General features: G+C 39.7%; 1 protein-coding gene and 2 long non-coding RNA genes across 13 annotated transcripts; 2 read left to right on the top strand and 1 right to left on the bottom strand.

Moving 5' to 3' along the window:
• Nucleotides 1-51,238: 51,238 nt before the first annotated feature.
• LOC306984854 lies at nt 51,239-56,177 on the top strand. The gene is made up of 2 exons (XR_013794666.1): nt 51,239-51,404; nt 55,667-56,177. It is a non-coding gene; the product is annotated as an uncharacterized lncRNA (long non-coding RNA).
• Nucleotides 56,178-62,096: 5,919 nt separating this feature from the next.
• Nucleotides 62,097-113,741, top strand: LOC306984087 (uncharacterized protein). Of its 8 annotated transcripts, none has more exons than XM_079585109.1 (11): nt 62,098-62,156; nt 62,239-62,326; nt 62,654-62,768; nt 104,518-104,595; nt 106,222-106,296; nt 110,487-110,549; nt 110,627-110,713; nt 110,822-110,863; nt 111,045-111,259; nt 111,414-111,573; nt 111,681-113,741. In XM_079585109.1, the coding sequence occupies exons 2-11, from the start codon at nt 62,288-62,290 to the stop codon at nt 111,836-111,838; spliced, it is 1,032 nt and encodes a 343-aa protein (XP_079441235.1). In that variant the 5' UTR covers nt 62,098-62,156; nt 62,239-62,287; the 3' UTR covers nt 111,839-113,741. The 8 variants fall into 8 exon arrangements, with proteins under 8 accessions (XP_079441239.1, XP_079441237.1, XP_079441235.1 ...); XM_079585107.1 differs by having other exon boundaries at nt 62,132-62,156; nt 110,819-110,863; XM_079585113.1 differs by lacking the exon at nt 104,518-104,595 and having other exon boundaries at nt 62,097-62,156.
• An 8,748-nt stretch (nt 113,742-122,489) lies between these two features.
• On the bottom strand, nt 122,490-143,207 carry LOC306985168. 4 transcript variants are annotated; one of them, XR_013794755.1, is made up of 8 exons: nt 142,793-143,207; nt 141,531-141,613; nt 140,357-140,480; nt 131,334-131,462; nt 131,191-131,256; nt 131,044-131,084; nt 130,814-130,959; nt 122,490-130,736 (listed from the first exon to the last, which is right to left on the bottom strand). It is a non-coding gene; the product is annotated as an uncharacterized lncRNA (long non-coding RNA). The 4 variants fall into 4 exon arrangements; XR_013794756.1 differs by having other exon boundaries at nt 141,531-143,201; XR_013794757.1 differs by lacking the exons at nt 141,531-141,613; nt 142,793-143,207 and having other exon boundaries at nt 140,357-141,276.
• Nucleotides 143,208-144,179: the final 972 nt, after the last annotated feature.

Below are 144,179 nucleotides of genomic sequence, written 5' to 3'. Positions count from 1 at the left end.
ATTCCTGTGAATTTGGTTAAGTTTGTCTCCTTTTTCCATTCATGTTGATCTTTGTGAGTTGTTGCAATGGGTTGTTTCCTCTCATTTGCAAGGGAAGATCATTGATCCCTCACTTTCTGTTGTCGAGGGGGGTCATTTTGCTGATCAATGTACAAGCCTCTTCTGAGATTACAATGCACAGTCACTGGTTCTTTGTTAGAATCATCCCAGAAACCTTCCTGGAAGTGAGCTACTGTCATCTGTGAATGAAATCTTAATTATTTATGTTAGTGACAACAACATATATTAAATCATCTGCTCATCTGGCCCATTGTCCTCCTCGGTGTTACCTGTAGAATGGTCATGTGGGCTGAGCGGTTTCCTTTCATTAGCAGCAGGGCTTGAACCCATATATTCCCTTTATTTTTTTTATAAATTTGGCTTTTTATCTTCATATTTGCACCTTCTTTACATTATTCTCACATTACATTTCAAATGTACTTTTTACAATTAGTCAATTTAAAACGTATTTCATTGTTTTGAGTCCCACTATCAGCACACTATTCATCTTGGACAACACTCAACCCACTTTGCTACAAGACAAAAGTTACAAGACATTATTTCATACTTTTGACAAATAATCAGCTCCATCACGATATGCTGAAAAGAAAGTCAGATGTGTTATGCTCCATCATGATATTCTGAAAGGAAAGCAAGAAGTGTTATGCGCTGCGCAAAATGTGGCACTGTTTTTTCCCAATTTTTTCTATTGCCACTACAGTTTCAACCAGGAAATTTAACCAAATTCATCCATGGTCTTTATTTTATTGGGCAGAATTTGCCCTGTGGGCCCACATATTCAATTTTCAATACAGCTGTATTGGCAAAATAATTGATTTGCCTCAGTGTCTCTTCAAACTCAATCTCTCACTCCATTCATACTGTCACACGCATTGGCCATCACACACACTCCTGTGGCTGCTGCAGCAGGTTCTGCTCTAAATGCAGAACTTATAATTTTAGCTGTGGAATGCCGCAAGGTCTGATCAGGTCAACACAACTATGTCCAATCACTATTGAGAAGTTTCCATGATCATAAGGTTTCCGTTTAACACCGGTTGTACAAAACCTTTTTTCTTTTTATAAACTCGAATATCCTCTATATTTTAGAATAATAGGCCTAGTTGGTCTAATTTTTCTTTCATATTATTTTATCTTTGCTCATGAGCTGCTTTTAAGAAGAAATTGGAGATCTCTGCATAATCTTGGATTCTTGGCCAGTAACATTTCCAACTCATTATCCCAGTTTTGACGTTTGTGATTTCATAATTTTGGACTTTTGGAGTAACTTTTCCCTCCAATCTATCTCTAGAATTTACCAAAACAAGATGGAGTGACCAGTATCATTGCTTTGTCAACTATAATAATCAATAATAATCATGCTTTTACAATAATAATCATGCTTTGACATTTTGTCTATCTTTTTCTTTGCCAGAGAATAATTCTATCATGCTTTTAGCCCTATAGTTGTTTAATCTAATAGCCCTCACTATACCAAATCCAGCCTCCGTTCTAATTATTTGGTGAGTTTGAGCACCCACTTCTGTCTGTCAACATATTTTCTTTTTCTTATAGGGCTGGACTTGTACCTACTGAAAAAGCAGAGAGGGTTAGTTTAGCAGAGAATATAAAGAATTGCTCTTAGACCAGTGAATAATCAAAATGAATAAAGTTAATATAATAATTAACCAACTTTGAAGCAGTCTCTGGTGATCATTGAGGAGTCCACACCTGTGGTGCCCCGTAAGGGTCAGTTCTTCTGTTTTTAGATCATCAGTCTGTTGAAGCTTCTTGGCTGTCGCTCTGCATTTGTCGTCAGCCGATGCTGTCACTCAAAGGCCTGGTGTAGGCTCTGATGTTTCTCTGCCTCTTCTCAGTTTTGGCTTTGAAGTTGATCCTGCCTGAGTTTTGCATCTCAGGATTTTCTCTTTTTCCTTAGGAAAAGTCTCAAGTGAACGTTTCACCTTTTCCAGCATTAAATCAGTCTTTCTCCTTGTTGAGCTTTCCAGAAAGTCAATTTCAGGAGGGGAGCAGAAAGCCCCTCACCCACTTCTGTCTTCTTCTTTCTGCAGTCGTGTCTTTGACCTTTGGCCTCTTGTTGCTTCCAATTTGAAACTGTCATTGAAGCCATCTGAAATTTGAACACTCAGAGATCCGCATGAATCAAATTAAACTTTTAACAGTTCCAATTGTGCCTGAGCTATTAGCTCTTTATCCAAATTTCACTTTTTTAACCATCTTTTTTACTAGTTCTTCTATATAAAAATCTCACTGGTTGACAACAGCAGTTCTTCCATTCTATTTTTAGTAAAGCAAGTTCTTCATTGCAGGAAAAAGCAAGCTATTTCTGTTTTTTTTAATATCAGCAATAATCTAACTTTGATAATCTAAGTATAATTAATTTTCCCTATCATAAAATCAGCTTTCAATCTTTATTCTATTTTTGCATGCTGTGTTCAAATAATCTAGCATGGTGAATAACATTTTTCTCAACCAACATCAAGGAATTCCTCTTATCTTTTCTTTTTAATTACAGAATCAACCATATTTACTACAATTCTAAGATTCCTAATGTTTATGAAACTTAGTCACCCAATCTTGATCACCTAACACTGCACAACTTATTTTTTCTTAACACAAATTTAATAATCTGCAATGGAATAATTTTTTCCACTCTGTCTTCAGGGATAATGAGATACAAATTTTAGACGTCTTCAGATATATCATATAATATATTATGCACGTGCAATCTTATTTATATTGATCTATTAATATATATATATTATTAGGCTACATTTATTGATTAAATACTTCTTTTTTTTTCTTTCTTTTTTTCATACTGCAATAATCTGCAGAGTTAATATCTTGAAACAATTGTCTTCCTTTACTTTTTGTTAATACACCATTTATTTCATGTCTCTAAATCTCATTCACACATTCTTTGTCCCTTTTCAAGTGACCAGGGTCAGGGGGGTCACTATTTTTACCCCACAGGCACAGTCAAGCAAGACACAGGATCCCACAGATACACACACCCTATTCTGTACTCTATTCCCTGTCAGATCTGAATTATTCGCTACTTCTCAAATTTTTTATTTTCAAAACACTACATTAAATATTCACTGTTTCACCTCCTCAACACAGCAAAAAACAATACCTCTAAGATTCACTGATTCACTTCCTCAACACAGTGAAAAAACAATACCTCTTTAACTATACTAAAACTTCATCTGTGCACATGCTATTTACTTGTATCCTTCAAGGCCCACTTACAAGTAAAACACAAATCAATAATAACTGATATCCTTATCAGTACGGTTGTCATCCATCCAGGCCCACTTGACAACATAAAATCTTCTTCTGTGTACATGCTATTCTTGTATCATTCAATGCCCACTTACAAGAAAAACACCCTGTGTGCATGCTTTTTGCTTAATCATCCATCAAGGCCCTCTTGATATACGCAAAAACACAGATAAATCAACTGATATCCTTATCAGTAAATACAAATCATCTGTATGCATGCTCTTGCCTATTATCCATCGAGGCCCACTTAATAAAGCAAAACACAGATTCTTGCATATTCGTACAACAAAACCTTAGCGCCAAATCAGCAACACCAGTGTTCACAAAATCCACACAGGATCATATAAGCACTGGTAAACACTACTGGGAGCTCCCCCGCGCTATTATAAACTACTTGATATCTACAAGGCCTTCTTATTAGAAATCAAACTGCATGCAATCATTTCTGGAATCAAAGACCCCTTTTTCAATTTTGTTTTGGTTCTTTTAAATTTGAAGAAGCTTTTCTTACCACTTCCGGGCAGCTGGTGACCAACACATACTTTACACAAAAGCAAAAATGCTCACCTCAAAGTACAGTGGCCACTGTTGTCTGTGCCGGTCACCAGCGATGCCTTTTGTGGTTCCTTCAGCTCCTAACAAGTCCCGCTGGGGTGCCATTTGTTGTGGTTTCAATCTTTTTATGAAATCACTTCTCAGAGATCTTTGATGCCAGAAATGTTAGACTTTATTCACAAACAAAGCCGAGCGCCCTTCTGCAGAAAAAGACGCTCCAGACATGTGGTCGGCTTCACATATATACCCACATCACTTCCAAAAATGGTAATACCTCCTATAGATATTTTTGGGCTGAAGTTTCACACCATGTGACACACTCAAATAGAATTATCTGCTGCACCAGCAGCTTTGACCTTTCTTCAAGCCCCTAAAAGTACATCCAAAGTCACACACTCACAAAGTAAATAATAGTGTCTTAATATGTAGCTAAATTACTGATCTTCTAAATAATAAAATCTTCAACAGTACAGAGACAGTAATGATAATAGTTGTGGAATCGGCAGACTAACCATTTTGAGAAGAAAACAACTGTAGAAAAATGTATGTTATGAAAATAACATTTCTGATAAAATTTATGGAACTATATATGAACGGCTGTTAAGTCAGATTAAGAAATGGTATGAAAAGTGAGGTTCAGATTAAAAATAATGAATGATAAAGTATTGAGTATGATTAACAGGGATTAACATGATATAAAGATAATGAATGTTTCATTAAGCAAAATGGGGAACAATTCTATATTTTAATGGTAAAATAAAGAGTGAAATTATGTTTATTTTCAGTTTGACAACCATTATCTTTTGAACCTAAAGACTCCAGCTGAGAGTACAGCAACAGCGCGTGCTTATTCAGCCCGGCTTCCGGATGATAAATGTGTACTTGCTATTGTAATCAGTGTTGTTGATGATAATACCGAATTAGAGAGATGTAAAGACATATTTTGGAATTCAATAATGTAAAATGTCGGATATTTTGTTGATATTAAGTCATTGAGGGAAAAAGACATAGTCTGTTTTATAAAGGAAATTATGGGTCGGGGATAATTTCCCTGGACAAGTTAAAGTTAAACAGAAACTTTGTGAAAACAACTTAGAAACAATTTATGCATTTCCGTGCAGAAAATTAATGTTCTGCCAAAAATAATGATGATAAAATAATGATTTGGCTAGTGTGATAGAATCCGCCACTGGTGGACTGTCAAATAATAGAGAGAACTGCTTATCAGCTGTGTTTACATTCCTGATTGGGACACTTCAAGGGTGTGCAGTAAGTTGGAGCTGTTTTGAAAGCTCACAGAGAGATCAAGTGTGCAGTAGGCAAGGGGACAGGGAATGTTTTAATTGTGGTCAGCTGCATTTAGCAATAACTGTAAATGCCCACTCAGAAAGGTGTGAAAAGAAAGTTGATGGAATGTGAAAGTGACGTGTATTAATGTGGGTTTGAAAGTAGAACAGGATTTGAAGACGATATTAAAGTTTTCGTCTGAGAAAGAACTAAGAATGTGAATGCAGTGCTAAGGAAAGTGAAAAGAATGTGCAAGTAAATGAAAAGAAAGTTGAAAAGAAAGTTGATAGATGGAAGTCGTAAGTAGATTGAAAGAAAAAAGAAAGTTGAAAGATTTAAGTCGTAAGGAAATTCTTTTAAAAGGAACTAAAGTACCAGTAGATGTAAATTGCAGATAAGCAAAATATTTGTAAAATAGTAACTAAAAAGATGATTGTCTTTTAATGAAACGCTTAAAAAAGGTTTTGGAAGATCCTAATTGCAGATTGGTAAACCCCTAGAGAAAATATGGTAAGATATGGTAATTAATTGAGAAAGACAACTAAAATTTAGATGTTATAATGAAACGTTATTGAGAAATAGAATAACTATTTGTATTTAAGATCAAATAAGCAGAAGCAGTAGCACTGGGTTGCTAAATGATCTGATTAAACAAACAGCTTGGAAGTTGACCATGAAGGAAGAAGCTGATGTTTTGGTTTCAAAAGATAAGCTTGGGACTTGACTGAAACTGTATGACAGTCTCAATATGAGTGGAATTTGTAATGTCTAAATTCCCTGTATGAGTAAAAGACAACTATAAAATTATTTTTAATATTGAAAACGTATGTAATTTCTAGCAAAGGTGCCTTAAACTGTGCTAGAATAAAAAGATAAAGTAGAGAATGTTTAGGGAAGAGAGACAGTGTGCCAGCCTTGAAGGTCTCAGAGTCTCTCTCTCATTCAATGTCAGAAGGCTGTTACCTTAGCCTGTCATGACGATAAGCTATTTATAGTAAAGCACAGTGTTTCAGTTGAAAATTATAGACACAGATGTTAAAGGAAATCATTGCCATTTAGAGGGCAATTTGTACTTAAATATTTTAGATTGTAAAACGGAGTGACTTTAAAAAGGTCTTTAAAATAATAATGTAGACCTGAATTGAGAAGTGACATTTTTGTACTTGTTATGTCTTGTTACATCTTTGTTATACCAGTAACGTATTTGTCTGATCTTAGCCTTGACCATGACGCAGGACCTAAGACCATGGCTATAGATGTACACTGAATAGACGGATGTGAATAAAGTTCACTGAGATTTTGATTCGGACAGGTCTAACAGATTTGTTATTAAATACTGTTGTTATTAACCTGTCTCCCTTAACTTAGGCAGTCCAGATGGAGGTGACTCTTGAATGTGCCTTTCCTAAGCTCCAGAAAACAGCTGAGTTCTGTTGAAGAAACTGATTGTGTGATGGGAGTGAGCGGGTCATCAGTGGGTACGAGTGACCTGCCCAACGACGGGGCAGATCCTTCTGGCCAGGGGACTATACCTAAGGCAGGGAGGTCACGCAATAACACTGGACACCTCCGGATGGAGGTGTCAATATGTGAGAAGGTATGAGAGTTGAGCGCTGATTACTGGAGGCCAACTGGGGTCAGCATAGCATTGGGAGGTGAGGTGCGCTGTGATGAGTCACGGCCTGTCTCTGACCGAGAAAAATGTGAGTTCCTCTATACCACTCACCAGGAAAAAACCGCAATTCACTGTATGGCTTGTTTTCAATGATGACAAGTCTGATGGAAATTATAGATAAAGAGCTAATGGGAAATGTGCTTTCAAGAGCCAGCTGAGACCATAGGCATTGTCATTATTTGTTGGGGAGACAGTAACATAACTTATTAATTTATATCAGGAACATGATGTTGTTGCCTTATTGGGCAAGGAAATTTAAATAAGTTGATTTTGAACTAATATGTCTATAAGATGGTTTTAACTCCTGAAGATCATGAGACATGGTGGGTGGCTAAAGATTAAGACAGTTTTTGTAGAGTTTGGATAACAAAGGTTAGGTGAATTGAGAATTTATACAAGTATTCAAACTAAAGATAATCTTAGAAATGCTCATAGCATAATGTATTTTATGATTAATGTAATGGTTCTAATTTGAGTTAAACATTTGTATATTAACATTTGTGAACTATTAAGGGTTCTAGACTAACTAAGTTTCAGTCTTAGGAGGCTGTGTGAAAAGATTATTTGTGTATAGTAAGAGAGACTGCTTAGTGGAGGAAGGGATTTGGTACTCTGTCTATCTTTCTGTTATCAGGCCTGGTAAGGCAAGCTTAAACAAAAAAAACAACCCAGCTGACTTTTATAAAGACAAAATAATGAACATTTGAGGCCATGTAAAATGATATAAAAGCTACAGGAGAATGTGAAGTTTAAATCTTATTTAAACCTTAAATATTATACTTTTAGAGTTAATAAAAAAAAAAAACGAACAGTGGAAATGAGCAGTTAACATATGTGTGTCTAGCATAAGTGTGTGAGATGGTGACAGCACTTTATGTCTTGTAGGTGTTAGTTTAGGGCAACTATTCCGCCTGAATAGTGAGTATATTGTGTCTTTAACCTCTGGAGAGTGTTTTATCATTACAGATGAGTTAAGGCAAGTGACAAATTGTAAAGAAGGCAAATGCTGAGTGAATCTGATGAGAAGATGATAGAGAACATGGGACGAGCTTTAAGTTGATTGGTCATCACGCTCCGTCTGGTAGTAATTTATTTAGGTATTTATATAAATTGGAATTGTGGAGTTGTAGATCATGGGTTGAAATAAAAGAAGATGTTATAGATTTGACAGCAACAACAAAGATGTGACACATTGGCTAAGTCAATATCAAATTATGCAGAGAGCCATTTATGATTATCGTAAACAGGAGGAGAATGTTTTTTTGACTGACATTGACCAAGTCTGTACAGCACGACCTGACTTTTAAAAATGGTTGCGAGACAAAACAACAGGCCTGAAAAGCAGGATACGCAGTGAGACTGAGGGCCGTTGCCCTTCAAATACTTCGATAAGAGAATGAAATTGTGGCTTTAAGTGAAGAATGTAATATTTTTGTTTCAGAGACAGAGAAAGATGTCTGGAGGAAATTTGTCTGAAGACACTATGTTAAATGTTATGTTAAATTGATGATCGAGTTGTGTCGACCATCAAAAGGGGGATGGTATAACAATTGCCAAATATGGGTTATTAAGGGGTAATTGGGTAAAAGCCCTGAAAGAAGCCATTCTTCTGTCTAACAAAATTGCTGCCTGGATTGTTTCAACAGGAAACGCCAGGACATCGAAGGCCGTGGAAACTACGTACTTTACTATCTGACAATAACCTCGAAATTTGTTTTTCTTTACAGAGAGCATGCAGGATTGGGAGACAGGGCAAAATGTGTTGAATAATGGCTACAAGTGAATTTTGCTAACTGTCCTGGTCTGGATTATTATTGTGGCAGAAAGCTACACCTTGTACAGCATAAACTTTAAAATGTTCCTTTTGCAGAATGTCAGGATGGATTGCATCAAGCTGAACTGATTCTGTTTTCCAAATGTATGAATATTGACTTGTGAACGATATGTGTTTTTCAGGGGAAAAGGACTCTGACTCTAATAAGCAAGAAATGTCTAATGATAATATGTTTCAGTTTGTAAACAGATGGTGAAAATTCCACAGGTCACACCAAAAGGGACGAGGGAAAGACAAGCGGTCACTAACAAATACTTAAGGTCTCCATTCACAGGTCCATGGGGCGAACGAGATGATAAACACGCCTGGAGGAGGATGTGGACCAACTAATAGTTTAAGAATGTGGTTTTGTGATGATTTTGAGGATTTTATCTTATTATATTGGAATAGGGTTTAGTATTGATATTGGTATATGACAAATGATTTGATTGGTTACTGATTCATTAGAAAATATTTAAGGCAAATGTTTTCAGGAAGAGAAGATTATTATTGAAGCTGATTAAGTAGAACCACTGCCTGATTGAATTAAAAGTAAAAGAACAAAATATGGTTAGGGAAATGGATATGGGGAAAATGTTGAATGTGTAGGAGTTATGATTGTATGTGTTATTCTGATAATTTTGGTATTCAGGGGTGAATATGAGAAAACTGGAATGTCTGTTCAATTGGTGAAAATGACAGTCTATCCGAACGATGATGATGTTGATGAACAACAATATGATGACACCAGTAGCGGAAGTTACAGTGAAACGTGTTAATTGAGTTAAAATGTTTTCCTTTTTCTTTCTGAGAACGATGGATATGTTTTGAAACTGAGGGATTTTTTTTATTATTATTATTACAATTTTATGATTCGAATTTTATATGTTTGTTTTTCCTACTGTTTATAACTATTTTTTTCCTTACTAGTGTGACTGCGGTTTAGCCCGGCATTAGTAAACATGTTTACTTGCTTGCTAAATAATTATGGGGGCTTTCCTCCACAAAAACAGCCTTATGCTTTTCATTCTAAACTTTTTCTTCACAGGTTCAAGGAGAGTGATCTTTTATGTGATATGTAATGACTTGAACTTGAATTATTATTATTGTTATTATTATTATGTTTGATTAATAATGATAAAAAGTGAGGAGTTGTGGTGGCGATTTTATGATATTCACTGATCTTTAGTAAAATATAGATGATTCAAAGAATGTCACATGTGTGACTCTCACTTGTAGTGAGAGAAGATTCTTTTATGTACCTGGGAAGGCAGAAGGGAGAGACACTCCAGAGAACAGACGAACAAGGACCTCTGACCTAGATGTCAGAAGGCCATTTGGTGAAGGAGGGCTTAGTCTATGGAAAACTACTGGTAGGAAGGCTCTGCGGAGAAGGCCTTGAAACTTATAGATAAAAGCTGGTTCACTCTGTCTGGGGGTGTGTCACTCTTCTGCACAGGGTAACAACTGTGTATTAGACTGCTCCTATTCTTGCAAGAATAAATACTTCTATTTTATAATTTGACTCTGAGTCTCCCTTACGCAGTGATGTTTGTTTGATGAATTTTTGCCACAACAAGATCTAGCAGCTTTTAAAGCCTCTCTGTAAGCAATCGAGCTCTCCTTCCATGAAATCCGAAATACCTCTAGTTTTGTTTTCTTCCATTTTTCTGGCTGCTCTCTTAAGGGCCTGAGTGTGCTCATTGTGCTACGGCGTTGGACTATGTTCTTTAATCTTCTTTAAGCGAAACGGAGCAACTGTCTAAAGTGCTGGAAAAGAGAGCGTTAAAAGTTTCTGTTGCAATATCAAGTTCTTCTAAGCTATCTGGGATGCTGAGATGATGAAACTGATTAGGAAGATTATTGATAAAGCAATCTTTAGTGGCAGAAGTGATAGGTCTAACATATTTATAACACAGAGTCGGCTTTGCAGCTCTGGCTAAATGTAATTTACATGAGACTAGATAATGATCTGAGATGTCATCGCTCTGCTGCAGTATTTCAACGGCATCAACATCTATTCCATGTGATAGTATTAGATCTAGAGTATGATTACGGCAATGAGTAGGTCCTGACACATGTTGTCTAACTCCAAATGAGTTTACAATGTCTTTAAAAGCCAATCCCAATGCATCTTTTTCATTATCTATGTGTATATTAAAATCACCAACAATTAGTACTTTATCAGTCAGTCAGTCAGTTAGTTGTCAGTCAGGTAGCTATCTAGTTAGCCAGGTTAGCCACACTACCCACTAGCCAGGTTAGGCATCGCTCATTGAACCAGTTGCCACCAGTGAACCAATTATTCCTTCAAATGAAGAAGTTTCCTTTAAAGAACCAGCTGTGGCTGAAGGAGTCTCCTTGCCTGTAAAATTCCCACCTGTTCTCAAAAATCTTCGTATTCAGAAAAAAGTGCAGTGCGTTCACTGTGGAGTAACCGTCAACAAAAAAAATCTAGATGTTCATGTTAAAAGAAAACACACTAAAAAGATCTGTGATGTTACAGAAAATCGTCACCTACCTTCACAGTGCATAGACCCAGTTAGTGGTATAAATGCAGTTGAAAAGTTATTTTACAGACCATGTTCTGTAATCCATGTACAGAAAAAAACCTCAGGTCCACACCCAGTTGTAATATGTGAAACAGATGAATGCAGTACCAATGCAGAATTAGCCACCCGAAGTGGCTTTCAGCACTTTGAGTGTGTACATATGAAGTCGTTGCAGTTCTGTCCCTGGCCTAACAGGACACCTGTTGTCCTTGAGGAAGATGTCCTATTAGACATGATAGCAGCAAATGTGTTTGGGGAACCGACACAAAAAACATCCTGCATGAATGCAAAGGCAGCAGCAAGTACAGCTGGTGTTCCACTGACTGTTGAGGTGACTATTGGAGGTCCATCTACAAAAAAATACATTTATGTTGTAGCGTATATGCCTCGGACTCTAGGTCCGTATGAATTAGCTCAAATGATCTATAGGGAATTTTAATACCTAATCATGAATATGATTAATATTTTGCATATTACAGTTACATTAAATTATCGCAATTGAAAATGTATAGATTATATGAATATATGAATAATCGATCACAACGTCTTATAATTCCTCATTCATATATCAATAATCTTATTTAATTTCGATTATGAGATAGCCTTTAAGGGAAATTCATGTAATGATCAAATGGGTGTTTGTCCTGCAAAAACCATCAAAGATCACCCATCAACCTCTCAGTAAAGCTATCCCTCCTCATAAACTCCAAGGAAAATTAACTTCCGGCCGGGAACATTAATTTTCCGGTGTTTATAAAATTAAAGCGCGCGCTCGATTCGAATGCTGGACAGGGAGAGAGGGAGAGAGAGAGAGAGATAGAGAATGGGATCATCATAGAATAACGAAATCACAGACCTTTGAGAGAGCCAACAATCGAAACAAACCTTAAAACATTAAACTCGTTGGAGTTAATAATACTTGCAAAGTTCGTTTGTGTGCACGAGCTGTGTCCAGCCTGCGCGTGTTCTCGGAGCAGAGTGCGCGCGCTCGTGTCTCCTCGGACAGGGCGCGAGTTTTGAAGAAGGCCTCTTGCGGAAGTGATATGTTACTGAAGGAATTCAGGCTTCGTTCGTTCGACTCGTAGGTGGAAACGAACCAAGGAGAATTTGAAAATGAAACAAAAGAAACTTTATAAAGAAAATAAAAAGAGACGGACTCCGGAGGAGTCGATATCGCAGACTGTTCACATGACGAGATCGGGTAGCAAGAGAGAAGAATGAGGAGGAGCTTTGGCTCTCTTTTTTAAAGACTGTATGGGTCACGCCTTCGTTCGGCGCGATCAGCCAATAACCTTCTGTGTTTCGAGAGCGGGAACTTTCTTTGTCTTGTCGAGAAGAGCGCGGCTGTGTAGATTTATGACAGAGCTTTGGGTTTAGTCATTTCTACGACTGGAAAGAATTCATATCGAAATAATCATACCATTGCAGTCCATTATCGAGATTCAACACCGTTAGGTCTTAAGATTCAAAATGGTACTAAACACATCAAGTTCAGATTATATGAAAACAAAGTTACATTATTATGCATTAGTATAGACATTTTAAAGTTTGATTAATACATGCTATAATTTTAAACTAAACCCAAATCTGTCATGACACATAAATGGCAACACAGAAAAATATCAAGTCCATTTGTTAATGTCTTAAATATGATTCTGTTGAAATAAAAAGTCTCTTGGTGTGTGTGTGCGTATCTCTCTGGAGACGTGGGTGTCCTGTTACGTGTGTTCCTTGGTGTGAGGAATTTTGGGTATCCTGTTACATGTCTCTTTGTGTGTGTGTGTGTTGGAATGGACGAAAGAGACAACGCTCTCGTCTGGTCACACAACGAATGAAGTGTATTAGAGAATCACGATTCACTAATTTGACCAGATGTCAGAGTCAATGTTGCTACACTGTGTATGAAAACAAAGTCTCATACTACAGTAGACTTGGTAGAGTCATTGCTTCCTATGACAGCACTCACAACACGTGGCATTGTCCCTGTGCAAAGCCAAGATGATCTTGTTTGCACAAAAACATAGCTAGGTGGCATCTCTTCCAGGTACACAGGCAGTTGTTTACATCCTCACCCATCGACGGACCTGCTCAGGGCCTAGCACAAGAACATGCCTTTCAGGAAAGTACCAGATTGGAATATCCCCCTAGTGGTGAAGGTCTCAAACAGATGGTGTATTACTTGATGAAAAACAAAACTCCCGAACTCCCCCAGAAGTACATCAGGCTCAATGATGGTCACCATAGTAACATCACGATAGTGATGTTACACAATTAGTATAACATCACTATGTTAAGCTGTCTGAATTGCTTTTTTTTTGTGATTTAAATATATATATTTTTTTACAGGCTTTTCTACCTACTACCGCATGTGCAGCAACTGTGGTCTAAAATACCGCTATCAAGAGTGGACTGATGGTCTTCACAATTTTGATGACCATTTGCTGATGTCATTACACATGTGTGATGTCCTGCGCCATTCACTCCAGGTTTGCGGTTATTAAAGGTTTTAATTATATGGTGTTCTTTTAAATTATCTATATGCTAATAACTAATCTGTAAAAACAGACTCATCATGCCATTAGCAGAGCTGTTGAGGTTTTGGAGACCACAACACAACAGAAATTTCCACGAAAAACAACCATGACTACGCATACTCCTGTGTTAAGTGTGGCTACCATCCAGCGGTTGTTGTGATGGATCTTTACAAAAAGGCGGCATTTAATATGCCTGGTAGGTCATATCAACATAAGAGCTACTTAATAATCTTAAACATATTCTTATAAACATGTTCTTTGTTTCATTGAGACTTTTTATTACAGTGAGTGAGATTCCTGCTCCACCACCTGAGTATGACGGTCAGATCAATTTGAAAGACTTTTGGAGATCCGTGACTGCTGAAGTTTGCCGGGGCCTATTGGGCAGTAAGGAGTTATTTTGTTTTTGTTAGAGTTAGACATACATGTTTAACAAGTTGCATAATGGATAGCTACAATTGTTTTAAAATAATTGCATTAGACTAAATTGAGCAAGGGAAACTACTAACCAAATGTGTATATATTTTGTAGTTTTCACTGTTTTTACTTATTGAAAAAGTAAATTTTTTCAGGTGCCCATCAAAATCCTTTTTTGGTGTCACCATCATACCACTACTGGGCTCCTTGGATTGGTCCCAACACCAGAAGAGAAGATACAGTTTTAAATACTGAGTATGCTGTAACGTAAATGACTCGGACTCTGGGTCCATGAGTTATGTTTACTGTTATTTTAGTCATAAAAAGAGTGTGCTTTTAATGTTAATGATTAAAATGTACACAAATAAAATAGGAATGACCTTAAATTTATGTAATTAGGGATGTCAGGATACCAAAATTACAGTAGTTGGTACCGATACCTTTTATGGTTCTCGGTACCAATTTCGGTACCACAGCAAAATCAGTTGGAACTATTTTTTCTATTTAAAAAATAAATAAATAAATAAATTCAATGACTTTATTATTTTTGACGTATCATAAATTATAATCATAAGTAAATAATAGATATAAGCATTGAAGGCTACATGCTGTTTAAACGTATATTGCTTATAAAAAGATCAAGTGAAAAATAAGCAACCTTCTATGCACACATTACTACAACATGCAGTAGCCTAATATAATTATTTCTGTCAAACTTTTATTTTGACGGGTTGCCGAGAATACCTTTTGAGTTTCTGTTTCGGTGTCTGTGTGTCTATGGTATGACAATAGTTTTTCTCAAATGAAACCGTAAAGTTTTTTTTCTGCGCAATAGCGCTTCAGTTTCTAGGACTGGTGATGTAGATATGGTGTTCCGTATCCTCAAACAGCACTTTGGGGGTGTGATATCCACAGGTCTTCCTATGGCTGACTTTTATGCCATCAAGCCATATCAAAATGAAGGCCCTTTTGATTATTGGATCAGATTAAACAAAGCTGCTGACCAAGCTGAACAGCATCTTAAAAGAGAGGGCAGAACATTGCAAAATCGGGACATGGAGCTTGCAGTTATGTTCATACGTAATTGTCCCGATAAAGGTCTCTCCATGATGTTCCTGAGTAAGCCACAGCGTGAGTGGACAGCTGCAGAGGTACAGGACCGGCTGGATGAATTTGTAAGAGACCGCAAAGTATACGAGTGTCAGCTCTCACAACAAACAGCTAGTTCTGTCATTCCTGATGTGGGTGGTATGCCAAGTGGTTAGTGCTTTAGGGGGTGCAGTTGAGCCTGATATTGCTACATGTGAAAGTAACACAATGGATAGGATACTAAATATGCTGGAGAAAGCATTGACATGTAACGCACAGTCCTCCAAACCAGTCGTGCATCGCAAACAGAATTTTAAGAGACCACAGGTGTGTAGGGTCTGCCAGAGTCTTGATCACAGCACGGTTGCTCACTGCAGATTGCACAAATTGTGTTTCACTTGCTACCTTCCTGGACATACACGTGACGTGTGTGAGATGTCTGCTTCACAAGTTAGACCAAACAGCTCGACTGCTGCTGTCGATGGTCACAGTCAAAGACCCCCTCAGGGAAACTACTGAGCCTACATCTGGAGGAGGGCGATGGTAGGCATTTGAGTTCAACCTCCTTTGATAGTGATGACATTGAGTGTGTATGCTTTCTTTTGTGAAAATGTCCCAAAGTCTAGCAAAGCAATCTTGCAAAACACCATGAGAACAGCTCAAAGCGAAAGTTTGTTCTATGCTACTATTTTAGTGCAGGATAAAGTTGAGTTGAAAGGAATGTTGGATACTGGGTCAATGGCGACTACCATCAGTGCTGATATAATACCCATGTTAAAACAGGCAGGCGTGATGACAGAAGACAAGCTGTCTCCTGCGGATATTGTTTTAGTGGGTTGTGGTGGCAAACAAACCAGTCCTTTAGGACTATGTGTTTTGAAACTTGAAGTTTATGGGTACAAGTTTTTAGTCCCAGTTCTGGTTGTTGAAGGACAAATTGATCCCATTGTTTTGGGTACAAATGTGCTTAAGCCACTTATACGACATTTCAAGTCAAATGATGGATTTTGGCGAGTTATGGGTAAACCTGATGCACCGGGCCAGAGTGACAGTAGCCAGTTTCTTCGTCTTCTGTCTAACCTAGAGAGATGGCGAGGGGAGTCCATCCCAGACAAGGTTGGAACTCTGAAGTTGAAAGGTGCTGTAACTCTTTAGCCTATGACTGAACATTTGGTGTGGGGTCGTTTACCCACGGGTACCGTGTTATCAGCTGGCAGTACGGTACTCGTGGAGCCATGTGTATCACCATGTGTGAACAAACGGATAATGGTGGGGCGAGTAGTTACTCCATTGTGGGGAGATGGGTGGCTACCCATGAAGATTATCAACCCAACTAACGCAGAAATAACTCTACGCAGAAATTCGAAAATTGCAGATGTTTTCCCCTGTGTTGCTCTGGAGGATTTTGATCAGTTGTCTGAGACTTTGACTGTTCACCAAAATGTGGGGGAAGTGCGAAGTAATAGTTCCTGTGGTAGCCTCACTGCAAGAAGCGTGTGTAGTGACATCTGTGATGTGAATGATAAGCTGGAAAAGCTAGGGCTTAGCTCCATTCCGATTGGTGGCTGCGAAGTTTCTGTGCAGTGTAAAGAGAGACTTGTTGATTTGATTGGGGCCTATGAGTCTGTCTTCTCCAGAAATCATTTAGATTGTGGCGAGGCGCAGGATTTCTGCCATCGTATTAGACTAACAGACGACCGACCGTTCAGGTTACCATATCGCAGAATGTCGCCTGCTCATTATCACTAATTGAAAAGAGACCTTGGATGAGATGGAGGAAAAATAAATAATTCGTAAATCCTGTAGTGAATTTGCCTCTCCCTTGGTTCTCGTGTGGAAAAAGAATGGCGATCTACGAATTTGCACAGATTTCAGATGGCTTAATGCTAGAACTGTTAAAGATGCCCATCCGCTTCCACATCAGAGTGATGTTCTGGCTGCGTTGGGGGGAAACATGTTCTTTAGTACCATGGATTTGACGGCTGGTTATTACAACATACCTCTCCATGAGCTTGACAGGAAGTATACTGCATTTTCATCACCGTTAGGATTGCACAAATACAATCGTCTCCCACAAGGGCTGTGTAATAGCCCAGCCACGTTTATGCGAATGATGCTTACCATATTCGGTGACCAGAACTTTTTAAGTCTTCTGTGTTACCTTGATGATTTGTTGGTATTTGCAAAGTCTGAAGAAGAGAGCTTAGCCCGTTTGGAAATGGTATTTCAACGACTAAAGGAGCATAACTTGAAACTTTCACCTTCAAAATGTCAGTTTCTAGGTTTCAGATTTCTAGGTCATATAATTTCCCAACATGGAATTTCGAGGGATCCGGATAAAGTGGAAGCGGTCGTCAAGGTGGAAGAGGCTGATTTGATAGAGTTAGATGGTGTCACTCCATCGCCTTCCAAAATACGTTCCTTTTTAGGGATGGTTCTCTACTACCAGCATTTTATTGAAAACTGTTCTGTACTGGCCAAACCCTTGTTTGCTCTGACTGGTGGTCAGAAAAGGCCTCGGCATTCAAAAAGTAGAAAAAGGCCTTCTCTGTCCCGCAAACTTGTCCCAGATGATTGGACCCAGGAGTGTAAACAGGCGTTTCAGAATCTTAAGGCAGCACTTGTTGAGGAAGTACTTTTGGCTCACCCTGACTTTAGTAAGCCATTCATTTTATCCGTTGATGCGTCTACATCTGGACTTGGTGCAGTATTGTCCCAAATTCATCACAACAGTGACAAAGCACAACCAATAGCTTTTGCCAGCAAGTCTCTAAATCATGCTCAGGCAAAATACCTGGCACATCGCCTTGAATTTTTTGCAATGAAATGGGCAATTTGTCATAAATTTAGCCATTGGTTGCGTGGTCACAGGTTCACTGTGTGGACCGACAACAACCCCTTGAAGTACATACTGACCAAGCCCAGGTTGGATGCCTGCGAGCAGCGCTGGGTGGCGCAGTTGGCACCATTTGACTTCGACATCCAGTATATTCCAGGACCTAAAAATGTGGTGGCTGATGCCCTCAGCAGAGAGCCTTTTGTGCAGTCGAGAATTTTGCACAGATTAACTAGAGCTCCTTATTCCACCCTTTTTGAGCAGGCGGACAATTTCAAAACGGATGAAGTTCAGAATATGTTTCGGCTCTCAGCGGTGCTTCCTGAGATGAGGGGTGTGAATGCTCAGAAAGATGTGTGTAATACAGGAAGTTTACATGTGCGTAGTGAAGAGATTTCTGCTGTCATGCGGACACATCAGCATTGGGAAGATGCAGGTACTATAAGAGCTATTTCACATGTGCAGTACTTAGAATCTCTTGTCGCAATGGGTCAGAACCCGGTTCCTGGGTTCAATCATGATGAACTTCTTACCAAACAAGTCAATGATGCTGTTGTGGGTCGGGTCAAGTTTTTTATTGACCGTGGTCGTCGTCCCTCTAGGTGCGAAAGAGTTCATGAATCACGTGGAACGTTAAGGATATTGAGACAGTGGGGTAAACTGACCACACGCCTGGGGATAGTGTATCATGTGTCTAAGCACCCAGTGACCAAACAGAAAGCTTACCAATATGTTGTGCCGGAATCGCTCCGAATGGCAGTATTGAAAGGCGTTCATGATGATGCGGGCCATCAGGGTCAGCAGCGCTCAATGGGGTTGGCCAGACAGAGGTTTTATTGGGATACAATGGAGAAAAATGTCAAGGATTATGTACACAACTGTAAGAGGTGCATTGTGAGCAAAGCTCCAGAGCCTGAGGCTAGGGCCCCATTGGTTTCCATTACCACTTCATCGCCACTCGAATTAGTCTGTACAGACTTTTGGTCAGCTGAAGACCACAACAATAAGTCTGTTGACGTTTTAGTGGTCACTGACCATTTCACAAAGTTGGCGTGTGCATATCCTTGTCCTAATCAATCTGCGAGGACAGTGGCACGGGTTCTTTGGAATAACTTCTTTTGCGTGTATGTTTTTCCTGTTAGCATTCACTCTGACCAGGGTGCCAATTTTGAGAGTCTATTGATTGCGGAGCTGTGTCAGTTTGCTGGTATTGACAAAACGCACACCACACCATACCATCCAATGGGCAATGGCCAGGTGGAACGAATGAACCGTACTCTTGGTAACATGATCCGTGCACTTCCCCCCAGATCTAAAGTCAAATGGCCGCAAATGTTGAACACCTTGACTTTTGCATATAATTGTACAGTGCATGAAACTACAGGGTTTTCGCCTTTCCTTCTCATGTACGGCCGTACTCCGAGACTACCTGTTGACCTTATGTTTGAACCCGTGCTTTTGAGTGGAGAAACAGTTGACATTGACAAGTATGTGCAGTCACTCAAGCGAGACCTCTGTGAAGCTATGAAACTTGCACAGTCACATTCAGAAAAACAACAAGACAAACAAGCAGAAATGTACAACAAAAGGAGTAAGGGACAATCAGTTGACATTGGGCAAAGAGTTTTATTAGCCAACAAAGGCGAAAGAGGTAAAAAGAAACTGGTGGATCGTTGGGAGAGTACAGTTTATGTAGTGATTGACAAAAATTCCTCGTTGCACACGTACAAACTCAGAAGCCCTTCGGGTGTTGTTAAAACTGTTCATAGGAATCTGATTATGCCAGTTGATTTTCTGCCATTGCTTGACGCAGACGCTGTCGAGGAACAGTTATCCAGTTTGAGTGGTGATGAACCTGAGGACTCTAGTTTTGAGCTGCTTGCAGAAGAAAGGACTACTCAGTGGGTTGCTGACCTCTCTAGCAGCTCTGGTGGTTCTGTAGCAAATCGAGATGAATTGGATGAGCAGAATGTGATGTGTGAGGAAACTGTTCAGGCAAGTGATGGTGTGGAAGTTGAAGGGGAGTTGGTAACGTCTGCTACCAGTGAGTGTGATGTTACGTTTACTGGTGTTGACTTCCATGTGGGCTATGATGAACGCGATTGTGACCCCTCTGAAGACAAGGATGGGAATCCGGATGATTCGGTAACAGGTGTCAAATTGAATGAGGAGTATGTCACTGAGATGGAGGCAGTTCACGAAGAAAGCCTGGGTAATGAGCCTTCCCCTTCTGTACAACCATCTACCTTTGGAAAGGAGTTGTCAGTGGAAAGACCTGATCAGAGTGAGGGTTATCGTACTAGACATGGCAGACTTGTAAAGTCGTTAAATAGGCTCATTCAGACTATGTCTAGTCAATTTGTTAAGAATCTTTTTGGGTAAAAGAAAATGGTACTATGAGTAATTGGTAGATGATTACTTATTCTTGTATGTATATATATATTTTTTTTTTGTTCTGTTGTTACGATTTCTATTGGTACATTTTCTGTTTTCTATTTTGTTAAAGGGGGATCATAAATATGTAACGGTGTATAGTCTGTTAAAACTGGTAAAGCCATTAAATAGGCTCATTCAGACTATGTCTAACCTATTCGCTGTCAATCTCGTTTCGAGAAAACGAAATGATGATTTGATACAGAGTTCATATGTATATATATATATATATATATTTTCTTTTTCAGGTATTTCACACTTTAAATGTCCTTATAAACAGGGGTGCACATAACTTTTTCAGTGAGTTACTCAGGTGAGGACCAGGAGATGGTGTTTGGTACTCACCCCATATGTAGCGTGGCCACAGCTGTCAATCATGACGTCACATTTCCATTTTTATAGCATAAAATAACTAACTAAAACCAAACTTATAAAATAAAAATAAACGAACACTTAAATTTACATCAGCGTGAAAAGAACGACCTAAAATGATAGAAACTTTTTTATTTGAAGTGTTATTTGATTGTTCAGATATATGTATTTGTATAAATTAAATATAATTAATCCTTATTAAAGATATTAAAGAGCAGTGAATTTTCTCTTTTTATTTTGTTGTTTGATCAATATTAAGTGTACAGAAGGCATTAGGTTTATTACGCACTGTCACTTTAAGAGTGTGCAGATTGCACTGATGCACGGTACGTTCTGTAAAGACATAACCGACTGTGTTTACTTGAATACTCTCCAAAACGGACATTTAGACATAATGTTGTGTGTATTTGTCCATTCAGACGCGAAAGAGAGCTCGATTCAGTCCTTGCGCGCAGCGTCTATGTGCGGGGCTGCACGCTTCGGGTCGTGTGTGTGTGTGTGTGTGTGTGTTCGCACAGAAAAACATACTGAATTAAAGCTGTCTTTCGCGTCGTCACTTTTATTCAGATCTATCCATATGTCTGCTCTTCTCTTTCTCCCAGACGTTTACATTTTTTAACGATTTGAGACATGCATGAAGCGCATGCCGACTCGGTAGATCAGCACGTTACATTTCAAATGTGCGCATCTTCCACAAACGCAAATCAGTTCTGACTGGATCACTTCCCCAATCGTCCCTCCCTTACATTTCCGTCTAGTTTTTATTTGTCATAGTGGTCGTCATTTAAAACAAGGTTTTTATTTAGTTATCGTCTCGTTTTCATCTGTGAAAAAATTTAATTAACACTGCCTAGGTTGCATTTTGGCGACAGTACGCAAAGGCGCGTAGTAACACAAGTGGCATTACGCATTCCTGATTTTTGTCGCGCATGCGTACCTGCGTACCAGTTATGTGCACCCCTGCTTATAAAGGAATAATACACATTTGTGTGTAGTCTATGGAGATAGACAATTCTGCAATCTTGGATGTAATCTGTCGATAAGATGTGTATATGGCATGTCTTCCTATGGTTGGGTAAAGGAGTAGCTAACCTTGACCTTTCCTAGTCCTTCTGTGGACAGCAATAATGCAGGTAGACTTTCTTCAGTCTTTATGTTTGGGGGTTACACCTGATTGCTAAGTGATCTAACTGTGGAATTGAGTATTTTGGGCACGATTTTTATTTTATTTGTTTCTTTTTGATGATGTATTACTCTTTTATTCATGATGTTACGTAAAATCTAGTGAAATCAGTGGGGGTGAGTGTAACAAGGTTAAAATGGTTTTATTTCACAAGATTTTTCTGTTACTATATATTTAAGGTTATTCTACAGTTTAAACGAGTGTTTTGAAATGTATATTAAAAGTGGCTGTAAGGAGGTGATGGTTCGACCTCCCCCCCCTCCTTTTAGAACAAAGTGGTTTGGGCCAGGCAGCTATATCTGCCATATTGCTCTTTTGACGGTCTTTTCTGTTGTTCTCCCGAACAAAGAGGTATGCTGTATTCAATGCTACAGATTAATTGTAAACAATTCACACACAGAAATACACGATGTTTAAGTTGTTTTTATTTGAGAATGTTACTTTTGTTGGCAGTGTCACTGTGTGAGCTGAAGCTGACGTGACGGCCTGTTTATAAAAATACATTCTCTATGCAGGTATGCATTGACGAATCATACTTTTGTGTTTTCAAGTTTATATTATCGTGTTTCATGTTTAAGTGTACGGAGTTACTGCGTTTTCTCCGTCTCTGTGCTTTTGTTTTGTTCTTTTTCTTTCCTTTTGTTTCTTTTCATTTTCTTTTTTTCTGTCGTTCTCCCGAAAAAAGAGTGTCACTGTGTGAGCTGAAGCTGGCGTGACGGCCTGTTTATAAAAATACATTCTCTATGCAGACTCAATCCGGCGCTCTCCTGTCTTTCTTCACTGATATTCAACACAACGCAGACTAAAGCAGCATACGGTTACATTAAGAAGAGCAGATTGTGTTGGTCTGGGAACCAATTGTGAACTGGAGGCAACAGTAAGTAACATTTATACGGTTCCATTACGGTTTGCCTGTGCTAACGTTATTCTTTTGCTAGGTTGTAAACTGCTGCCTTTTATTGATATGCTACCTTGCTGGACAGAAGGTATGTTATGATTTTGTTTACATTTAAAGTGATACTCCACTTTAAAATTAAAATTCTGTCATCATATATTCACCCTCATGTTGTTTCAAACCTGTATGAATTTCTTTCTTCTGCTGAACAGAAAGGAATATATTTAGAAGAATGTCAGGAACCAGACAGTTTCTGGTCTCATTGACTTCCATAGTAGGAAAAAAATATACTATGGAAGTCAATGAGACCAGAAACTGTCTGGTTACTGACATTCTTCTAAATATCTTACTTTCTGATAAAACAAAGGTAAACCGTGTTACAGGGAAGCCTCAAGCCTCAAGAAGTTTCAAGTGGATTACATGCATGGTTGTCCCAAGGACCACTGGATTCTTATGGTATAATGTCTGACAAGTCACTAGCAATTTGTACATTGTAGAAATTTTGCTTCACAGAATACTAGTGTTTGTATTCCTTGTACAGCAAATATGTTGATTTTATACAACCTTGACTTCACAATCACCCTGTTAGATTTTACTTCACAATAAAAACAGTTGGGCCGTCATCCCTTACTTTTTACCCACTACATACCAAAAACAAAGACATAGATAAATTGAAGAACTGGGCTTTTGGGCCATTATCTTTTCTTTTGTTTCTCTTTTTTATTTATTTGCTCACAGTTGCCAGCATCTGTTCTGGAGGACATTTTTATTGATGTGGTTCTCCAGGAGGGTGACGAAGCAATTTTGAAGCTGGCCCTTGTGTGCACTCGCTTCAGAGACCTTGTGACACGGGAAGGCTTCAGAAGACGGGCCCATATTCTTTGGCTTGACAGTAAGTGTTAATTGCTTGTTAACACTGTGCAGTCAGAGTTTTTGCATAATTTTTTAAAAAGTTACATGTTTGTATAAAAATTCAGGTGAATTGTTCCTTGATTGGCTGGTTAATGAATTCCAGCCTTGTGTATTTTTGAATCTGTGATTTAAAAAAATGTTTTATGTTTACAGGTGTCACAAATTTAACTGTTTTCTCACCGTACGTACTACAAGGCGGAGTACTACAAAATGTACAAACTGGAAACGTGTAGGTAATGTAGAGACGTATATAAACACTGCACTCCAGTGTAACGGCATTGGGTCATACCTGAACATTAGCTCAAATGATCTATAGGGAATTTTAATAACTAATGCATATGATTAATATATTGCATATTACAGTTACATTAAATTATCGCAAATTGAAAATAGATAGATTATATGAATATATGAATAATCAATAACAACGAATTATAATTCCTCATTCATATATCAATAATCTTATTTCAGATCGATTATGAGATAATCCTTAAGGGAAATTAATGTAATTATCAAATAGGTGTTTGTCCAGCAAACGACCATAAGATTAACCTATCAATTTCTCAATAAAGTTATCCCTTCTTATAAACTCCAAGAAATATTAACTTTCTGGCCGTGAACCTTAATTTTCCTGTGTTTATAAAATTAAAACTACTCAACGTAGTAAATAATAAGAGCTGGTAGCTCTTGAATCTATATCTCATTGACTTTGTAATTACGAGCATTTAAACAGAAACATTCATGGGTATAATGGTTTTAATTAATGCAAAACTACAGAATATACGGACTACACAATATACACTGATTATATGTCTATGTACATAACTTACAGTTAAACAATACAAGACAAAACTGATAACAGATGAGATAGGGAGAAAGGGAGAGAGAATGAGAGCGATTTAGGATGACTCGTAGGAGGGACGCGCGCGCCCAGAGAGAGAGATATCACAGAATGATCTCTGTAGCAAATTCACAGACCTTTTGAGAGCCAACAACGAATCAAACCTTAAAACATTAAAAGCTTGCTAAAGCTTATACTTGCATGGTTCTTGTGTGTGTGTGTGGCACGGACCAGGGGAGTCGTGCTGAGGTGCGTTCTCTTGTGTTTCCGGAGCGCGCTGGTCGCGGGAGATTTGAAGGCCTTTTGGAAGTGAAGTTACCGAAGGAATAATTCAGGCTAAGTTCGTTTCACTCTTAGGTGGAAGCGAACCAAGGAGAATTTGAAAATGAAAACAAATGACTAAGATAAAGAAAATAAAAGAAGGCGCAAACTCCTGAGGAGTTCAGGACCGGAGACTTCTTCACATGACGAAGCAGGGATGAAGGGCAGACGAGAGCGGAAGAGAGGGCAGACAGGGAAGTTCCGTCTTTTGAAGGAATCCTGTCCCCGCCCCGTTTTTTGGGAAGGGCAAATCATCTGCCGAGATTTGCAAGCGGGAAGATTCCTTTGTTTGCTTGGAACATCCTTCTGGCTTGAGTTACAAAAGTGTTTGACTTAAACCTTTCGGCTCCAGAAATATGAAATGTGTAAAACAATGTACATTACTGCATTCTGCTATCGGAATTCGACTCCGTTAGATTTAGAGAGTTACAGAGATATCAAACACGTCATATTAAGATTATAGGAAGAACGTTGCATAAGATATACATATTAGAAGCATTTAAAGTTTGATTAATACATACTAATATTGTAAACAATCCCAATGTTATGTGGCACATAATCTGCAACACAGAAAAGTATCATATAAATTTGGTAATGTCTTAAATATGACTCACTTAAATAAACTTTTGGTGAGTGTGTGTGTTTCTTTGTGTGAGGAATGTTGGGGTGTCAGGTTACGTGTGTTAGCATGCACAGAGAGAGGGGGTTCTTGTCAGAGACCTCTTGTCTTTTCAGACAATGAAGGATGTGTTTGCGAGATCAGGATTCGCTAAAGCGAAAAGCAGCTGACCGGATGTCATTGTCATTGTTGCTACACCAGGTATGAGTCACGAGGTGACAAAGCATATGGAACTTAATTCCGCCGAAGTAGTGTTTCCGGTGGGACACTTTTGGGTGAAACTCTATCCCCAGGTCTGTGGATGCGTCTGTTGCCATGACAACCCCAAATGACAGATTGGCGACAGGTGTGGGGAATTTACTCTGAGAGTTTGGAAGGAGCCCCGTCAGCATTTGAGAGGATAAAAAGCTCGAGACGTACACGGTGCGAGTTCGGACACTCGGGAGGTCGTGAGATATTGCACACGTTACGAGTCAGTTAAACTGATAATCGCATCAAAGCAGCTGGTACACGGCACGACTGTCCTCCTGCACGAATTTTATCCCGAGCTGGCGGTTAAACACAGTCTATGTGAGAGCTTTCAATGTTTCAGGCAATAGCTTCAGATAGAAAAATGACAGAAATGTGTGTGCAAATGCAGATACTGTGACAGTAGCCATTCCGTTCAACATAAAAACATGAGAGAGAGAGAGTGAGTGTGTGTGTGTGTGTGTGTGTGTGTGTGTGTGTGTGTGTGTGTGTGTGTGTGTGTGACAGTGTATGCGCACGCTGTGTGGTTGCTGCCACTGAGGTATAGCCCCATCGATCTAGGCGGTTGTGTATGATTTGGCAATAGGGGACAGCCTATACGCTGGTGAAAATCGGGCCGACTCCCCGAATTTTTTAAACATGTTTAAAAATGATCGGGAGGTCGGGGAGGTGCTCATAACGTGCTCGGCTCGGCTCGTAATTCCTCTCACACACTGCGAGCTGCGACCATGCGAGCATCACCGATTTGCACTCGATTTCTCCCGAGTGAAAAAATAATCTGCGAGCTCGTAAAACAGCAAAAAAAAATCGCACCGTGTACGCCCGCCTTTAGGGTGTTCTTTCTCCCCCGTGAGGAGTCGTTTTATTGGGCGGTTGCAGTTATTGGAATACTGGTGAATGAACAGGAGAGTACTGGCTTAATGAGGGACTTGAGGACAACGGAGGAAGAGTGAAATATCCCGTTTGCACTGGAGAGGAGCTAAGTAACTGAGAACTGAGTCTCGTAATTGCATGCATTTGACACTGAATTGGATGTGGCTTGGAGTGTTGGATCACGATCATAAATGTCACTGAGTTGATTGTATTGATTAATTACCGAACTCTTATCTCTCCCTCCATTGAGAAATGGTGATGTGAACTCTGCCCGTGTATGTGAAGAAAAACCTCCCAAATATTATCTGCAGTATTGATGATCACGGTCCCCTCGCACAGAGACCCAAGGGTGAGTGCTGGCTTTAAATTGCACCTTGTGAAGTGAGTTTGCAGTGCCTAAGATTGACGTTTCCCCCACCTTATATGCTTGAAGTGGAATTGCTGTGTGTGTGGAAGATACATTCCCTTTTTGCCGTGCACTCTCCCTGTGTTATGCTGGTCTACTGTCAAAAGTGAGTTCGGTGACATTAATCTATTCTAACTGTTGGATGTTGAAGAATTATCATCTTGGATTTGAATTAACCCCTCTGTGTGCGCTGATAGGAGAGGAGATGCCCTGTTGTAATGTTCACTGCCTGTCTCAGTAAAAGTATGCAGACGACTTAGTGTTGCTCTCCCCTACTAAAGAAGGCTTGCAGCAGCACCTTAACCTCCTGCAGAGATTCTGCCAGACCTGGGCCCTGACAGTAAACACAGTGAAGACTAAGATAATGATCTTTCAGAAACAATACAGAAATCAGGTTACACACAATTTCTATTTAGACACCACTAAATTACAACACAAAAAAAACTACACTTACCTCGGCCTCAACATTACATACACAGGGAACCTCAACATGGCTGTGAAAGATCTGAGGGACAAAGCAAGGAGAGCTTTCTATGCAATAAAAAGAAACATTAAAATCTATATTCCAATTGAAATCTGGCTAAAATTTTTCCAATTTGTACTAGAACCAATAATTCTATATGGTAGTGAAATTTGGGGGCCAAAACTTAATGATAAATTTGACAAATGGGACAAAACAATCATAGAATCTTTCCATACCGAGTTCTGTAAGAGCATCCTACAGGTGCAGAGAAAAACACCAAATAACCTGTGCAGAGCAGAGCTTGGCCAATACCCCCTCTTACTAAAAATACAAAAAAGATCAATTAAATTTTACAATCACTTAAAATCAGTTAACCCCCAGACATATCATCACAAAGCCCTAACATACCAGGAGCTGAAGCCAGAGAAGAGTCCCCTCAGCCAGCTGGTCCTGAGGCTCTCTGCAGTGACAAGTACCCAGCAGCCTCAGGACAGCAACGCCAGCTCAAGCAGACCAAACCAAATTATCAACAAGCAGAAAGAAAAATATATTGAATACTGGAAAGAAACGACAAAAACACAAAGTAAAGTACAATGTTATCTGACCCTAAAAAGAGAATTCACACTGGCAAATTACCTGAGAACAATAAAATGCCCTAAACTAAGAAAAATGTTGACAACATACAGACTGAGTGAACACAGCCTGGCCATAGAGAAGGGTCGCCACAGACAGAGCTGGCTCCCACTGGAGGAGAGACTCTGCTCCCAGTGTGACAGGGCACAGGTCGAGACAGAGCTGCACTTTCTAACATCATGCCCCAAATATAATACACTAAGACAAAAACACTTTGCAAACATTTCCCAAATATACCCTGAATTCGAATCCATATCAGACACACAGAAACTCCCATATGTACTGGGAGAAATGCCCAGATGTGAGATAATTGCTGCAAAATAGGTCTTTTCATGCCATGAAATGAGGACAACCAGTGGAACCTCAGATGGATAAATAATTGTATATTTTGATTGATTTATTTTTATTTTATTGTTTTGTATAAATGTATTCATGCATTTGTTTACTGATTAATTTTATTGATTATTTGTTCATTGCCTATGTAATGGCCAATGCTTTGGCAATACTGTACAAGTTATGCCAATAAAGCTCATTTGAATTGAATTGAAAAGCTTCGTGCAGCCTGTCAGCTTGGAGTCTGCTGTATCCTCGTAGCCCAGCGTTACTGGGAGAAGTGACTGTCCACCTGCCCTGAATGTGAGGTTGGCCCGCCTTGTCTGAAATATTCACTTTGTCTGAGTCAGAAAAAGACCTGTTTAGCCTGTTTGACTTGAGTCTGCGGTATCCCCGCAGCCCATCTGCATTATGAGAAGTGTCCGTTCCTTCCAACGCCTGTGAACTGTGTACTTTGTCTGAAGCACCTATTCTGTCTGTCCCAGTAGAAGCCTCGTGCAGCCGGTCGCCTTCGAGCCTGCTGCATCCGTATAGTCACCTGTGCTGGGAGAAGCGGCTGTCCTTCTGTCACGAACGCGAGGTTGGCACACTCTGTCTGGAATACCCACCCTGTCTGTGTCAGAAGAAGCCCCTTTAGCTGTTTAGCCACCCCCCGTAAGACCGGGTCCCCTCCGGACACGTACTTGACTGATATCCCTCTGCCCCAACGCCCATACCTGTGAAGGAAGGTTGGAATTATCTGCTTACCAGAGGAGACTTACCGGACTGTTCGTTCGTCGACGATGCCCCCACCTGTGAAGGAAGGTTAGAATTATCTACTTACCAGAGAAGACTTACCGGACTGCTTGTTCGTTGACCGCACCCCCACCTGTGAAAGAAGGAAGGAAGGTTGGGATTACCTACTTACCAGAGGAGACTTACCGGACCGTTCGTTTGCCCACCGCCCCCACCTGTGCACTGGTCATCTGCTGCAGGGTCTGTACTGGGGAAGAGGGCGGGAGAGTCCCCAGTCGCTGCACCGTCCACCCCCGATCCCTGAGGGCAACAAGGGAGAAGATTTTAGATTAGGGTTTCCAATTTGCTTTTACTTCAAAATAAAACTTGTTAATTTTATTCTCTGTCTCTGACTCTTTCCTCTGACACGTTCCTCGAGGTGGTCCTGGTTCAGGGGTGGGTGCAGTCTAGCTTGGCCCACCTGACCTGTGACATATGCATTGTTAGTTGTTGCCATGGAGTGTTTTACTTTCAATGATGAATTAAAACATTTAATTCATCATTGGAGGTCGAGGAAGAAAGGGGGAACTTTTTAAAATAATATGTGAAGACACCCACCCAGACTTCTGCCAGATCTGTGCTGACCTGAAAGGATGAATAGTTAAATGTGAATGTCCGGTGGTTTACCTGTAATGTTTGTGTCATTTCTGCGTGTGCTCCCAATGTGGTTTTCCTTATGTTTTGCCTTCAAAGTTTCCCTAGTGTGTTAATAAACGTGTTTTTTTTCCTATTTAATTGTGCTGGTAATGAAGAGATATTTATTCTTGCATGTAACAAGGAACCACATGCTTTTCAGGGAAGATGAAATGTAAGAATTTTTAATCAATCTTTTTGTTTTGGATTATAATTAAACGCTTTTTCTAAATGAAAAAAAAAATTACATTCACACAATGTACAAACTACAATGTGTGTAACTTTTTAAACTTTATAAAATAAGATTTGTTTTCAGCAAGTTTGTTTTTCCGTCAAAAGTCAAATCATCTTTATTTATATAGCGCTTTTAACAGTGTAGATTTGTTTCAAAGCAGCTTTACAGAAATAAACTTATTTAAGGAAATGGAGATGGTTTTGGCTTTATAGCAGTTCTTTAATAACATTATTTTCCAGCTAAAGTTAGTTTTGATTGATGCACTTCCGTCGCAACGATCATTTGTTATTAAATTAGGGGCCGCTAAGACGACACCATTCTCTCTACACAGACTTTAAACGCGAACCTGTGAGAAACGCTAGTAACCTGTCGACCAATCAGAATGCAGTGGGAGGAAATCCAACTTCGCCCCTCGGATCTGGATCCAACTCCGCCCCTTGGATCTTATGTACTGCATTGAGGTGCTACTGGGCTCATTCGCTGTACAACTGTCAATCATATCATATGGTCCAACGTGACCATAATCCTGCCTCTTCTGCATGGAGTCATATGTACACTTCCTCATTCTGAGCTACGAGACCAACAAAACTAAACATCTCTTCATCTGAAGCAAGAGGCTAATAAATGGACAATTTCGAGTGTTTGTGTGTTATTTTCGTGCGAGTTTGGTGTATTTTGATATGAATAAAGAATGTTTTTAGTATGCAGCTAGGTAAGGATAGCCAATAGCTTCATATAAAATGCTAAATATAACATATTTCAAAATCTTTTTTTGACTTGAAACCATTTTAAACTGTGACCGGAATATGATATAAATACTCTCTGGTGTTTTAAAGTGAGCTTTAAGTAAGTGTAATATAAATAAATTATCTTGTGTCATGTAACTGTTAGCTTGATGCTACATGTACCTGCTGCAGGAGCTATCTGTAGGCTACATACAATATAAAGAATAATTTTTTTATTGTGCCAAGAATAGTTATTTTATTTGTTTTCTAACAAGATTTAAGATTGAATTATTCGTGAAATTACAGAGATTTAGATGGCCAAACATACTGCCAGAAAACAGGCTATATGGCCTAATGGCTGAATTCAAACAAAAGAATGATGATACTAGAATAATGAAGATTAAGTCTCACTGGTGTTAAAGGTTTGTCGATTGATTACGAAAGAGAATGAATGGGCCATTTCTCCTCACCAGACATGAGTCAAAGACTGTAAATGGGTGTTTAACAGGGCAATAAAATATTTGATAAGCATCTTATGTAAACTTCTCCAAAGCCTCCCCTGACATGGTCTTACAAAAGGCTTCATAAAACGCATAATTTTAGAGATATCATCCTCTCCATGAAGCATGACCACAATGGTGGTTACACTTTAGTTGTGGTTATAAGTTGCAATCCTCCTTCACATAATATTTGAATACATTTAATAAATATATTATTAATATTTTTTGTTTTTATTTTTGAGCTTATATATCTCAATATTAATAACAGTCTGATAAATGTTGAGTCTTGAACTTTAAACTCTCAAGGGTTCGCTTTCTAAATATATGTTGGTTATGCGTCTATTCAGAGTGACTTATGAGGAGAAACCTTTTTATTTTGGGTATGTCATGAATGCATCACTTGCCATATTGGGGGTGACTTGTAAGGGGTAGTATATTAATATCCCCAATAAATATTGTATCACTACAAAAACTGGTTTGACAATCAACATTTATTGGATAGAATCCAGGATTTCGTAATAGTGATACAACTCTGCGAGGGATTGCATCAAAAATAATAGCATATTGTTTTGGCCTCACTGTCAAGTCAAGTCATCTTCATTCATATTGCGCTTTTAACAATGTAGATTGTTTCAAAGCAGCTTTACAGAGATAAACTTATAATTTAAGGTAACAGAGATTGTTTTGGCTTTATAGCGGAGATTGTTTTGGCTTTATAGCGTGTTTTGGCTTTATAGCGGTTCTTGAATAAAGATATTTTCCAGCTAAAGTTAGTTTTGATTGATGCACTTCCGTCAAAGTGATCATTTGTTATTAAATTAGGGGCCGCTAAGATGACACAGTTTTCTCTAAACAGACTTTAAGCGCGAACCTGTGATAAATGCTGATGGCGCCCATGTGCGCATCAAGAATTAATTCTATAGTTATATGCGTTTGAATATATATGCGCAGGTTTGTAATTCCCTGCAAACCATGCCTAAACAAACTTGTCTTAAATATTATTATCACTTCGGGGTAGGTACGCGAGCCGAATTTCCCCACAACGCTTTATCTGTAGAGTGGTAAAGGGATCCTGCATAGGAAGAGGCTAGTTGGCACTTCAGCACTGCGTTGTCATCGGGTCCAGGTGAAGGTCCTTCGTCAGATCTGGATACGGCAGGCTGCGGGAAAACCTTGGGATAAACAAAGACACTAAAATTAACGTAGATGCCATTCTTCTTATGATGTAACGAGTACATCAGGATTTAAGGGAAGTGTTCCCAGTTCCGGCTGACCTAATCTATGCAGCCTAACATACAGGAATCATACATTTATTAAGATATTCAGAATATGTTAAAAGTAGTCCTTGTTCATTAAGCAACTGATTAACAGTAAGAATTTCATTGTCGTACCATGTCTGATTAAAGATTGACTTTTTTGTACAAGATATCTTTGTTATTCCATATAAAGTATCGATACAGTGAAAAGTTAGGATTGCAGATAAATTGCCAAGCCAGCAGTGCCTGCTTATAAAAGCTTGCCAGTTTAACTAATTTTAAAATAAAATGAATGCCACCCAAATAGTTAAATATGAATAGAATAGAATACGTCCATTTAGGGACAGATCTCTCATTAGCCAGATATTGAATCAGCTTTTAATTTTCTCAATAATAGGCTCAAAATTCAGCCGGCTAGAGAGAAAAGGTGATATAGGACATCCTTGTCTTATCCCACGGCCCTTATCAAATCTCTGACAGGTACCGTGAGATAACTGGACTGAACTATTCTAACCATTATAAACCGTACAATTGCTTTTTGAAAAAAATTACCAAAACCAATGAAATCAATAACTTTTAATATAAACAAATGTTAAACAGTGTCAAACGCTTTATAGAAATCAATAAATAATATAAAAGAATAATCTGGGATAAGGTGTCAATTAAATCTAAAATTAGTCTAATATTATTTCAGAGGAAGCTGGCCAACTATGGCCTTGTACACAAGTATAAGCCAATGCTTGTACCTTCTTAAGTGAAGTGAAGGCCAACCACTTAATACAGTGCACAGTGATGAGTATAATAATTTGTACGAGTTATAAATCTTAGAGCAGAGTGATAAACAGAGTCTAATGATTGTAAAAAAGCCTTAGTGGTATTTCTGTAAAAAAAACATCTCCATAATCTAAGACAGGTAAGAAGGTAGCTTCCACCAACTTTCTCTTGGCTGACTGTGAAAAACAGGCACTATTCCGAAAATAAAACCCCAGCTGTAACCTTAACTTAGATAGCAATTGTTTAACATGTCGATTGCTCCTGTCTGCCTCGCTGTGACTGCTGCTGCTGTGAGTTTGTTTGCTGCGTCTAAGCCTCGTATTAGCTTCGTGTTTCTTTCTGTTTTGAACCATCATTTATTATAAATTCTAGTTGTTTATACTACTAAATACAGCTTACTCAACATCTCAGATTAACCTGACATTGCTAGCTTCCGTTATTGTCAGCACAACACGCTAACTCGCTAGCCTTTTAACGCACCACCCGTGCGCTCAGTTATTTATTTTTCTCTCGCGCGCCCGCGCCTTTGAGTTCATAAAAGCCCTGGTGAGTAAGAATCAGTCAACAAACACGGTGAGTAATGTCTTCTCCTGTTATTGTAACCTGCACTTCATGTCATATGTTTACCATAGCCTTTCTCTGTCGGCAATATAGGATTTATATGTGATAAATGCAAGGAGACAGTCAGGCTGATGGAGAATATTTCTGAACTAGACACGCATCCAAACTTTAATCGAGAATAGTAAGAAGAGTGCTAGAGCTTTAGATACTATTTTGGATGCGCCTAGCCTAGTGAACTCTTTACATGAGTCGGTTCCGGCTGAAGTAGAGCCCGTGCAGCAGGGCAGATGGGTGACAGTGAGGGATCGCTCTAGTCGCGGATCAAAAAACCACTTTTCCGTTCCGATAACAAATCGATTTGCCCCGCTCAGTGAAACACCCACTGAGAATTATTCTCATTGTGCCCTAGTTATTGGCGATTCTATTACACGGAACGTGAAAATAGAGACACCAGCCACCATAGTCACATGTTTGCCGGGAGCCAGAGCGCCTGACATCAAAGCAAATTTGAAAGTGCTGGCTAATGCTAAACGTAAATTCTCTAAGATTATTATTCACGTCGGCACTAATGATGTTCGATGTGATTTTAATATACACATTGATAATGAAAAAGATGCATTGGGATTGGCATTTAAAGACATTGTAAACTCAATTGGAGTTAGACAACACGTGTCAGGACCTACTCATTGCCGTAATCATACTCTAGATCTAATACTATCACATGGAATAGATGTTGATGCCGTTGAAATACTGCTGCAGAGCGATGACATCTCAGATCATTATCTAGTCTCGTGTAAATTACATTTAGCCAAGGCTGCAAAGCCGACTCCGTGTTATAAATATGTTAGACCGATCACTTCTGCCACTAAAGATTGCTTTATCAATAATCTTCCTAATCAGTTTCATCATCTCAGCATCCCACATAGCTTAGAAGAACTTGATATTGCAACAGAAATTTTTAACTCTCTCTTTTCCAGCACTTTAGACACAGTTGCTCCGTTGCGCTTAAAGAAGATTAAAGAACATAGTCCAACGCCGTGGCACAACGAGCACACTCAATCACTTAAGAGCAGCCAGAAAAATGGAGCGCAACTGGAAGAAAACAAAACTAGAGGTGTTTCGGATTTCATGGAAGGAGAGCTCGATTGCTTACAGAGAGGCTTTAAAAGCTGCTAGATCTGCTTATTTTTCAACCCTATTAGAAGAAAATAAACATAATCCTAGGTATTTATTTGAAACAGTGGCTAAACTAACGAAAAATAAAACTTTAAGCCCAGAAGTTTCCAAGAAACACAGCAGTAATAACTTTATGAACTTCTTCACTTATAAGATCGATAATATCAGGGACAAAATTATAACTATGCAACCGTCTAATACAGTATCGCATCAGGAAGTGCATTGTAGTCTCTCTGAGGGAAAATTTGATTCATTCATTGCTATAGGAGAGGAAGAATTTTGCAAACTCGTCAAATCATCTAAATCGACAACGTGTATGTTAGACCCTATACCGACTAAGCTGCTGAAAGAGATGCTTCCAGATGTCATATATCCTCTTCTTAATATCATTAATTCATCTTTGTCTCTAGGATACGTACCAAAAACCTTTAAGCTAGCTATGATTAAACCGCTTGTTAAAAAACAGCAACTTGATCCTACAAAACTAGTCAATTACAGGCCGATCTCTAATCTGCCATTTCTGTCAAAGATATTAGAAAAAGCAGTATCCTCACAACGGTGTTCTTTTCTTGAAAGAAATGATATCTGCGAGGATTTTCAGTCCGGATTTAGACCGTACTATAGTACCGAAAAAGCTCTCGTTAGAGTCACAAATGATTTGCTCTTATCATCCGATCGTGGTTGTTTCTCTCTATTAGTGTTACTTGATCTTAGTGCTGCATTTGACACCATTGACCACAACATCCTTTTAAATAGACTCGAAAATTATGTTGGCATTAGTGGAATTGCACTAGCATGGTTTAAATTATGCTTATCTGACCGTTATCAGTTTGTAGCAGTAAATGAAGAGATGTCTTATCGATCACAAGTTCAGTATGGCGTACCACAAGGCTCAGTACTAGGACCGCTGCTGTTCACTCTGTATATGCTACCATTAGGAGATATCATTAGGAAACATGGAATTAGGTTTCACTGTTATGCTGACGATACTCAGCTGTATATTTCTTCAAAACCTAACGAAACCTACCAATTCACAAAATTAACGGAATGCATAGCTGATATAAAAAATTGGATGACTAGTAATTTTCTACTACTAAATTCAGAAAAAACAGATTCTAATTATTGGACAAAAAACTTCCACACGTAATAACCTAGAGTACGTTCCGGGTTACTTGACTGTAACCCTGTTCCCTGAAAAAGCGGAACGAGATGCTGCGCTGCTTAGCGCATTGGGAACGTCTTTAATCGTGACCTGCTGTGAATATAGTGTGTAAACACGTCGATGGAATCGACCGGAAGTAATATAGCCTCGGTCGGTGACGTCATCGGCGCGCACCCGCGACGCGAGGCTATAATTAGATGAGCCGCAGGTGCATCGTCAGGATATTTTGTCTGAAGAGCAGTCCTGGGACATCATCAGCACGGCAAAGTAGCGCAGCATCTCGTTCCGCTTTTTCAGGGAACAGGGTTACAGTCAAGTAACCCGGAACGTTCCCTTTCAAAAGCTACAATCGATGCTGCGCTGCTTAGCGCATTGGGAACGAGAATACCCACGCCGCCGTGCTTGAAGGTGTCTGGACTCCCTACGGTTGTGTAGGTGTGCTCACAAGAAACGCAAGAAAGCCCTAGACATTAGTTTGCGATGTCGACTCAAGGATGTGAGAGCCCGGAGTGGTATGAACATCCAAACTATAAAATCTTATGAATGTGTGCGGAGAGGACCAGCCTGCCGCATCACAAACAAACTGCAAGGGGGCACCTCTTGCCAAGGCAGCAGAGGAGGCGACCCCTCTGGTGGAGTGAGCCCTTAGACCCGTTGGCGAAGCTTGGCCGCGCGCCTCATAGGCAAGAGCAATAGCATCCCTGACCCAATGTGACATGGTCTGTTTAGTGGCGGCGGCAGGTTGGGCCTGGGATGGAATATTTATTTTACTCATAAATTTAAAAACCCCATAGAAAATCTCGAAGGAACCAGCGGCAAATTAGACTTTAGTTTCTGACATCCGTGTGCCACTGTATTTTTGAAAATAAAATAAGGCCAGCAGCTTACTTTTAATGATACAATACTTTAACTTTTTTTTATTGCTGTTGGATTAAAAAAAAAACTGAAAAATAAAATAAGTGGTTGAGGAAAGAACCCTGACATAATTTTAAGGCGCTTTGGGTATACAGATTAGAATAGAATAGAATGAGGCATTTATACAGCGCTTTCATATGCGTACTACTGTACACCCAAAGCGCTTTACAATCATATCAGGGGGTCTCTCCTCGACCACCACTAGTGTGCAGCATCCACTTGGATAATGCGACGGCAACCACAGTACAACGGCGCCAGTGGGCTCACCACACACCAGCTATAGTGGAGAGGAGAGAGAGTGATAGAGCCAATTCAATGGATGGGGATTATTAGGAGGCCATGATTGGTAGGGGCCAATGCCGGTGGAATGTGGCCAGGACACACCCCTACTCTTTACGAGTACGATGGGACCACAGAGTCAGGACCTCGGTTTTACGTCTCATCCAAAGGACCCTGCTCTTTTGACAGTATAGTGTCCTCGTTACTATACTGGGGCGTTGGGACCCACACAGACCACACGGGGAGCGCCCCCTACTGGCCTCACTAACACCTCCACCAGCAGCAACCTGGTTTTCTCAGGAGGTCTCCCATCCAGGTACTAACCAGGCTCAGCCCTGCTTACAGTAGTAAAGCTCTATATAAACACCTCGTTTTATTTTATTAAAATTCACACACTCATCACTGTCTGATTTTATTAGTGATTTATTATTATTCAAACTTCACTTAATTGTTTTTTTGTTTTAATTCAACATCCATAATGGATTTTTTTTTTTACATTACATTTACTTTCAATGCTTAAAATGAGAGCAGAAAAAGGGTCAGAAGCCAATGGATCAAGACAAATAAATAATTTGAAGTTTGTCAGATGAAATTGCATATAGAAAACAAACTTTCAGTAAATACCCATGTTTAAGTGAATGTGTAACGGATTCTAATCCAGAACATTCCGCTACTGGATCTAACAAGATATTTGGAAGAGATTAAATTCAACATTTAATAGAAGGAAATGAAACAGATTTTAGGTGCTTACATTTAGCCTCCTTAAAACTACACGGTGTCATTTTTTTAAGTTGATTCTTAAATGATATGTGCTCAATAATGTATAATTACTTCTACCAACTAATCAAGTATTCTCGCAAGCGTAAATCTGCAATTTATAATGCATACAGGTGAGCTACTCGAATGGCAGAAGCCATATTGCACCTCCATCTTGAAAATACATTAGCCAAAGAGGGATGTGCCGTCCTCGATATGTCTGCTTAATATCCTGACAGCCAGCTAAACTTTTTCCCAACACCAAGACTCTGAAGACTAATTCTTAATTCCACAGGTTTAATGGAGTTGCAAGGAAAATAGTGAAACTGCAACACACAAAAGAGCAATGACAAATTACACATAAATAAAGGACAATTTGCACAATTCCTGTTGTATTTCGTTTGTACTCATTTTAAAACTAATAAGAAATACATGTGAACTACATATAGGACCTTATAGCACCTTTACTGTGCAGCTCGTAGTACACGTGAGCGAACACGTGAGCGCTTGCATATACATAGCCGACGTGCATTCAAACCATCCTCAAATCACACTAACAAACTTAAAATAGTCAAAAATAACTAATAATACTTCCTGAATAATCTCACAAAACAAAGTATACATACCGACGATGCTACGTCAGACATGAGAAGACAGAAATGATAGAAGCTCCGTGAATTTGCACACTTGAACAAACTGCTTAAACGCGTGAGTGTTCACTCCCCAACTACGGATAATGCAAAAGGACATTTAGAGCAGCGCGATCTTAAAGTGACTATGACCCAAATAGAAACACATAAGAAATAATGCATATTACTGGAACACAGAAATGCTGACTAAAAGTAAAGCACTTTTTTCTTCTGAAACGAAACTTAATGCTTATTTACGTTTTGCTATAATTTTGTTATTAAGAACAGAACAAGGGACATACCTGGAAATTCAACCTTTGCCTTTCGCGTTTTTACACTCAGTGGCACCGTGACGAATGCGAGGGGGAGACTACTCGCGACTGCCGGCAGATTTGAAATACGGCCACCGTAGGAGTTAAAACGCCCTCGGAATGGGAGGGGCTAGAAAGTAATATTCAGTTGGTAGTCATATACAATTTCACCGCTAGATGGAAGTAATTTCTACAGTGTAGCTTTAAACTTCCTAAAATAAATGTTTATAAAACAGCAGATTTAAAGATGTTTGCCAATCCATGTTTTAAAGTCAGTAAGTTCAATTTGTGGTACCGACCTTTTTTTATAGGTTCATATAGAAAAACAAAAAATGATTCTGAAGACAAATGTTTAAACCCTTTGTTTACACAAACACAAGTAAACGTCACTTAGGTTTTGTTCCTTTTTATTTCTCGTATAAATCAGTACATTACGTACAACATTATTGGCCATATACAGTATATTAATAAAAACCCATTCAACCATAAACTACCCCATGACCAAACTTGACGGATTTCAATATATTTACATCTACACTTCAGAAGTGAGTTTCTAACATTGTTGAACAACTCATTAACATTCACAGAGTTTTAATGGACTGACGCCACCTTTGTTTCACAAGTGCTTTCGCTCACTTAGACAACAATGCTTCTTCTTATGAGTCAGTAGATTAGAGGAACAGGTGAAACTCTTCCCACATGAAGAGCACTGGTGCGGTTTCACTCCAGTATGAACACTCTCGTGAGCTTTCAATGATGATGAATGAGAGAAACTCTTTCCACAGTGTGAGCACTTGTACGGTTTCTCTCCTGTATGAATTCTCTGGTGTCTTTTTAAGTTGCTTAATGTATTAAAGCTCTTGCCACAGTCAAAGCACACATAAGGTCTCACACCAGTATGAATACTCTGGTGAACTTGTAAATTTTTACATAGTGAAAAACGCTTTCCACAAAAAGAGCAAACGTGAGCCTTCACACCAGCATGAACTTTAAGGTGTTCTCTTAAGTTTTGGTCAAAAACAAATGTTTTATCACACTGATCACAGCTGAATGATCTCACTCCAGTGTGAGAGTGCAGATGAGTGGTGAGAGAGCTTTTGGATGCAAAACTCTTTCCACACTGAGTGCAGGTAAACGTTTTTTTTCCAGTGTGAACTTGTTGGTGTCTCTTCAAGTGTGCTTTCAGAACGAAACTCTTTCCACACTCAGTGCATGTATAAGGTCTTTCTCCAGTGTGAAATCTCATGTGTCTCTTTAGGTTTGATTTATCGTTTAAACTCTTTCCACACTCAGAACAGGTGAAATAACCTTTTTCACCAGTTTGAGCACTTTTCTGTGTCAAATTCTTTTCAGTCTGTAAAATTATGTTTTCATCTTCATTTGCGAAAGGATGCGGTTTGTCTTCATTCACTTCCATTGGGTCTAAAATCAACATATTCAATTCCCATAATTTAAATAAAGGAGGACAAACAAGAAAAAAATACATTGTCAATTAAGCATTGTATTGTCAGTGTTCATCTTATTGTTCATCATCAGTCATTAAAGAGAATGCAGGAAAACACCAACCTATTTGTTCCTCTGTATCTTCAACTTTTATTCTGCAGGGTTCTTCTTTAAACTCCATTTTTACAATAATACACCAGTAGTTTCTCCTGGAGTAATTCCTCTTGCTTCTTTATTCTTCTCCTGTGGGAAGATGGGAAGATTCCCCAGCATTTAAACTCTCATGAACTGCTGTAGGAGTGGCCTCACTGACTGAAGGTGTGAATTGTAGTCGCTGTTGCTCATTTAGCAGATGCTCATCACACTAATCACTCTCAATTATACAGGTGTAAGTGTTTGGCTCAAATAATTGCTCAGAAACAATTAAATTATTTCAGTTTTAAACTCATCTAGCTGCTTTCTGTGTTGCTTTTACATTAAATTGGTCATAGACTGATTCAGTTAAAGAATTCAGGACTATTAGAACAAACAAACACTCTTGAACTCAAAATGTCTTTGATAGTGTAACGGTTACCAGCTGGAGTGCCCTTGAGGGCCACCAAGTCAAGTCAAGTCATCTTTATTTATATAGCGCTTTTTACAATACAGATTGTATCAAAGCAGCTTCACAGTGATAACATGAAAATAATACAAAAAAACAATTTCATCATCATCCACCTTTAAGGCAGATCTATAATATTGTTGAATATTAAATGTCCCCAACTAAGCAAGCCAGAAGGTAAGGCAACAGCGGCAAGGAACCAAAACTCCATCAGGGACAGAATGGAGAAAAAAACCTTGGGAGAACCCAGGCTCAGTCGGGGGCCAGTTCTCCTCTGGCCAATGAGTGAACAGTGTATGAAGTTCAGAATGAATCAGAGTATTTGTCCAGTTCCGGTTGGTTGAAGTCGGAGTGGAGAGGAGGAGAGACTGGTTGACACTTCAGGTCAGCGGCGTCGTCGTCGTGTCCTGGCGCTGGTCCTTCATCAGATCTGGATACGGCCTGGTTCCGGTGGACAGCGGTAAACCTCGGGATAGACAGAGAGACTAATATTAGCGTAGACGCCATCCTTCTTATGATGTACCAAGTACATCAGGATTACGGGAAGTGTTCCTGGTCCCGGCTGTTCTAAACTATGCAGCCTAATTATATAAGTCTATAATGTGTTATGTGTATGCTAGGCCGAAGAGATGTGTTTTTAGTCTAGATTTGAACTGACAGAGTGTGTCTGCTTCCCGGACAATGGTAGGAAGACTGTTCCAAAGTTTTGGTGCTAAGTAGGAAAAGGATCTACCGCCAGCAGTCGATTTTGATATTCTAGGTATTATTAACTGGCCGGAATTTTGAGATCGCAGTAGACGTGAAGGACTATAATAAGTTAAGAGCTCGCTCAAGTACTGCGGAGCTAAACCATTTAGTGCTTTGTAAGTGATCAGCAATATTTTAAAATTTATACGATGTTTAATAGGCAGCCAATGCAGTGTTGACAGAACGGGGCTAATATGGTCATACTTCCTGGTTCTGGTAAGAACTCGAGCTGCTGCGTTTTGAACTAGCTGTAGTTTGTTTATTAAGCGTGCAGGGCAGCCACCCAGTAGAGCATTACAATAATATAGCCTTGAGGTCATAAACGCATGAACTAATTGTTCTGCATTATTCATTGAGAGCATATGACGTAATTTAGATATATTTTTAAGATGGAAGAAAGCGGTTTTACAGATACTAGACACATGACTTTCAAATGAAAGATTGGTATCAAAGAGCACACCCAGGTTCCTAACCGACGACGAAGACTTAACAGAGCAGTACTCTAGGTTATTACGTGTGGAAGTTTTTTGTCCAATAATTAGAAACTCTGTTTTTTCTGAATTTAGTAGTAGGAAATTACTAGTCATCCAATTTTTTATATCAGCTATGCATTCCGTTAATTTTGTGAATTGGTAGGTTTCGTTAGGTTTTGAAGAAATATACAGCTGAGTATCGTCGGCATAACAGTGAAAGCTAATTCCATGTTTCCTAATGATATCTCCTAATGGTAGCATATACAGAGTGAACAGCAGCGGTCCTAGTACTGAGCCTTGTGGTACGCCATACTGAACTTGTGATTGATAAGACATCTCTTCATTTACTGCTACAAACTGATAACGGTCAGATAAGTATGATTTAAACCATGCTAGTGCAATTCCACTAATGCCAACATGATGTTCGAGTCTATTTAAAAGGATGTTGTGGTCAATGGTGTCAAATGCAGCACTAAGATCAAGTAATACTAATAGAGAGATACAACCACGATCGGATGATAAGAGCAAATCATTTGTGACTCTAACGAGAGCTGTCTCGGTACTATGGTACGGTCTAAATCCGGACTGAAAATCCTCGCAGATATCATTTCTTTCAAGAAAGGAACACAGTTGTGAGGATACTGCTTTTTCTAATATCTTTGACAGAAATGGCAGATTAGAGATCGGCCTGTAATTGACTAGTTTTGTAGGATCAAGTTGCTGTTTTTTAACAAGCGGTTTAATCATAGCTAGCTTAAAGGTTTTTGGTACGTATCCTAGAGACAAAGATGAATTAACGATATTAAGAAGAAGAGAATCTTTCTGGAAGCATCTCTTTCAGCAGCTTAGTCGGTATAGGGTCTAACATACACGTTGTTGATTTAGATGATTTGACGAGTTTGCAAAATTCTTCCTCTCCTATAGCAACGAATGAATCAAATTTTTCCTCAGGTAGACTACAATGCATTTCCTGATGCGATACTGTATTAGACGGTTTCATAGTTATAATTTTGTCCCTGATATTATCGATCTTATAAGTGAAGAAGTTCATAAAGTCATTACTGCTGTGTTTCTTGGAAGCTTCTGGGCTTGAAGCTTTCTTTTTCGTTAGTTTAGCCACTGTTTCAAATAAATACCTAGGATTATGTTTATTTTCTTCAAATAGGGTTGAAAAATAAGCAGATCTTGCAGCTTTTAAAGCCTCTCTGTAAGCAATCGAGCTCTCCTTCCATGAAATCCGAAATACCTCTAGTTTTGTTTTCTTCCAGTTGCGCTCCATTTTTCTGGCTGCTCTCTTAAGGGCCTGAGTGTGCTCGTTGTGCCACGGCATTGGACTATGTTCTTTAATCTTCTTTAAGCGCAGCGGAGCAACTGTGTCTAAAGTGCTGGAAAAGAGAGAGTTAAAAGTTTCTGATTAGGAAGATTATTGATAAAGCAATCTTTAGTAGCAGAAGTAATCGGTCTAACATATTTATAACACTGAGTCGGCTTTGCAGCCTTGGCTAAATGTAATTTACACGAGACTAGATAGTGATCTGAGATGTCATCGCTCTGTTGCAGTATTTCAACGGCATCAACATCTATTCCATGTGATAGTATTAGATCTAGAGTATGATTACGACCAGAGGCGTAGGTTTGATTTTGAGATTGGTGGGGACATTCCCGGAAGCTGAGGATTCAGGAAATTAATAGTATAACAAATAATGACAAGGAGGCAGTTTGGCTGACTTATTAACTTTACTCCGCTAATAGTGTAATGCAATAATTAATTCTGTAATGTTACAGGTAACAAATAATGACAAGGAGGCAGTTTGACAGAGACTTAACTTCACTCAACTTTGTGTCTACTGTCTTGTTCCGAATCCTTACTATTTGAAGTAGCCAAACACATGTCTACGTCTGTCATTAACAGAAATGAACTGTTGGCATATTTGTTTTACATCAACTTTGTCCAGTTTGTCCTGGTGGACATGGCACACAGCAATACTGTTAAGTCTCACTTGTGCCATTAGCAGATCATCTGCCTAACAATTGTCTCAATAATAAATCTCACTATACTAACATGTCAACATCATGTCAAAACTTGACCTCACCTGTGATCCTGCCTCTCCACTTGCCTCACTTCCTGAGCAACTACCTAGCAGGACTGTTTCTGTCACCTCAGCTGGCAAAACAACACATTGACGGAATTAACAGGGAGAGAAAACTTAGAATTTTTTTTTTTTACAATTGTTGATGACTCTACACTTTAGCAATTGAGAAAATATTTTAAATGACTTACTTGTATTTGTTTTAAAGTAGCTCCTAATGTCTACCTTTCTTTTTTTAGCTGCCATCCTGACTCAGCACATCAAAAAAAAAAGCCTAATTGACAAACACATTTGTTTCACTATATTAGTAAGCTCAGGACATTGCAGACTTCCACTTTTTGTATCAAGTTCAAAATTCATATTTTACACAACCCTTACAGAAACTTGTGCAAAACACTAGACTTAAAGGGTTAGTTCACCCAAAAATGAAAATAATGTCATTAATGACTCACCCTCATGTCGTTCTAAGCCCGTAAGACCACCGTTCATCTTCGGAACACAGTTTAAGATATTTTAGATTTAGTCCGAGAGCTTTCTGTCCGTCCATTGAAACTGTATATACAGTATACTGTCCATGTCCATAAAGGTACTACAAACATCATCAAAGTAGTCCATGTGACATCATTGGGTTAGTTAGAAGTTTTTGAAGCATCGAAAATACTTTTTGGTCCAAAAATAACACAAAATAAGACTTTATTCAGCATTGTATTCTCTCCCGGGTCTGTTGTGAATCTGCGTTCAGGACTCCGCAGTGACGCTGCTGACGGAAGACGCTGATGACGTGTTATCTGGTGCGCCCGAGCTTCGTTTACAGTCTGAGGGAGACGCACGCTATATTATTCTACATTGTTTGCGTGGATATCATTTTTTTAATGGTGCGTAAATGTGCATGTCGCGGATGAGACACTTTTACAGCGTGCGTTTCCCTCAGTCTATAAATGAAGCTCGGGCGCACCAGATAACACGTCATCAGCGTCTTACGCCATCAGCGTAACTGTGAAGGATTCACAACAGACCCGGGAGAGAATACAATGCTGAATAAAGTCTTATTTTGTGTTATTTTTGGACCAAAAAGTATTTTCGATGCTTCAAAAACTTCTAACTAACCCACTGATGTCACATGGACTACTTTGATGATCTTTTTATTACCTTTATGGACATGGCCAGTATACTGTATATACAGCTTCAATGGAGGGACAGAAAGCTCTCGGACTAAATCTAAAATATCTTAAACTGTGTTCCGAAGATGAACGGCGGTCTTACGGGCTTAGAACGACATGAGGGTGAGTCATTAATGACATTATTTTCATTTTTGGGTGAACTAACCCTTTAAATAGAAACATGATTTGTCAGATTTATAAATCTTTTTAAATAGCAAGCACATATAAAATAGTTGTCATGATCTTTTAGTGTAAGTGCCCATCACAAAGTGTACACACACACACGCACACATTTTTTGTACTGTACAAACTGTGTAAAAAAAGTCTACACGAACCCTACCCATCACAGAAAACTTTTTTGCATTTTTACATTTTCAAAAACATCAGTTAGATAATTTATAAGCTGTTTTCCTCGTGAATCAAAAAATCCTTGTCCACATAAGGATTTCAAATATTGCCATCGTTGTGGGGCATTTTACCCCCACAAGGGTTTACCAGGACATACAGAGACAGAAAGACACACGCACACGCACGCACACACGCACACACACACACACGCACACACAAAACACCCTACCCCCCCCACACACACAGTTTGGGTTGGCTACTTATCCCGCGATTGTCATACATTGAAAAAAAACTGCACTGTCCCAGAATCAATTGAGCAATTATTTTTGTTCACAGAGCTGTTGATTTCTTTCTCCCTCACTTACCGCATCTAGGTTTCGGAGGAATTTTGCCGCTTCTCACAACCGAATTAAGCTACAGCCTCTCACAAGTTAGAAAGAAAAAGCACAGCCAATCGAATTAGCAATGTGGGTTCGCGAGGCGGGACTTCTACGAGATCTATTAACCAATTGTTGTGTACCAGGAATTGCGCTTTTTTCACAGAACGCTCTTGTAAGAGTGGTTTTATATATACATATATTTTAATTTAGATATAAAGTTCGTTTTATATAAATATATATATTTAAAAAATCTAAATTATTGCAAGGGACAAATCAGTGGTCATTGGATATTGGTAGGGACACGTCCCTAGCGTCCCTACTAAATTCTACGCCCCTGATTACGACAATGAGTCGGTCCTGACACGTGTTGTCTAACTCCAATTGAGTTTATAATGTCTTTAAATGCCAATCCCAATGCATCTTTTTCATTATCTATGTGTATATTAAAGTCACCAACAATTAGTACTTTATCCGCAGCCAATACTAATTCTGATAGAAAGTCCGCAAATTCTTTGATAAAGTCTGTATGGTGCCCTGGTGGCCTGTATACAGTAGCCAGCAGAATTTTCAAACGTGATTTATCGTTTACACTATATATTTTTACATTAAGCACCAACACTTCAAAAGAATTATATTTACAACTAGATTTCTTAGTGGTTTTGAAAATATTACTATAAATTACAGCAACACCTCCTCCTTTGCGTTTCAGACTAGGTTCATGTTTATAACCGTAATCTTGTGGGGTTGACTCATTTAAAGCAATGTAATCGTTTGGTTTTAGCCAGGTTTCTGTTAAACACAGCACATCTAGGTTATAATCTGTAATCATATCATTAACTATTAGCGCTTTTGAAGAGATCGAATATTCAGCAACCCAAGCTTTATCATTTGCTCATTTGTATTATATCTGTTTTTTATTTGTTGAACATCAATTACATTTTTAACCTTAGATGGGTTTGAACGTATTTTGGATTTCCAAGTTCGGGGAACAGACACAGTCTCTATATGATGATATTTAGGTGAAAGAGGCTCTATGTGATGGGATTTATCTGACCTTGGTGACGTGAGGCCGCTAGCAGACGGTCGGTTAAGCCAGTCTGTCTGCTTCCTGACCTGAGGCCCAGATTGTCATGTTTTATCTCTAAGACTATGAGCCAAATTACTAGAGAGAAGAGCAGCACCATCCCAGGAGGGATGAATACCATCTCTTTTCAACAGGTCAGGTTTGCCCCAAAAACTTTTCCAATTGTCTATGAATTCTATATTATTTCGTGGACACCACCCAGACAGCCAGCCATTGAGTGAACACAATCTACTAACTATCTCATCACTCCGGCGAACAGGAAGGGGGCCAGAGCAAATTACAGTGCTTGACATCGTACTTGCAAGTTCACACACCTCTTTAATATTAATTTTGGTGATCTCCGACTGGCGGAGTCGAACATCATTAGTGCCGACGTGAATAATAATCTTAGAGAATTTACGTTTAGCATTAGCCAGCACTTTCAAATTTGCTGTGATGTCAGGCGCTCTGGCTCCCGGCAAACATGTGACTATGGTGGCTGGTGTCTCTATTTTCACGTTCCGTGTAATAGAATCGCCAATAACTAGGGCACAATGAGAATAATTCTCAGTGGGTGTTTCACTGAGCGGGGCAAATCGATTTGTTATCGGAACGGAAAAGTGGTTTTTTGATCCGCGACTAGAGCGATCCCTCACTGTCACCCATCTGCCCTGCTGCACGGGCTCTACTTCAGCCGGAACCAACTCATGTAAAGAGTTCACTAGGCTAGGCGCATCCAAAATAGTATCTAAAGCTCTAGCACTCTTCTTACTATTCTCGATTAAAGTTTGGATGCGTGTCTCTAGTTCTGAAATCTTCTCTGTCAGCCTGACTGTCTCCTTACATTTATCACATATAAATCCTATATTGCCGACAGAGAAGGCTATGGTAAACATGTGACATGAAGTGCAGGTGACAATAACAGGAGAAGACATTACTCACCGTGTTTGTTGACTGATTCTTACTCACCTGGGCTTTTATGAACTCAAAGGCGCGGGCGCGCGAGAGAAAAATAAATAACTGAGCGCAGGGGTGGTGCGTTAAAAGGCTAGCGAGTTAGCGTGTTGTACTAGGAAGCTAGCAATGTCAGGTTAATCTGAGATGTTGAGTAAGCTGTATTTAGTAGTATAAACAACTAGAATTTATAATAAATGATTGTTCAAAACAGAAAGAAATACGAAGCTAATACGAGGCTTAGACGCAGCAAACAAACTCACAGCAGCAGCAGTCACAGCGAGGCAGACAGACAGACACCACCCCGGACTATTGTCATTCTCACAAACTACATTTCCCAGAACTCACTGCCCGGACTCATCATCACTGATTGCATTCACCTGTTTCTCATTACCTTGTTTAACTCACCCTATAATATCCTGGTTTTCACATTCATTCCCTGCGAAGTCTTGTGTGTGTCACACTGCATCTCTGAGCATTTTCCCTGGTTTCCTGTCTCTTGGTTTTGGATTTCTTGCCTGTTCCATGGATTACTCTCTTGCCTCTGACCACTGCCTGTTTTTGTTTGTTTGCTCGTTTGTTTGGACTGCCTACTAGGGATGGGTAAATGAAGCCTCATGAAGCAATGAGGCTTTCCCCTGACTGTTCCGGGAAAAGATTCAAAGCTCCGAGAGTGTCGAGAACAGCGCCATCTGGTGTTTATTTAAAATAAAGCAGCCAGAAGCCTTAGTAAGAAGCTCTGTCAGATGAAGCAACCACAACACGCTCCATGATTTCAATGTTATGTGTACAAATAAAAGCCTTACATGTTTGTGTTTGATTTGTCCATTAAATAAATTATTTTACCAATAAAATATAAAATGAGCTTATGATTGATTCAATAAGATCTAATGTAGGCCATACTCTCTCTCTCTCTCTCTCTCTCTCTCTCTCTCTCCACACACACACACACACACACACACACACACTGAATGGACATTGTGTGAGGATCATCTGTTATTAAATGTAGCCTACCTATGACACTTGGCAGTGACCGTGCTTATGTAACTGTATGACAGAAAGGTGATAAAGTTTTTAATTATTCAGTAATACCAATGTATATAGATGGGGGTAGACATGTTTCTGCATTCTCCAGTATTCAAGTGGATCTTCAGCTCTTTGTATGTTTGTCTCTGTAAGGTATTTATCCACTTCTACGATCGCATCAAAAGTGGCATTTGAGCTTTGTTTGTGCTTGTCTACAGCACTGTCCAACAGAAGCCAAAGGTTTCCACCTCAGAAGTGTGAGGAGAAAAAAAATTGATTGGGAGTGACTGTACATGTACATTGACTGAATATAAGACACATCAACGGTCAACAATTATAAAATACAATAATAAAAAATAAAATAATAATAAATATATATTTATTTGTTATTATTCCTTTTTAGAAATGCATAAATACATTAGAAGCTATGAACTGAAAATATTCCCAGATAGGGGAAGTCTTCCTTTTTTTGGCTGTTGCCATTGCTCTAAATACAAACCCTTCACCAAACACCAACACCCTCCCCTAAACCCACCCTAACCCCAAATACCATCACCAAATTACCTAAAAGAAAACACCAAAAGTGCAAAGATTTTACAAAAACAAAAAGACACAACAACTACAAAAAATAATAAATAGTTTTGGTTATTTAAATGTATTGATTAACTTTCAAAGTGCAGCACTCTCCTCACAAACCCATGAACCAGACTGAGCCAACAACGGGTTCGAGCCTTCTGAAACCCAAAGCGAAACGCGCACGTGATTGGACAGAAAGTGAGGCTTCATTTGTCATCGATCACGTGACTCTGGGAAACCAATACACACCCCGATACGGGGCTTCACTAGAAATTGCGTCGCATACGCGATACGCACATCGAAGCTTCAGTGTCATACGTAACATCACTAATGTGTGCTGAAAGCCCATGGTGTAACGTTGGGCTAACGTTAAGTTACGTTAAAAGTTAAGCTAGCACTAGTTGATATTTAAGTTAGCTAGCTAGATCAACGCGTGATAACTTAGTTCAGCTGAATAGCACAGGCAAACACTTGAAATCCTAAAAATGATCACCTGTTGTTGCGGATTTAAAATGCGCCATTTCATTATGTTCCCGCCATTTTCACACGGTGAAAGAACTAGTGTCTCACTTAAATGGTCATATTGGAGAGGGCAGGTCTGTGTCATGTCCAGTAAGTATTTGCACGGTCGTGTTTACAAAAAAGTCATAATTTACTTCTCATATGTGTAGGAAGCATAAAGCATGCTCCCCAGATGATATTGATAACATGTACAGGGAAACTCGCCCTCAGCCCCCATTTGTCATTGCCAGTACAGATGATTCAGAAAAGACACATGAAGCCATGGCAACAGCTAGTGCAGCCATATGCCAGAGAATGATAGTCATTCTTATCTCAGAAACATTTGTCTTTTTTACCTTAAACTGCAAGGACAGCTGCTGATTCCTGCCTCTACTGATAGATGCCTGGCAGAAGAGGTCCAACTGGAGCAAGTGCCTCTGACCCCCACTGTTATTGTCTGTGGTAAGTCTTTTTTTTTCCAATCTTTTTTTATTGCACTGTTTATAGAATTTGCAGAGCTTATTGATATAACCTGTTAAATAATTTGTTCATAGGACAGTCCTGCTATTCCTCAACAAGGTACATGCTGAGTCTGGATCAGAACCTAATCAACACAAACATCTCATTAATTTCTGCATTGTGTCTCATGTTCGGGAGCTACTACTGTTTTAATATCCATTATCCATCTGAGCTGGCTTCAACTCTGGAGTTTCTTCAAAGGTGAGTAAACATGGCTTTCTCATTACTACTTTCCTCATACATACACGCGCTACACAGACAGACAGACACAGACAGACAGGCACGCATACACAGACAGACACGCGCACGCAGACAGGCATGTATGTATGAGGAAAGTAGTAATGAGAAAGCCATGTTTACTCACGCGCACAGACAGACACGCACGCGCACAGACAGACACGCACGCGCACAGACAGGCGCGCGCAGACAGACAGACACAGACAGGCACGCACTCGTACAGACAGACAGGCACGCACTCGTACAGACAGACACGCGGACGCAGACAGGCATGCACGTGCACGCAGACAGGCATGCACGCGCACGCAGACAGGCATGCACGCGGACGCAGACAGGCATGCACGCGGACGCAGACAGGCATGCACGCGCACGCAGACAGGCATGCACGCGCACGCAGACAGGCATGACAGACACGCACGCAGACAGGCATGCGCACAGACAGACAGATAGGCACACATACACAGACAAGCACACATACGCACAGACAGACAGGAACACACAGACACGCTGCACAGAAAGGCACGCACACACACAGACAGGCATGCGCACAGACAGACAGATAGGCACACAGACAGACAGATAGGCACACATACACAGACAAGCACACATACGCACAGACAGACAGGAACACAGACACGCTGCACAGAAAGGCACGCACACAGACAGACAGGCACGCACACAGACAGACAGGCACGCGCACAGACAGACAGGCACGCGCACAGACAGACACGCGCGCGCACAGACAGACACGCACACAGACAGACAGGCACGCGCACAGACAGACAGGCACGCGCACAGACAGACACGCGCGCGCACAGACAGACACGCGCGCGCACAGACAGACAGACAGACACGCACGCGCACAGACAGACAGACAGACAGACACGCACGCGCACAGACAGACAGACAGACAGACACGCACACAGACAGACAGACAGACACGCACGCGCACAGACAGACAGACAGATACGCACACACAGACAGACACGCACGCAGACAGGCATGCGCACAGACAGACAGATAGGCACACATACACAGACAAGCACACATACGCACAGACAGACAGGAACACACAGACACGCTGCACAGAAAGGCACGCACACACACAGACAGGCATGCGCACAGACAGACAGATAGGCACACAGACAGACAGATAGGCACACATACACAGACAAGCACACATACGCACAGACAGACAGGAACACACAGACACGCTGCACAGAAAGGCACGCACACACACAGACAGGCATGCGCACAGACAGACAGATAGGCACACAGACAGACAGATAGGCACACATACACAGACAAGCACACATATGCACAGACAGACAGGAACACACAGACACGCTGCACAGAAAGGCATGCACACAGACAGACAGGCACGCACACAGACAGACAGGCACGCGCACAGACAGACAGGCACGCGCACAGACAGACACGCGCGCGCACAGACAGACACGCACACAGACAGACAGGCACGCGCACAGACAGACAGGCACGCGCACAGACAGACACGCGCGCGCACAGACAGACACGCGCGCGCACAGACAGACACGCGCGCGCACAGACAGACACGCGCGCGCACAGACAGACAGACAGACAGACACGCACGCGCACAGACAGACAGACAGACAGACACGCACACAGACAGACAGACAGACACGCACGCGCACAGACAGACAGACAGACACGCGCACAGACAGACAGACACGCACGCGCACAGACAGACAGTCACGCACGCGCACAGACAGACAGACACGCACAGCCAGACAGACAGACACGCATGCGCACAGACAGACACGCGCACAGACAGACAGACATTCACGCAGACAGACATACATGCACACATACGCACAGACAGACGCACATGTAGACAGGCACGCACGCGCACTCAGACAGACAGATACGCACACACAGACACGCACGCAGACACGCACGCGCACAGACAGACAGACACGCACGCGCACAGACAGACAGACACGTGCACACACAGACAGACAGACATTCACGCAGACAGACATACATGCACACATACGCACAGACAGACGCACATGTAGACAGGCACGCACGCGCACTCAGACAGACAGATACGCACACACAGACAGACATGCGCACAGACAGACAGATAGGCACACATACACAGACAAGCTGCACAGAAAGGCACGCAGACAGACAGACACGCACGCGCAGACAGACAGACACGCACGCGCACAGACAGACAGACACGCACGCGCACAGACAGACAGACACGCACGCGCACAGACAGACAGACAGACACGCACGCACGCGCACAGACAGACAGACACGCACGCGCACAGACAGACAGACACGCACGCGCACAGACAGACAGACGCGCACAGACACGCACGCGCACAGCCAGACAGACAGACACGCAAGATTAAGTCACAATCTCGATCATCGAATTAAAAAATGGTATCGTCGATGCTGCCACGCCCCCATGTCACGTTCGGTCGGCTTGTCAAGCAAAAAAAAACGCCTGTTGAAATGCTGCGAGTCAACCTCCTCTGGGGGCCGCACACCCGACGATAAGCGCCGCGTCTATGACAACTCGAGGTATCGCACACACCGGACGAGAAGCGCCGCGGCGCGTCTATGACAACTCGAGGTATCGTACACCGGACGCGCACTTTCATGTGGCCTGCAATATTGTGTTTAAGGACATTATGGAATTAAGATCATGTCTATGTTATGACGCTACTGTACAACGTTGCTTTAGTCTGCACTTTATCTCTATCTCAGAGAGCGTCCGTTAACTGAATGTATCCTGAAAATCCGATAACATCAGCAATTTTCATTCAACCATCTGATTTCTTTAAATGAATGTAGGCTAAAACATGTATATTGCAGCAAAGCCATAACGACGATTTGAGACAAATAAATGTAGCCTATATAAAATGTATTAATTTATAATAAATGTAATATAAAACTATGTGAATAGCGCTCTCTGGTGCGGCAGGATTCATTTTGAACAAGGTCCTGAGCCGTTGCTGGGCGCCGCAGACAGAGACGGCGAATGGCGCCGCCGGTGTGTGTGTGTGTGTGTGTACACAGAGAATAAAGTGTTAGAATTTTAAAGACGTGGCTCTGCGCGACGCATAGATTTATCTGTTAAACTGTTTGTTTGTTTGTTTGTTTTGTTGTGAACTTGAATGTCATCTGTGAAGAAGACTGCAGTTACAAAAGAGAAACTAGATCGCAGGTTATTTTGCTTAAGTTTCCAATTGACTGAAGAAGTATTGTTACATTATGTTCTTAATAAATGTTTTAAATTTGACAATGTAGTGTGGTACATTGCGAACAAAGGTCAGATATTATGCATAAAAGTTTGGTCTAAAAATGGCATAGCAACTTGTGATTTAAAAAAAAAAAAAAAGAGTAAAAACCGAGAATCGAATCGAACTGTGACCTTAGAATCGAAAATGTAATCGAATCGAGGATTTGGAGAATCGTGACACCCCTAATGCGTACAGACAGACTTGCACACACAGGCACGCACGTGCGCAGACAGACAGGCACACACACAGACAGACAGGCACACACAGACGGATGCGCACACAGACAGACAGATACGCAGACAGACAGACTTGCACAGGCAGGCACGCACGCGCACAGACAGACAGATACGCGGACAGACAGACAGACAGATACGCACACACACAGACATGCACGCAGACAGACAGACACACAGGCATGCACGCGCACAGACAGACTTGTACACACAGACAGGCACGTGCACAGACAGATACGCACACACAGACATGCACGCAGACAGACACGCACACATACGCACAGACAGACAGGCACGCACACATACGCACAGACATGCAGACAGGCACGCACACATACACACAGACAGACAGGCACGCACGCGTACAGACAGACATGCATGCGTACAGACAGACATGCATGCGTACAGACAGACACGCACGCGCATGCAGACAGACATACACATACAGACAGAAAGACACGCATACATTCATGCATTGACACACACATATATACAGACAGACACACATGCATACATATACATACATACAGACACACACAGAGACACATACATACATGCATACACATACAGACACAAACAAACATATATATATATATATATATATATATATATATATATATATATATATATATATACACACACACACTGTAGTTTTTTACTGATCAACTAAAATGCTTAATATGGTTTTATTCTACAGGTGTTTTTTCTCAATAAACCCAGAAAAGGGAACCAAAGTACAGAATAAAAACTCCCAAGCGTCCTCTCAACTTGAACCCTCGAGTCCTCACCCTGATACAGGAACTCTCCGATCACGAGTGGCGTTAAGCCTAAATATGGACTCTTTCTGTTGACTCTGACTGTTTGTTTGAGAAGAGGTACTGTTTTCACTTTGTTAAATCCACAATGTGTATTATGGTTAAGGCACTATGTAATTTGTTTTAAACTCTTAAAGGTGCACTGTAACTCTTCCTGGTAGAGGGTCCGTATGTATCTTGCATTTATTCAATTAGAACTGTTTTTAATGCAAAAAAAAAAAAAAACTGGGGGCTCGCCTCTCTACAGATCTGACATGTAACTAGGCCTATTGGCATCACCTGATTGTCTCCATGAAGATCGATAAGTCTTATGCCATACTGTGGAACATTCCAGACAGGGAGAGTGTTGGTTGTTGTTGTAAATTGTTGTTGTGTGCCTGGCACTTAAAGCTTCTTTGCATCTTGTATACATTGGGAAAAAAATGGGCCAATTGTTTCATGCCTGTGAGTTGTTGTTTTTGTGCGCCTGGCACTTAAACTTTGTTAAATAAATTTTTCAAACTTAGTTTGAAAAAAAAAAAAATGCATTAATTGTTTACAACTATTTTGATGGCTGTTAAATAAATTTGGCAAAAGTGATATTTTCCTCTCTTCTTATTTCAAGATGTATTTTTTTAATTTACCACAATATAACTTCATTATTAAAACATAAAAAATACAACATATTATGGATATTGTATGTATAATATACAGGACATCTCCATTTAAAGTGCAAAGTTTTACTGTTGTTTTACCAGTTTAAATTAGTTTTTTGTTTGATATTTCTGTTAATTTGATCATTTATTGATGCACAATAAGCAATTATTACATGTAAAAAATACAGGAAATTGTCTATTTATATACAACACAGTTATGTGAAATTAACACAAAAAAATGGTAGACTTAACAGTTTTTTAATGTGATTCAGCCGTCATTTCATTCACTGTAAATCAATTAACATATTTCGTCCGTAAAGTTATCTACGGTGCTGCTGTATTTTTTACAGGAATTCTCTGGTAACCACAGCTGCCAGTGTTTTCCTGTAAAAACAACAGTTTTTTTTTTTACAGTTTAGTCCCTACACAGGCATATACTTAAAGTATACTAAGTATACTTGAAGTTGTTCCAATTTAGCACACAAAAGTACACTAAATACACTTATGCTTTACTACAATTTAAATACAACTAAAATATACTTAGTACAAAATTAGTTGTTTCAAAATAGCACACTTAAAGTTAACTAATCCTTAACACACTTGAAGTATACTTTTAATTAGTGTGGCTGCAAGTATACTTAATATATATTTTTAATACATTTATGGTATATTTCTTGTATGTTTCGAAGACACTTGTAATTAATTTGTAATGTACTTGTAACACAAATAAAGTACACTTTAATACACTAATCAAGTATATAACTAGTCCCGACACAGGCATATACTTACTTGTTCCAATTTAGTACACAAAAGTACACTAAATACATTTAAAGTTATGTTTTACTACAACTTAATTACTACTAAAATATACTTAGTACAAAATTAGTTGTTTCAAAATAGCACACTTTAAGTTAACTAATCATTAACACACTTGAAGTATACTAATAATTAGTCTGGCTTCAAGTATACTTAACATATTTTTTTTTCACTAGGGGAGGCTGCATAGTTTAGAACAGCCGGGACCGGGAACAGTTCCCGTAAATCCTGATGTACTTGGTACATCATAAGAAGGATGGCGTCTACGCTAATATTAGTCTCTCTGTCTATCCCGAGGTTTACCGCTGTCCATCGGAACCAGGCAGTATCCAGATCTGATGAAGGACCAGCGCCAGGACACAACGACGCCGCTGACCTGAAGTGTCAACCAGTCTCTCCTCCTCTCCACTCCGACTTCAACCAACCGGAACTGGACAAATACTCTGATTCATTCTGACTTCTGACCTGTTATGCTCCTGAATATATCATCCACTGTTCGCTCGTTGGCCAGAGGAGAACTGGCCCCCGACTGAGCCTGGGTTCTCCCAATGTTTTTTTCTCCATTCTGTCACCTGATGGAGTTTTGGTTCCTTGCTGCTGTTGCCTTGCCTTCTGGCTTGCTTAGTTGGGGACATTAATATTCAACAATATTATAGATCGGCCTTAAGGTGGACGATGATGAAATAGTTTTTTGTATTATTTTCATGTTATCACTGTGAAGCTGCTTTGATACAATCTGTATTGTAAAAAGCGCTATATAAATAAAGGTGACTTGACTTGACAACACCACATGTTAGCTTACCCTAGCTATAAACATATGAACATACCAGCAGTATTATCCAAAGCTAATTAGTTTAGCTAAATAGATAGGCCACCTCTACACGTGCGTGCTAACGTTAACGCTACAAATGACCTAACTTACCATTAATGGATGCCAGTTTAGCAGACTAGTTAAACATGTCTTGGCGTTATCAAAAAGTATGGACACTGTCAATACTTAAACATATATATAAGTGTGATCATTACTTAAAGACGCACACTAAATTATTAATCTATCTCGACTATATTAGTAATCAAAATGTAGACTTACATTGATGATAGCAAACAATGGTGACCACATTCACCGATATGCTGGTTCATCTGGTGGTGGGGCGAAGTATATATAGTGGGAGGAGTTGGATCTGGATCCAACACCTCCCAGTGGATTTCATGTTCTGCAGTGAGGACCTTCTCAATGAGGGAGCGCTGATGTCATATCTGAGGCAAATCGGGAAGAGGAGAGTCAGAGCCATAGTTATACATAATAAAGGCTAGATGTCTCGTCCGTGCTGCTGGCCAATGGAGGTCGACGTCCGCACCTGGCGGCCATCTTGTCACAGTCAGCTCACTCACTCGTAACATTGTGTTTTAATGGTGCATGTACTTTTTAAATAACCATAACTGGCTCAATTTTCTACCGATTTTCAAACGGACTGGTTTGTTATAAACATCAGAGATGTAGTTGTGACACTGCATACTTATGAATAATTATAATATTATATATTCAACAAACGTTAATAACATTTGTAAGAAACCAAACCGTTTGTAAATCCGTCAAGATTTCAGCGAGATAAGAGTATTGTTCGTGCAGATCACTCACCTTACATCAGGTACCACAGAGCCCGCCAGAAAGCTTGCCTGTGACAAGATGGCCACCGGGTGATGACGTTAGAGACTCCACCATAAGACATCTAGACTTTATTATGTATATCTATGGTCAGAGCTAGCTCTGTTAGCTGTTTGAACTCTTCAGATTGCATTATTCATTGGTAAAAGAATAGAAATGTTATTCTTTATGACGAAATATTTTACAAACATGGGATAATTAATAATTATTTCTCCAAATATGCGCACCATTGGACTAATAAACCTGGCGGATGCTGAATATTGTATGTATATGAACAAAAATAAACCAGAGAATAAATGAAAGAATGCTGTATGTATGAGTGATGATTTCTATTCAAAATAAAGAACGTTACAGATAAATTATTTTGCACTCCTGGCAAAAGTTAAGAAATTAATGTCACTGTAAACCAGTTTAATTCTAAACAGTGCTCAAATATTAAGGGCTTTCTAATGCTCAGTTTTTCCAGATCAAGTAAGAGTGTGATGTTTTAACGAGTAATGAATTTGAACAATAATTGTCTGGGGCCTTCAGCCATCTTTGATGAGTAAGGGGTTTTATTAGATAAATGCAGTAACAAATATATTAGAAATACTTTAAAAACAAAGTATTTGCCTTGTTCAACAGGGGTTTGATCTACTAAATTTGAAAATATGAACTGGAAAAGAGTATGGTCTACAAATAAGTTTTTTATTAATAATAAAATTAGAGCTGTATTCTATATAATTGTACACATAATTTACCCTGTCAATGAGTTACTTGAACGTTTCCATTTGAATATTGAAAACTTATGTGAATTTTGTGGCAATGCCAAATAATCTGTGACTCATCTTTTTTTTTTTTATTGTATATATTTGAAAATGTTTTGGTTGGATGTTTCAAATTTCATTTCTAAGTTATTTGAAACATGTCTATAAATTGAGCTGTTTGATGTAGTATTTTTTTTTTTTTGTGCAGGACAATGTTGATTCCAAAAGTACGATGTGCTTCCTTATACAACTTGTTATTTTACTTGGAAAATATCATGGACTAAAGCTAAGCCAAGCTTTGAAGTTTGAACACTTTATAAAAGAGATTAAATAATATGGTAATACATTAGATACGATTAAGAACAAAAAAGCAAGAAAGACCTATGAAGCTTTGTGTTACTTTAAATTGTGGTAATTTTACCCCTGGCATGATGTTTTTTTTTTTCTTGATTGTTATTTTGTACTTGTTGTGAGGTGTATTTTCATGTACAAATCTTTGTATATTTTCTGTTGCAATAAAAAAAAAAAAAAAAAATATATATATATATATATATATATATATATATATATATATATATATATATATATATATATATATATGTGTGTGTGTGTGTGTTCACAAATGAGTGATTATTGATTATGTTAACTCCTAAAAAGGGTTGGATTTTCTTGCTTCCAATGAAAAACACTGATCTTTGAAACATTTTCAAATAAAAAAAGCGTAATTCTCAAAGTGATTCTCAAATGAATATTCATTTCCTGCTTTCAACTCAAATTCTGCAATAGGCTATAGTTTGTAATTTAAAGAGTGCAAAATTGCAAAACATTTGACAGCATAGATCCAGATCCTGCACTCACCTAGATCCAGATCTGGAAATATTTACTCCTATTTTAATTCCTACTTCAGATATTTTTTGTTTCATTTAAATCCTCTGAGAAGACGACAACTAAAATATTAGACTTCATGATCACAAGCAAATAACTGCAGGAAATGACTGAGTAAATAGTTCCTTCCGGACGCATGAAACAAATGGAGAAAGTGCCTGAACTGGTTTAGCATTTTTTCTTTTTAAAATCGATCTTGTCTTTGTTAATATTTTACAATGACTGATTGTCCAGTTGATTTCATTACAGGGTTTGCCCAGAGCAAGAATAAAGCTATTTAATCCCATTCATATGATATCACCCAATGAGTACACTGATGATGAAACTCATTTTGATTAGCAGATAAAATACTCTTTTCAAAGTATTTGCATTCAATTAATTGAATTACAGGAACATTTATTTTCCTACTGTATGTGGAACCGTGTCTACCGATTAATCCAGATCTCAAGGTCGCTCAGTGCTGAATTCAATGTCAAGGTTTTTCTTTTCATCTGATTCAGGATCAGATCTTTTGGGAGCTGAAATCCTACCACATAACAAACTACAAATGTGCAGTGAACTGAGCATAAAACAAAAATTTTACATGCTAAAACTAACTCGGCAGCATTAGTGATGAGGAACATTGTTTTATAATTTTCTCCAAACAATAACCACAAACATAAGCCTGAGCTACAACAGCCAAATGAAGGAAACAGAGAAATATGATAAATTACATAATAATTTCAAAGCAGTCGTACAAAAACCTAGAATACACGCATCTCGGAACTAAAATGTACAAGAAGACAAATGACCACAGCAAATGACTAATAACCACAAAGTGAATTTAATAAGCATTAGTGTATAGGGGCGACCTCATCTGGTGAACTTGAGAACTGACAAACCTAAAATTTGGCCATGAAACAACTGAAGTGTCCAGTTTGCAGCACTCCCAACAAAAATCCTTGAGCTGCAACGGCATCCCATAGACACTAACCCTTCATCACTTGCAGTAAGTAGCCTACATTAACGTTAAAACAGTGAGTACTTATACACCATAAGGCTGTGTCCTCTAGTGATACAATTTGACTCATGAGTGTTATAGCTACCTTTGCTATGTTTCACCCATTTCAATTTAAACGGGCCTCACAACAGAAGGGACCTCCTAGTTAATAGTAATGGAAGTAGTGGTTGAATAGATCAAGTAAACAATAACTTAATTGTATTTGTTGATATTTTTTCTCGTATTCCTCATTAGGCACACCAATAATAGAGAAGCAGTTAAATTTCAGCTTGCTCAGGTCAGTTTGGTGCTGGTTCTCAACAACCCTATAAACTTGTTTTCAAATCATCAAAAACAATTGCATAGTCCTTGGTAGATATTTTAAAGTTTAAATAGGCCTATACACAAATTGTCAACTGTGTCACCACCAATAATTTTTTTTTATAAAATAATATTTTAATGTTTTATTATTATATATTGTCCCAAATCAAACACATGTAAATAGTGTTTGTATAATATCAGCCAAGATAACATTTAATCTCCGAAGATTAGATAGTTTAATAGGGATTGGTTTCCGCCAGTAGAGGGCGCTCGTGCAACCGAAGCAATGACACACATCCGAGTCTAGGACGGAGAAGAAGAGAAGTGAGCGAGGAGGGCCGAGGGAACATAAACATGTGAAGTGGAACAAAGCCGTTCATTCTGCTCTAACTCTGTTGTTTTTCAGACTGCGAGTACTTTTATTTAATCATTTATTAGGAGAGATCTAAATCCAAATGACTAAACGAGTCGGTTCATTTAGTGAATCACTAAACGTAAGCTCGTAAATGACTGGTTTATCACATTACACTTTTTGAAGATTAAGATTTGTGTTTTATTTTATATAATGAACAAATTAAACATGGCAAACAGAGTTTTTAATGCATGTAAATCATATCTAATGTAAGAGCAACGTACAAATCAGCCAGAGGAGTTGAATTATTTATAAACTTTTTGTTTTAGCAAAACACTTGAGGCTGAATAATTCAGAGTGATTGTAAATGTGATAATTATCTGCTAAATTTAGCAACAGTGACCACAATTTACACATTCAACGCCATTCATAAGAGTTAATGCTGGGGAATATTCACATCTTCCCACAGGAGAAGAAGAAGCAAGCAGGAAGAATTACTCCAGGAGAAACTACTGACATACTAAAGATGGAGTTTGAGGAAGAACCCTGCAGAATAAAGGATGAAGAGACAGAGGAACAAATAGGTTGGCGTTTTCCTTCATTCTCTTAAAGTGCCCCTATTATGCTATTTTAAAGGTTCCTACTTTTCTTTTGGAGGTCTCATACAACAGGTTTACATGCATCAAAAGTAGAAAGAAAAAAAAAACTTTAATTTTCTCATAATATACATTGCATCACCACATTTTTCAATCATTAGGCAAAATCCATATCTAAATCCCTCCTTTCTGTGAGCTCCTCTGCTAAGTCAGATGGTCCGGTCTGTATCGGAAATGAAACGCCCATCACCATAACTGAACTTCAGGTCTGGAGGTTTCCTAAAGGCAAGTTCACACAACAGGATTTTAAAACGTCGGGCTGAACTGTGCGACTTGCTCTCTGTGAAATCATGAGTGTTCAAGTTATTGAGCTGTTCACACCACACGACACAACGTGATTGATCCGCAACAGGAGGTAACTCGCTACACGAGTTGACAACAACTGTCATCCAACGATTATATCTTGTCTACAAACCACGTTTTGTCAAGAAAAATCACGCGATAAAACGAAGCGTATATGACGCAATACGCGCCACTACCCAGCGAAGAAGAACACAAGTACACAACACGAGAGTCTTTGTTTGAATATGGACGTCAGACAGAAATTAGTGCTGCAAACTGTTTGCGCGATGATTTGCTCTGAAAAAAAAAAGAAAACGCGTATTTTCCTGGTGACCTCAACCCATGCCTTGCTCTGATTGGCTGTAGCTCATGACATCACATGTGGTTGAGTCGTGCGACAGCTCCGGATATCTAGCATGTTAGATATTTTTCTGGGCTCGGCGACGCGTCTGCGAGTGTCTTTGATGCGTTGTTGGCTCTTTCATACTAACAGATTGGCGAGCGTTCATCGGCCGCTAATCCCCCCCCGATTTGCACGCGATAACAACCCGACCTGTCGCGAGCTCAACGATTTGCAAATCGGGCTTAAATCGGGTTTAAAATCCTGTAGTGTGAACTAGGCATAAAGCTCAGCGATTGTCACGTAAACCACGCGAAAACCAATCAGAGAGGTCAGACTGAATGAAACGGATTTTCAGAAATGTGATTTTAATAGGATTTCAAACCACATATGAATGTAGCTAGAAACAGATTTGTAAAAATCACATTTCATGTGATTTTTTTTGCTGTTCACATCAGCTAAATCGAATTGGATATGGACAAAAATCTGATTTGGGCTGACAGCCAAGGATCGTCTTCTGGACAACTGTCAAGTCAGCAGACTTCCCCATGATTGTGGTTGAGAGTACTGGACTAGACACCCTAGATACCCAGTTTAATACTGTATGAATGGTAATTTAATCAAGCTTGAAATTAAATATTGTAATATTATTCTAAAGTGTTTTTTTGAGCTTAAGGCCATAATTATCGACATTAACATAAAAAAAGGTTTGAAATATTTTAGTTTACATGTGATTAGTCTAGAATATATTACACTTTCACTTTCTTAAACAACTGATGAAAAATATTTAACTTTTACGTTAATTTTTTTAGACACAGTCCAAACAGTCATGCTTATAGATGGCCATTTTTAAATATCTACACTAAGGCTATAGCATTGAAATTAGACACATATGTATATCGTATGTGTAGTCTCTCTTTATTTGCTTTATTTTAGAACACTTGATAATTATCTAATCAAAGTAACAAAATATGTGTCACGGTGACGATAAAAAAACTAAAATCACACTACTGAGTGTTGAAGTACCATTGAAGCAGTGTTGAAGTTAATGAGATAATTAAGTGATGATTGAGCATTAGTGATGAACACCTGCTGTTAATATGCAGAATCACTGAAGGAAGAGAAACAACAAGAACTATAACTGTCTTTAAGCCACAGCCTTAGGGGGCTTTCACTAGGGATGTTAACCGATGACCGTTTGACCGATGGTTGACCGTATCAACTTAACCGATCAAAGTTGTCGGTAGTCGGTTAAGAAAAAAAAGTGATCTCTAAATTAGGCTATTATAGACAGTGGACTAAATGCTACTACCATTCCAAGATCTTTTTGTGTGAAGTGAACAAATCCCTCACACTCAATTTTTCATAACTCGCCTGTTTGTACTTAATAAACCAATAAAAACATTTGGAGCGAGGTCACAGCGTTTGGGTTTGAGTTTGCGCGCTCACAAGGTTTGCGAAAAGTAAAGGCTACAGGCTAAAACACTCGAGGTTAAAGCCAGGGCAGACGACAGGAGGAAGCGTGCAAAGAAAAGTATTGTGTGGGACCATTTCACCAAAAAGAATGGCACAGATGTAAGTTGCAACTTGTGTGATACAGTGCTTAAATACAGTGGTAGCACATCTATGAGGTATCACTTGAAAACGCGGCAACCGCAAGCCTCTTCGGAGCTGTCATTTTCTTAAATGAGCCGCGGCAATGTTTCAAATGAGCTTCTAACGCTAGACAAATGCCTTTATTTTCAACACGATCACCTTGAACCCAAACCATTTAGAAACTAAGGAGCCATTTGTCCTCCGATTACATACAAGCTCCTCGGCGCCGCGTTTGCGGGACTCATGTTTCGCGCTGTAGGGGATTTTAAAAAAGTGACGTGAGTGGAAGGGCGGCGCCGGGGTGTGAGCGGGAGGCAGAGCGGCAGAGAGATGCGACAGTGTTGCGAAATTGCAGCCGCGGCGCGAAATGGCTGTTATTTCAAATAGCATAGCATATTTTAAACTAATCGGTTAACCGGTTTCAACCGGCTAATGAGGCTCGGTGGTCGGTCAATAATTTTTTTTAGTTTTCGCCATCCCTAGCTTTCACACTGGCAGTTTAGTTCAGAACGGGACATGGTTCGCATGAAAAATCTTTAATGTGAACGCTGTCATACGGCCCCATGGAGCACACTGGGGTACCGAATCCGAGACAACCTGGAGGAGGTGGTCTGAGTTCGTTTGCTTCCGAACCGTGCCGCGAATGTGACAGCAACACGGACTCGGGTGCACACTTATTCAGGAAGGAAAGTGACTTGCGCATGCGTTTTAGCTTATTATGATGTATTGAGTTAAATAAAACCCATGTAATTGATGATAGTGTTGATGAATTACCTTGGATACGAGCGAGAGGGAGCCTGCAGTGTATTCGCCCATTGTGCATGGAATCAGGGCAACAAATTTGGAAATCCACTGTCTCCTCAAAAGAGTCTGTTTGCAAGCAGCACACGTCCACCTTGTGTGACACACGCACAGTAAACCTGTGTTGTTCACTCAACTGCGCATAATAGCACAGAATTAATAAAAAACACAATATATTGACTCGCGTTCTGTTGCTATCATGCGCCGTTTACGATGACGTAATATGCACGCAAACGCAACAGGGTTTGATAGAATCAAGTCGAGTGTGAAACCAGACCATCACCCCGGGGGGCGCCGGGAACAATTGTGCTCGGGCTCGGACCGCAGCAAACGAGCCCAGTGTAAAAGCCCCCTTAGATGAAATCAACTGAAGATAAAAGAAGACATTAAGGATGTGTTCTAGGTGTGTAATGATTTTCTATAAAAAAAATATAACTACCGTTCTCCACCCACGGTTCGGCACTTGCACCGCAGTTCGTTTCAAATCTGATGACGTAGCTATAATTTGGTTTGTTGAATATAACAATGCGTAAAACAGACAGTTTTACTGTATGTTTGTTATAATGTTTGTTATATGTTATAATGTATGTTTCTGTCAAATTCACAAAAAAATTATGTCAACATGCTCGTCTTGAGTATCCTAGCAGACATAGTCACGGCAGGCCCACTGGTCAATTTTGAGATTTTGGGCTATTTGTCTTCAATAACATGTCTTCTTTCAGACTTGTGGTGAAAAAAAGTCCAAAATACTAATTTAGGTCTTTATTTTACTACACTTTATAGATTTCTCCTAAATTCAACAAAAGTTGGCGCTCTAAATCAACATGCTGCTCCGCGACCGCTATCACCTTGTCATCACATATACCGTTGGAAAGCTCTCTCTCTCTCTCCTGTACAATGTTGTTGAATCCAAATATGGTAATTTCCTTTTATCAGCAACCAACCGTGAAAGTACAATGGGGCATTTAACTCTAAAAGCGAAATCTCATTGGCTGATGTCAATTTCTGACAACGTGATTCGTTCAGATGCATCACGTGACGTGCTCTGACGTTTTTGACTGGGGTTCTGGTCAGTTGAAGGCCATAAATGCTGTGTTTTAAGTTTTGATGCGTTTTAGGTGGTTTGTATTGTTGTTGCTGACGATTTGATAAGATATTGTGTCTGTAAATGGGTGTTTCCACTAAAAAAGTATGATTTTTTTTTACATTGCAAATCTTTAAATCTGTTTCTCAAAATTATTTTTTTGTCATTCTCCAGTACAAACATCTCGGCCTATGTAGCACCAAACTTTCCAGTTATACACTTAGCAGTATTCTGAAGATATTTTCAGAGGGATTTGTTAATAAATCATTCCTGGCCTGATTTATGTGATATTTTAATTAAAAAAATATGGCGAAAATCTATTTTTTAAGGGTATGGACAGTATATTTTGATTCCCTATGTAATGAAAGCATATATCCTGAAATCTCTCTGAATTTTTTTCATCTTGTGTGTAAACAAAATTAATAAATTATTTTGCACCTGGCTTTATCATATGTTCAGATCTGTCTACCGAAAATATATACAAAATCGTGCATATTTAATGAGATAATGCCTAATTTGCATAATTAAACATACAAATTTAAAAAACTTGTAATACATATTTTTTATATACTTGTGTGAGTATATGACAAACACGGTGAGTATTGAGTAATGACTTCTCCTGTTATTATCACTTGCACTTCATGTCACATGTACAGCATAGCCTTCTCTGTCGGCAATATAGGATTTATATGTAATAAATGCAGGGAGACAGTCAGGCTGACGGAGAAGATTTCAGAACTAGAGACACGCATCCAAACTTTAATTGAGAATAGTAAGAAGAGTGCTAGAGCTTTAGATACTATTTTGGATGCGCCTAGCCTAGTGAACCCTTTACACGATTCAGTTCCGGCTGAATTAGAGCCTGTGCAGCAGGGCAAATGGGTGACAGTGAGAGATCGCTCTAGTCGCGGATCAAAAAAACGCTCTTCCGTTCCGATTTCAACATTAAACAGATTCTCCCCATTCAGTGAAACACCCACTGAGAATTCTGTTGAATGTGCCCTAGTTATTGGCGATTCTATTACACGGAACGTGAAAATAGAGACACCAGCCACCATAGTCACATGTTTGACGGGAGCCAGAGCGCCTGACATCAAAGCAAATTTAAAAGTGCTGGCTAATGCTAATCGTAAACTCTCTAAGATTATTATTCACGTCGGCACTAATGATGTTCGACTGCGCCAGTCGGAGATCACCAAAATTAACATCAAAGAGGTATGTACTCGCAAGTACGATGTCAGGCGCTGTAATTTGCTCTGGCCCCTTTCCTGTTCGCAGGAGTGATGAGATAGTTAGTAGATTGTGTTCACTAAATGGCTGGCTGTCTGTCTGTCAAAATAATATAGAATTCATAGACAATTGGAAAAGTTTTTGGGGCAAACCTGACCTGTTGAAAAGAGATGGTATTCATCCCTCCTGGGATGGTGCTGCTCTTCTCTCTAGTAATTTGGCTCATAGTCTTAGAGATAAAACATGACAATCTGGGGCTCAGGGGCCTCATTTATAAAACTTTGTGTAGGATTTGCGTCAGAAGTGGCGTACGGATGAAACATGTACTGTGCGTACGCACAGAAATATTCGGATTTATAAAACCGTGCGCACGCACATCCTACGCAGATTTCCCTTAATAAATCACAATCAATTCTAAAGGTAGCGCAGCTTTTGCGGCTTCATGTCACGCCCATAGTTGCCCATAAATAGTCCGTGAAACGCCCACAAGTTAATATTCATCGATTGAGAAATCATGGCAAACACAGAGAGGAAATCAAAAAAACATAACTTCACTCAATGTGAAGTAGAAGTTAACGTTGGCGAGGTGGAAAAGAGGAGAAAAATGTTGTTTGGAGGGCACAGTGTGGGCATTACTAATGCCAAAAAGGCACTTGAGTGGCAAAAGGTTGCAGACACCGTAAATGCTGTAGCCTCACAACCTCGGACCGTGGCCAAAATACGAAAGAAATGGTCGGACAAGATCAGCCATTGTGCGATGGGGCATTTTATTTCCATCCATTTAATTGCATCTGACAAGCTACCGATGTCGGTTATAATCTACGTGAAAATGTGAAATAGTTCAGTGCAAATGTAATTTACTGCAGCTTTCTGAATGGTTGAGACATACGTCATACGTTTATCAAAAATAAAACAAACTAAAGGCAAAGCCTATGCATGAATACCATGATTCCGTAGCTGATGAAGAAATTTTTACTATGAAAACAACTTTCCCCAGTGGACAATTAATACATCTATATATTTATCTACCTCCCTATCTATCTATATTCTGTCTATCTAATTGCATCTATATCTGCTCCGCCAGACATTGACGAGAATATCAGTTTTGTACATTATTTCGTTCTGTTTACCATATTATTTATGAGGATGATTTGCATAACATGCCAATATTATTGCAGAACATATTTCACTTTTCTTTTTCAAATATGTGTTAATTTGCATTTCTGTTGTAATTTTCATTTGATTTTGTTTGTTTTACACTGCAGATCGATCGAACGGGTGTTCGTGTAGGCTGTTAATTGTAAGACTTGCTTTGTGAAGTCTTCATGTTATTTATGAGAGGCAGTATTGCCATTTCTTTTACACAACGGTCTGTTTCACACACTTTCACGTGTTTCTTCCATCTGCCGACGGTGTCGCCATTTCTCAGTCATTTCACCCGTTTTTGTGCGTACGACCTGGGTCAGAGCTTGCGTGAAGGACCGCACATTTTCCCGTGAAGTTTGCTTTTTATAAATACCAATTATTGCGTAGAGAGCGGCGTACGCCTTCTTTTGTGCGTACGCAACGTTTAGAAATGAGGCCCCAGGTCAGGAAGCAGACAGACTGGCTTAACAGACCGTCTGCTAGCGGCCTCACGTCACCAAGGTCAGATAAATCCCATCACATAGAGACTCTTTCACCTAGATATCATCATATAGAGACTGTGTCTGTTCCCCGTATTTGGAAATCCAAAAAACGTCCAAACCCATCTAAGGTTAAAAATGTAATTGATGTTCAACAAATAAAAAACAGATATAATACAGATGAGCAAATGATAAAGCTTGGGTTGCTGAATATTCGATCGCTTACTTCAAAAGCGCTAATAGTTAATGATATGATTTCAGATTATAACCTACAGTAGATGTGCTTTGTAAAACCAAATGATTACTTTACTTTAAATGAGTCCACCCCACAAGATTACAGTTATAAACATGAACCTCGTCTGAAACGCAAAGGAGGTGGTGTTGCTGTAATTTATAGTAATATTTTCAAAACCACTAAGAAATTTAGTTTTAAATATACTTCTTTTGAAGTGTTGGTGCTTAATGTAAAAATATATAGTGTAAACAAGAAATCACGATTGAGAATTCTGCTGGCTACTGTATACAGGCCACCAGGGCACCATAAGGATTTTATCAAAGAATTTGCGGACTTTCTATCAGAATTAGTATTGGCTGCAGATAAAGTACTAATTGTTGGTGATTTTAATATACATATAGATAATGAAAAAGATGCATTGGGATTGGCATTTAAAGACATTATAAACTAAATTGGAGTTAGACAACACGTGGCAGGAGCTACTCATTGTCGTAATCATACTCTAGATCTAATACTATCAATAGATGTTGATGCCGTTGAAATACTGCAGCAGAGCGATGACATCTCAGATCATTATCTAGACTCATGTAAATTACATTTAGCCAAGGATGCAAAGCCGACTCCGTGTTATAAATATGTTAGACATATCACTTCTGCCACTAAAGATTGCTTTATCAATAATCTTCCTAATCAGTTTCATCATCTCAGAATCCCATATTGCTTAGAAGAACTTGATATTGCAACAGAAACTTTTAACTCTCTCTTTTCCAGCACTTTAGACTATGGGTGGAACGGTACTTATTCGTATTGAACCGAATCGGTACGGGCGTCACGGTTCGGTGCATGAATTTACACGGAGAATACATGGTATAAAAATAAATAAAACTCGCGTGCAAATGAATTAATGTAATGCGGAACTACTGTTAGAAACGCAGGTTCTGTAGCCCTGCCTTAAGCTAGCTGTCTATTTATACTTTGCGCTCGCTGGTGTACTAATCTTTGACACGACAGGGTGCAACTCGGTGTAATTGTCCTCTAAACCATCAGGAATCAGCGGTGAGCAGAAGTAAAGGTACACTCGTGAATGTTTATTTTAGTACACCAAAACCACACTACAAAAGAATCGTGCAAAGCCAGATTATTCCTTGTGACATTAGGGAAAAAAAATTGATATGAGAACGTAACCTACAACCAGTGTTGGGCAAGTTACTTTTAAAAAGTAATTAGTTACAGTTACTAGTTACTTCTTCCAAAAAGTAACTAAATTAGTTATTCAGTTACAAATTTTAAAAGTAACTAGTTACTTAAGAAAGTAACTATTGCGTTACTTTCAAGTAAAATTAAAATTGAAATGCTCAAATGTAACCCCGCCTCTACCCCTCTTTAACGGAACTTAAAATACATGTGCATGTTCAATTATTTATGATAAATCTGAATATTATAATGAAATGGACACTTACAATACATTATTAACAGAAACATGAAACATTGTACACACATCTAAAAAAAAAAAAAATGTTGCTGTGGGGAACTACTTGGATTATTTGGGCTCGTCGCCCTACCTGTCTCTTGTTGACTGACTGGCTTGTGTTGTTTCTTGTGTGTCCTGTCCTGTCCGACTATGCGTTATGATGGGTCGTTCGCAATTCGTGAGCGTTAGTGATGATGGGTCGTTCGCGAATGAGCGTTAGTGATGATGGATCGACTCGTTCGCGAATGAGCTTTTGATGGGTCGTTCGCGATTCGAGAATGAGCCGACTCTAAGAACCGGCTCTTTTAGGTGAACGTCGGGTGCTGGCTCGCATATCTGAAGAGCCGACTCTATTTTTACAAATTTAGCGTATATAAATTAAATAATTATGTAATAAAAATTTAAATATTATAGTCAAAGTCATTTAAAGAGCCGTTTGTGAGCCAAAAGAGCCGGCTCTTTTCAGTGAGCTGAGTCAAAAGAGCCGAATGCCCATCACAACTATGCGTGCTTTCGAACACCCGCCCAACTCTACCTCTGATTGGCTTATAATGAAATTTTACTCTACCTCAGCCAATCGTCAGCATTTATGCGCTTGTCTCGTGCTCTGCCCACTAACCAAGGAAGAACAATATAAAAAAGTATTTGCCTCTCGCTCAGAGATCTAGTTGGTCTGATGAAAAAAAAAACAGCTTCATCAGTTATAGTAACGCGCCGCATTTTTTGGCAGTCAGGTCAAGTCAAGTCACCTTTATTTATATAGCGCTTTTTACAATACAGATTGTATCAAAGCAGCTTCACAGTGATAACATGAAAATAATACAAAAAACTATTTCATCATCGTCCACCTTTAAGGCAGATCTATAATATTGTTGAATATTAAATGTCCCCAACTAAGCAAGCCAGATGGCGTTTACATCGCATGTAAAAAAAGGGCCTGTAATCGCATAAAATTTAACCTCATGAATTTTAGACACATTCGCCATCAAATGTCTACACAGGCAGCAAAAATGTACATGCACTCTATGATCTTATCACATATCACTTACTGTTTACCCATCTGGTCACAAGCTGGTGTTACGTCACTGAAACCCCTGCAGTCACTTTACAAACGATCAGTTAAAATTTTGGATAAGAGATAAATTACTTCTCATCATTGTCCAATATTACTAAAACATAGATTACTCAGCTGGGAAAACATGGTCAAATACTCAAATCTATGTCTTCTATACAAAATTATTCATGGTTTATCATCCCCTCCACTCCACCAGTTTGTTAACATCCGTACAGCTGATCATAGCAGAACCAGAGGTGCAGCGAGGGGAGATTGTGTCATTCCCTTTAGAAAAAGTGTATTTGGTCATACTTCTTTTTCTGTTCGAGCTGCTACTGAATGGAACCGCATTCCTTTAATCATCAGAAATCTAAACACATATTGTACATTTAAGAACCATTTAAAGAAATGGCTTCTTGAATTTCAGAGCTGGCAACATTAACACATTTCTATATGTGCTCTATCCATTGCTGGCTTCTTGCCTTGTGTGTGTGTATATGTTATGTCTTTTTTGTCAGATGTTTGTTTGATTGTTGGTTTGCTGTATTTCGATTTCTTACTAAATGTATTGTACAATTTTTTTATATTTTTTATATGTAATTTTATTCTCCTTTAGGGTGACTTTTAACACCTGTCTGGGGACTGCAGATGAAAAATAGCCTTCTGGCTAATTCTGGCATATTGGCAGAAATGTTTATTAATATGCACTGTCCCTCTAATAATAAATAAATAAATAAGGCAACAGCGGCAAGGAACCAAAACTCCATCAGGTGACAGAATGGAGAAAAAAACCTTGGGAGAACCCAGGCTCAGTCGGGGGGCCAGTTCTCCTCTGGCCAATGAGTGAACAGTGGATGATTATGATTCAGGAGCATTACAGGTCAGAAGTTTAGAATGAATCAGAGTATTTGTCCAGTTCCGGTTGGGTTGAAGTCGGAGTGGAGAGGAGGGGAGACTGGTTGACACTTCAGGTCAGCGGCGTCGTCGTGTCCTGGCGCTGGTCCTTCATCAGATCTGGATACGGCCTGGTTCCGGTGGACAGCGGTAAACCTCGGGATAGACAGAGAGACTAATATTAGCGTAGACGCCATCCTTCTTATGATGTACCAAGTACATCAGGATTTACGGGAAGTGTTCCCGGTCCCGGCTGTTCTAAACTATGCAGCCTAACATTGAATTATAGAAGTCTATAATGTGTTATGTGTATGCTAGGCCGCAGAGATGTTTTTAGTCTAGATTTGAACTGACAGAGTGTGTCTGCTTCCCGGACAATGTTAGGAAGACTGTTCCAAAGTTTTGGTGCTAAATAGGAAAAGGATCTACCGCCAGCAGTCGATTTTGATATTCTAGGTATTATTAACTGGCCGGAATTTTGAGATCGCAGTAGACGTGAAGGACTATAATGCGTTAAGAGCTTACTCAAGTACTGCGGAGCTAAACCATTTAGTGCTTTGTAAGTGATCAGCAATATTTTTAAATTTATATGATGTTTAATAGGCAGCCAATGCAGTGTTGACAGAACGGGGCTAATATGGTCATACTTCCTGGTTCTGGTAAGAACTCAAGCTGCTGCGTTTTGGACCAGCTGTAGTTTGTTTATTAAGCGTGCAGGGCAACCACCCAGTAGAGCATTACAATAATCTAGCCTTGAGGTCATAAACGCATGAACTAATTGTTCTGCATTATTCATTGAGAGCATATGACTAATTTAGATATATTTTTAAGATGGAAGAAAGCGGTTTTACAGATACTAGACTCATGACTTTCAAATGAAAGATTGGTATCAAAGAGCACACCCAGGTTCCTAACCGACGACGAAGACTTAACAGAGCAGCCATCAAGTGTTAGACAGTATTCTAGGTTATTACGTGTGGAAGTTTTTTGTCCAATAATTAGAATCTCTGTTTTTTCTGAATTTAGTGGTAGGAAATTACTAGTCATCCAATTTTTTATATCAGCTATGCATTCCGTTAATTTTGTGAATTGGTAGGTTTCGTAGAAATATACAGCTGAGTATCGTCGGCATAACAGTGAAAGCTAATTCCATGTTTCCTAATGATATCTCATAATGGTAGCATATACAGAGTGAACAGCAGCGGTCCTAGTACTGAGCCTTGTGGTACGCCATACTGAACTTGTGATTGATAAGACATCTCTTCATTTACTGCTACAAACTGATAACGGTCAGATAAGTATGATTTAAACCATGCTAGTGCAATTCCACTAATGCCAACATAATGTTCGAGTCTATTTAAAAGGATGTTGTGGTCAATGGTGTCAAATGCAGCACTAAGATCAAGTAACACTAATAGAGAGATACAACCACGATCGGATGATAAGAGCAAATCATTTGTGACTCTAACGAGAGCTGTCTCGGTACTATGGTACGGTCTAAATCCGGCCTGAAAATCCTCGCAGATATCATTTCTTTCAAGAAAAGAACACAGTTGTGAGGATACTGCTTTTTCTAATATCTTTGACAGAAATGGCAGATTAGAGATCGGCCTGTAATTGACTAATTCTGTAGGATCAAGTTGCTGTTTTTTAACAAGCGGTTTAATCATAGCTAGCTTAAAGGTTTTTGGTACGTATCCTAGAGACAAAGATGAATTAACGATATTAAGAAGAAGAGAATCTTTCTGGAAGCATCTCTTTCAGCAGCTTAGTCGGTATAGGGTCTAACATACACGTTGTTGATTTAGATGATTTGACGAGTTTGCAAAATTCTTCCTCTCCTATAGCAACGAATGAATCAAATTTTTCCTCAGGTAGACTACAATGCATTTCCTGATGCGATACTGTATTAGACGGTTTCATAGTTATAATTTTGTCCCTGATATTATCGATCTTATAAGTGAAGAAGTTCATAAAGTCATTACTGCTGTGTTGCTTGGAAACTTCTGGGCTTGAAGCTTTCTTTTACGTTAGTTTAGCCACTGTTTCAAATAAATATCTAGGATTATGTTTATTTTCTTCTAATAGGGTTGAAAAATAAGCAGATCTAGCAGCTTTTAAAGCCTCTCAGTAAGCAATCGAGCTCTTCTTCCATGAAATCCGAAACACCTCTAGTTTTGTTTTCTTCCAGTTGAGCTCCATTTTTCTGGCTGCTCTCTTAAGGGCCTGAGTGTGCTCGTTGTGCCATGGCGTTGAACTATGTTCTTTAATCTTCTTTAAGCACAACGGAGCAACTGTGTCTAAAGTGCTGGAAAAGAGAGAGTTAAAAGTTTCTGTAGCAATATCAAGTTCTTCTAAGTTATCCGGGATGCTGAGATGATGAAACTGATTAGGAAGATTATTGATAAAGCAATCTTTAGTGGCAGAAGTGATAGGTCAAACATATTTATAACACGGAGTCGGCTTTGCAGCCTTGGCTAAATGTAATTTACACGAGACTAGATAATGATCTGAGATGTCATCGCTCTGCTGCAGTATTTCAACGGCATCAACATCTATTCCATGTGATAGTATTAGATCTAGAGCAGGGGTCGGCAAGTAACTTTGGCCGCGGGCCCATATTTTTTTTATCCAGTAGATGCCAGCTACATGGAATAGGCCTATTCGTTACGGTGAAATCACAAAATATAATGCACACAAACGTGTCCCTACTACTTATATACAACCACTGATGAGCATAATCGGTTTTGATGAAGAAAAAAAAAAACTATACAAATGCAGATTAGAACCCAGAACCTTTTACACACTTGACGAAAGTTCTACCACTGGACCATTTAAGCACACAAGAAAATGCCGCGAATACATCTTATTAAAGATAAATTAAACCCCATGTACTATTTAAATCGATTGTTGGACATGTTATTGTACATATATCTGATTTAGCATTGTATTACCAATGGACTGTACAACTTTTGAACTTTATTCCTTTTTTTAAATTATTATTTATTCGGGACACAAGAGGTCTGCGCGGGACTGTTTTTTTCCGTCCCGCTCCCACAAGGTTCAATTCAGCAACCGCTTAAAATACTTAAAAGTAAAAGCTTAATAGTGTTCACCTGCTTTAAAAATTTAGATCTCGTTTTCAGAATCTCAAATCTCAAAAACAAGTCGTTTTTAATTTTTTTTATTTTTGGTTTTAATTTGGGGGGGAAAAAACGATTGAACGAATGATACACTGCAGTGATGCGCTGGTCAATTTATAAACAACCCGCACCTGACCGACGTTTTCAACCCGCCCGCAACTCGGACCGCAAACAAAAGAAAGAAAATATTGTAAACCTACCCGACCCGCTTCCTGGCCCGCATATTGGGCCATAGACGTAGGAACTAGGGGTGCGCATTTTTCTGAATGCTGTGTTTTGTAATAAAGGCTTGATTTATTCATTTATTTCGTTTCATTTTCTTAACAATTAAGATGCTGCATGTGTTTATCCAGTCTAATCGACGTGTGCGTCTCTCCTCCTAATTTCCCAACAAAAATCCCGCCCCCTCTCAGAAAATACATAAAACTCGCATTACTGAGCTATATGCGTTTAAAAGTAGCCTATTAAAATGGCACAATGGCATTGCTCAGTTCAACGTTTTGGGAAATCGGGCATTTTGTCCCGCTTCAGCTCTTATTCAAAAGTTAATAACGCGCTCAACATTCAGGTAAATAAGGATGTCCCACTTTCATCTCTGCAGACTGAGCTTGTGCATCATCCTCGCGCATTCAGCCAATAAAGTGTAGACCTATGTATTTCATAGAACATTATGTCTAGTACTATATAAATTACAATGGTTTAATTGGCATCTTTATTTCAAACGACCCGACCGATCGCGACCCGAATATCATATGACCGCAGGCACTCGTCGCTCATTTTGGATCATCCCGCACATCACTGATTCACGGGGCCTATTTGTAAACCGTTATAGTAAAAAAAAAAAAAAAAAAACGGACTTCCAAAATAATCCGGCGGGCCAGAAAATATTGCTGGCGGGCCAGTTTTGGCCCGCGGGCCGCCAGTTGCCGACCCCTGATCTAGAGTATGATTACGGCAATGAGTAGGTTCTGACACGTGTTGTCTAACTCCAATTGAGTTTACAATGTCTTTAAATGCCAATCCCAATGCATCTTTTTCATTATCTATGTGTATATTAAAATCACCAACAATAAGTACTTTATCTGCAGCCAATACTAATTCTGATAGAAAGTCAGCAAATTCTTTGATAAAGTCTGTATGGTACCCTGGTGGCCTGTATACATAGCCAGCAGAATTTTCAAACGTGATTTATCGTTTACACTATATATTTTTACATTAAGCACCAACACTTCAAAATAATTATATTTACAACTAGATTTCTTAGTGGTTTTGAAAATATTACTATAAATTACAGCAACACCTCCTCCTTTGCGTTTCAGACGAGGTTCATGTTTATAACCGTAATCTTGTGGGGTTGACTCATTTAAAGCAATGTAATCGTTTGGTTTTAGCCAGGTTTCTGTCAAACACAGCACATCTAGGTTATAATCTGTAATCATATCATTAAAGCTGCAGTCCGGCACTTTTTTGGGTTTAAAAATATCAAAAAAGACATTTTTGAAAAAAAACGTAACCAGCCAGTGTTCAAAACGATCTGCTTGCCTTACCTCGATTCAAAACGGTAAGCTTGTAATAATGATTTTAATTCCAGTGGTACTGGTGGATTTCCGCGGGAATTTCGAGCATGTCTTTGCGTCATTACGTCACTTCTGTACACATAGAGAAGGAGTCCCGGCTAGCGTGTGTGGATGATGGAGGTGGAGGTTTAGCTTAGCACTTGGTATGGCGGATCCCGAAAGTTTAAAGCGACAATCACCCGTGACAACTGGAGATTCACCAGTTGTAAAACCCAAAGACTTAAAAAATATATTTTTTTCACGTTTTGACGTGATATAAGCAATCGTTAGATTTAATCAGCATGATAGCCTACTGCAATGCTTCCCCCCACCCCCCGAATTTGGTCAGAACAAAAGTGAATGTTACTTACTTGTTCAGATGACATTTTCCAATGAAAATTCTAATGTTGACACTTTCAAAAAGTATACTCTGAGATTGCTGATGACAGTAACGTTACAGTATCCACAGCGACGCGGCAGCCTCAATACATTGTGTTCATCCGCGCTGTTTCATGCCGATTTACTACCCACGCACAGTTAATAATTCCGCGAATAACTGCAATTGCAGATTTCTAACAGAGATGGCGACAAAGAGGAAAAACGACGGACTGCAGCTTTAACTATTAGCGCTTTTAAAGAGATCGAATATTCAGCAACCCAAGCTTTATCATTTGATCATTTGTATTATATCTGTTTTATTTTATTTGTTATTTGTTTTATTTGTCATGTTTTATCTCTAAGACTATGAGCCAAATTACTAGAGAGAAGAGCAGCACCATCCCAGGAGGGATGAATACCATCTCTTTTCAACAGGTCAGGTTTGCCCCAAAAACTTTTCCAATTGTCTATGAATTCTATATTATTTCGCGGACACCACCCAGACAGCCAGCCATTGAGTGAACACAATCTACTAACTATCTCATCACTCCTGCGAACAGGAAGGGGGCCAGAGCAAATTACAGTGCTTGACATCGTACTTGCAAGTTCACACACCTCTTTAATATTAATTTTGGTGATCTCCGACTGGCGGAGTCGAACATCATTAGTGCCGACGTGAATAATAATCTTAGAGAATTTACGTTTAGCATTAGCCAGCACTTTTAAATTTGCTTTGATGTCAGGCGCTCTGGCTCCCGGCAAACATGTGACTATGGTGGCTGGTGTCTCTATTTTCACGTTCCGTGTAATAGAATCGCCAATAACTAGGGCACAATCAGAATAATTCTCAGTGGGTGTTTCACTGAGCGGGGCAAATCGATTTGTTATCGGAACGGAAAAGTGTTTTTTTTATCCGCGACTAGAGCGATCTCTTACTGTCACCCATCTGCCCTGCTGCACGGGCTCTACTTCAGCCGGAACCGACTCATGTAAAGAATTCACTAGGCTAGGCGCATCCAAAATAGTATCTAAAGCACTCTTCTTACTATTCTCGATTAAAGTTTGGATGCGTGTCTCTAGTTCTGAAATCTTCTCCGTCAGCCTGACTGTCTCCTTGCATTTATCACATATAAATCCTATATTGCCGACAGAGAAGGCTATGGTAAACGTGACATGAAGTGCAGGTGACAATAACAGGACAAGACATTACTCACCGTGTTTGTTGACTGATGGCAGTAACGGTAACGGCGTTATTAAGATGAGAAGAGTAATCAATTAGATTACTCATTATTCCCATCACTGCCTACAACTAAATTAACGTTATCTTACATAATTTCTAAACATTTTTATTTAGTTTTGTGAACCTTTTTATAAAACATGGCCATTTATTTTTATTTAAAGGGATTATGTCTGCTATTTTAGGCTCATTTAGTTATTGTAAGCAACTAATTTAGACGCAAGAACTGGGTGCCGGTGCGGTGAGATGTACATGCTCGGCCAGATTCGGCTTGAAGTCGTGCATCTTCGGATGCGGAGCCGCGCGCGCTGTCACAAAAAAAAGCCGTGCACTGCACACCGCCACGCCCACACCGCAATGACGTCATTTTTGCCGAGATGCTGTATTTTCAGTTTTATAGCTGATTGTCTTATTTTGTTTACATCTTACTTTACACACTTCAGGGCAGGCTGTCGCAGCTAGCTCGGGAGAGACTGTATAGGTGGTATAGCCTGAGACACGCACAATAAAAATAATTGCCTTTTGCATTTTTGTTTTGATTTTCCCTCCATTGTACCAAACTCGTACCGAACCGTGATGTCTGAACCGAGGTATGAACCGAACGGTGACTTCTGTGTACCGTTCCACCCCTACTTTAGACACAGTTGCTCCATTGCGCTTAAAGAAAATAGTCCAACGCCGTGGTACGAGCACACTCAGGCCCTTAAAGGAATAGTTCACTTTAAAATGAAAATTCTGTCATCATATACTCACCCTCATGTTGTTTCAAACCTGTATGAATTTCTTTCCTCTGCTGAACACAAAGGAAGATATTTAGAAGAATGTCAGTAACCAGACAGTTTCTGGGTCCCATTGACTTCCATAGTATATTTTTTTCCTACTATGGAAGTCAATGGGACCCACAAACTGTCTGGTTACTGACATTCTTCTAAATATCTTCCTTTGTGTTCAGCAGAGGAAAGGAATTCATACAGGTTTGAAACAACTTAAGGGTGAGTATATGATGACAGAATTTTCTATTTCAATTTTCAAAGAGAGCAGCCAGAAAAATGGAGCACAACTGGAAGAAAACAGAACTAGAGGTATTTCGGATTTCATGGAAGGAGAGCTCGATTGCTTACAGAGAGGCTTTAAAAGTTGCTAGATTTGCTTATTTTTCAAGCCTATTAGAAGAAAATAAACACAATTCTAGGTATTTATTTGAAACAGTTGGCTAAACTAACGAAAAAGAAAGCTTAAAACCCAGAAGTTTCCAAGCAACACAGTAGTAATGACTTTATGAACTTCTTCACTTATAAGATTGATAATATCAGGGACAAAATTATAACTATGCAACCGTCTACTACAGTATCGCATCAGCGAGAGCATTATAGTCTCCCTGAGGAAAAATTTGATTAATTTGTTGCTATAGGAGAGGAAGAATTTTGCAAACTCGTTAAATCATCTAAATCGACAACTAGGGATGCACCGATACCATTTTTTCAGAACCGATCCGATCCGATACCAAAAATTCTGAGTATTGACCGATACCGATACCAATCCGATACCAGGGCAGTTTTTTTTTTAAATCAAGTAGAATTTCTATAACTATGTGTGTTGAACTGATAATCACTCTTTTGTGTGTTAAACACAATCTACTTAATACAGACAACTTCATTACAAAGAAAAACAACAAATAAAAAAAAATATGACCATAAATGCTATTATAAACTAGAATAGTGGATAATTAAGCAGTAAAATTTAGTCTAGAAAAATCACAAGTGCACAATAATTGTATTAAATCTGAACATGAAAAAACATTTAGTGGGGAACAAATATGAGAATAAGTGTAACACTAAATTTGGTAAAACGTTACACATTGCTCTTTGTATTGTTGTAAAATACATTCATGAAAAACAAGATAGCAAAAATCTAAAAGATTAATTATTTTATAGCCTACTATAAAATTGAGACATGTTTTAAATGTATAGCACAGCGGTTAAATGAGGCAGCAACATGATGGATAGTACAGAACAAGACAGGCTATTAACCCTCTGGAGTCTAAGGTGTTTTTGGGGTCCTTGAGATGTTTTGACATGACCTGATATTTGTATTTTTTTCAGTTGCTTATAAACATATTAATGGCAAAGGTGTAATTACACTCTATTTAGCATGAACATGACTATCATAATATGTGAGCAACATGTATGTACATGTTTGCATTTTTGAGAGAATATTATTTATGCGTGGTTATTCAAAAAACTCAAACTTAAATGTTCTGATATAAGACCACAAACGACCAACTTCACATATTCCCACAATACTTTTGACTAATGGATCTTGTCGGCTAGAGTGTTTACTTCAAAATGATCTGAAAATCATCCGGGCTAATCGTTCACATTAAACAATAGATTGATTTAAATTTTGTAAGACACTTTTTGTTTGGAAAGGCAATATGCAGGGGGGCGTGAATGATCCAACAAGGTCATGAATAATGTCCTCATTCACACCTGGAGACAAAGAAGACCTGCTAATGCTGCATACTAATGAGCCTTTCACTGAGTGAGTCACTGAGCTACACAGAATGCAAAGAATGCAAAGACAACACACACACATATATATATAGGCTATCCTCTCCCCAAATTTGTCACTAATAAAACACAAAAATAATTTAAAGAGAAGGCTTATATTGACCTTTTAACATTTTGTTTGCACCTTGGAAATTAGGTTTTGATGTGGCAGTACAAACTTTATAATCTATCCAAAACGAAATGTTGTCTTTCATATTTCGTCTGTAACATATCGTCTTTTATAATATAGCCTATATTAGGGCATAAATGTTAATTTGCAGTTTAAAATGTTGCTTATACAAAGACATTTTATTTCAACGTATTCAGTCGATTTTTACTCATCTCAGTAGGCAATAGATAGCCTATTTCATTCACACACACAGACACGCGCGAGCTGTAACGTTAGTAAACAAACGCATGCACATGTGCCGTTCATTCATTCAAACACAGAAACGCGATTCAAATTTAAACAGTCTTTTGCGGATTACAGACACCATTTCATATCGCGATTAGAACAAAGCACTTACTGATGATCTGCAGCTGGATCCGTTGTTCGGCTACTCCAGCACGTTTGAGGTAAAATTTCCAGGATAATCACGATATTATTAGCGGAGCTATTCCTCACAGCGAGTTTGTTGTCCAGCTGTTGTGGGCGTTGACTGGTTTGCATGTGTTGCTCCAGATTATCTGTGTTTGAATAGCGCGCGCTCTCGATGGGCGTGTCACATTAGCGGAGTAATGAGGTGCCAGAACGATAATGAGCACAGCTGATCTCTCGCTCTTTTTATATAGATTACATAAACAGAGAATATTTGTTTTAGATTTGAATTAGATAATTTAAAACTACACACTTAAATGATTATAGAGATATATAGCTCATGTCTGAGTGAATAGTATTCGCTGAGTTTTGTTTGAGTTTAGAGAAGTGCTTCAGAAAAAAAGTTCACGGAGACGGAGAGGCATAAAGCACTCCCTGTTTACTTTCTTTATTTTACAAAAGCACAATGTTTTATTTCGATTGTAAGTGGACACATAAAAAAGTAGACATTTAACAGCTTATTTTTTCATATTTCTTAAGTCTGTATGACCAAAACCGACGGAGTATTTTAGGTCTATTTTGCTGCTATGTAAAAAAAAACGAGCAAAACGCGCCCGCGCGTTTGCCGACCTCAGGGGGTTAATAATAGTTCATTGCGTCGCTGTATTATGATATGAAAGGCTCCAATACAGTGCGGCACAAAATGCTTTTGCGCATCCCGGGCGCAGAATGATGCGCTTGAAGCAACACGAGTCACAGCACGCAGCACTTCGAGTCCGCAACTCCGCATTGAAAAGTTCAAATCACAAAGGAAAGACATATTGATGCGTAGTGTATTATACAGTATCTATCTATCTATGTAATAGTTTATTGAGCATTTTCTTTTAACAGTTTTAAATGTCAGTTACTGTGCGTGTGAAGAACAATTATAGTGCTGCTCTGACTCTACTGCAGTGTTGTGAGAGACACCCGGTAGAAAGTAGTTAAGGTACAGCAATAAAATCCAGCAAGATAAAGTTGTATAATGCAAAACCATAGACCTTTATCTACAGATCAAGTATAATTATAGTAACATTGAATCATCTTGGAGAGAGTTTTTCATCGTGTTGACTGTCGTAACCGAACGCGACGCACTGTTTGATGCTGAATGGAGAATGACTGACAGCCGCAGCGGAGGGAAAAGTGTACGTGATCTTGAATTTAATGACTTAAATATTAATTTCTATCTCACATTATACTATATAATGGCTTCAGAACACTTATAATATAGTGCACGACAACTTTATGATGCTTTATAATGTTTTTGTCCCTTTTGTGGGGCTTAACAATAGCACAGAATAGTATACGCACAATATCGGATTTGGATCGGCCTCGTCTGACCGATACCCGATCCGACACAAATGTCAGTATCGGAGCCGATACCAATACTGAATATTGGATCGGTGCATCCCTATCGACAACATGTATGTTACAGGCCTGGGGGAAAAATCGATTTAATTAATTAATTCGATTTTTTTGTTGCGGGCGATTTAAAAAATAAGTAAATCGAGTTGTTGTGTAATGGCGCATTTTTGTCTCCCCGGAACTTCCGTAGCGTTAGTTTCACATAGCAGTATGGCAAGCGACAACAACAACATCATAGCACACACAAAACAGCAACAGCAAGCAACAACATGGCTACGGGTGAGAGTGGGAAGTTTGTTCCCAAGAAAGGAATAAAATCTTCTGTTATTTGGAACTGGTATGGGTTTGCTGTGACAGACGTGGAGCAAGAGACCCCACGCTGCAACATTTGCCTAAAGCCCATCGCAGTCAAAGGCAGCAGCACCACAAACCTATTCCAACACCTGAAACAGAAACATCCAGCCGAAAAACTCTTTCCGAGACGAACAAAACCGCAGTGACCAACAAACCTTAGCTAAAAAACAGCTAACTGTTGCCGAGTCCTTTGCACAAGGCACCGCACCGCGTATGACAGGAAAGGGGCACGGTGGAGAACAATCACCGAAGCGGTCGCTTTGCACTTTGCACTTTCTCACCGTGGAGAAGACGGGGTTTATTAATTTGATTAAAGACCTTAGACCCCAGATATGAGCTACCCAGCCGCAAGTACTTCAGTGAAGTCGCCTCGCCCCAGCTGTACAACAACACACGAGAGAAAGTCAGCAGAGAAATGGAGGAGCTGTCCTTTTATTCGGCAACAACCGACATGTGATCCAGTCGGACTATACAACCTTATATGAGTTTAACTCATATAGTGCATTTCATTAACAATGCGTGGGATTTGTGTATTTCCCTCCAAACGTCATACTTTCCCGATGACCACACCAGTGAACTTGTTGCCAAGGGACTGAGAGACGCTCTCGACTGCTGGAACCTGTCTGAGAATCGTCTATGCTGCATGACAACTGACAGCGGCACCAACATGATTAAAGCCCTGAGAGTGAACGGATGGCCAAACCTCCAGTGCTTTGGACACAAACTACGGTACACAACGCTATTGGTCTAACAATAAGTAAAATAAAATATTCAATTTTGACAGAGCACATATTATCCTTATCCAAACCGCAGTGAAGCTAGATGACGCTCGTCTTTTCGTAATACTACTACTACTACTGTCATTTAGCAGATGCTTTTTTCCAAAGCGACTTACAACTAGGAGAACAACACAAGCAAGAAATCAAATAGGAGGGTCCAGCACGGATAAGTGCTGGTTAGATTGCTGTAAGTCCCGTCGGACACAGGCGCTGCCATGCAGTGCTAGAGGAGTTTTTTTTTTTTTTCGTTTTTTTTTTTTTTCAGTCAGCCAACCCAACATTTAGTCAAGCTGACTCGACTACGAAAAGACGAGTGTCTGACTTGACTGCGGTTCATCCACCGTTTAAAAAGTTTAAGTGCTGCACGTGATTTATTAAAATAATTGTGTGTTTTTTATTAGGCCTAGCCAAAAAAAAAAAAAAAAAATACTCTGCAAGAATGTTTCAATATGGCATGTCCATTTGATCTGTATTTGATTCATAAAGACAGTAGAATTGATTATTTTATCAAATGGATTCAAATTTCTCCACAAACTGCACATATGCCTATAGTAAACAAAAATTATATTTGTGTATCTGCAGTGTCTGAGTTTTGGAATAACAAAGTTTTGAAATACAGAAGAAAATAAATCATTTTTAGATGGATGTAGAGTTAGGTATAGTCCTTAATAGTGATGTATGTCTTTGTGTTTTATTCTTTATCATACAGAGAATTGTGTTAAAGTCCGCGTGAACCGGAAGTTGCAAACGACTTTTCTCAAGTGTTGTGACGCATTTCCGAGTGAAACGGAATATTGAACACAGGGCAGGGTTTTACTTCAGCGCTCCACCTCTCCATCTCTCGCCCATAGCAGAGTAACGGTTTGAGGGGAGTGGTTAAGCGATTAACCAACCCAAGCCAAAAAGCCTATGTCATCAGAAAAATAACCATTCCAGACCCGGAAGTAACTTTTCAAACTTTGATTAAAGATAACTTCGGCAAACATTTTTTTTCCGTGTATTAACTTGCACGGATTAATTGTTCACCACAAGACTAGTAATATCCGCTAACAAAGTAAATAGGGTCAATTTTGATTTCATGCCGACTTTAAGGATCCCCGTATAGATCGTGCAATTGGAGTTTGCAAGAAGATAGTCGCTGCTTTTTCCTACAGCTGGAAGTAAAGAAGAGAGCTGGGTGTAGCTCAGCCAGAGCTTGGCCTTCAGTTGTTCTAACCCTAACAACAGAATCCCCAAACAGATGGGGCTCCCGCCAAAAGATGATCAAGCGATTCCTGGAACAGGAGAAGTCTATAGCGCGTGTCCTGGGCTCTGATGTTAAAAGCCGCCATCTTGTGCCCTCTTGGCAAGACATCGAGGTTTTGGAGTCAGTAAACAAGGCGGTTAAAGCACTCCAAGACGTAACGGATGCGCTATCAGGGGAAATGTATGTCAGTGTCTCATACATCAAGCCTGTTATCCATCTGTTCAAAACCAGTCTTTTGCAGCCTGAGGACAACGACACGGAGCTTACCAAAACAATAAAAAGGAACATACTGGGATACCTTGTTGACAAATACAGTGATCATGTCAAGGATGAGCTCTTGGACATGGCCTCTCTGATGGATCCAATGGTTCGGACATCCTACATCGACCCAGACTAGAGGATGGATACCCGACCCGAGCCCGACGGGCCGGGTTCGGACAGATATTTAGAAATTATGTTCGGGTTCGGGTCGGGCTCGGTCACATCAGCGCGATAAGGCATTGAACATTTTAAATTTAAAACAGCTTATTATGTAGGTAGCCAATGTGCCTGATGCTTTCACTTGATGCAAATGATCTTTTTCGTGATTAAAATACATGTAAAATATTACCATAGCATCTGTCTTCCTGTGTGCGGACATTTGTTTATGTAGCCGTGACAACGAAACACGTGCATAATGTGCGCGCACCTGTGTTAAGAGCGCTTGTTGCTCCGCGCGCTGATGCGCTCATCCTGTTTAGAGGTCTTCACGGGTCCAAAAATTCGTACCCGAACCCGAAGGGACCCGTAATTTGCTACACCGAACCGACCCGGACCCGACTATTATTTCAAAAGCTGGACCCGGACCCGTGCAGACCCGATAAATGCCTAACCGGACCCGACCTGGACCCGTCGATTATTTTTGTAAGCTGGACCCGAAACTGCCGGGAAGACACACACCCGACTGGACCCGATTGTCACATATTCCACCTTAAACTGCTATTACAAGTCAATAAACCTGTTGCGAAAAATTACAACTTTTTGTCTTAACTAATTTAAGGAGCCGTAGCAGCGTAGTAGTCTCTCCATCCTCCATGCATTACAATCCTTCGGCTCCGACAAGAAAGTTATCCATGTTATTCCTCTCGTTATTCCACCAAGTCCAAGCTTAATCCTTGTTATTTCAGCTTCAAAAGTCCACTTGATGTCACGGACTCACGGTGACGGATGACAAATTAAACGAGTTAGCTGCTAACTCGCACAATAACTTTTGGCTGTTTGCCCTTTTGAACTATAATAACAATTGCTCGTTCAGTGCCATGGCCGCTGCGCTGACGTTATTTATTTGCTATCATCTCCGTGCTCTCTTCTCTGCATCATCGAGTCTGAATCTGACCACTAAAACTTTAAGATTAAACAAAACGGTTAATTTACATTGTAAAATCTAAAGCGCGGTTTGGCTGTCCCTCACTGAAGCTCTGCCTCTGGTAACTGGTTGCCATAGAAACATGACAAACGCTTGACTGCACATGCGCCCTAGCTGGATCAACCTAAAATATGCTTTTTAACGCAATTTATTTTGAGTGTCAAAGTAAACATTCATGTGACAGTTCACCTCAGATTATGTTACTGATTTAAAATATATTAAATATGAGTGTGACAAGACGCATTTTTGAGATTTGAACTTCTATTTATTTACTACTATGTCACATAACAGGAACTCAAAATGACACTTAGCTACATAGTAGTAGCCTAGTTACATACATGTAACGAATGGGCCAGAATCATGATTCTATTTCTCTTTGCAAAAATCCACATTCCTTCGTGCTGCCACCCTCTGAACTCAGATATGTAAATCAAGACTCACAAGAACCTCAGAGTGTCTCTTGACACCGTTACGACTCGGGAATGACCACGCAACACAGGACAGACACCCCCAGATCTTGATTACCGAGCTTCAAAGGCTACAGACACTCTCTCTCTTCACCCCAAGAAAGGGGGAAGGACAGTGCAACTACACACACACACATACCAAGACACACACACACACACACACACACATGAGCCGGAATGCTCATCCACGGACTTTTCTCACTGAAAACTACCTTTTAAATGTATGAAATGTATCTCGTTGTGTGGTTAAATGTATGTACATGTGATATTAGAAGTAGCTCTGAGGCATGCAGGGTGAGAACCAAACTCTATATGCCCATAATTCCAAACAATCCTATATCTCTGTGTTCCGGACTTGCAAAATTGTCGTTTGTGGTGTCTGTAGAATTGTAAAAACCCGACGGCGTCGAATCTCGACGACAAATCACAAAAAGACGCATTATTTCAGAAATACCATCTTTCTGAGAATAAATGCTCAATTTTGACATCACTATAAATTATGTAAGGAGGGTTGGACGATTCAAACAAAGAACGTCTTTCCCGCCTCCGTTTCTGAACAACGATTGGCCCAGCCACGGAAAATAGGTGTGACCCAGTCGCCTTTAAAGTCAAGCCTCTGCCGTTATTCTTGGCACTCCGCCAAAGAGAAGAATCTACTCATCTTCACGAGAAAACTCCGCCAAGGAGCTTCTTCGTTTTATTTTCTGAAAACTTCGTTTTCATCTTAGGCTTTTCTTTATTTCCGTCTGAGTTCAGTCACTTTTCGGTAAAGTGTTACATTCGTGTGAGCGGCCGAAATTGCGCAACACCTGCGTCAGGAAGGAACTCCGGGAAACTGCAGGACAATTTGAAATCAGCACACACACCTCTGAGAGCCAGATTTAAGCAAGTATTTTATCTCACGATTGAAACTGCTGTTTAAAGGTTGTCTAGAATATTCCTGCGAATATTTTAATACTTGGGGTCTCTTTGGAAAGTAACTGAATTAAAAATTGTCACTCTATCTCTCTCTCTCTCACTCTCTCTCTCTCTCTCACTCGCTCCCTGATTCATTCTCTCATTCTTTCTCTCTCTCCCCTCATATTATTCGTTAATTTGATTTATTTCGTTGGTACCTTATGTGTTTTGTTTTACTATATATATATATATATATATATATGCATATTTACTCCGTGTGAAATTGTAGTTTTTTTATTCTTTAGTCTGTTTTATTAAAATCCAATAATTGCATTGAAGATTGAATCTGTTATTTGCTCACAAACTCAAAAGTCAATGAAGCGCAAGATCTTACGTTACCTAAGCTTTATTGTGTATTATTTAAGTAATACAAACTGTACAAACATAGGAACTATTAATTGTCCTGATCAGATACTTAATTTTCCTAGGAAGTACGTTTATTGATGTAGGATAAGGAAATCTGAGTTTTAGTTTGCCGGACAAACAAAAATGCCAGATAACTAAACTAAATTGATAAAGGTTACGTGTACATGATTAAATATTCCCTTTATTGGGAAGATTAATATCTTAAGATAACAAGCAAATCATATTCATAGACTCATGAATATCCAGTCCATTTGAACTAATAATCCCCGAGACTCATTTTAGACTGATTGTTGTTACATATATCAATGATTACTGCCAAAAATAAAACATATAAATAAAATAAACTAATATAAAATATAATGATCTGATTCCCCACTGCACACAAAACCATGCATGGCAACAAACCATTTAATAATGGCTATATGACTTAATTAAAGAAACATAAAACATCTTGAAGTGGGTGCACTGTGTGTGCAACTGTGCATTCTGTGCAATCAACATGCATTCAATTATTTGCTTGCGAGTTTAAATTTATATTCAACATAAATGTTCTTGAAGCCTTGCCCTAAAAAAAAATTAAATATTCAATGCTAATATGCAATGCAACAAAAAATAACATCAGCTCTCTAAGCTGTGTTTGTCTTATCTTTAATAAAGTGGTGCATACTGCATAGACAGAGGTCTAGTAGGGCTGCTTTAATTTTCATGTTTGGCCTACATGTTGCTATTCAGAAACAGCAAAGCATTTACACTAGCAGTGCTGAAGCAGGTTTGACGATCCTCCAACGTGCGACCAGAGATGCTGAAGGCTGACTCACAACTCACACTAGATGCAGGCACACAGAGTATTTTTCTTGCCAGTTGTGACATTGATGGAAACATATTTTGGTTGTGTTTCCAAAAACTAAGAATGTCTCTATCATTTTCCATTGTGGGCTTGTGCTTCAAATATTGTTCTAGTTCATCAACCCCGGTATCCAGTTCAGCATCCTCGACGTCAGCCCACTGGCTAAAGTGTTGTTGCACTGGTCCTGGTCCTGCTGCTGGCTCAGCCATCTCCTCTGTATCCTCCTCTTGCATCTGCTGGCCCTGGGCATTCACCTCAGTTGTAGCTCTTTTAGGGAAGCTTGCCAACTCTCCACGTGCACTTCCATATATTTCCTCCCTCTCTTTTGCGGTGAACATCCGAAGCTGCTTGAATTTTGGCCAGAGCAGCACAGCAAGCTTTTCATGGTGTCCCAGAACTACCCGTTCAGCCAAAAGTCCCATGCACCTATTAAATAGAATAGAATTTGTTGAATAATCCATCAAATAACACTAAAACAATTTAGGTCTAAATTAGGTCTAAAAAATATAGCAAACAGTGAAAAAATGAAATGCATAATTATAATAATAATAATTATTTGTTCATTATTTTAGCGCATGTAAAGCCAATCTGTTAGAAAATTAGAAGAGTAATGATTAGACACTTACCTGTGTTTCAGTATCCTGAGTGGCACTGGATCAGCTTGGGACTGTGATATTTGGCAGTGTGTCATCAGCGTGGTTTTCCAGAGGGCCACTAAGTTAATTGTACAATATTTTGAGCCACTGAGCTCTTCAGTTGCCTGCTTAAAAGGCTGCAGGAATTGGACAAGCATCTGAAGAATGTCTTTAGATATGTGACTCATGCGATGCATCTCTCCTCGTTCAAGCAGAATGGACTGAATATCTTCAAATGCATTAAGCACAGATTTGACCATCTCCAGTTTAGTATTCCATCTTGTTTCACATTCTTGTTTCAAAGACTGCTTAAGTCGTAGTTGTAATCCAGAGTGTTTAAAAAATGTTGTCAGGGTCTTGCATTGCTCAATGCAACTTCTTACTTCTTGCAGTTCTTCCTCATCTCCATCATGCTCTTCATCACCTTCCTTAGACTTCTTAAAGGTGTGCTTCAGCACTGTATTCACAGCTCACACTTTTCTTTTCCTAATTTTATAAGTTGCATGTTACAAAAAAACAAGCAGAATCACGGCCGGGTTTTTTCCGAGTCTGATCTGATGACTCGCACGGGTATTACACACAATGTTAAACAGACCCGGGTCCCGGGTCAACGGGTCTCGGGTTCACTGTGAAGACCTCTAATCCTGTTGACATTTCCGAATGCCTTCCTACAGTTGCTTAATAAAAGCGGCTTTCCACACAAACAAACGTACAATTGTCATTAGTATGAGAAAAAAATGGGATTTTAACTACCGGTCTCGGGTCGGGCTCGGACATAAATATATTTATGCCTGTCGGGCTCGGGTTGGGTTTGGTTACTGCTCTGTCGGACGCGGGCCGGGCTCGGACAGAAAAAAATGGCCCGATCCGCACTCTAACCCAGACAAGGTGGAGCAAGTCAAAAGAAGGGCTGTCAGTGAACTTCTGTCTTTCCCCGCTGACAAAAGCACACCACAGCCTGGTCCAGTTGTGAAGGTGGACCAGGAAGAGGCAAGGCCTCAGCCAGACCCCAAGAGGAAAAATACCTTAGCAACCTTCTTCAAGAAGAGTGTTGTTGTGACAACCTCTGACCAGTCGGAAGAAGCTAAAATAGAGACTGAACTGGCAACCTATCTGCTCTTGCCAGAGGCAGACCCTGACACTGATCCACTGCAGTGGTGGAAGAGCAAAAAATCCAACTTCTCAAGGCTCAGTCACCTGGAAATACCTCAGTATCCCTGCAACAAGTGCCCCATCTGAGAGGCTTTTCAGTGTGGGGGGAGTTGTCGTTACATGCAGCAGAGCTTGCCTCAAGCCAGAGGCAGTGGACAGGCTGATTTTCCTTGCCGAAAATGTTTGAATGTTATTGACAGCAACTTAAGCACAAATCTCATGTTCTGCACCTCAACCAAAATGTGATTTTTCTTTCCTGTTCATACATTCAGGGACACAAATGGCACGGTTTATTTAAAGCAAAGTTTGCACTTTACCAATTTCAGTTGGAGGTGATGTATTATTTATTTTGCACATTTTGTACTCTGCAAAATTTTTGTTTACATGAGTATTTTACCCAAGACAGAGTTGTTGCCTCTTTATGTTGTTATTTAAAAATCCATGCAAAGTGCAATTAAAGACAGAGTATTTTTTCTGTTTTTGGTTTGAAAAATGTCATTCTGCTAAGAGTAAGATGCAGTGCATGTTCATGCCATGTATCCCTGTATGTTGTTGCATTGTTTGGGCTAGATACAATGAAAAATGTCACTGTCTAGTTTTCCTCAGATTTGAATGTATTGTTAATGCTTTAGAAAATGGTCCTACTCTCAAGGTGAATGTTTGTTTCCTTAAGTGTGACTTAAAACACAGCTGGGACTTTGATTCCAAGAGGGTGTTCATTTATTTATTATTCATCCCAGAAATGGGGGTTACATTTGTCTTGCTTTTGATTAAATAAAAGCAAAAGTTGCTTTAAGTTGTCTGCTTTTTTTACTTATTGCTTTCCTTAATAAGTAGGGGGGGAAATCGGAAAAAAATCGTAAATCGAATTAAAAATAAATAAATCGGAGATATTATTTTTAGGCCATATCGCCCAGCCCTAGTATGTTAGACCCTATACCGACTAAGCTGAAAGAGATGCTTCCAGATGTCATAGATCCTCTTTTTAATATCATTAATTCGTCTTTGTCTCTAGGATACGTACCAAAAACCTTTAAGCTGGCTATGATTAAACCGCTTGTTAAAAAAAAACGCAACTTGATCCTAGAGAATTAGTCAATTACAGGCCGATCTCGAATCTGCCTTTTCTGTCAAAGATATTAGAAAAAGCAGTATCCTCACAAGTGTTCTTTTCTTGAAAGAAATGATATCTGCGAGGATTTTCAGGCCGGATTTAGACCGTACCATAGTACCGAGACAGCTCTCGTTAGAGTCACAAATGATTTGCTCTTATCATCCAATCGTGGTTGTATCTCTCTATTAGTGTTACTCGATCTTAGTGCTGCATTTGACACTACTGACCACAACATTCTATTAAATAGACTCGAACATTATGTTGGCATTAGTGGAATTGCACTAGCATGGTTTAAATCATACTTATCTGACCGTTATTAGTTTGTAGCAGTAAATAAAGAGATGTCTTATTGATCACAAGTTCAGTATGGCGTACCACAAGGCTCAGTACTAGGACCACTGCTGTTCACTCTGTACATGCTACCATTAGGAGATATCATTAGGAAACATGGAATTAGCTTTCACTGTTATGCCGATGATACTCATACTGTATATTTCTTCAAAACCTAACGAAACCTACCAATTCACAAAATTAACGGAATGCATAGCTGATATAAAAAATTGGATGATTAGTAATTTCCTACAACTAAATTCTAAAAAAAAAAAAAAACTTCCACTCGTAATAACCTAGAGTACTGTCTAACACTTGATGGCTGTTCTGTTAAATCTTCTTCGTCGGTTAGGAACCTGGGTGTGCTCTCTGTTACCAATCTTTCATTTGAAAATCACGTGTCTAGTATCTATAAAACCAAATTTTTCCATCTTAAAAATGTATCTAAACGCCATATGGTCTCATTGACAAATGCGGAACAATTATTTCATGCCTTCATGACCTCAAGGCTAGATTATTGTAATGCTCTACTAGGTGGTTGCCCTGCACGCTTAACAAACAAACTACAGCTAGTTCAAAACGCAGCAGCTCGAGTTCTTACCAGAACCAGGAAGTATGACCATATTAGCCCGGTTCTGTCAACACTGCATTGGCTTCCTATTAAACATCATATGTATTTTAAAATATTGCTGATTACTCACTAAATGGTTTAGCTCCGCAGTATTTGAGCGAGCTCTTAACACATTATAGTCCTTCACGTCTATTGCGATCTCAAAATTCCGGCCAGTTAATAATACCTAGAATCGACTGCTGGTGGTAGATCCTTTTAATATTTAGCACCAAAACTTTGGAACAGTCTTCCTACCATTGTCCGGGAAGCAGACACACTCTGTCAGTTCAAAGGTAGATTAAAGACACATCTCTTTGACCTAACATTCACATAATACATTATAGATTTCTATAATTCAATGTTAGGCTGCATAGATTAGGTCAGCCGGAACTGGGAACACTTTGCTTATATCCTGATGTACTCGTTACATCATAAGAAGAATGGCATCTACGCTAATTTTAGTGTAGATGTCATACCCAAGGTTTTCCCGCAGCCTGCCGGAACCCGATGACAATGCAGTGCTGAAGTGCCACCTAGTCTCTCCCTATGGAGGATCCCTTTACCACTCTACAGATAAAGCATTGTGGGGAAATTCGGCTCGCGTAGTGGATTAACCCGACGGAAGTGGTTCAATCAAGTCTAACTTTGGCTGGAGGGTATCTTTATTCAAGAGCCGCTATAGAGCCAGAGCAATCTGTTGCCATAAATTATAAATTTGTCGCTGTAAAGCTGCTTTTAAACAATCTACATTGTTAAAAGCGCTGTATAAATGAAGATGACTTGACTTGACTTGTGTAAGTAATTAACTGAGGAAGTTTTATGGTGATATCTATTATTTAAAAATGTTACCCTATTCACCTGTAGTGTCTCGCAGATCACAGCACTTTCTCCAGATCACAGATCAACTGCGATCCGTTGCCCCACTAATATATAGGCCTTTCATCGCCCCAAATTACATAGTAAAAATCTGACCCTGTCAAAAAAGGTGCAGTGCTTTCTGCAATTGGGTTGGGTCATGTTCACACTGTCACGGGGTGACAAAAACCTGAACAGGACTAAGATCCTGGTGAATGCACTGCGAATTTGTTGCCATGGCAGCGAGGCCAATTGCCTGAGTGACAGCAGGTGTGGGGCAATTACAGGGAACGCTGTGAGAGGGACACATGTTCAGATGGGGCTTTAAAAACAGAGAGAAAACAGACTGTGGGGTGGTTCTCCTTCGGTGTAGTACTGTGTTTGTCAGCGGGTCGTTCTTTTTATTGAGGCTGGGATGTGGAGTGGTGAAGATCGAAGCTAAGGAAGAGAAAGGAAGGAGTGAAGGATTTGTCAGCGAAAACCTAAGGAATATCGTCAGCAGTGGGAAAGACGCAAGTGATGAGTATTGGATCCGTTGTTTATATGCACTAACACTGAAGTGGTGTTGCAAGTTTGGAAGTGTGTGGCACGAGTGAATTATTACACCGAGTGAATTGTTGATCTGTCCCCAACTTCAGTCCTCTCTTTGCCGAATGTAACGACAGCTGCAACATTCTTCTGCTTTTCCTGGAGCGAAGTCGAGCCCTGGCCAAAGACTAGATTCGATCTGGTGGGAGAAAGACCGGTGGGTGAGTGCTGGCCCTAATGCACGGTGTGTGAGTGGAATTACAGTGCCTGAAGTGACGATTCACCCGGTTTGTGCTGTGAAGTGAAATTGTTGTGTGGAGAAATATTAGAAGTCTGCCGTGCACTCTTCCCATTCAGTCTTCCACCCGCTGTCTCCAAGGGAAGGTTTCGACAAATCAAGAGCCCCACTTCCTCCGTGAGAAGACCCGGCCCTGTTGAAGCTGAGTGTTTTATATATCGCTGGACTGTTAAAACCGTGCTGTGTTTGTTCCAGTGTCCAACGAAGTGGAGCGTTTCGCTCAAGTGTTCTCCCTGCCTGGTGGTCTCACACGCCCCTATTGGAAGCCTTCGCCCTGTTTAGACGAAGAGAGAGGTATATCAGTTGAAGTTTCATGTACTGTAGGAACCGTTAAGACCTTCCTGTACTGTTTCAGTGTCCAACGACGCGGAGTGTTTTCGTCCAAAGTGTTCTCCCTGTCTGGTGGTCCCCACACACCCCTATTGGAAGCCGTTGCCCTGTTCAGAAGAAGAGAGAGGTATATCAGTAGAGAGCTTCATGTACTGTTGAACCGTTAAGACCTTGCTGTACTGTTCCAGTACTCAACGAGGTGGAGCGTTCTCGTCCAAAGTGTTCTCCCTGCCTGGTGGCCTCCACCCGCCCCTATTGGAAGTCTTGCCCTGTTCAGAAGAAGAGAAGGTATTTTAGTTGAAAGCTACATATACTGTTGAACAGCTAACCTTACTGTATCGTTCCAGTGCCCAACCAAGTGGAGCGTTTCACTTCAAGTGTCCTCCCCCGTCTGGTGGTCCCCACTAGAGGATGGATACCCGACCCGAGCCCGACGGGCCGGGCCGGGTTCGGACAGATATTTAGAAATGATGTTCGGGTTCGGGTCGGGCTCGGTCACATCAACGCGATAAGGCATTGAAAATTTTAAATTTAAAACAGCTTATTATGTAGGTAGCCGATGTGCCTGATGCTTTCACTTGATGCAAACGTTCGTTTTTGTGATTAAAATACATGTAAAATATTACCATCCGTCTTCCGTCTTCCTGTGTGCGGACATTTGTTTATGTAGCCGTGACAACGAAACGCCTGCATAATGTGCGCGCGCCAGGTGTTAAGAGCGCTTGTTGCTCCGCGCGCTGATGCGCTTGTCCTGTTGACATTTCCGATTGCCTTCCTACAGTTGCTTAATAAAAGCGGGCTTTCCACACAAACAAACGTACAATTGTCATTAGTATGAGAAAAAAATGGGATTTTAACTGTCGGGCTCGGGTCGGGCTCGAACATAAATATATTGATGCCTGTCGGGCTCGGGTCGGGTTCGGTTACTGCTCTGTCGGACGCGGGCCGGGCTCGGACTGAAAAAGTCGGCCCGATCCGCACTCTAGTCCCCACACGTCCTCCATTGGAAGCATCTGCCCGAAACGGAAGAAAGAAGGTACCTCAGCTGAGTGTTCACATACTGAACACTCAGCTGAGATCGGAGATCGATTGCTCCTGTCTGCCTCGCTGTGACTGCTGCTGCTGTGAGTTTGTTTGCTGCGTCTAAGCCTCGTATTAGCTTCGCATTTCTTTCTGTTTTGAACCATCATTTATTATAAATTCTAGTTGTTTATACTACTAAATACAGCTTACTCAACATCTCAGATTAACCTGACATTGCTAGCTTCCGTTATTGTCAGCACAACACGCTAACTCGCTAGCCTTTTAACGCACCACCCGTGCGCTCAGTTATTTATTTATTTTTCTCTCGCGCGCCCGCGCCTTTGAGTTCATAAAAGCCCAGGTGAGTAAGAATCAGTCAACAAACACGGTGAGTAATGTCTTCTCCTGTTATTGTCACCTGCACTTCATGTCACATGTTTACCATAGCCTTCTCTGTCGGCAATATAGGATTTATATGTGATAAATGCAAGGAAACAGTCAGGCTGACAGAGAAGATTTCAGAACTAGAGACACGCATCCAAACTTTAATCGAGAATAGTAAGAAGAGTGCTAGAGCTTTAGATACTATTTTGGATGCGCCTAGCCTTGTGAACTCTTTACATGAGTCGGTTCCGGCTGAAGTAGAGTCTGTGCAGCAGGGCAGATGGGTGACAGTGAGGGATCGCTCTAGTCGCGGATCAAAAAAACACTTTTCCGTTCCGATAACAAATCGATTTGCCCCGCTCAGTGAAACACCCACTGAGAATTATTCTGATTGTGCCCTAGTTATTGGCGATTCTATTACACGGAACGTGAAAATAGAGACACCAGCCACCATAGTCACATGTTTGCCGGGAGCCAGAGCGCCTGACATCAAAGCAAATTTGAAAGTGCTGGCTAATGCTAAACGTAAATTCTCTAAGATTATTATTCACGTCGGCACTAATGATGTTCGACTCCGCCAGTCGGAGATCACCAAAATTAATATTAAAGAGGTGTGTGAACTTGCAAGTACGATGTCAAGCACTGTAATTTGCTCTGGCCCCCTTCCTGTTCGCCGGAGTGATGAGATAGTTAGTAGATTGTGTTCACTCAATGGCTGGCTGTCTGGGTGGTGTCCACGAAATAATATAGAATTCATAGACAATTGGAAAAGTTTTTGGGGCAAACCTGACCTGTTGAAAAGAGATGGTATTCATCCCTCCTGGGATGGTGCTGCTTTTCTCTCTAGTAATTTGGCTCATAGTCTTAGAGATAAAACATGACAATCTGGGCCTCAGGTCAGGAAGCAGACAGACTGGCTTAACCGACCGTCTGCTAGCGGCCTCACGTCACCAAGGTCAGATAAATCCCATCACATAGAGCCTCTTTCACCTAGATATCATCATATAGAGACTGTGTCTGTTCCCCGAACTTGGAAATCAAAAATACGTTCAAACCCATCTAAAGTTAAAAATTTAATTGATCTTCAACAAATAAAAAATAGATATAATACAAATGAGCAAATGATAAAGCTTGGGTTGCTGAATATTCGATCTCTTACTTCAAAAGCGCTAATAGTTAATGATATGATTACAGATTATAACCTAGATGTGCTGTGTTTAACAGAAACCTGGCTAAAACCAAACGATTACATTGCTTTAAATGAGTCAACCCCACAAGATTACGGTTATAAACATGAACCTCGTCTGAAACGCAAAGGAGGTGTTGCTGTAATTTATAGTAATATTTTCAAAACCACTCAGAAATCTAGTTGTAAATATTCTTTTGAAGTGTTGGTGCTTAATGTAAAAATATATAGTGTAAACGATAAATCACGTTTGAAAATTCTGCTGGCTACTGTATACAGGCCACCAGGGCACCATACAGACTTTATCAAAGAATTTGCGGACTTTCTATCAGAATTAGTATTGGCTGCAGATAAAGTACTAATTGTTGGTGACTTTAATATACACATAGATAATGAAAAAGATGCATTGGGATTGGCATTTAAAGACATTATAAACTCAACTGGAGTTAGACAACACGTGTCAGGACCGACTCATTGTCGTAATCATACTCTAGATCTAATACTATCACATGGAATAGATGTTGATGCCGTTGAAATACTGCAACAGAGCGATGACATCTCAGATCACTATCTAGTCTTGTGTAAATTACATTTAGCCAAGGCTGCAAAGCCGACTCCGTGTTATAAATATGTTAGACCGATTACTTCTGCTACTAAAGATTGCTTTATCAATAATCTTCCTAATCAGTTTCATCATCCCAGCATCCCGGATAGCTTAGAAGAACTTGATATTGCAACAGAAACTTTTAACTCTCTCTTTTCCAGCACTTTAGACACAGTTGCTCCGATGCGCTTAAAGAAGATTAAAGAACATAGTCCAACGCCGTGGCACAACGAGCACACTCAGGCCCTTAAGAGAGCAGCCAGAAAAATGGAGCGCAACTGGAAGAAAACAAAACTAGAGGTGTTTCGGATTTCATGGAAGGAGAGCTCGATTGCTTACAGAGAGGCTTTAAAAGCTGCTAGATCTGCTTATTTTTCAACCCTATTAGAAGAAAATAAACATAATCCTAGGTATTTATTTGAAACAGTGGCTAAACTAACGAAAAAGAAAGCTTCAAGCCCAGAAGCTTCCAAGAAACACAGCAGTAATGACTTTATGAACTTCTTCACTTATAAGATCGATAATATCAGGGACAAAATTATAACTATGCAACCGTCTAATACAGTATCGCATCAGGAAGTGCATTGTAGTCTCCCTGAGGGAAAATTTGATTCATTCATTGCTATAGGAGAGGAAGAATTTTGCAAACTCGTCAAATCATCTAAATCCACAACGTGCATGTTAGACCCTATACCGACTAAGCTACTGAAAGAGATGCTTCCAGATGTCATAGATCCTCTTCTTAATATCATTAATTCATCTTTGTCTCTAGGATACGTACCAAAAACCTTTAAGCTAGCTATGATTAAACCGCTTGTTAAAAAACAGCAACTTGATCCTACAAAACTAGTCAATTACAGGCCGATCTCTAATCTGCCATTTCTGTCAAAGATATTAGAAAAAGCAGTATCCTCACAACTGTGTTCCTTTCTTGAAAGAAATGATATCTGCGAGGATTTTCAGTCCGGATTTAGACCGTACCATAGTACCGAGACAGCTCTCGTTAGAGTCACAAATGATTTGCTCTTATCATCCGATCGTGGTTGTATCTCTCTATTAGTATTACTGGATCTTAGTGCTGCATTTGACACCATTGACCACAACATCCTTTTAAATAGACTCGAACATTATGTTGGCATTAGTGGAATTGCATTAGCATGGTTTAAATCATACTTATCTGACCGTTATCAGTTTGTAGCAGTAAATGAAGAGATGTCTTATCAATCACAAGTTCAGTATGGCGTACCACAAGGCTCAGTACTAGGACCGCTGCTGTTCACTCTGTATATGCTACCATTAGGAGATATCATTAGGAAACATGGAATTAGCTTTCACTGTTATGCCGACGATACTCAGCTGTATATTTCTTCAAAACCTAACGAAACCTACCAATTCACAAAATTAACGGAATGCATAGCTGATATAAAAAATTGGATGACTAGTAATTTCCTACTACTAAATTCAGAAAAAACAGAGATTCTAATTCCACACGTAATAACCTAGAGTACTGTCTAACACTTGATGGCTGCTCTGTTAAGTCTTCGTCGTCGGTTAGGAACCTGGGTGTGCTCTTTGATACCAATCTTTCATTTGAAAGTCATGTGTCTAGTATCTGTAAAACCGCTTTCTTCCATCTTAAAAATATATCTAAATTACGTCATATGCTCTCAATGAATAATGCAGAACAATTAGTTCATGCGTTTATGACCTCAAGGCTAGATTATTGTAATGCTCTACTGGGTGGCTGCCCTGCACGCTTAATAAACAAACTACAGCTAGTTCAAAACGCAGCAGCTCGAGTTCTTACTAGAACCAGGAAGTATGACCATATTAGCCCCGTTCTGTCAACACTGCATTGGCTGCCTATTAAACATCGTATAAATTTTAAAATATTGCTGATCACTTACAAAGCACTAAATGGTTTAGCTCCGCAGTACTTGAGCGAGCTCTTAACTTATTATAGTCCTTCACGTCTACTGCGATCTCAAAATTCCGGCCAGTTAATAATACCTAGAATATCAAAATTGACTGCTGGCGGTAGATCCTTTTCCTACTTTGCACCAAAACTTTGGAACAGTCTTCCTACCATTGTCCGGGAAGCAGACACACTCTGTCAGTTCAAATCTAGACTAAAAACACATCTCTTCGGCCTAGCATACACATAACACATTATAGACTTATATAATTAGGCTGCATAGTTTAGAACAGCCGGGACCGGGAACACTTCCCGTAAATCCTGATGTACTTGCTTGGTACATCATAAGAAGGATGGCGTCTACGCTAATATTAGTCTCTCTGTCTATCCCGAGGTTTACTGCTGTCCACCGGAACCAGGCCGTATCCAGATCTGATGAAGGACCAGCGCCAGGACACGACGATGACGCCGCTGACCTGAAGTGTCAACCAGTCTCTCCTCCTCTCCACTCCGACTTCAACCAACCGGAACTGGACAAATACTCTGATTCATTCTGAACTTCATACACTGTTCACTCATTGGCCAGAGGAGAACTGGCCCCCGACTGAGCCTGGGTTCTCCCAAGGTTTTTTTCTCCATTCTGTCACCTGATGGAGTTTTGGTTCCTTGCCGCTGTTGCCTTACCTTCTGGCTTGCTTAGTTGGGGACATTTAATATTCAACAATATTATAGATCTGCCTTAAAGGTGGATGATGATGAAATTGTTTTTTTTTGTATTATGTTCATGTTATCACTGTGAAGCTGCTTTGATACAATCTGTATTGTAAAAAGCGCTATATAAATAAAGATGACTTGATTTGACTTGACTTGACGAACGGTTAAACCTTGCCATATCGTTCCAGCGACTCGCTCGCCCCCACACTTGTATACTTACCTGGTGACCTACCTGGACGGCGTGAGGATTTCTCCTGATCCCCATTCAACGAGCCCCGGCCCGCTACGATCGTTCCTCCCCTCCCATCCCAGGAGGTCCAGAGACGCGTGAACTGCCCTGGCGGCACGAAGAAGTTTTAATTAGTACTTATTCAATTGACCAATTTTAATATAATAAAGTACTGTCATTATTTTTATTCCCTTGTCTGTCTGGTCCTTGACCCGTTCCTCGAGGTGGTTCCCGGTTTTCAGGGGTGGGTGCAGTCTGGCTTGGCCCGCCCCGACCTGTGACAACACCCTAAACGCACAGTACAGGTGTTCGTTTGGAATCGGGCCGAGACCACCTCTTCAGCTGGGTCTCGGTACGATTGTTTGGTCCGCACACCAGAGTGCAATTGCTGTATTCACACCTGCCCAAAAGATCCGCACAAAGGGGGGAAATGAACTTGAGTTCAATTCAATCGAACCAAACAAGTCAGGTGTGAATATACCCTAAGTAAAACTTTGTGCACTAAATGTTTTTAAAATCCTGCATATTATTTGAATACCACAACACTGATGGGTCTCATGTTGTAGAATCACATGGCTACTATTATGAATAATACATAATAAGCCATTGTGTCTGCATTCACAGGTGGACGTCATATAAATTCCCGCCCAGTCTCACCACGTGGCTGTCAGAAAATTATGTCCAGATGCAATTTAGACAATAAATTGAACTTATTTGAACCTTACAATAAATGTTAATATTTAAAAGTTTATTTAGACTTGCATCGTCTTGTTCAGATAATGTTGCACAATTATAATAAAAAACGACACACAGTAGAGTGTCGTTTTTCATTTTAATTGTGCAACATTATTACTACACACAGTAGTGTGTCGTTTTTCATTTTAATTGTGCAACATTATCTGAACGAGGCGATCCCCTGTACAATCACAACTGTGATCAGTCATGAGATCTTAATGGGAATAAACTTTTTATTTTTTAATGTTGAATGTAGTTGTAGTTCTTGTTGTTTCTCTTTCTTCAGTGATTCTGCTTGTTAACAGCAGGTGTTCATAATCACTAATACTCAATCATCACTTAATTATATCATTAACTTCAACACTGCTTCAATGATACTTTAACACTCAGTAGTGTGCACACACATGATCACTAGGCAGTGCTAATTTTAAATGGGCATTTTGTTCAATGTTTGTCAAATATGAATCGCATTCAGTTTATTAATTTGTGGTAAAACGATGTAATCCAAATGGATGGACATTTTATATGCAATTCAAATACATTATTCTTAAACATAGACATTCATGTTTTTTAGTGTAGTGTTAAACTAGATTTCTGCTAAATTGTGATTGAACTATATTTATTTTTGTTTCTCATTTGTCCTCCTTTATTGAATTATGGGAATTTAATATGTTGATTTTAGACCTGATGGAAGTGAATGAAGACAAACAGCAAAAACCTCATCATTTCACAAATGAAGATGAAAATTAAGTCATTTCAAATACTGAAAATAATTCCAAGTCCAAGGATCTTTCAGCTGCACTGAGTCGCACACCTCAAATCAAACCTTAAGAGACAGACAAGAGAGAACTCACTGGAGAAAAACCTTTCACATGCACTGTGGAAAGAGTTTCACTCAGAAAGGAAGCTTAAATGATCACATGATAATTCATTCACACTGGAGAAAAACCGTTCACATGCACTCAGTGTGGAAAGAGTTTCACATCCAATAGATTTCTCAAAGATCATCTGCGCTCTCACTCTGAAGTGAGATCATTCAGCTGTGATCAGGTGATAAAACACAAGAGCACACCTTAAAGTTCATGCAGATGGGGAGCCTCACATTTATTATTTTTGTGGAAAGGGGTTTTCACTGCTGAACAGTTTTAAAATTAATTTAGCTAAGCTAGTTATGTCATTCAAATTGACGTTGTACAGGTGACTGTCTGGAGGAGATGATCGAGGGTCCTGATAAGAGTTCTTTCAACTCAGGCCAGCCATACCCTGTATCCCTAGGTGAGACAATATATATTCCCTATGGCACATATGCTTATACTTGACAAAATAACTAATCTGCATTAGGGGTGGAACGGTACATGTATTCGTATTGAACCGAAACGATACGGGCGTCACGGTTCGGTGCATGAATTTACACGGAGAATACACGGTATAAAAATAAATAAAACTCGCGTGCAAATGAATGAATGTAATGCGGAACTACTGTTAGATATGCCGGTTCTTTATGGACACCTAATCTGTAGCCCTGCCTTAAGCTAGGTTTGTTTATACTTTCGCCTGCCTCCGCAGCGTGAGCCTCCGATGACTGCGCGGGCGCCACCCCAAATGGACGAGGCATTTACTTCGTGCTCGCCGGTGCAAATACTCTGATTCATTCTGACCTGTAAATGCTCCTGAATCATAATCATCCACTGTTCGCTCGTTGGCCAGAGGAGAACTGGCCCCCGACTGAGCCTGGGTTCTCCCAAGGTTTTTTTCTCCATTCTGTCACCTTTTGTTTTGGTTTTGGAGTTTTGGTTCCTTGCCGCTGTTGCCTTGCCTTCTGGCTTGCTTAGTTGGGGACATTTAATATTCAACAATATTATAGATCTGCCTTAAGGTGGACGATGATGCAATTGTTTTTTTTTTGGTATTATTTTCATGTTATCACTGTGAAGCTGCTTTGATACAATCTGTATTGTAAAAAGCGCTATATAAATAAAGGTGACTTGACTTGACTATTCTTTGAAACGAAACGACAGGGTGCGACTCGGTGTAATTGTCCTCTCTAAACCATCAGGAATCAGCGGCGAGAAGAAGTAAGGTACATTTATGAATGTTTATTTTAGTACAACACTTTAGTAGCCTACACCAAAACCACACTACAAAAGAATCATGTAAAGCAGTAAACCCTATTATAATTCCCTGTGACATTAGAGAGAGAAAAATGGATAGAACTAAATGAACGTTACATATTTTCGAAACATTTTTATTTAGTTTTGTGAACCTTTTTATAAAACATGGCCATTTATTTTTATTTAAAGGGCTTCTGTCTGCTATTGTAGGCTCATTTAGTTAATGTAAGCAATTCATTTAGATGCAAGAACTGGGTGCCGGTGCTGTGAGATGTACATGCTCGGCCAGATTCGGCTCGAATTCGTGCATCTTCAGATGTGGAGCCGCGAGCGCTGTTACAAAAAAAGCCGAGCACTGCACACCCTGTCTTTGTGCAACGCGCGCGACCGACCACACCGCAATGATGACATTTTTGCCACGGGCACCTTCGCGCTCGTGCGTCCGCACTTAAATAAGAGATGCTGTATTTTCAGTTTTATGGCTGATTGTCTTATTTTTTTTTACAAGTTACAGATGGAGTCTGGAGATGATGTGGGGTACTTATTGTTTACCGTTTACATCTTACATTACACACTTCAGGGCAGGCTGTTGCAGCTGCTCAGGGAAGAGACTGTATGAGACTAGGTGGTACAACTGAGACATGCACAATAAAAAACAATTGCCTTCTGCATTTTTGTTTTGCTTTTCCCTCCATTGTACCGAACTCATACCGAACTGTGATGTCTGAACCGAACCGTGACTTCTGTGTACCGTTCCACCCCTAATCTGCATGAATGATCTGTTTTACAGATACTCCGCAGAGGTTTTGGGATGATCAAAATGATGAGGGTCATCATCTCTTACCACACTTCTCTGTTTCCTCAGGTAAGTTATTATTTTTTCCCATTAGGGTAAGTGTGACTTTTTTAACCGGGTATGCTGTGTGCGCTTTATGTAAAAAATTCCCTGGTGCAGATACGTTGGATGGGTTTCGCGTTCGCTTTAGCTGCTTACTAGTTGTTTACTCATCATGACACATAGCAACACAGCTAAATTTTTATATATAATATATTAATATATTTGACCTTTAATTGAAAGTAGCCCACATTTCCCTGTTGATGCCTTCACAAGCACCCGTAAAAGCAGTTGAGTTGTGTTTGATTTGAGTTAGGCGCGACCGCGAAAGGGACAAAATATGCTGTATTTTTGTAATTTTGCTAATTTTACAGAAACTACATGCTTCACCCTTAAACGGTACGGCGCATCGGCTGAGGACACGCATCTAAATCAGAGACGACAAATAAGAAACACCATTGCAGACGTCAATTTAAATGTATGACAGAAGTGTTTTTTATTGAGTTAAAAATAAGCATAAAATAATAGACTACGATTAACAACCTCAGATTACAGTAGGTCTACAACAGTAGTTCTATCTTTGACAGTTTATATGTTTTCGTTAAGATTACATTTCCTTATGGAGAAAACGAACTACTTTGAAAAAAGTTTCAGTTATCACTTTTTTCTCACTTGATTAAGTCTACCGTATTTAGTTTTGTATAGTTGCTTACTTGCTTATTATAGTTGCTTTAAAATACCCCTTCATATTAATTTGAAACAAGAACATGATTCTATAAAAATAGAATTTTTTAACGTGAACGCGTAGAAAGAAAGAAAAAAACTTTCCAGCATATTTGATAAGAGAGCTGGTTTTGGTCCTAGGAGTTTATTTGTTTGGCTGCTAACGAAAACGAAAATTTGTCTCTTTCCAAACGAAAAGGAAAGTGGATGATGAACCTAGACAGTTTCATATTTTTTTGTTGAGTTGAATGGAAATGCTACCTGTGTGATATGCAAAGAAAAAGCTGCAGTCCTGAAGGAGTATAATCGCAAGCGTCATTACTTGACTAAACAAGGAGAACAGTATGAGAAGTACCAGGCAGACGAGAGAGAAAAAACAGCCGTGAAGTTGAAGAGAGAGCTAATGTCCCAGCAAAGCCTTTTCCACAAAGCCAAAAAGGATGCTTATGCTGCAGTTGAAGCAAGTTATGTGGTGAGTGATGTAACAACAATGACTGCTGCTTTTCGATCAGTGAATCGTGATTCATGCATTGACACTTCATGCATTGTCTGAACCGACGAGAGCTTTGTCTCTTTCTCCATCACACACACACAAAGAGACATGCAATGTGACACCCAAACATTCCTTTCCCAAAGAAGCACACACACACACCAAGACACCCACGTGTCTTGCACAGAGAAAAAGGACTGCTAAATAGTCACTCTTAAATGTAATAAATATATCCCTTTTTGTGTTAAGATGTGTGTATAAACCATAGGAAAGCATATATATGTCCAAGTGTAACATTAATCGAACTTTAAATGTCTATACTAATGCATAATAATCAAACGTTGTATTCCTAACCGTAAACCTGATGTGTTTCATATCATTTTAAATCTTGAGACCTTACGGAGTTGAATCTCGATAATAGACTGCAATGATATGATTATTACTATATGAATCCTTTTCAGTCGTAGAAATGACTAAACCCAAAGCTCTGTCATAAATCTACACAGCTGCGCTCTTCTCGACAAGACAAAGAAAGTTCCCGCTTTCGAAATGCTGAAGGCTATTGGCTGATCACGCCGAACGAAGGCGTGACCCATACAGTCTTTAAAAAGAAAGCCAGAGCTCCTCCTCCCTCTCTCGCGTCCTGCCTTCGTCTGCTCATCATGTGAAGTCCGCGATCGACTCCTCTCTGGAGTCCGTCTCTTTTTATTTTCTTTCTAAAGTTTCTTTTGTTTCATTTTCAAAGTCTCCTTGGTTCGTTTCCACCTACGAGTCGAACGAACGAAGCCTGAATTCCTTCAGTAACATATCACTCCCACAAGAGGCCTTCTTCAAAACTCGCGCCCTGTCCGAGGAGACACGAGCGCGCGCACTCTGCTCCGAGAACACGCGCAGGCTGGACACAGCTCGTGCACACAAACGAACTTTGCAAGTATTATTCACTCCAACGAGTTTAATGTTTTAAGGTTTGTTTCGATTGTTGGCTCTCTCAAAGGTCTGTGATTTTTGCTATTCCTATGATCATTCGTGATTTACTTTCTCTCTCTCTCTCTACAATCTCAGCGCGTGCTCCGGCACGGCGTGCCCCTCCGCAGAACTTTATCTCTCTCACCTTCTCTCTCTCATCTATTATTCGTTGTCTTGTGTGTTCACATGTAAGATATGTACAAACATATAATTAGGATGTGTAGTACTTATATTCTGTAGTTGTGCATTTATTAAAACTATATATTCAACTGTTTCCGTGAAAATGCTTGTAAAGCGAGTCAATGAGATAGATTCAAGAGCTACCGCGCTCAATATTTACTACATTAAGTAGTTTTAATTTTATAAACACCGGAAAATTAATGTTCCCGGCCGGAAGTTAATGTTTCTTGGAGTTTATGAGGAGGGATAGCTTTATGGAGAGGTTGATGGGTGGTCTTTGATGGTTTTTGCAGGACAGACACCTATTTGATCATTACATGAATTTCCCTTAAAGGTTATCTCATAATAGAAATTAAATAAGATTATTGATATATGAATGAGGAATTATAAGACGTTGTGATCGATTATTCATATATTCATATAATCTATACATTTTCAATTTCGATAATTTAATGTAACTGTAATATGCAAAATATTAATCATATTCATGATTAGTTATTAAAATTCCCTATGGATCATTTGAATTAATTCATACGGACCCAGAGTCCGAGGCATAAGGTCTACAGTGAGTTGATCGCTAAAGCAGGAAAGCCATTCACTTAAGGGCAGTTTATGAAGGATTGCATGTTAAAAGTCGCTGATATTCTATGTCCAGAAAAGAAGGGCTTGTTCAACAATCTCTCTCTATCTGCAAACACAGTGGCAGAGCGGATTAGCGAGTTGTCGAGTGACATTTATGATCAGTTGCGTGGCAAAGCCAGAGTTTTCACTGCGTACTCCGTGGCGCTTGACGAAAGCACAGACATTGCGCAGCTAGCCATTTTCATCAGGGGTATTAATGAACAATTTGAAGTGAAGGAGGAGTTGTTGATCTTGTGTCCAATGCACGGCCGTACCTCAGCCAACGATATATTTCAGCAGCTGTCCGACGCGATTGAACGCGCTGGTTTGCCGTGGAACAGACTGGTAGGCATTACCACTGATGGCGCCCTATCTATGACATGATGGGATGAGCAATGAGCATCAAACAGAAATAACCTGACACCGCATACATAGGGTGTTCGAGGCACACATACAATACAGACTGCCGACAGTTCAACAGGGCGCGCGCAGCTCTTAAAGGGGCCACAGCTTATTTCCACCCGTTACAGCTTCCATCCTACTGAACAGGTAGGCTATAGAGGGGGGAGGGGTATAGAGGGGGGAGGGCATCAGGCCGTGAGTGCAGAGCCATCTCTGCGTGAGTGGTATTTACAACAGTACAAGTACTCCACAGCGACTCTAGGGGTCCCTGTTTGACAAAAACGGAATTCCTACATAGTGTACCTTTAAAATTATATTATATATTGTTAAATATATCTGTTTAATATATATATATACTGATGTTTAAATTTTTTAAGTATGACATAAATATGTTAGTTACATAATCTGAAGTAAATGAGAGCTAAATTTCCAGAAAAATATTGCGCTTGCTTGTTGTGCTTGAATGTTAAAATGCCCCTCCTATCAGCTTTCGTTCACAGCAGTGGCCCCCAGCCAATTTGAGTTTGAGACCCCTGATGTAAGCTTTATGGTACACCTCAAACAAGGGAATTTATAGTAATTTATAGTGTTAATTTTAATTAGCTAGTCCACGAATGGCTTGGGTATGCATAGCATTCGCAGCTTATATGGACCGCACGCCACTGATATATATATATATATATATATATATATATATATATATATATATATATATATATATATATAATTCATTTTGAACAATACCCGTTCTTGTCTTAGGATAACTTTAATTAACTTTTTTGATCCACTTTACTGTGTGTGTGCGTGCGTGCGTGCGTGTGTGTGTGTGTTTTCACAGGAACATTGGAACAAGTCACTCCGAGCAGACACTCAAGCACTTTCAATTTGGCTGCCTCATCTGGTATGCTGATCAGTTAAAATATCAAACAAAAATGTATTGATGTAATGCCACTCACTTCTGTTTTTTTTTTCTCTTAGAATTTCATGATCGTCAACAACATAACGTGGACTCTGAAGAAATTCCTCATGTGAACACCAGCTTCCCAGTATCTGCCCTGTCATCTGGTATAATATGCATTCATAAAGAACAATCCTGTTTAATTGGTTGTAAAAAAAAAAGAAAAAAGTGCAATTTAACTGACTTCATGTATGGCATTTCATTTTTAATAGCAGAAAAGGAACCAAAATCCAAAATCACCATGGAGAAATTGTTTGGTTTGTGAAATGTTAATTAGACATTACATTCTACATAAATATATATATATATATATATATATATATATATATATATATATATATATATATATATATATATATATATATAATCTTGAGTAAATAAGAGTAACACTTCATTCTTGGGTGAATATGAGTGAACCTGATTATTCACATTTTTCAGATCTGAATACTAAGATGCTCCAACATATCCAAAGGTTGGAAGAGAGGCAAACTCTAATCATGAAAGACCTGGCAAAAATTAAGGCTGCTCTCATAAAGCGTGCAGATGAAGATGGCCGTGAGGAACTTTTTGAACAACAACAATGTTCCAATTCCGAAACATTTGAAGCCTTCTGTCAGAAGCTTGAAGAGGACAAAAATTATAGAGAGCTTTATGTTAGTAAGGCTACACAAATATTCAGTGCATTTGATAAAGAAAAAAAAACAGTTTAATTTATTATTTATTTAGTGTGCAGGTAATACAAATGTGATTAAAATGTTTAAGGCTAGCATCTTTTAATTGCAATAATATTCTGTATGTTTTTGTCAGGTCAACTATCTCATCCATACGCATGGAAGCTCCAATGTAGGAGAGATAGTAAGACAGAGTATGAAGAGCATTGTGACAGACAGTGTTCTCTGTCTTTACAACCGCACAGGAAAAGATGGGAAAAAGGTGTTGCCACCAGTGCTCCTGAAATGTTTGACAAGTAAGTGTTAAAGTTTGTGCATCTGAACACTGCTATAGAAAAAGTAATGTCAAGAGCAGTATTTGTTAGCAACTGATTGCGTTGACATATTGCTGTCTGTGTTTTAGGATGTGTTAAGTCTTTTCAGGGGGAGAAAGAAATAGAAGTCAAGAAGCGAAAAGGAGTCACCAAAACAACACCAGAAGCGGAATGCATCCGTCAAATAGAAATATTTGTCTCAAATGCCAACACAAGACTGAAAAGAATGCAAAATTATTTATATTAGTGACCATGGTTTGAACCACATTGTGACCACATCATTAGTATCCTGGGATCAAATTGTTGACTGGGAAGGTAGGTGATCCTGTCGACTACAACTCAATTAATAATCAATGTCAGCATTATCAGGAGAGTGTGTGTCATTTTTATATTGTCCATCCTCATCTGCCTTCACTAAAGTAAAGAAGGCATGGTGCTCTGCAAGCATAGAGTAATAGATGCCAAACGTGGGCTGTGTTTGAAAGTGTGATATTCTTGCTCATGTAATTCATGTCACTTGCACTTCAAAAATCTGTTATATGTTGTTGGAACTTTAATCAGGAAATTCCTAATAAACATTACTAAAGGAAAAAGGGTTTATTCAAACACTTTAATATATTTTTAATAATGTATCTAATGTATCCTGCCTCAAGTGGAGGAGTTCAAGTATCTTGGTGTCTTGTTCACAAGTGAGGGAAGGATGGAACGAACGGGAGATTGACAGACGGATCGGTGCAGCTTCTGAATTAACGTGGTCGATGACCCGGTCTGTCGTGGTGAAGAAGGAGCTGAGCTGCAAGGCGAAGCTCTCGATTTACCGGTCAATCTACGTTCCTACTCTCACCTATGGTTATGAGCTATGGGTCATGACCGAAAGGACAAGATCCCGGATACAGGCGGCCGAAAGAGATAGGGTGAGGAGCTCGGTCACTCGGGAGGAGCTCGGGCATCTGTTCCGGATGCCTCCTGGACCCCTTCCCGGGGAGGTGCTTTGTATTGTTTTGAGGTTTTGTTGTTTTATTTTATTGTATTAAAGTCTTTGAATGTTCGCCGGTTCCCGCCTCCTTCCTGCAACATTTAACCGCGCTACACATTTCCATTAAATTATTTACGTACTGCTAAATATAGCTAGCCTGACGTCGTCATACTCAGATTCTGGTCAGAATGTGAGTCTGATACTGCTCCATTGGGCTGTGATTATGGGGCGTGTTTCAACCGAAACAGGAAATAAAAGGCCTCTGCACTCAATTGGATAGACCTAGAACCATTTAGAGCAACGGAGTAAGTGATGTATGTTGAGTGACGCATAGTTGTCAACAGAACTTATTAGACATTCTCTGACTCAACTGTCTCCTCAAGAGTGTAAATTATCTTTGCCGGCGTTGTAAAAAGAATTTAAGGATACACAGAGGGTTTTCATTGCGCCCCATCTTTTTAGCCGCCAGCTGACAGATTAAACTTTTGCCGAATCCCGTAGGGTGGACGGCAAAAACATCTTTCCCACCGACAAATGCCTTGATCGCGGTTCTCTGTTCCTCTTTTAAAATTAATGTGCTGTCTATATCTTCTATAACAGACGCGATAGCGGAATCTACACAACTCAATTCTCCAGCGGCAGCCATGAATTCAACCCCTTTGATGACGTGGATGATTACGTTACCGTTGCTCATCTGTCCATCATCGTATAAAGCCCGCCCTGACAATTTGATTGGTCCGAACAATTTTTTGTTCGGGCATAAAAGAACCTCAACGGATCGAGTCCAAACCGAACTTCCCGACCTAAACATTTTGTTGGCGGCGCTAAGTTCGGTTGGCATCCAGGCTAAAATACAGCATCTGTTTGAACAAGAATAAAGTTTAACATAAGCCTATACTATTTAAATATCAATGTAGTGGGGTCTACGTTTTTTTATCAGTTTTATTTTGATAAACATGACACAAAATAACATTGCAACTACATGAAAAGAGATTTTATAAACATAAAAATAAAAAACATGAAAAAACTGATTTGTGAGCATTAGTGGAACTTAAGGTTCCCTTTCAAAAGCTACAATCGATGCTGCGCTGCTCAGCACATTGGGAACGTCTTTAAACGTGACCAGCTGTGAATACAAGTGTATAAACATGTCGATAGGCCCTATGCACAGCTGCACTACTTCCTGAACTTAAGCAGGCTCCTTTGTTTCCTGTCTGCCAGGATTAGCCAAACTGATTAATCCAGGTGTGTCTGACCAACAACAATAATCAGACACACCTGGATTAATCAGTTTGGCCAATCCTGGCAGACAGGAAACAAAGGAGCCTGCTTAAGTTCAGGAAGTAGTGCAGCTGTGCATAGGGCCTATAGAATTGACCCGGAGGTAATATAGCCTCGGTCGATGACGTCATTGGTGCAACATGAGGCTATAAATGGATGAGCTGCAGGTGCATCGTCAGGTCTTTAGTTTTCGGACCACTCTGTGTATGTGTGCGTCAGAAGCATCTCTCAACTCTATCTGCTACAGATTTTGCTAGGAGTTAGTTTTCAACTGTCAGTGTGCAGAATTTTCTCTCTTTCTCTACAAAAAAAGCTACAATCGATGCTGCGCTGCTCAGCACATTGGGAACGTCTTTAAACGTGACCAGCTGTGAATACAAGTGTGTAAACATGTCGATAGGCCCTATGCACAGCTGCACTACTTCCTGAACTTAAGCAGGCTCCTTTGTTTCCTGTCCTGTCTCTTTTCACTTTTCAAACAAGTGAAAAGAGTCAAATCAACAGAGTAAGTGCTGTGTCCCTCCATGTTCTCATCCTATGTCAGAACTGGATACACACACTTACTGCTTTGTTTGTTTGGGGAAAGAACATTGCCCTTGCGTTGAGCATGGTGATGCTTTGGGGATGCTTTTCTGCAAAGGGGACAGGACGACTGCACCGTATTGAGGGGAGGATGGATGGGGCCATGTATCGCGAGATCTAGTCTAGTAAGTAAGAGCATTGAAGACGACACGAAACACACAGCCAGGGCAACTAAGGATTGGCTCCGTAAGAATCATCTCAAGGTCCTGGAGTGACCTAGCCAGTCTCCAGACCTGAACCCAATAGAAAATCTTTGGAGGGAGGAACATAGGTTTCTGTACCAAATATTAAGTTATGCTTTTCTGATGTATCAAATACTTATGTCATGCAATAAAATGCAAATTAATTATTTAAAAATCATACAATGTGATTTTCTGGATTTTTGTTCTAGATTCCGTCACTCACAGTTGAAGTGTACCTAAGATAAAAATGACAGACTTCTACATGCTTTGTAAGTGGGAAAATCAGCAGTGTATCAAATACTTGTTTTCCCCGCTGTATATACACATGACGTGTCTTTGTGCCCTTGACATCGACCAATTTGACGAACGCGGGTGCGAAGGCATGCGATTATATGATGCTGCCTCAGATTGGAGAGCTGATACGATGATGCGCCAGTCCGAAGAGACGCTTGCGGGCTTTCTCTCCCCTGGGGTCGCATTATCACAGGCATTTTCAGCGGGTCAGGCTGGTACTGCGCTGTACACCATGGCTGTGTTACAGGCATACCAGGCTGATCTTAAAGATTTAAACACAGCCTGTCATCCAGACCGTGTTTGATTGTCTGATTGATATTTGGCTGTATTTATTGCTGATGAATGAAATGATTATATGAGAAATCAGATATTCAATGCAATATATCAAATGCTTGTATTATATTGTCTGGCTGTTTTTTGGCCACATTTAATCCTGAGGGACTAAATATTGAAAAAGCCAAAAATTATGGACTTTGAGCGTACCGACTCCGAGCACTTCTCTCATTATGATAAAGCGTGTGAGAGCTTACTCGGTGGTGAATCGTGCAGTGGCCAAAGTACATCTAGACTGCCCTCCTTGAGGATCTCCATGACGTTAACTCGTGCATTGGGGAAAACCTTATTCTGCGTGCATCTTTGTGCCCTCGATGTCAATTTATTAGACTATCGTGGGTGCAGGGGCGTGTGCATACGATGATGCGCCAGTCCGAAGAGACGCTCATCGTCAGCACTCCCCACCAAGCCATGTATAATAACATCCACGCTGGTGGGGGTCAGACTGGTGCTGCTCTGCACACTATGGCAGTGTTGCAGGCATACCAGGCTGATCTGATTAAAAAGGAGGGCTCAAAAGCAGTGTGGTGAGTTGCGTTCCCCCTTGTAAAGACTGGGGACCGGTTCGTCGCGCTCAGCAGTAGTGGGAAGTTTGGATAATTTTACTGACTCGGATCTTTGAGTCTCGTTCAGCAAAATGAACGAATCTTTTTTCGAGTCATTTCGTTCATTTCAGCAACATTTAATTAAAATGACATGTTAAATAGCCCAACCCCTCTAGTACTTATGAAAATGTTGATTACATTTGTAAAAATAAATCAAAATAAACTATAGGGTACTGCAGCCAAAGCCAAATTATAAGAAACTGAAATGTTTAATTAATTGATTAGTTGTTGGGTCTTAAGTTCAGGGCGATTGCAGTCTGACTCTGTTAGTTCACCTCACCTCCTGATCCGAGACATTCTTTCTTTTGCAACTTCATATGTATCACTTTTGTTCTCCGCCTCTCGTGTCTTCGGGTTCGAACTTCTCGAGACGTCGACTCGTCTGTGTCTGACTCTCTCTGATCTGGGGCTGGGCCGGGCCGTGTGACACAGGTCCGGAAACAAAAAAGATTAGTTCATCTCTCGAGTCTCGAGTTCGGGTCCGAGTCTTTCGTTCTTCCTGTCAGTCCCATAGAGGCTATGCTGTCAGTAACGAAAAGAGAAATGATTAGTTCATCTCTCGAGTCTTCGGGTTTGAGCCCTTGTCACTTGTCACCGTATTGAACACTATCACAACCTTTTTACTAAGTTATTTATTTATTTTACTTTTACAGTTACATGATGCGTTTTTGTTCTCAAATGTATATATAGTCCATGAGCCAGGGGGGTTGATCGGTATCATCGGGGGGACAAATGCTATCATTGTTTTTTGGCAAGGTATACACCTCTAGTATTAGAAAAATCACAATAGCAGTGCAGGGGTGGTAGCGAAATCCCTTTTTTCAGCTTACTTCAGTTACTAACCCCCTTAAAATAAATTCCGTTTTTGAAATCTGGTGTATATCTGGTTTAGGCTTATGCTAGGGATATTGTCAATATTCTATAATATGGTGCTTGGTATCGTTGGAAAGGGGACCTTTTAGGCTTTCATTTAAGCCCAGTACTGAATCTGTCTGACAAACACAGAGGCCACATGACTTCTTTAAACCAGAAATAACACACATTTTTTCACAATTTCCGCCTAAACTGTATGCTTTCTTTTATCCCTGTGGCATGAAAGAACACCACGGACACAAAACTCAAGCACTTCAATACTCAAGGCACTCTGATGACTCAGAAAATGTATAATATACCCATACTATTTATTTGTGAGAGCCTTAAATTAGATTTGTTCAGCCACCACTGAAGAGTGAAAAGAATGGACAAATAGGATGGAGACCTATTAGTTGTAAAAGTCAATAAAGAAACAGGTTGTAAAGTGAATATATTTAATCAAAGACTGGTTTGTATGTTGATGTCCATTATTTAATTATCTAATCATTATCATTTTCCATGTCGTCCTCGTCTTCATCTGAACTTTCTACACAGGTCACCTGGTTTTCACACTCTGTCAATTTACACATGTCTGTGCACCTGAGGCCATTTGCAAGACACATACATTGTGGGAGTGAACACATTTTTGTGCAGTTGCAGGCGAGTAGATCCAGGACAGCTGCAGGTGCTGGCTGCCCTTCCATCCAGTGCAGCACCAACTGTTCACCTTCCTCCTCTGTCTCCATTTTCCATCCTCTGCCAACAGGGCTTGGCACTTGTGGGTCCTTTTCTAAACATCTTTTCCAAATACCAGCCTGATAGTTAGCTCGCAGTGTGTGTTGCCTCAAGCTATCCTTGCACGGTGGGAGTTGATGACTATCGATTTCACCTTACTTTGCACAGAAAAGATGGTACCTGAGCTTGTTGATCATGGTGGTTGATGTTTTTGGGGCATAGAGGACACATGTAAATGCCTCCAGTTTGTTGCTCAGTTCTGGTGAGATGTCCCATTCCTGGCCCAACTTCAAGAATGTGTCTTGTGTTTCTTTGTTGTTCATCAGGAGTGTAAGTGCCCTTGTCTTCCCTTTGCCTGCAAAAGCACTTACAGTGTCACATCCTGTGTAGGCGTGCAACCCAATGAGAGCCTGACAAGTTTCCATGCCAACAGTGGCTGCAACCTTCCTGATAGCTACCAGCATTGTACAGGTTATTGTGCCAAACTTCAGGAACAATGGGGCCTCAATCTTGTCACAGAATGCTAAAGACATGATAAAGACATCTGTGTCTTCTGAACAGATAACTATAGATTGGTATCCCTCTCTTGCGGCATGGGCGGCATGGAGAAGTAGTCGTCCATCTGCTTCTTCTTGTTGACATTGAAGAGTTGACACCTCCTCACTGTCTTGATATGTGATTCTGTAACATTTGTCAATCACAGTTGCATATAGAATCTTCTCCTGTAGCTGTTCTCTGTATTCTGGCTTCCTCCATTCATTCACTATGAAGTTAATGAGACTAGTTTTGTTATTGACTTTGGTCAGGAAGTTCCTCCACTGTGTGCTTGAGATATCCTGCAACTCATGACCAGTCTCTTCACCCCGTAGAGATCTTTCACTATTTTTGATTGAGTTCTGCTTGTATGTGTCGAACACAACATCTATTCTTCTACTCTGACTGCCTTCCCTCAGAGCCATACCCAGGATTGTTGTGGCAACATCTCTGAAAGTAAGTTCATCACCTTTCACTCGTTGGACTAAGTTCATCCCATGTGGCAGAGTTTTCTGGGTGCTTTTCCTGTAGTGCTACATTTCTCTGCAAGGCTGTGGCCAAAGTAGCTTTGTTTGTTTTTCTCAGCAATCCATCTGGTGTGGAGAGTGCCCAGGGCAATGGACCAAGAGGATGAGAAAGGATATCCTCCATGTTAAGACTACGTACTTGTGCCATCACTATGATGCGTCCAAACAGAGACTGCTTTCAAGATGACTGCCCTCCCACTTGATTTCACTTCTCTCTTCTTACACATCACTGAATGCTTTTCAGCTTGTGGGTTTTCATTGTGTGGAATTTCTTTGCTGGTGTTTCTTTGTCTAGTCTCTCATCCTTGAAGTTTGCATAGCATTGCTCACCAATCTCATATGCCTTCATCAGGTCGGAGGCAATGTCTTTGGGAGCTGTTTTTGCCGTAGAGATGCTAATGAGGTCCCGCTTCTCTGCAATTAAGAATATATTTTATTGTCACCGTACTATGTACAACAAAATTGAGTGCTCACAGTCCGTCTTTACAGTATTAAACATTTTATGGCAGCTGCTTTTGGGTATAAACTGGATTTTGTTTGTTTGTGCATGTTTTGATTGATATATAACGTCAAATGGGTTTATCCATCCTTGTATGAGGCTAACCACTGCTGAAACGGCTTCCTCATCTTTCTGGATTCTTGGTGACTGTAGCTCTGAATGAGAAAGCTGTGTATTGTTGCCTTGTAGCATCTCCCTTAACTGTCCTAGGAATGCACTGCGGTGCTCAGCTGTTAGGTAGTAACGCCTGACCGCTCCAGCTTTCAGGCTAAACCGTGATGTGCCTCCAGGAGTCTGTGTGTCTTTAGACCAAAGGAATCCTCCCAAATGTGTTGTTATTTGACAGCTGCACTGAGAACTGGCCTGTCTTGAAGGCCTCATACACAGAAGGATACTTCTCTGGGAGGTTGGTCATCTGAGCAAAGTAAGGAGACAGATACCTGAGAGATGAGAGAGAGATTGATTTTAATATTTTGGCTAGCAGTCTTTACAAATTGAATTGATGCAGAATATACCATGGGATCATGGCTCTTATAGCGTGGAGGTGTAACTCCCAGTCCCCCTCACGAGACGCACGCAGAAGGCCAAGTACTACATCCTCTACCATGTCAATGTATGACATCCAGAATGCAGAGAGCTCTCCATTGTTGTGATGGAGGTGTTCTAGATAGTCTATCCACAGGGTTATCAGCTCAGCTGAATGTGGACTTTGTAGCAGATTGGTCATCTTTTCTTGGTTCAGGTCACTGGTCATGTCTTTCACATCCTCCAAGAATGACTTGATCATCCAACTCCTCTCTGGAGCATTTTTCTCCAGCCAGGGTGTGAACTCTTCCAATGCAAGTCTCATCAGTGCTTCTGAGATTTAGAAGCACTGATGAGACCCTGACTGCACGATTATAGTGGACCCTGATTTGCACGGTTATAGTGTTTACGGTCAAGGAGTCCATTGATGGACCCCTCTGCGACAACTCCAGCCTCTATGCATATGTCCTTTAGACCAGCATCTCTAAACCGCTTTCCTATGATGGCTAAGGCATTACATATTGTATGGAATGTCCCCATCCTGAGAAGAATGTTGAAGAACCATTCTCTGTGCTTCCAGGTTTCTGGATAGCGGATCTCAGCTGCTTTTGCATAGAGCGCTTGATCCATGACTACAACTATTGTCTCTAGGTGCAGTTCCTTCCTGATTAGCTCAGGATTTCAAACACTGTGCTCAACTCTGTGGCTGGTGAGTTGATGGTTGGCAGATACCCAACAATATCTTGTGAGATTGATTCCTGGTCCCTGGTGCTGATATTAAAACCAGTCCAGCTGGGGATTGTCTGATTCTCTGGATCTATTTGCCTTGCAAGTGCCCACATGATTGGCTTCTTTCTTGCAAGAAGAGCAGCCTCCTTGGTTTCCTGGATACAGTGTTCCCGGGTTGGAAGAGGTTGTGGGCCCACACGTGCACCTGGATGAATGAATGAATGAATGACTGAATGAATGAATGAATGCTTTATGTGGAATGTACATCACAATTAATTTGGATAAATAGAAAATAGATACATGATTATAGCTTCATGCTAATTTTCAAACATGCTAACCTGCTACATATACTTCCAGGCCTTGGTCTTCAATGGTGACTGATCTCTGCTTCAGTTTCTCAATGTGTGGAAGATCATTTCTTGACGGATGTGGTCCATATAAATTGGCCTGTACCACTATGCCATTAACTCTGTGTGATGTACCCTTTCCAGTGAGGGTTTCCTCAAGTCTATCAATATTATCCCATGCAAGATTGGTGAAGACATGAGGCTTGATGGAGGCTGGAAGTACAACTCTTTGGTTAGAGGCTGTTGCTAGTTTTTGGAGACACAGAGCAATGTTGTTCTCTTCAAGCTGGGAGTAAGACACCCCATGCCCCAGCTTGTTCAGTGTTTGTATGAGCTCAGTATTACCCGTCAGTGTTTTTACAGCATACGTGAGTAGAATGTGCTTTGGTGTTTTATGTTGACCACCTGTGACAGCGTATATTATGTCCTGACTAAATGATTGAACCAACGCAGTGATCTTCTGTGTTTGAGTTTTTGTGTCAGGATTTCCAGTGAGCAGTCCAACGAGAAGCTGTTCTAGTTGATCCGGTAAAGTGATATAACCACTATCTTTCACATCAGATGGATGGAATGGCCAGGGGGTCACAGTCATATCCTGTTTAATTATCGATCTGATATGTGATGTCTGATCTATGATCTTGTTGACATTGGTTGACTTGGCTTTCCAAACGTTGAGTTCCCTCAGCAGATTTTGATTTTCCAAGACAACATCCCTTCTAGAAACAGTTTGAGGAACCATCAGCAATTTAGCTTTGTCATCTGGAAATATATCGACAGAATTTCCCAGCTCATTTTCAAGCGTCCTTCGAATGTTCTTCTTTGTTGAATTCCGCAGGCTTGTAACTCCACCAGATATCATGAATGATGTGATCTTTGTGACCTGTACAACTGTTTTGTTGGGTATGGTATCAGTTCTGATATACACAAAAAGGTCTTTATAGGCTTCCCTTTCAATCCTTTTATACTCTTCATCACCATCTGTTCCTGCATCGTTATCTTGGTTCTTGGGCTCCTTTTTTTCAGCAGAGTCCACAGAATTGTCCTAGACTGGTCTGGTTCTGATTGGGCAAAAAACCAGGGACTAGTTCGCACAAGTAGGTTTTGGACAAAATTCGACATAACTTTGTTTTGTGTACTCCTTATAGCATGAACGATGATAGTGGGCCTCTGCAGCAACTACATCTCTGCTTGTTACTGCAAGAATCTTTTCATCTCTTTTTTGGATGGCAAATTCTCTCAGTGTTTGGTCAGCATTTAATGTTACATCTTGTGTGATTTTTTCCCTTGACTTGAAGCCCTTTACAAACTTATCTTTATTACAAAAAATGCAGACTGGATGATATACTCTTGCTCCATCTGAAGATCTCTTACTTGGTCTTTTTGGTAAGCTATTCTCTCCAGCTTCATCTGTAATCTTTTCTGTGGCTTTCCTTTTCAGAGTCTCTAATTCTCTTTTCATTGTGAAGAGGCTCCGACATTTTCTGTGATAGTGGATTATTGGGACTTGTTCTCCAAGGTCTTTAGCAACATCTGTAATAGGGGCATAGTTTCTCACTTTGGCTGCGTCAAGCAATGTTTTCCAGGATTCATAGTCTTTAAGACCAAAGATTTCATCATCTTCTTTTGATGTTTCATGGTGTATGATACACACTTAAGATTCTGTGTACTGGCTGTCCATTCTGAATCCAGATCTAAATCTCTTCTACTCAGTTCTATTGTATAGTATCCCACCATCACAGTAACTAAAAAGAAAATCACAAGGGTGCTAATGTAAACATTACAGGTTACTGAACAATTGTGTTGAAAAAAAGAAAGAAAAGTTTGTTACTTGAAAAAATTATGGATTGGGTTTAAGTAATGACTTAAACTCATGCCACAGGGATAAAAGAAAGCATACAGTTTAGGCGGAAATTGTGAAAAAAATGTGTGTTATTTCTGGTTTAAAGAAGTCATGTGGCCTCTGTGTTTGTCAGACAGATTCAGTACTGGGTTTAAATGAAAGCCTAAAAGGTCCCCTTTCCGGCGATACCAAGCACCATATTATAGAATATTGACAATATCCCTAGCATAAGCCTAAACCAAATATACACCAGATTTCAAAAACTGAATTTATTTTAAGGGGGTTAGTAACTTCATAAGCTGAACAAAGTGATTTCGCTACCACCCCTGCACTGCTATCGTGATTTTTCTAATACTAGAGGTATATACCTTGCCAAAAATCACTATGAGCCTTTGCCCCCCCAGATGATACCGATGGACCAAATTTGGGGCTCTGGCTCATGGACAAATAGACGATTGGCTGATACTGGCCCAGTCTCAAGAGCTTGTGCTTCGACATCGAGATAGTTCCCCACTCATCTTCTCTCTATGGGGCTGAGTTGCAACGCCAAGAAGAGCGTTTACTCTCCTCCCCAGAGGGTAACGTGCTTGTGGGGTAAATGGGACTCTGTCATCACCATCGGGGGCACAACTGTCCCTCGCTTGTGTTAAGACCATTTTAAACACCCTAAAGCAACATCTGGTTAGGTCAGGACATTACATAGGTCTCATGGCAGCTGCTTCCACAGTGATTCCTCTGGGCCTATTGCACATGAGACCACTTCAGTTGTGGCTCAAAATCGCTATACAATCCCCAAGGGCAAATAAAGGCAAGAGCACGAGCTAAGTGCTTCGTGTCCTTTCTAAAAATCCATGTTTATGTTGTCACGTGCTGAATGCTTTGTGAACTTTCTAAAATCCAAGTTTATAGAAAGGTTTACGCGCTGTGGCTTCGTTCCCTTTCTACGTGGTTCAGACCCCGGATCCTCACTTTGGGTCCCACATTAGGTGTGTCTTGCCGTCGCAAAATGCTAACAACAGACGCCTTCCTGTCGGGCTGGGTAGCGGTCTTAAGTGGTCGTCCAGCCCAAGGTATCTGGGGAGACATCATCTCGATTGGCAAATCAATTGCCTCAAGTTGATGGAATATGTATTTCTGACCCTGAAATGTGGGAGCGGATTGAAACGCGACAGCTGCTTATAATACTGAAGGAGTTAATACAGTTGGTACTCAAACAGAATAAAACTTTTAAAATACTTTTTTTAAATACTAAAATTGCGGGTGTGTATTTGCTGCCTTTTACCGCTAAGAGGCGCTACAATCACAGACTTTGAAAAGTGTCAGTTTATTCTCTCTATTGCGTAATCTTCGCCGCGCTGCGGCTCAATGAGAGCGATTGAAAACTAGTAGCAGATTAATTAAAGTGAAACATTATTAAACAAATTCATAAATCACAATATTGAAATTACTGAAATTAAATTGAATAAATAATGAAAACATTTCAACATAAAACATTGCAATAAAAAAATGTTAGGCAACATCAATGAGGCTTTGCAAGAGCATAAGACGTATATTAGAGCTTAGATCGGGCCCAAAAAATCAAGCCCGACCCTACCCAAGCCCGTGCACGTTGTGTCCGAGCCCGGGCCGGCCTGACACATTGGCTGCGTTCGAAACCGCATACGTCCCTACTATCAGGGATTTAGTGGAGGCTAAACGCACGTAAACGCCGTTTGCACACCTCCCAAAATTCAGAAATAGCGTTTACCCACCTCAAGTGCTTTATCCACCTCTAAATTGCATTTATCTACCTCTAAATAGCCTATAGTTCCCAAGCCATTTTGAATTAAGCTTATGTCGTTTTAGTTTCATATTGTTCATTATTAGTTCCATGGGTTGTTAAACCTAAGACGAAGTCTTTCATATTGCGCTGCATTACTGTCAGTAGCACAGTACTTTCCATTAATTTCGAAAAAACGTTTATCGCAAAAAAGTTTTTACGCTCACATGAGGTGGTTTTTCAGGCAATTCGAAAAAGGAATATTTCGCAAAACTGCAATGGAAACAGTTTTTGCGCATTTACAGTCACCTGACTTAGAAGACGCAGTGTGTTTGGGGTCCATGTACGCAAATAATAATAATTATCATCATTATTATAACATTTATTAAGCTACATATTTAGAAGACACTTTCATCCAAAAAAGGAACAAAGCAATTCGTCAAATGTCATTCATAATACGGGTTAGACAATAATAATACAGGGTTAAGATTATCACAAATAAACACAAGATTTTGACGCATATCCAAGGGTTTGTGGGGAGTGTGGAGCGTGCACTATATGGCACGGAGGCGCGGGTGCGAACAGTTGCATCCTATCAACAGTGGAAACAACTTAAAATACTCTATTATTTCTGGTCAAACAGAAAATAATACATTATTCGCAACTACTTTTATTTGTGTAAACTCACAATAACAAGAAAACGTTGTGCTTTTGTAAAATAAAATAAAACAATCAGGCGCGCTTTCATGATCTCCATGAACTGGAGCGCGAGAACTGAAACAAAATAGCCTATAGCCTATGAAATATCACTTTAAAACGAACAAATTCGAATCGAAAGCTAATACCTTCTGATTATGTAATCTGTATGAAAGGTGCATTTCTCTCTAAAGGCGCATCCGCTTAACAGCGGAGATGGAAATATGTTTTTAGCCAACACTGATTTAGAAAACAATAGTTTATTAATAAACAATAAAAATGCCTCGTTATTTCTTCATACACATTTATTATCATTAGCCTATAACTCACCTATAAATCACCTTTCTGTAGGCTGTGGTTCCAGACATATATGGCTCTTCTCATTCAGCACTGCGGGAAAAATATAATTTCCAGTTTCTAATTTTGTCTTAGAAAAATTAGTAAAATCAACAAAAAAAAATCCATATTAATTTGTGAATATTTAAAATGTTTAATAAAGTGGCAAAAAGTCAAACAAAAATTTGTCATTATTTATTGGATATCTGAATATAATCTGTTAAACTTATGTTTTTAGAACTACTGTATATTATGTAACTGAGGCAGCTGTAATGATGCAATGTATTTTGTGTTCAAATGGAACATTTCTGTTTTTTGTTTTTTTTTGCAAAATCTGTTAATGTCGGCAGTGTAACGGCCAGAGACAGAGGAGACAATAGCAAGTAAAACTGGTTCTTTATTGAACACTTAGAGGACCAGACTCAGTCACTGAAGGAAGATCACAGGAACGGGAGCCGTCGAGCAGGCAGATCAACAGGATAGGCTACTCCAGAGAATACAAGTAGGAACAGTACGGTTGCGTTGGCAGCGCAGGCTTGCGTGGGCAACTCGAACATGCAGGTCAGATGGGTGAAGTGATGATCCCAGTGAAGACGAGGTGAGAACAAGAACACAGTGACGGCGGATTTCCCAGACGAAGACACGGAACTAGAAACACGGGAAGCCGAGGAGGAACAGGAACAAACAGGGAAACATCCACAAAACAACGATCTGACAAACACAAGACGCATGAGGTGAGTATAAATCGGCACAGGAAAAGGAGTAGAAAAAGAGGAGGTTGCGCACGTGTTCTGGATAAGAGTGAGTAATAAAGAAACATGTACCCGTTCAACTGCCTGGCCTGGCTTCGTATTGATATCTAGAACACAACAGAAACTACAGTGCAACTTATATTGTCTTTCTTCTGTTAATTACAGAAACTGAGTTGTCTTTAAATTAAAATATGTGGCACCAGATTCATCCTTCTGTCGTTAATCTGCACCTGCTACATTAGCAATTGGAAAAAACTGTAATCGACAACTAGTTTGATAATCGATTAGTCGGTTTGAGTAATTTTTAAGACAAAATAAAAAAAAAAATTTATTCCAGCTTGTTAAATGTGAATATGGTCTAGTGTCTTCTCTCCTCTGTGACAGTAAACTGAATATCTTTGAGTTGTGGACAAAACAAGACATTTGAGGACGTCATCCTGGGCTTTTGGGAAACACTGATCCACATTTTTCTGACATATTATAGACCAAACAACTAATCAATTAATCGAGAAAATATTCAACAGATTAATCGACTATGAAAACAATACCAAATCCCTAATCATTATGTACAAGTGCATTGCATTGGAAGCCCTGGATATAAGCCTCCCTCTCTATCTCTCTTAAATATTTTTGTTCTCTCTGTTTTGTCATTTAGTAAACTTTATAGATTTCAACCAGTGATACCCTTGGTAGTACCATCAAATGATAGCCTATAGCGATGTCATCAGGATACACATACACCGGTAGGCAGTGGCCCACCTTACCGGGTGATCTCTCTCGAGACTGGCCTCTGGATTTGGTTGAACAGTCACTTCCGTGCCCTGAAGCGGCGAACCGGCAGGGAATAACCGAACTGACCGTTCTACGACCCTCCTCGGAGGATCGCATGGGGACGCTGACACCTCGGTGCCCTGAACGGAGAACCGTCAGGGAACAACCGAACTGGCAGCGCTGCGACCCTCCTCAGAGGGTATCATACATCACTATTATACACGTGCTTCACGACGCAATCACGCAATTCCCACCGCGTCTTGACGCAGCTCGAGTTCCCTTGAAAGGGAACTCCGTTGTTTGTTTATTCAGAATGGAAAGGATCCAAATGAAGAAACATAATAAAAAAACATGAACAAGAATGAACTTTGGACCTACTACTCTAATATAATTCAACAAGGTTTTAGAATATAGAATTTTTTTTTTAACAAAATTGCGTCCACAGTTGCTGGTTTCAGAGCGGTCCTCTTCTGCTCTATCGTTCGGCCAGCTTCGCTGAACACCCGCTCGCTGCTGTCATAAGCGAGTCACAATGTCACTGCCCACGACTTGTTAAAAAAGGTTCCATACCTCCGACTTTCCTCCAAACTTGTTTAACGTTAATTCTCCTGTTTTTATTTTTTTCTTTATATCTTCAAGCTCCATGTTGCACTTGAGCTACAATATACTGCACAACAGCATGTGTGATGCGTGCGAGTGGAAGAGACACTGCGCATGACACGAGATGTGCTTGATCAAGGGGTCGGCCCGCCCCGGCCTGAGGATAGTGGTGGGAAATATAGGCCTCGGACAGAGAATCTAAGCTCTAACGTATATTAACAGCATTCAGACTGTAGCTCCGTGGTCAACGCAACAACATGAGCTTCGCTGAGCTTCACGCGATCTGAGATCGAATCTCATTGTAGCTGTAGTTAACCGATGTTGGCCGACAGCATTTATGTTTTACTGTTCTTGATGCTTAAATAGGTAACTGTTTATTAAAGTCAAGCGTTTGGTTTAATTATCAATGGCACATTACAACATAAATTTGCTACATTCCAGAAGAGCCGCTGCACAGAGGACAAAACTGATGAAGGAAGATTATTAGCCGATTGCACCAGAAAATGAAGATGATGAAGCTGGTATTTAATCTGCTAAATTATTGTTTTGTGAATCGTTCACGAAATTGAGATGACTGACAGTGATACCCGGCCAAGAATTTTTTCAAAACAGATCCATACATTGAACAAATCAGAGAAAGTCTGTTATTTTGTGTAGCCAAGTCAACAAAATCACTAACAAAACTACTATTGCTTTCAATATAAAAACCAATAAAAATGTAAAAGAACACTCAAATGAATTAAGTTTGAAACCCCATCGCACATTTCAAGGTTTAAATAAAGTGTCAGCAGTTTATTTATTTAAAACAGGGTTGCATCGAGTTTAAAATTTATTTCCTTTGCGATGCAAAATAATAGGCTAAACACAGAATCTTATTCTTGCTACATTTTAAATTTGTATTGCCAAAGAAATTGCAGCTAAATGAAACAATTAAACTAGTACAAAACGAAAATAGTTCAAAGCAACATAAATTAAGAACAGGCGTTTTTCTTTGCCTCTCTCGCGCTGGATCTCTTTTTAACAAGTGTATTTTGTCTCCCTCACTGCGCGTGCCGAGTCTCTCGAAATGAAACATTTCGGGGTAAAAAGACATCATACAGCTGATAATAGGCTACTGTGTCGCTGTGTGTCATCACAAATCACGGAAATAAAAACTAACAAATTATTTAGCCTTTGTTGGTTCAAAGACACACAGCATGCCTAGTTGAATTCACCTTACAATAAAACGATGGTGATAGCGAATTAAAGCACTCACATGATAGCTAAACATGTTTGAGTAGATCCTCTGTACCTCTCGGTTTTTGTATGGATTACATAATCAGATAGCATTTATTAAATATTTAGACATTTAAAAGCTTTAGACATAGCCGATTTCTTATCGTGACTGAGCTGAGGCAAGTGGCTTCCGGTTCATTTTTGTGACGCGCAGTTCCCGGAGACAGAGACGACAGACAAACCTTTATCGTTAGCCTAATGTAAGGACGTAATATCATATAATACGTTTGTAAGGGGTCAGACAGGTCAATTTAGCTCAAAAGAATTGTTAATTAATTTATAGGGAATCTTTAAAAATCACTTATACAGCCGAGCAAATGACTCGTCCAGCGTTCATTTGAACGGGCCGTAGTTATAAGCTCTGCAGCAGATATAAATTTTCAAAAATAGTGAAAACACTATTTATTAGCAAGGCAACTTAGATCAGCAGTTTAAGACATTATATTCGTAAGCACATAACACAAGAACAATTATCTTTAAAATACAAACAAGACTTAATTGATTATTCTAACACATAAAACTAATATCTAACACAATCACACACACACACACACACATTCATACAAGTTGTTAAAAGGAAGAGTGACTAAAGAATGAGTTTTAAGAGTGAGGTGATAAAATCTAAATTTTCTATGCACTTATAAAACATGACCTGAACGAACCATCAATCCTTAATTTAACCCTTCTATCGTTTCTTAGGCGGATTATTACATTTCAATGCACCAGTTCAGTTAAGAGTCTGGAGGCTACTTGCTTGTCTTTGCATTCCTTTGGGATTAATTTTGTCGGTGTAAAAGGGGGTTTTCCGGGTTGATTGGCTGGCAGTCTCCTCGTGCCTGGATAGATGTCTTGGGCGGCCAATCACGCGGTGTGTTGGCGGATGGAAAGTCTTTGAAGTTGGAAGCTGGCTTTGCAGTCGAATCGTTTAAACGAAACTTTGCAGCAAAACTTAACTTAGAACCGAGACTCTCAACGGAAAAGAAAAGAAAACTAAGAAAAGAAAGAAAAGTGAGACGAGTAGTTAGATGGCTTAAATTAAGCTGTTTAAACCATTTTCTTCTGATCTCGATTAGGGTTCTTTTGTCCGCTCGTCTACATGGTTACTTGTCTGTCTGGTGTGAATCTTCTCTTCCGTTAAAAAACTGTATTCTTCTCCTAATCTTTGTTCGGTCCTAAGATTTTAAACTCAAAATGTTGGTCCATCCTCCTGGATGAGTTCTAACCAATTAGACACGGTCTTTATTTGAGAGGTGGTATTTCCTTCACATCTCATCGTAAATCATGCATACGGTGTGCATTTTAGGACATCCTCATACCTCAGACATATAAAGACAAGGCATCACGCCTCAGACTAAAAGGCTTCAGTCATTGGACAGAACGGCATCGAGCCTCAGACCGAAAGGCTTCAGGTCTCAGGTCTCGTACAATTAGGCATCAGACAAAACAGCCTCAGACGAAACGGCCTCGGACAAAAAGGTATCAGACTAAAAAGGCATCGGGCAAAACGTCCTCCTCAGGTGGAGTTTTGAGGTTCGCATTGCCCTGCCCCATGTGACGTCACATGTACGCGGTTCAGATCAGATACAACAACAGCTGATGGAGGAGGTAAGCCGTCATCATATATTTATTTGCTTTAATCAAATGTTACACTAACTACGTTGTATATAGAAGAGAACATGCATGTCGCAAATTTTATTTGCACGTTTAAAAAGTTAGTTGGCATATTTCAACTAGATATAGCTTGTATGTTGACAAACTCAGTGTTCACGATCGTGAAGTTGAAGCGTTCTTTTATATGTGAATTTGGTTTGATAAGCAGTTACAAATTCCAATACTCATTGGCCAGTAGGTGGTATTTCATTAGCTTCTGCAAATGTGGATGGAATGGAAATGCCTCTTGTTTCAAGGACTGTGGTGAATTTCTCGACCATCATGAGATAAGCTGCGAGAGACCCGTCAGGTGATGAGGGAAGTTCGTATCATGAAGAATAGCCTCAGATATTGTTCGGAATGCTTCGTTTGCCACCAACAAAGGCTCATCTTCACCACAAACAAGCTGTTATGCATACTGCAGAGTAGATACATCATCTACTTTACAGAGAATATCAGCAAATCCTGCAAGTAGATACAAATTCATTTTTCAAGTTACTACTGCTTTTCTTGACCATTTTAATTTAGAATGATATGCATACCTTCGGTGGGGAAATAAAGAGAAGGTCTGGTTTCCCAAATGGACCTGGAACATTCCGTTGCTTGCGAATGTCATGTGTTCCACAGTCTTTGCTCTAGGTTCAGCTCTCGCTTAAGAAGGGAAAGGTGTGTGTATTGCAGGCAATTTCTGTAGGTTAAGTAGCATGTATGGTTTATTTTTTTCATAAAATATAAGCAGATACATGAGGGCTGACAACAAGTTTTAACTTACATGTGATTGTCCAAATCAAGCATGCCAGACTGCATCATGGCCTAAAAAAATTTTTTTTAAATCATAAAGGCATATTAATTACAGAAATGATTTAATTACCATCAATAACCATTTGCCATAATTCCTGTTCATAGACTGAAAGTTCACCTCAAATGTCACCTGCCATTTTTTGATCCATGTTTTCTTCAGCATACTGTTGAAGCATTCAGCTCGCTGATAAAACAAAATATTAAATGGCAATATTCTTGTTACAAAAAAAATATATTTTATCTGCATTTTTGCTCCCTTACCTGATTATGTACTGATTTTCCACATTTTCCGTCCTTGATCACTAGACTCCCGGAAGTGAAATGCCACTTGCATCTGTCCGACAAGAAGATTTTCCTTTCCTCTGTCTGCTCTTATGAATCGTGGACAACCTATAGTAAATTAAAGTAATTGTCACCGGGTGAAAGAACCAGCTATTCTAAAAAAATCCCTCATTGGTCCCAATTCTGGCGGTGCTTAATCAATAACCATAACGAGCGGCAGCTGAGGTGAATCAGCTGCGCTTCATCGAAGCACGCGCTCAGGACAAGGGAGCATAAAAGGGAAGTGTTTGAGCAGTGAGAGGGTGGACTGGTGGGCCGAAGGCGCTGAGGTCATTTCCTGTTTGTGCTCCCGTAGAGTCGCTAGGTGTGATTGAGTCCGGTCGCAGGAATTGTTTGGCTGCGGTTGGCGCTGAGTTCAAGCGTCGGTTACAGAAAACGCCTTCGATGAGGAAACAAGTTAAAAATGGAAATTGGGAAAAACGAGAAAAGAGTAAAAATCGGGAAAGCAAATGAGAAAAAAAAGATGTGGCAGGTAAGCACAGCTGTATTGTGAATGGACCAGAGTGGGGAGATTCTGAAATAGGGGATGTTGATGATAGTATGGAAATAAGGATAAGGGAGAAAAGAGTAAGTAATTTTGAGGAAATTAGAGCAAAGAAAACCAGGCCAAATCGAAGTCTTGAAAGAGGAGTGGAGGAAAATGATCAAGACTTAAAATTTAAAATTATATTGAGATTTGGAGATGAGAAGGGAATATCACCAATGAGTCCAGTGAAATTGACAAGTATTTTACGAAACCAGATTGGAGACATACATATGGCAAAGGTGTTGAAAGATGGAAATCTACTGATTGTTTGTAGAAATGAAGAGCAGAGAGGGAGAGCTGGAAGAATTAAGTAAATAGGACAAGTTAAAGTAATAAATACAAGTCGTGTGGAAAGGGAAAGTAAGTGGAGTAAAGGAGTGATTTGGGGAGTCCCGGCGGGAGTCTCAATGGAAAAAATTAAAGCAAACTTAAAAGGAGGAATTCTGAAAGGTGCTAGAAGGATACAAATAAATAAAGGGCGGGTGAGGAGAGACAGTGAATATGTAGTACTTGATTTTGAAGAGGAAGTTTTACCCCAAAAAGTGATGCTTGGATTCTTGAGCTATAATGTTAGAGAATACATTCCAAAACCAATGAGGTACAACTGTCAAAGATTTGGACATACAGCAACAGTTTGTAAAGGTAGAAGGAGATGTGCCAGATGTGGGGAATATCACGAATATGGGCAGTGTAACCAGGAACAACCTAAATGTTGTAACTGTGGGGGGAATCACAGTGTGGCCTATGGGGGATGTGAAGTGATGAAAAAGGAAAGGGAAATACAACAGGTAAGAACACAGAACAGGATTTTATATGCAGAAGCAGTGAGGATGGTAAATCCAAGGGAAGACAGAAATGAAGAAAATAGAGTGGAGAATCAAATCTCAAAAGAGGTGGAACAGGAGAATAAAGAAAAAGTATTGGTGGATTTAAAAAAGCTAGTTATTTTCATAGCAGGGGTAATTAATGCCACAATGGAGATTAAATCAAAAACGGAAAGAATACAAATAATTGTGAAAGCAGCAATTCACAATTTAAATATCCATGGATTGACATGGGAGGAAGTAAGGAATGAGCTCAGTGCCCAGGCAAGCCAGGACCAACCAGGGATTGGATAACACTAATAATGTTCCTATTGATGAAATGGAATGCTAGAAGTTTGCTGGCAAATGGACAAGAGTTTAAAAAATATGTAGAAGAGCAAACCAAGTGTTATTTGTATTCAGGAGACATGGTTGAGACCAAATATAGATTTTAGACTGGGTGGATATGATTGTGTTAGGTGTGATAGGAAAGAAGGTGTAGGGGGTGGGTGTGTAACATTTATTAGGGAAGATATTGCATTTAGAGAAATAGGAGTAGGAAATGAGCTAGAGTATATAAGTATAGAGATCTTGACCAAGGAGGGAGAGCTCATAATTATTCATTTTTATAATCCTTGTAAAAGTAGAGTTAATGCAAGTTGAAGGAATGGATGGGAATAAGAAAGTGATTTGTGGAGATTTTAATGCACATAATACATTATGGGGAGGAACAAAAACAGACGTAAATGGTGGAATCATCAAACAAATGTTAGAGGAAAAGGAAATGGTTTGTTTAAATGATGGGGAAAAGACCAGATTGGATGTTTATACAGGGAATATGTCAGTATTGGATTTAACTTTGGTGTCAAATAATTTAGCAGGGATATGTGAGTGGGATGTCAAATATGAGACATCAGTAGGGAGTGATCATTATCCAGTTTTTTGTGGAATATTACTACAGGAAAATAAACAACAAGAGAAAAGAATAGGGAAGTGGATATTTGATCGAGCTAATTGGGAAAAATGTAGGTTTATTTGTGAGAGTGAGATGGACAAGATAGATTTAACTGAGGATATTGAAGAGACTAATATAAAAATTATAACAGTAATGCTTGAAGCGGCTAAGGAGACAATTCCTAAAAGCAATGGGCAGATTAAAAGGAAAGTGGTCCCTTAGTGGACAGAAGAATGCAGAGCAGTAATTAAAGAAAGAAATAAAGCTTTAAGAATTTTAAGAAGAACGCATAGTGTTCAGAATTTAATTAAATATAAGCAAAAGCAAGCAAAAGTAAGGAAAATTATAAAGAATGCTAAAAGGCAGAGTTGGCAGAAATTTTGTAACAAGATAGGTAGAACAACTCCTCTGGGAGAGGTGTGGGACATGATTAAAAGCATGAGAGGAATTAGAAGAGAGTGGAAATATCCTGTTATGAAGGTGGGAGAAAAGACAGCAATAATGGACGAAGAAAAGGCAGGCATGATAGTAAAAGCACTTGTTGAAATTCATAGCTCAAATAATCTGACTGAGGAGGGAAAGAGAGGAAGAGAAGTAACAAAATTAGAGTATACTGGAAAGATTGAGAGGTGGAAGGAAACTAATAGTACAAGAGATGCGTTGTTCACTATGGAAGAAATGAAGAGAGCGATAATAAGAGCTGGAATAACATCACCTGGAAAGGATGAAATCTGCTACATAATGTTAAAACATTTAGGGGTTTTGGCATCTATAAAACGGTTAGGCTTTTATAATGAAGTTTGGGTAAAAGGAAAGTTACCTATTGGATAGAAAGAGTCAGTGATTATTCCTATTAGGAAACCTGGGAAGGATCCGACAAATCCAAAGAATTACCGGCCAATAGCATTAACTTCACATATAGGAAAGATTATGGAAAGAATGATTACAGAGAGAATATCATTCTATTTGGAAAGTAGAGGAATTCTATCACCTCACCAAAGTGGATTCAGAAGAGGCAGAGGAACTATGGACCCTATTATATGTTTGGAAACCGAGGTTAGAAAAGCTCAGGTTAATAAGGAATTAGTTATGGCAGTCTTCTTCGATGTCGAAAAAGCTTACGATATGGTTTGGAAAGAGGGGATAATAATCAAACTGGATAAGATAGGAATAACAGGTAGAATTTATAATTGGATTAAGGATTTTTTATATGAGAGATTCATTCAAGTTAGAATTGGGAAAGTGTTATCAGGAAGACATAAGGTAGAAAATGGTACACCCCAGGGCAGCATTATAAGCCCGATTCTCTTTTTAATAATGATAAATGATGTATTTTCTCAAGTTCGTGGAGACATCGGGCGTTCATTGTTTGCTGATGACGGGGCATTATGGAAACGGGGAAGGAATATTAATCATATTACAGGAAAAATACAAGAGGCAATAGAAGTAGTGGAAAAATGGGCAAACACATGGGGTTTCAGATTCTCAGTAGATAAAACAAAAGCAATAATGTTCACTCGGAAAAGAGGCAGTGATATTGAAATAAAGATGTATGGACAAAATAAAGTTAAAGTTTTTAAGTTTCTGGGGGTGTGGTTTGATGCAAGATTAACATGGAAGGAACATATAGAAGGATAGAGACTAAGTGTAAAAAGATTGTAAATGTGATGAGATGTCTAAGAGGATCTGAATGGGGAGCAAGTAGAGATTCAATGAAAAATATTTATATAGCATTGGTCAGATCAGTTTTAGATTATGGTAGTATAGTTTATGACTCAGCAGCAAAAACATTGTTGAAGAAGTTGGATGTAATACAGGTTCAAGCGTTGAGACTTTGTTGTGGGGCTTGTAAAACGACACCTGTGTCGGCCCTTCAAGTAGAAGTGGGGGAAATGCCATTATCAATCAGGCGAAAGCAGTTAAGGATAAACTACTGGGTAAATCTGCAAGGGCAGAAGAGCGTCATCCAACAGTAAAGGTACTCTTACCGTGCTGGGAAAAGGAAAAGTCTAAACGGAAGATATTTGCATGGAACTGTGACAGAGAAATATAGAAATATATTTCTACAGTACCATTATCAATAACCCCACCTTGGTTGTTCCCTACAGTATTCATAGATTTTGAAATGCTAGAAGCAATAAAAAACAGGAAACATTGTAGTTGTTGTAGAAGATAAACTACAGACAGTATATCAAGCATATGTCCCAGTATATACAGATGGATCAAAAGATCCTAATACAGGAAGAACAGGTTTTGCGTACAGTATTCCGACCTTAAACTATTCAGCTAATAGGAGAACATCAGATCATTTATCAGTATACACAGTAGAGATGATGGCAATAGTAACAGCACTACAGTGGATAGAAGAGACTCAAATAAAAAAGGTTATACTGTGTACAGATTCTTGTGCGGCTTTGGAATCACTAAAGTCATTCATGTCTCACAGTCGACAAGATATGGTGAATGAGATATATGAAATTCTGTACAGATTTAAGATTAAAAACATCATGATAATATTTATGTGGATACCGGCACATAAAGGGATAAAGGGTAACGAAGAGGTGGATAGATTAGCTAAAAATGCATTGGAGAAGGAGAAGATCATGAATATATCATTTAGTAAATATGAGGCAAAAGCAGTTATCAAAACATACATCACAAAAGAATGGCAACATATATGGGATACAGTAAATACAGGACGTCATCTATACAAAATACAGCGAGAAGTAGGAGTACTGAGGATTATTAAAAGAAGCACTAAAGAGGAAAATATTTTAACAAGAATAAGGGTGGGACATACGATGCTGAATAAAACATTAAAAATAATAAATAAACATCCAACAGGATTATGTGAGTATTGTGGGGAGGAGGAATCCATAGAACATGTTATTTGTGATTGTCAAAAGTATATAAATGAGAGAGAATTAATGAAAAATGAACTTAAAATGAAGCGAAGGGAAGAAGTAAAGCTTAAACATTTAATTACGTATGGATTAGAGAGCTTATTTTTATATCTTAAGAGAACAGAGCTGATTAAGAGAATATAGAGAAGTATTATGGTTTTATATTTTAGTTGTTTTATTTATTTTTAGACTCTGGTCCACACTCCAATACAGTAGGTGGCGATAATGCACCTTAATGTTGGTGCTACCTGCCATAAAACCGACAAAGAAGAAAGAAGTGAGAGGGTGGTGTATCTGGGCAAGTGTGTTGCTGCGTTCCAAACCGCATACTCAATGAGTAGGTACTTAATTTCAATAAGTACTTACTTAACGAGCACTAAAAGAGTAGGTACTTTATAGCCAAATCTCGTTAAGTATGAATGCGAACCGGACATCTGCCATGTTGAGGTTATCATGTGACCTACGACGCGTTATCACAAGTGCAACAACTTAAAAGATTTGATTATTAGATTTGAAGATTTAATTCATCTATCTGTAAATAGCTTGATATTGATTAAACTGCTCATTTTATGATCTTTTTAAAGAAACTGCTGCCCATTTATTTTGAGAATACATTTAGGTTTGATTTAAGTTCTCATATTTAACCCTACTTGACCCACCGTTTTATCCTTAACGACATTATTTATTTTTATTACGAAATCCCAAAATTGTCATCTCTTGAATATGTTGTTAATTTCTTTATTTTATATCCAAACATTTTCATCCACAAGCTAAAGTGGCTTACTGCTGTTTTCCTCTTTTTCTGTCGTTTCATCCCTCAGACCTATAAATAACAAAAAATGGAAATAAAAGAAAATATATATTAAGATATTCAACCTTTTTCCTGTGTATAAAATCTCATATAATGTATGCAAACCCATGATATATATATATATTATATATATACATATATATATATATACACCTTATAACATCAGTAACTCGACAGCTCTACAGAACGGTTTTACTCAGCGTCTGTAATGTCTGCACAAACACAAAGGAGACGTTGGCCAGCTGTGTTAAGATTCGCCTTTGGAGAAAACTGTTGATTTTATACGTATCATTAATATTAAAAATCAATATTACCCCAGAATGAATTGCATTGCTATCCCACCCCAAACCATACAATAATAACAACGACAAATACTTAATTATATTACTTTTTACTGAAAATGATATAATTCTATAAAACAAACAAAATGTAATGTATGTCATATGACATAGCCATGCATGAATACACTCTAGATGTGTATATTGTGAACATATCTACATTTTCATTCAAACAATTATTTAAAGCATTAATTAATTAAATAATGATATTTTATTTACTGACAACAATGATAAATATTAATAAATGAGTAAATGAATGAATGAAAGTCACCATCACACAATAAACAAATGCATATACCGGTACAAGTCAACGCAACACAAGAAACAAAGCTTTATTCAAACTACAGTCATGTATGTAGACTACAGGCGCTGAACCACATCTACTGCCATCTCAACACAGCGGTTCCCATTCTGCGGCTTTATTCTGATGAATCAGCGGACCGCCAGAGGTGAGCCGTGCCGGAGGTTGTTGCGTGATGTGTTGTGCTTCACAATCTGAGGCAATAAGGGCCGGTGGAGTGATGGAGGGACTCATAAGGGCCGGTGGAGAGATGGAGGGTCTCGTAAGGGCCGGTGGAGAGATGGAGGGTCTCGTCCATGGCACCATCTCCAGGATTGAGCTCTGTCATCCTCATCCTCAGTGCTCACACCAGTCTGCTGACATTTCAGATTCTACAAAAATGCACAAACATTATACAAAAGCAGTCATTTTAACAGCACAATGTCATTTGATTTCAGTATTATTTAGAAGACAAGAACGCTTTTTTTTCCACAAATGCCACCATCATCTTGCAGGTCCTGCTCCATCACAACAGCTGTGCAGCAAATTCACAGAAATCAAGAATCAGAAAGGTGCTGTAATAGCTCTGTTTGAAATTACAATAATACAAATAAACTACAACTTAATATTTAAATAGTTGTTGTTATTCATTTCTGTAGTATACTCACTCAAAGCCTTTGATGACAGCATCAGCTTCATGAGCCTCTCTCCACCGGATACACACACATCTGTTCTTCTGTCCCTCAAACACACATCTGTTCTTCTGTCCCTCAAACACACATCTGTTCTTCTGTCCCTCAAACACACATCTGTTCTTCTGTCCCTCAAACACACATCTGTTCATCTGTCCCTCAAACACACATCTGTTCATCTGTCCCTCAAACACACATCTGTTCATCTGTCCCTCAAACACACATCTGTTCTTCTGTCCCTCAAACACACATCTGTTCATCTGTCCCTCAAACACACATCTGTTCTTCTGTCCCTCAAACACACATCTGTTCATCTGTCCCTCAAACACACATCTGTTCATCTGTCCCTCAAACACACATCTGTTCATCTGTCCCTCAAACACACATCTGTTCTTCTGTCCCTCAAACACACATCTGTTCATCTGTCCCTGTAACATCCAGACAAGATTCACATAACCTCTGTGATTTATGAGCTCAACACTACATTTACATGTTGAGGTTGTTTAACAACATACATGTTCCTCAATTTATCAACAGTACTAATGGACAAATAAAATAGATAACTTATGTTTAGCTAATTTATAGATTTGTTCTACATAATAGCACACATACCACTCAGATGTATATTTCATGTTGTGATGTGCTCTTCTGCAATACTTATAAAAGATGTTCCTGTCAGATGTAAATAGACGTTTAAAATAAGCGTCTTTAAGCTGTTTATGGTTTATGTAAATCCACGTTAGAGACATAACTTACGTGTCCTTACTGGAGCTCCCCTGTCAGCTAGAGCTATACATAATAAAACGTGTTTTTACAGCAAAATCGCAACTATACTATACTGTCTAACTCCTTTACACCTTCAACAGTTAAAACGTTTCTATAGTAGTTTAACACATGCAATTTTAACACAAGGAACCGTGTTTACTCACATTTGAAACCCCCCGCGTCGCTGATCTCCGTGATGTTTTATAATGACGTATCCTCCCGCGTGGCCTCCTGGGATAGAAGAGTATCCATCGGTTGAGCACTCAAAAATGGGGCCGGAAGCAGTAAGCCATCCGGGAACTCCTCGCCTACTCTTTTATGAATACTGATGTTTCGAACGTACTGCTTCCTTCACGTACTGTTTTCGCCTACTATATAGTAGGAAAGTAGGCATATTGGAACGCACTTAAGTCCGAATCTCGCGATAATTAGTACGTCACCCAGGTAGTTCTCGCCTACTCTTTTGGATTCATACATACTTTTTCGCTCGCCTACTCTTTTTCCCATACTAAATAGTAGGGAAGTATGCGGTTTGGAACGCAGCATGTGTCTCCCGACAGCAGTATGTGTCTTGACAGTGGCGCAACAAGAGAAAGCTGAAGGTTGAATGTCTGATCGGTGTTCTATTGTGAAGTTTCCCCGAGACGTGCTCATTAAGTGAGTTTTCTGAAGCAACCATGAACAGCAGCACCACGAAGTAAGTGAGGAGATTATACAGCAGAAAAAGGAGAAGTGACTGGCCAAAGTGAGAGAGGAAACCATCGCAGGATTGGAATAACACACCGAGGAAAAGTTAAGTGCACCCTTCATTTGATTACCCTTTGAGAAAACCACATGTGAAGCTTGTCCATCACCAGTGCGTGACTAACCTGTGTTGCGGGCAGTGTGTGTTATCCTGTTGATAGAGCGAAACGTAGTAACTGGAACAGCTGGGAGGATCGCTGATGTGCTCACGTCAATCTTCTGAAAACACTATTCCTTGAGTCATTCACCCTACAGCGAGAAGAGAAACGGGTCGATTAATCACTGTAGAGATGAAGTGAGTTTGCAGTGTCTGAAAGAGTGAAATGCACACGTGTGAGGATTTATAAGAGTGATTTATGCACAAGTGTGGTGAGATCAAACGACTGTGTTTCCTCTAAAACTGTGATGAATGAAAATTGACGTCTGAATATGAAGATCCCTTCAAATTGATCTGTCTAAAGCTGTGTCCAGTTTTCCCTTTGTGCACGGTGTGGCGAGGAGCTCAATTCCACCCTGAGTACCACAATTCACGAGCACTATCGCTCGCGTCAACGAAAGCCCAGTCTCACGAACTCTCCAACAACGCCGTTCTGCTGTACCCGGAACGAGAGCGCAGGCGGGTAAAGTACCGCGATCCGGCCACACAAGCCGAGCCTGAGCACTGTCACTGTCTGTCCCTCGGAGAAGAGGAGAAATTGCTGTCCTTCCATCGGCTGTTCTACGGACACACACACAAGCCAAGCCTGAGCACTGTCACTGTCTGTCCCTCGGAGAAGAGGAGAAACTGCTGTCCTTCCATCGGCTGTTCTACGGACACACACAAGCCGAGCCTGAGCACTGTCACTGTCTGTCCCTCGGAGAAGAGGAGGAACTGTTGTCCTTCCATCGGCTGTTCTACGAACACACACACAAGCTGAGCCTGAGCGCTGTCACTGTCTGTCCCTCGGAGAAGAGAAACTGCTGTCCTTTCATCGGCTGTTCTACGAAAACACACACAAGCCGAGCCTGAGCACTGTCACTGTATGACCCTCGGAGAAGAGGAGAAGTTGCTGTCCTCCCATCGACTGTTCTACGAACATACACACCAGCCGAGTCTGAGCACTGTCATTTGCCTGTCTCACGAGCACATCTAAAGGGTCGAAGAGACGAAGAAAGCCACTGTCTCACCCACGAACCAGCGAGAAGAGAAACCCCCGAAGGACCACTTACCTGCACCCCCCGTTCCTCTTCCCACGCCGGGTCCCAGCCACGAACATTCGCATCACTGCTTTTATTATTTTAAAGTAATAAAATACTTACCTTTTAAAATTCACTTCTTGTTGTCTGCCTCTTGGTGTCCTCTGGTGTCTGCTCCTCCGGAGTGTGGTTATTGACCCTCTGCCCTAAACATCGGTTACATAATCATTTTAATATTGTGAACAAATATGAGAAGCTCTCTCCTATCATGACTATTTTAAAGGAGAACTCCGGTCAATTTTAACATTGAGCTCAATTTTTAGTAAATTTGGAGTGCTGTCAATACAGAGAACAACGACAAAAATCGGTGTTGCCTACACCGTGTTATCCTCTTTTTAAAATGTGCACCCTTGTGATGGCCCCGATGCAGCCACACATCAGTGAGCGGTGATGTTGCGCACGCACATACCTACAAACACCCATTACTCATATGTTCTTGTAATTTATCCTGCACATTCTTTAGTATTTTATTCTCTCAATAGTTTCTGTTTATATATTTATTTGGCAATAAGATTTAGACACTGTTTATTTCTCATTAAGATATTTATTTGAGTTGCAGTACATCTCTGACTGGTTGAAGTGCACACAATCTAGTTGGTGTTGTGCAGTACACACATTTATTAATATTGCTTTCTTTGAGTCCAAGTTACCGCTGTGTTGCTGAGGAGTGGATGACTGGAGCTTTGGATGGTGATCGGCTGGTTCCGTTTGTGGTCCGCACGAATTAAGGGCCGGCATGCCGCTTCACCTGCTATTTTAGTTCTGCTTGCCGCTACCAACCAGCAGATTAACGGTGGGGGGGTTCTCGAATGGTTGTGTTGGTATTTTTCTTTCCTAATTGCTTGTTCTTTTTCCAAGATTGATTATTTGTGTTAGAATATGCACTTAATTATAGTGTAAATGTTTAACTAGCTCTGGGATTGATTTTGTCGTTGTATTAGTGAAGTTGTTGGTTTGTCTTCCCTTATGTGTTATTGTGGACTAGTCCATTTGTATAAATGTGTCCTTGATGTTTAGCTTGGCAGATCAGTTCAGTTTGTCTTTACATGTACTCAGTTGTTTGAGTTTAGTTTGTTCTGTTGATCTCTTCACTGATAAGAAGTGTATATATAGATTCGGCAGTCCCATCTCAATCCATTAACAGTTTAACAGCATCCCGACACCACCCCTTCCCCACACTTCTAGTCCTAACCACTTACATACAGGGGGGAGTACTCTGGTTTTGGGCCGAACTCCGAGCTCGGAGCCCTCCCCCGGACCAAATACGCAATAAACTTTACTCCCTCTTGACCACATCTAAAAAAGTAGGGTTATTATATTCGTACCTATAGCACGGCTGGACTCCTCTGACATCACGGACCCGTTTGTGCATTGCTCGGATTCCTTGACAAGGTGACCAGTGCCTCAGCTCACTCTAAATAAATATTATTTAAATCATTACCACTATATGTAGGTTCACAATCCTGCTATGGGAGAGGCTTTTTCCTGCAGATGTTAGTTTCAACAATTAATATGCACCTGAATCAACAAACCAAGGAAGGCTATTTGAGTTTTCATAGAAATTCCAGTTGACCAGTTGTCCAGTTCAAAAAACACTTTAAGACACATAAGAAAACCCTTGATAATACTATCAATGAGGATAAGACAGTTTGTTGCAGCTGACTGCAGGTGCTTTGAATCAGGGACACAAGGAACACTGCTTTAAGACATTAACAGCTTGGCGAATTTCATTATGGGGCCTTTCAAAACTCCTCCGTCTCAAACCAAGTGATTTAAGTAATCTTCTTAGATGCCTTTCACTGCAAGATAAAGAATACATTGCTTTAAACATTTTTCATTTGTATTGGGATTTATTGTATATTTAACATCAATAAATGTTATTATCAAAGCAGTACTGAGCACTGCAGTACGCTTAACCTTAACTAAGCATAAAGATTACCTGATTTTGTATCCAGAAGCACCAAGAAAAAGAGCACATTTCTCTTAGTTTGAAGCCACCGTCAAAAAGCAACTTTATCATTTCATCTACAAATAAGTTAAGGCACATTACGTACGTATTTCTTTCATTCTGAAGTAAGTTTCAACATTCATTCTGTATTTAAGCAAACAGAACATGATAGTAACCTATACCATTTAGCAATTAAAGCATAATATATTTAGATAGATACACAAGCCAAGTTAAATGCAGGATACTTATCTCTGTATCCATTCTTGATTGACTGAAACACACGAATATAGTTTAAGACAGAACCAGGCAAAATCATTTAATTTAACAACTGTTAGTGTTAGACTAATACAGTTAGATTAAAAATTAGAATGAGATTTAAGTATAATAGCTCGAAAGAACGCTTTAACTTCACGATCGTGAGTTTGCCAACATACAAGCTATATCTAGTTGAAATATGTCAACTAACTTTTTAAACGTACAAATAAAAGTCGCGAAATGCATGTTCTCTTCTGTATACAACGTACAGATGGTACTCAACCAGAATAAGACTGGTTGCCGTTCCCGCGGCGGTAAAATTGCGGGTGTGTATTTGCTGCCTTTGACCGCTAAGAGGCGCTACAATCGCAGACTTTGAAAAGTGTCAGTTTATTCTCTCTATTGCGTAATCTGCCGTGGCTCATTGAGAGTGATTGAAATGTGGTAACAGATCAATTCAAGTGAAACATGTAGTTAAATGAATTCATATAATCACAAGACTGTTAAAG

Source organism: Phoxinus phoxinus (assembly GCF_949152265.1).
Source record: "Phoxinus phoxinus genome assembly, chromosome: 17".
In the NCBI taxonomy this organism is placed as follows: domain Eukaryota; kingdom Metazoa; phylum Chordata; class Actinopteri; order Cypriniformes; family Leuciscidae; genus Phoxinus; species Phoxinus phoxinus.
The sequence above is the reverse complement of the archived record's forward strand: the minus strand, read 5'-3'. Positions and strand labels throughout refer to the sequence as shown.

Coding starts and splice junctions, on each gene's coding strand:
- LOC306984087 (XM_079585107.1), top strand. CDS start 62,288: ATGACTAAACGAGTCGGTTCATTTAGTGAATCACTAAAC. Junction 110,714..110,818: donor AGTATCTGCCCTGTCATCTG/GTATAATATGCA, acceptor CATTTTTAATAG/CAGAAAAGGAACCAAAATCC. Junction 110,864..111,044: donor CACCATGGAGAAATTGTTTG/GTTTGTGAAATG, acceptor CACATTTTTCAG/ATCTGAATACTAAGATGCTC.